This window comes from Delphinus delphis, chromosome 1, assembly GCF_949987515.2.
Source record: "Delphinus delphis chromosome 1, mDelDel1.2, whole genome shotgun sequence".
Classification (NCBI taxonomy): domain Eukaryota; kingdom Metazoa; phylum Chordata; class Mammalia; order Artiodactyla; family Delphinidae; genus Delphinus; species Delphinus delphis.
Genome location: NC_082683.1, coordinates 162,170,532 through 162,314,710, shown reverse-complemented (window position 1 = coordinate 162,314,710; position 144,179 = coordinate 162,170,532). Strand labels below are relative to the sequence as shown.

Below are 144,179 nucleotides of genomic sequence, written 5' to 3'. Positions count from 1 at the left end.
CCACATCTTCTTTATCCATTCATCCAATGATGGACACTTAGGTTGTTTCCATCTCTGGGCTATTGTAAATAGAGCTGCAATGAACATTCTGGTACATGATGCTCTTTCAATTATGGTTTTCTCAGGATATATGCCCAGGAGTGGGATTGCTGGGTCATACGGTAGTTCTATTTGTAGTTTTTTAAGGAACCTCCATACTGTTCTCCATAGTGGGTGTACCAATTTACATTCCCACCAACGGTGCAAGAGGGTTCCCTTTTCTCCACACCCTTTCCAGCATTTATTGTTTCTAGATTTTTTGATGATGGCCATTCTGACTGGTGTGAGATGATATCTCATTGTAGTTTCGATTTGCATTTCTCTAATGATTAATGATGTTGAGCATTGTTTCATGTGTTTGTTGGCAGTCTGCATATCTTCTTTGGAGAAATGTCTGTTTAGGTCTTCTGCCCATTTTTGGATTGAGTTGTTTGTTTTCTTGTTATTGGGCTGCATGAGCTGCTTGTAAATTTTGGAGATTAATCCTTTGTCAGTTGCTTCATTTGCAAATATTTTCTCCCATTCTGAGGGCTGTCCTTTCATCTTGTTTATGGTTTCCTTTGCTGTGCAAAAGCTTTGAAGTTTCATTAGGTCCCATTTATTTATTTTTGTTTTTATTTCCATTTCTCTAAGAGGTGGGTCAGAAAGGATCTTGCTGTGATTTATGTCATAGAGTGTTCTGCCTATGTTTTCCTCTAAGGGTTTGATAGTTTCTGGCCTTACATTTAGGTCTTTAATCCATTTTGAGCTTATTTTTGTGTATGGTGTTAGGGAGTGTTTTAATCTCATACTTTTACATGTAGCTGTCCAGTTTTCCCAGCACCACTTATTGAAGAGGCTGTCCTTTCTCCACTGTACATTCCTGCCTCCTTTATCAAAGATAAGGTGACCATATGTGCGTGGGTTTATCTCTGGGCTTTCTATCCTGTTCCATTGATCTATATTTCTGTTTTTGTGCCAGTACCATACTGTCTTGATTACTGTAGCTTTGTAGTATAGTCTGAAGTCCGGGAGCCTGATTCCTCCAGCTCCGTTTTTCGTTCTCAAGATTGCTTTGGCTATTCCGGGTCTTTTGTGTTTCCATACAAGTTGTGAAATTTTTTGTTCTAATTCTGTGAAAAATGCCAGTGGTAGTTTGATAGGGATTGCATTGAATCTGTAGATTGCTTTGGGTAGTAGAGTCATTTGCACAATGTTGATTCTTCCAATCCAAGAACATGGTATATCTGTCGATCTGTTTGTATCATCTTTAATTTCTTTCATCAGTGTCTTATAGTTTTCTGCATACAGGTCTTTTGTCTCCATAGGTAGGTTTATTCCTAGGTATTTTATTCTTTTTGTTGCAGTGGTGAATGGAATGTTTCCTTAATTTCTCTTTCTGATTTTTCATTGTTAGTGTATAAGAATGCAAGAGATTTCTATGCATTAATTTTGTATTCTGCTACTTTACCAAATTCATTGATTAGTTCTAGTAGTTTTCTCGTAGCATCTTTAGGATTCTTTAAGAATAGTATCATGTCATCTGCAAACAGTGATAGTTTTGCTTCTTCTTTTTCAATTTGGATTCCTTTCATTTCTTTTTCTTCTCAGATTGCTGTGGCTAAAACTTCCAAAACTATGTTGAGTAATAGTGGTGAGAGTGGGCAAGCTTGTCTTGTTCCTGATCTTAGTGGAAATGGTGTCAGTTTTTCACCACTGAGGACGATGTTGACTGTGGGTTTCTCATATATGGCCTTTATTATGTGGACATAAGTTCCTTCTATGCCTAATTTCTGGAGAGTTTTAATCATATATGGGTGTTGAATTTTGTCAAAAGCTTTTTCTGCATCTATTGAGATGATCAGATGGTTTTTATTCTTCAATTTGTTAATATGGTGCATCACATTGATTGATTTGTGTATATTGAAGAATCCTTGCATTCCTGGGATAAACCCCACTTGATCATGGTGTATGATCCTTTTAATGTGCTGTTGGATTCTGTTTACTAGTATTTTGTTGAGGATTTTTGCATCTATGTTCATCGGTGATATTGGCCTGTAGTTTTCTTTTTTTGTGACATCTTTGTCTGGTTTTGGTATCAGGGTGATGGTGGCCTCGTAGAATGAGTTTGGGAGTGTTCCTCCCTCTGCTATATTTTGGAAGAGTTTGAGAAGGATAGGTGTTAACTCTTCTTTAAAGGTTTGATAGAATTCACCTGTGAAGCCATCTGGTCCTGGGCTTTTGTTTGTTGGAAGATTTTTACTCACAGATTCTATTTCAGTTCTTGTGAATGGTCTGTTTATATTTTCTATTTCTTCTTAGTTCAGTCTCAAAAGGTAGTGCTCTACTAAAAATTTGTCCATTTCTTCCAGGTTGTCCATTTTATTGGCATAGAGTTGCTTGTAGTAATCTCTCATGTTCCTTTGTATTTCTGCAGTGTTAGTTGTTACTTCCCCTTTTTCGTTTCTAATTGTATTGATTTGAGTCTTCTCCCTTTTTTTTTGGATGAGTCTGGCTAATGGTTTATCAGTTTTGTTTATCCTATCAAAGAACCAGTTTTTACTTTTATTGATCTTTGCTATTGTTTCCTTCATTTCTTTTTCATTTATTTCTGATCTGATCTTTATGAATCCTTCCTTCTGCTAACTTTGCGGTGTTTTTGTTCTTCTTTCTCTAATTGCTTTAGGTGTAAGGTTAGGTTGTTTATTTGAGATGTTTCTTGTTTCTTGAGTTAGGATTGTATTGCTATAAACTTCCCTGTTAGAACTGCTTTTGCTGCATCCCATAGATTTTGCGTTGTCGTGTTTTCATTGCCATTTGTTTCTACATAATTTTTGATTTCCTCTTTGATATCTTCAGTGATCTCTTGGTTATTAAGTAGTTTATTGTTTAGCATCCATGTGTTTGTATTTTTTACAGATTTTTTCCTGTAATTGATATCTAGTCTCATAGCATTGTGGTCAGAAAAGATACTTAATATGATTTCAATTTTCTTAAATTTACCAAGGCTTGATTTGTGACCCAAGATATGATGTATCCTGGAGAATGTTCCATGAGCACTTGAGAAGACAGTGTATTCTGTTGTTTTTGGATGGAATGTCCTATAAATATCAATGAAGTCCATCTTCTTTAAGGTATCATTTAAAGCTTGTGTTTCCTTATTAATTTTCATTTTGGATGATCTGTCCATTGGTCAAAGTGGGGTGTTAAAGTCCCCTACTATGATTGTGTTACTGTTGATTTCCCCTTTTATGGTTGTTAGCATTTGCTTTATGTATTGAGTTGCTCCTGTGTTGGGTGTATACATATTTACAATTGTAGTATCTTCTTCTTGGATTGATCCCTTGATCATTATGTAGTGTCCTTCTTTGTCTCTTGTAATATTCTTTCTTTTAAAGTCTATTTTGTCTGATATGAGAATTGCTACTCCAGCTTTTTTTTGATTTCCATTTTCAAGGAGTATCTTTTTCTATCCCCTCATTTTCAGTCTGTATGTGTCCCTAGGTCTGAAGTGGGTGTCTTGTAGAGAGCATATATATGGGTCTTGTTTTTGTATCCATTCAGTCAATGTCTTTTGGTTGGGGCAGTTAATCCATTAACATTTAAGGTAATTATCGATATGTATGTTCCTATTACCATTTTCTTAATTGTTTTGTGTTTGTCATTATAGGTCTTTACCTTCTCTTGTGTTTCCTGCCTAGAGAAGTTCCTTTAGCAGTTGTTGTAAAGCTGGTTGTAGAGCTGGTTTGGTGGTGCTGAATTCTCTTAGCTTTTGCTTGTCTGTAAAGGTTTTAATTTCTCTGTTGAATCTGAATGAGATCCTTGCTGGGTAGAATAATCTTGGTTGTAGGTTTTTCCCTTTCATCACTTAAATATTTCCTGCCACTCCCTTCCGGCTTGCAGAGTTTCTGCTGAAAGATCAGCTGTTAACCTTATGGGGACTCCCTTGTGTGTTATTTGTTGTTTTTCCCTTGCTGCTTTTAATATCTTTTCTTTGTGTTTAATGTGTGATAGTTTGATTAATATGTGTCTTGGCATGTTTCTCCTTGGATTTATCCTGTATGGAACTCTCTGTGCTTCCTGGACTTGATTAACTATTTCCTTTCCCATATTAGGGAAGTTTTCAACTATAATCCCTTCAAATATTTTCTTAGTCCCTTTCTTTCTCTCTTCTTCTTCTGGGACCCCTATAATTCAAATGTTGGTGTGTTCAATGTTGTCCCAGAGGTCTCTGAGACTGTCCTAAAATCTTTTCATTCTTTTTTGTTTGTTCTGCCCTGCAGGAGTTCTTTCCACTATTTTATCTTCCAGGTTACTTACGTTCTTCCACCTCAGTTATTCTGCTATTGATTCCTTCTAGAGAATTTTTAATTTCACTTATTGTGTTGTTCATCATTGTTTTTTTGTTCTTTAGTTCTTCTAGGTCCTTGTTAAATGTTTTTTGTATTTTCTCCATTCTATTTCCAAGATTTTGGATCATCTTTACTATCATTATTCTGTATTTTTTTCAGGTAGACTGCCTATTTCCTCTTCGTTAGGTCTGGTGGGTTTTTACCTTGCTCTTTCAATCTGTTGTGTGTTTCTCTGTCTTCTCATTTTGCTTAACTTACTGTGTTTTGGGGTCTCCGTTTTGCAGGCTGCAGGTTCATAGTTCCCATTTTTTTTGTGTCTGCCTCCAGTGCATAAGGTTGGTTCAATGGGTTGTGTAGGCTTCCTGGTGGAGGAGACTTGTGCCTGTATTCTGGTGGATGAGGATGGATCTTGTCTTTCTGGTGGGCACATCCGCATCTGGTGGTGTGTTTTGGGGTGTCTGTGACCTTATTATGATTTTAGGCAGTCTCTCTGCTAATGTGTGGGGTTGTGTTCCTGTGTTGCTAGTTGTTTGGCATACGGTGTCCATCACTGTAGCTTGCTGGACGTTGAGTGGAGCTGCGTTTTGGCGTTGAGATGGAGATCTCTGAGAGATTTTCGCCATTTGATATTACGTGGATCTGGAAGTTCTCTGGTGGACCAATGTCCTGAACTCAGCTCTCCCACCTCAGAGGCACAGGCCTGACGCCCGGTCAGAGCACCAAGACCCTGTCATCCATATGGCTTAGAATAAAAGGGAGAAAAAAAGAAAGAAAGAAAGAAAAAATAAAATAAAGTTATTAAAATTAAAAGTAATTATTGAAAGTAAAAAAGTTTAAAAAGTAATAATAAAAAAAAAGAAAGAAAGAAAGAAGAGAGCAACCAGGGCTTCCCTGGTGGCACAGTGGTTGAGAGTCCACCTGCCAATGCAGGGGACATGGGTTCGTGTCCCGGTCCGGGAAGATCCCACATGCTGCGGACCGGCTGGGCCCGTGAGCCATGGCCGCTGAGCCTGCGCTTCCGGAGCCTGTGCTCCGCAACAGGAGAGTCCACAACAGTGAGAGGCCTGCGTAACGGAAAAAAAAAAAAGAGCGAGCAACCAAACCAAAAAGCAAATCCACCAATGATAACAAGTGCTAAAAACTATACAAAAAAAGGACAGACAGACCCCTAGGACAAGTGGCAAAAGCAAAGCTATACAGAAAAAATCACACACAGAAGCATACACATGCACACTCACAAAAGAGAAAAAGGAAAAAAATATATATATCGTTGCTTCCAAAGTCCGCCTCCTCTATTTGGGATGATTCAGGTATTCCACTACATGCAGGTACATCAAGGTGATTGTGGAGATTTAATCCGCTGCTCCTGAGGCTGCTGGGAGAGATTTCCCTTTCTCTTCTTTGTTCACACAGCTCCCGGGGGCTCAGCTTTGGATTTGGCCCCGCCTCTGCGTGTAGGTCGCCGGAGGGCGTCTGTTCTTCGCTCAGACAGGACTGGGTTAAGGAAGCAGCTGATTCGGCAGCTCTGGCTCACTCAGGCCGGGTGGGGGTGGGGGGGGAGGGGCACGGAGGGCGGGGCCGGTGTGACGTTGCACCAGCCTGAGGCGCGCAGTGCGTTCTCCCGGGTAAGTGGTCCCTGGATCCCGGGACCCTGGCAGTGGCGGGCTGCACAGGCTCCTGGGAGTGGGTGTGGATAGTGACCTGTGCTTGCACACAGGCTTCTTGGTGGTGGCAGCAGCGGCCTTAGCGTCTCATGCCCGTCTCTGGGGTCCCTGCTGATAGCCGCGGTTCGCGCCCGTCTGTGGAGCTCCTTTAAGCGGCGGTCTTAATCCCCTCTCCTCGCGCACCAGGAAACAAAGAGGGAAGAAAAAGTCTCTTGCCTCTTCGGCAGCTCCAGACTTTTCCCCGGACTCCCTCCCGGCTAGCTGTGGTGCAGTAGCCCCTTTCAGGCTGTGTTCACGCCGCCAACCCCAGTCCTCTCCGTGAGCTCCGACCGAAGCCCGAGCCTCAGCTCCCAGCCCCGCCGGCCCCGGCAGGTGAGCAGACAAGCCTCTCGGCCTGGTGAGTGCCGGTCGGCCCTGATGCTCTGTGTGGGAGTCTCTCCGCTTTGCCCTCCACACCCCTGTTGCTGTGCTCTCCTCCGTGGCTCCGAAGCTTCCCCCCTCTGCCAGCCGCAGTCTCCACCCGCGAAGGAGCTTCTAGTGTGTGGAAACTTTTCCTCCTTCACAGCTCCCTCCCTCTGGTGCAGGTCCCGTCCCCATTCTTTTGTCTCTGTTTTTTCTTTTTTCTTTTGCCCTACCCTGGTACATGGGTATTTTCTTGCCTTTTGGGAGGTCTGAGGTCTTCTGCCAGCGTTCAGTAGGTGTTCTGTAGGAGTTATTCCACATGTAGATGTATTTCTGATATATTTGTTGGGAGGAAGGTGATCACGTCTTACTCTTCCACCATCTTGAAGCTCCCCAACTTGACCATTTAGAGTTGCTGTGAGGCTTACAGGAATTAGTGAATATAAAGCATTTGAAACAATCCAGGAACATAGTAATAAATATTAATTATTAATAGTATACAAATCACCTTGTTAGAAGTGTTGATTCTGGGGCCCTTTACCAGGGATCCAGATTCATTAAGTCAGGTAGGGACCAGGAAACTGTGGTTTTTAACAAATACTCCCAGGTGTCTGATGAAGTTGGTTTGAAGACTATAGTGTGAAACACTTGGTGTAAAGGAACACCATGCTTCCATGTGTAGGAAATTTGCTCTAATTAGATGAGAATGAAGTTAGAAGGTTGGGGGAGGCAATTAATCACAGAATATTATAAACCAATTCTAATATCCTGTGATTGAGAAACGGAAGCTATTTTAGATATACAGTACACTCCTCTCCTCCCACCCCAGCCGTTCCCCTTCATAGGTAGGGAAACTGAGGTCCAGTGGCAGAACCAGAGTCACACAGCTGTTAGCAGCAGACTTGAACTACAATCATTGTCTCTCAACTCCAAACCTCATGCTCTTTCCACTCCATAGGACTGATTCAGAGTAAGGTCAATGTCACAGGAGTCCTACTTTCTTCTGTCGGATCCAGAAAATAGTTAAGCCGATTCTAAATTGGGCTAGAATATTAAATCCAAATAGCCTATGTGGAAATAAAAGATGAACCAAATGAGAACAGGCAAGGGGTACACATTCAGAGCTTACTGTAGCAAGGCAGTCAGCCACCATGACTTGTGTTTTGGCAGAGATTCAAAGGTAGACAGAGGAGTGGTAAACCTTTATAGTGGAAAAGGGAAGGCTTCAGGTATGCCTTGATTGGAGGCTGTTAGCATGGGGAAGTGGTAGGAGGGTTAGGAAGACTAAGTAGAAGGGGGGCATCCTATATGATTGCTTAGGGATATCTCTGGCTGACCTTAAGTTGGAGATGGAGACAAAACTTAAAGGAGCTGTCAATCATTAACCAACTCCTGGCCATGTTGGGCCAGTTGTTACAGGGGCTATTGTTTGGCTCCTTAGAGAACTTTGTTTCTTAGAGATAGTGGTCCATGTACTTTCTCCATTCCCTCAGAACCCACGTTTTCTCTCGTGAACTACAACTTCTGATTTACATATTTTGGGAATTTAGGGAAGGGTGTTGCTTTTGTTATTCACAGTGCGATATATATTGTAAATGGGTAGGCAAAGATTAAATGACAAAAATCTAGCCATTCTGAGAAGGTTCAGCCTCTGAGAACCGCTGCTTGCTATTCTCATGAGAACAGCTTTTCTTTGAACTATTATTACTTTATTATTAATTATGCATTTAAAAAATACCTACATGGGATAAAGAACTACTGCAATAGGGGTTGTGAGAGTATAAATATGTATGCCCATCAGTGGGCATATGTATGTGAAACACCTAGATAAAAATGGTGATGAGTGGATTGCCCTAAGTTTTAAGTAAATTGGGAATTATGAAAAATTGTTCCAATGAAAAGAAGTCTATCTGAAAGAAACATCCTCTGAAACAAAGAAATGGTTAATTATATAGAAAAAGCTCATCTCCTCTAATTTTTATCAAAAGATGATGTATTCCCTAGGCCTCAGGGAAGTGCAAAACAAAACCACACTGAAATACCACCTTATACCCACTAGGATGGCTAAAATAAAAAAGAGATAATAAGTGTTGGAGACAATGTAGAGAGATTGGAACCTTCATATACTGTTGGTGGGAATGTAAAATGGTACCACTACTTTGGAAAAGAGTTTAGCATTTCCTCAGAAGGTTAAACATAGAGTTATTATCTGACCCAGAAATTCCACTCTTGATATATATTCAAGAGAAATGAAAACATAATTCATATAATAACTTGCATATGAATATTCATAGAAACATTATTTGTAATAAACAAAAAGTGGAAACAACCCAATGCCCATCAACAGATGAACAGACAAAATATGGTATATTCATATGGTATGTTATGTAATTCAGGCATGAAAAGGGATGAAGTACGATTGCTACAACATGGATGAACCTTGAAAACATTATCCTAAGTGAAAGAAGTCATTTACTGGAGACCACATATTGTTGATTCCATTGATATAAAATGTCCAGAACAGGCAAATCTATAGAGACAGAAAGTATAATTTCTGTCTGGTAAATTTAACTAAGCAGGTGAAAGACCTGTACACTGAAAACTGTAAGACATTGAGGAAAGAAATGAAAGAAGACAAAGATAAATCTCTTGGATTGGAAGAATTAATATTAAAATGTCCATACTACCCAAAGCAATATACAGGTGCAATACCATTCCTATCAAAATACCAATGGCATTTTTCACACAACTAGAACAAATAATCTTAAAATTTGTATGGAACTACAAAAAAAACGCTGAATAGCCAAAGCAGTCTTAAGAACAAAGCTGGAGGCATCATCCTTCCTAATTTCAAACTATACAACCAAGCTATAGTAATCAAAATTATATGGTACTGACACAAAAACAGACAGATAGATCTATGGAACAGAAGAGAGAGCCCAAAAATGAACCCACACTTATATGGTCAGTTAATCTACAACAAAGGAGGCAAAAATATACAATAGGAAAAAGTTTCTTCAATAAATTGTGTTGAGAAAACTGGACAGTTATGTGCAAAAGCCACTATTTTACACAATGTACAAAAATAAAATGGATTAAAGACTTGAATATAAGACCTGAAGCCATAAAACTCCTAGAAGAAATCATAGGCATTCAGCTCTTTGACATTGATCTTAGTAATTTTTTTTTTTGTATCTGTTTTTCCAGGCAAGGGCAAAAAACCCAAAAATAAACAAATAGACTACATGAAAGTAAAAAGCTTTTGCACAGTGAAGGAAATCCACAACAAAATGAAAAGGTAACGTAATGAATGGGAGAAGATACTTGCAAATCATATATCTAATATGTGGCTAATATCCAGAATATATAAAACACTCATACAGTTTAATATCAAAAAACACACAATCCAATTAAAAATGGACAGGGGATCTGAACAGACATTTTTCCAAACAAGACATACAGATGGACAACTGGCCCATGAAAAAAATCTCAGCATCACTAATCATCAGGGAAATGCAAGTCAAAGCCACAGCAAAATACAGGCATACCTTGTTTTATTGTACTTTGGTTTATTGAGCTTCACAGATATTTTATTTTGTACAAATTGAAGGTTTGTGGCAACACTCTGTTATCATACAATGGTTAGCATTTTTTAGCAATAAAGTATTTTAAAATTAAGGTATGTACATTGTTTTTCAGATATGATGCTATTACACACTTAATACACTAAAATATGGTGTAAACATAATTTTTATATGTACTGGGAAACCAAAAAAATCTGTCAACTCATTTTACTGCCATATTTGCTTTATTGCAGTGGTCTGAAACAAAACTTGCAATGTCTCCAAGGTATGCTTGTTTCACCTTACATCTGTCAAAATGGCTATTATCGAAAATGCAAAAAATAACAAGTGTTGGTGAGGATATTGGGGAAAAAGGAACTCTCATTCACTGTTGGTGGGAATGTAAGTTGATGCAGCCACTATGGAAAACAATATGGAAGTTCCCCCCAAATTAAAAATAGTGCTACCATATGATCCATCAATTCCACTTCTGGATATTTACCTGAAGATGAAAACACTAATTGGAAAAGATATATGCACCCTTATGTACATTGCAGCATTATTTTCAATAGCCAAGATATAGAAGCAACTGAAGTATCCACTGCTGGATGAATGGTAAAAAAGATGTGGTATATATATATATATATATATCTCACAATGCAGTGTCACTCAGCCATTAAAAAAAAAAAGAAATCATGCTATTTGCAACAACATGGGATGGATCTAGAGGATATTGTGCTAAATGAAATGTCAGACAGAAAGACAAATACTGTATGAATTCATTCATATGTGGAATCTAAAAAACAGAACAGATGAGCAAACAAAACAGAAACAGATGCATAGATACAGAGAACAAGCTGGTTGTGGCCAGAGAAGAGGGGTTTGGAGGATGAGCAAAATAGGTGAAGGAGACCAAAAGCCACACACTTTCAGTTATTAAATGAATAAGTCATGGGGATATAATATACAGAATAGTTCATATGGTCAATAATATTTGAATAACTTTAAATGGTGACAGGTGGTACCTAGACTTATCTTGGTGATCACCTCATACTGTATATAAATGCTGAATCACTATGTTGAACACCTGAAACTAATATAACATTGTATTTCAATTACTGTATACTTCATTAAAAATAAATGCTCCAGGGGAGATACACCAAGCTGGCAGAGTAGAAAGACCCTGAGCTCCCCTCCCTTCACGGGCACACCAAAATTACAACTATCTACAGAACACCCATCGATGAAAAAGACCAGAATCTACCAGAAAAGATCATCTACAGTTAAACATATAAAGAAGGAACCACAACAAGATGGGTAGAATGGGCAGAGTCATGGTATAGTCACGTCCCATACCCTGGGGTGGGTGACCCACAAATGGGAGAATAATTATAATTGCAGAGGTTCTCCCCAAGGAGTGAGGGGTCTGAGCCCCACATCAGTCCCCAGAATGTTTGGCTTTGAAGGCCAGCGGGGCTTATTGTGAGAGTACCACAGGATTGAGGGAAATAGGGACTCCACTCTTAAAGGGCATACCCAAAATTTCACATGCTCCAGGACCCAGGGCAGAAGCAGTAATTTGACAGGAGCCTGGGTCAGACCTACCTGCCGATCTTGGAGAGGCAAAAGCCAACTGGAGCATACCTTGGGGACATAGACACTGGTGCAGCCATTTTTGGAAACTCTTTCTACCACGTGGACACTGGTGCTGGCCGGTGCCATTTTGGAGTCCTCCCTCTAGCTTATTAGCCTCGGGACCAGCCCCAGCCTGACACAACAGCATGTAGGTACAAACACAGGGACTCCTCAAGCCAAGCAACTAACTGGGTGTGGACACAGACACACCCACCAGCAGAGAGGCTGCCTTAAGACCTCCTGAGCCCAGGCCACCCCTGGATATGGCTCTGCTCACCAGAGGACCTGGGACCCGGCTCCACATACCAGTGCATAGGCATGAGACCCAGGACCCCAGACGCCTGCAGCCAGAGACTCAGACCCAGCGCCATCCACCAGTTGGCAGGTACCAGCCCCAGAACCCCTGGCCCTGCCCAGCATCAAGTCTGCTTTAACCTTGGGACCAGCCTCACCACCAGTGGACAGACAAAAGCTTCGGGACACCCCAGACCACTCAGCCAGGTGTGTCAGGAATCAACGCCACCCATCAGTGATCCAACACCAGCTGTGGGACACCTGGGCCTGGCAGACCCTAGGACCTGGCTTTTCCCATCAGTGGGCCAGCAGTAGCCCAAGCACCTGGTTTCACCCACTGGTGGGTGAGCACCGGCCTCAGGATCTCCTGGACCCCAATGTTGCCCACCAGTGAAACAGGACTAGCTCCAGTAACTTCCAGGGTTCTGCAGTCAGATGCCTGATGATCCAGCCCTGCCAATCAGTGGCTGGCAGCCCCCACACAAGGCAGTGCTTGGCAACCAATTGGACAGAGGGCCAAGTAAGTCAAGCAGACCACCTACAGGAGTCAGCCCACTACAACAGAAGGATCCCCACAGCCCACATAGGGGAGCACCCCTAGAGATGAGTACATTGCAGAGACATGTAGGATGTCTCCTACAAAAGGCCACTTCTCCAAGGTCAGAAAACATAACCAACCTACCAGTTACATAGAAATAAAACAGCAAGTGGGGCAGAATGAGGCAACAGAGGAACATGTTCCAAACTAAGGAACAAGATAAAACCCCAGAAGAAAAACTAAGTGAAGCTGAGATAGGAAATCTACCCGAGAAAGAATTCAGGGTAATGGTCATAATGATGATGAAAGACCTCAGGAAAAGAATGAGTGCACCCCACTGGTGGGTGAGGCTAGTCTCAAGGCTAGAGCAGACTGGATTGTGGGCGGGGCCAGGGATTGTGGGGCTGGTTCCTGCTCACTGGTAGGTGATGCTAGGTCTCAGAGTCTCTGGCTGCAGGGCCCTGGGATCCCAGGTTTAGAAGAATGAGTGCACATTGAAGTTTTTAACAAAATGTTTGAAAGTATAAAGAACAACCAACAAAACTGAAGGATACAGTAACTGAAATGACAAATACACTAGAAGGAATCAGCTGTAGACTAAATGATACAGGAATGCATTAGTGAGGTAGAAGACAGAGTAGTAGAAATCACTGATGTTGAACAGAAAAAAAGAAATGAGGACATAAAAAAAGAAAAAAAAAGAAATGAGGACAGTGTAAGAGATCTCTGGGACAACACCAAGTGTATGACAGTTCACATTATAGGAGTCCCAGAAGAAGAAGAGAGAGAGAAAGGGGCTGAGAATATATTTGAAGACATAATAACTGAAAACTTCCCTAACCTGGGAAAGGAAACAGACATCTAGACACTTAGAGAAGAGTTAACAACTATTCTTCTCAAACTATTACAAAAAAATTCCAGAGGAAAAAATACTTCCGAACTCATTCTATGAGGCCAGCATCACCCTGATACCAAAATCAGATGAAGATATCACACAAAAAGAAAATTACAGGTCAATAATACTGATGAATATAGATGCAAAAATCCTCAACAAAATATTAGCAAACTAAATCCAACAATACATTAAAAAGGTCATACATCATGATCAAGTGGGATTTATCCCAAGGATGCGAGTATGGTTCAATATCTGCAAATCTATCTATGTGATATATCATATTAACAAATTGAAGAATAAAAACCACATTGTCATCTCAATAATGCAGAAAAAGCTTTTGATAAAATTCAACATACATTTATGATAAAAATCTCTCCAGAAAGTGGTATATAGGGAACATACCTTAACATAATAAAGGCCATATATGATAAACTCACAGCTAACATCATACTCAATGGTGAAAAGCTGAAAGCATTTCTTCTAAGATCAGGAACAAGACAAGTATGTCCACTCTCACCACTTTTATTCAACATAGTTTTGGAAGTCCTAGCCACAACAATCAGACAGGGAAAAAAAAAAAAGGAATCCAAATTGGAAAGAACGAAGTAAAGCTGTCACTGCTTGCAGATGTCATGATACTATACACAGAAAATCCTAAATCAGTGGGAAAGTAATTTTCTTTGGCCATCCACAGAAGAAAGTGGAATGGCAGGCTGATTTAAAGCTGAAATTTGAACAGCTGAAACAGGAAAGAAGTAGTTGCTATCAGGGGCTGAATCTCTACATTAAGAACTTGGGTGATACCATTGATGATGAGAAGTTAAGAGTTTCCTCCTTTTTTTTTCACATCTTTATTGGAGTATAATAGCTTTACAATGTCGTGTTAGTTTCTGCTGTACAACAAAGTGAATCAGCTATACATATACATATGTCCCCATATCCCTTCCCTCTTGAGCCTCCCTCCCACCTTCCCTATCCCACCCCTCTAGGTCATCACAGAGCATTGAGTTGATCTCCCTGTGCTATGCAGCAGCTTCCCACTAGCTATCTATTTTACATTTGGTAGTGTATATATGTCAATGCTACTCTCACACTTCGTCCCAGCCTCCCGTTCCCGCTCCGTGTCCTCAAGTCCGTTCCCTACGTCTGCGTCTTTATTCCTGCCCTGCCACTAGGTTCATCAGTACCATTTTTTTTGGATTCCATATATATGCATTAGCATACGGTATTTGTTTTTCTCTTTCTGACTTACTTCACTCCATATGAAAGACTCTAGGTCCATCCACCTCACTACAAATAATTCAATTTCTTTCCTTTTTATGGCTGAGTAATATTCCATTGTATATCTGTGCCACATCTTCTTTATCCATTCATCTGTTGATGGACATTTAGGTTGCTTCCATGTCCTGGCTATTGTAAATAGTGCTGCAGTGAACATTGTAGTACATGCATCTTTTTTTTTAATTGTTATCATTTCTTAAAAATTAATTAAGTAATTTTTTGGGTCTGTGTTGGGTCTTTATTGCTGTGCGCAGGCTTTCTCTAGTTGCAGAGAGCGGGGGCTACTCTTCGCTGCGAGGGGTGGGATTCTCATTGCAGTGGCTTTTGTTGAGGAGCACGGGTTCTAGGCACGCAGGCTCAGTAGTTGTGGCTCATGGACTCTAGAACGCAGGCTCAGTAGTTGTGGTGCACGGGCTTAGTTGCTCCATGGCATGTGGGATCTTCCCGGACCAGGGCTCAAACCCATGTCCCCTGCATTGGCAGGTGGATTCTTAACCACTGTGCCACCAGGGAAGCCCCATGTATCTTTTTGAATTATGGTTTTCTCAGGGTATATGCCCAGTAGGATCAATCACCAGTGCTAAGATGATGCTGGAGGATGGGAGAAGCAAAGGTTTGGCTTTGTCTGCTCCTCACCCCCTGAAGAGGCAACCAAAGCAGTCACTGAGTGGATGCATCGTGGGCTCCAAGTCACTGTATGTCACCCTGGCCCAGAGAAAGAAAGAGAAAAAGGCTCACCTGACCAACCAGTATATGCAGCGGGTGGCTGTGATGAGAGCTCTCCCTGCCAATACCATCTTAAATCAGTTCCAGCATGCAGCTGGGAGCTACTTTGTGCCAGCAGTTCCACAGGCTCAGGGAGGACCTCCATATTACACACCTAACCAGTTAGCACAGCTGAGGCCTAATCCACGCTGGCAGCAACGTGGGAGACCTCAAGGCTTCCAAGGAATGCCAAGTGCTATACGCCAGTCTGGGCCTCGTCCAGCTCTTCGCCATCTGGCTCCAACTGGTAATGCTCTGGCCTCTCGCGGCCTCTCTACAACCGCTCAGAGAGTCAGGTCTGAGTGCCCGGACTGCTTGGCTATGGACTTTGGTGGGGCTGGGGCTGCCCAGCAAGGGCTGACTGACAGCTGTGAGTCTGTGAGTTCCCACAGCTGTGCAGAACTTAGCGCCTTGTGCTGCTGTTGCTGCAGCTGCTCCTTGGGCCGTTGCACCTTACGAATACGCCTCCAGTGTCCGCAGCCCTCACCCTGCCATCCAGCCCCTGCAGGCACCGCAGCCTGTGGTCCATGTGCAGGGGCAGGAGCCGCTGACTGCCTCTATGCTGACCGCAGCGCTCCCCTCCCCCCGCCCCCCCCAAGGAACAGAAGCAGATGCTGGGTGAACGTTTGTTCCCGCTCATCTAGACCATGCACTCAAACCTGGCTGGGAAGATTATGGGAATGCTGCTGAGGATTGACAGCTCTACGCTGCTGCACATGCTGGAGTCCCCCGAGTCTCTCTGCTCCAAGGTAGATGAAGATGTGACAGTCCTACAGGCTCATCATGCCAAGAAAGAAGCTGCCCGGAAGGTGGGCGCTGTTGCTGCTGCTATCTCTTAGACAAGGACAAACCGATTCAAAAGCCAAATAACCCCTCATGGAATTCAGCTCAAGGTTTGAAGACTTCCTAGCTTGTCCTATGGACCTCAACACCAAGAACGACAAATTGAAAATACTACAGGTCACTTCATATCAAAAGGTCAATTATGAAATGCCTAGACATTTTCAATGAAAAGAATATATACTCTGTGTTCTGATATGGCCCAGACCATGTTAACTTTTCTTTTTCTGTTGTGGATTTTGATTTTTTCCCCCCAGAAATTGGTTTTATTTGATGTACCCAAGTCTTAAGTTTCTGAATAAAGAAAAAAATCTCCATTAAAAAAAAAAAGTGGTGCTGGGAAAACGGGACAGCTACATTTAAAAGAATGAAATTAGAACACTCTGTAACACCATATGCAAAGATAAACTCAAAATGGATTAAAAACCTAAATGTAAGAACAGAAACCAGAAACTACTAGAAGAAAACATAGGCAGAACACTCTTTAACATAAATTGCGGCAATATTTTTTTGGATCTATCTCCTAAGGCAAAGGAAACAAAAGCAAAAAATAAACAAATGGGACCTAATTAAACTTAAAAGCTTTTTACAGCAAAGGAAACCATTGACAAAACAAAAAGACAACCTACTGAATGAAAGGAAATATTTTCAAATGATATAACTAATAAGGGGTTAATTTCCAAAACATATAAACAACTCATATAACTCAGTATCAATAAAATAAAGTGGTTAAAAAATGGGCAGAAGACTTGAATAGACATTTTTCCAAAGAAGACATACAGATGGCCAACTGGCACATAAAGAGATGCTCAACATCATTAATCATCAGAGAAATGAACATCAAAACCACAATGAGATATCACCTCACACCTGTCAGAATGGCTATCATCAAAAAGAACACAAATAACAAATGTTAGTGAGGATGTGGAGAAAAGGGAACCTCTGAACACTATTGGTGTGTATGTAAATTGGTGCAGCCACAGTGGAAAATAGTATGGAGGTTCCTAAAAAAACTAAAAACTACCATATGATCCAGCAATTCCACTCCTGGGTACATATCCAAAGTGGTTACCAGTGGGGAGAGGGAAGCGGGGAGGGGAAAGATAGGGCTAGAGGATTAGGAGGTACAAACTATTATATATAAAATAAGTTACAAGGGTATATTTTATAACACAGGGAATATAGCCAACTATAATTATAGTAAAGTATAATCTTTAAAAATGGTGAGCTCAAAACTGGAAATTTATATAGTATTGTAAGTCAATTATACCTCAATAAAAAATAACAAACAAAAATGCTCCAGTGAGCACTTAATAAACCAGTTAATGATAGGGAAAGACAAAACCATGATTAAGAACTATTTGATTAGTTTGTACCTTGATAAATATTAATTGACTATAGAGATGCTCTAAAAGTAAAAAAGCTTGTACTCAAATGAACATTTTTTATAACTTAAATGAGATGATTTTCATCTGTAATTCTACCAAATAGTCTTTCCTTAGTAGACCAGTGTTGAGATTAATTGATTGAAAACTCACATATAGAATACTCCATGAGCGTTTTGTCTTTTAACGAAATCTGAGGACAATACAACTTTCTTCTGATTAGTTCTGTGGGTAATTGATCAGTCAACACCAAAACAATTCTCTCATGTAAACCAATTGATCTTTTAGTATCTTAAACGTCCATAAATTTTATAATTCAGCTCGTATCTGCCCATTTGAATTCACCACAGAGGCAAGGCCTCTTGGTGATAATAGAATGAATTGATTTAGAAAAAAAAATAAGATCCAAGAATTATATACTTTTACTTCAAGTAACTCTAAGCACTTTAATTTTTTTATGTTTTAAAATTTATCTATTTATTTATTTGGCTGCGTTGGGTCTTTGTTGCTGTGCGTGGGCTTTCTTTAGTTGTGGCGAGCAGGGGCTACTCTTCGTTGCAGTGTGCAGGCTTCTCATTGAAGTGGCTTCTCTTGTGGAGCACGGGCTCTAGGCACGCGGGCTTCAGTAGTTGTGGTGCGCAGGCTCAGTAGTTATGGCTCACAGGCTCTAGAGTGCAGGCTCAGTAGTTGTGGCACATGGGCTTAGTTGCTCTGCGGCATGTGGGATCTTCCTGGAGCAGGGCTTGAACCCGTGTCCCCTGCATTGGCAGACGGATTGTTAACCACTGCGCCACCAGGGAAGTCCCCAAGTAACTCTAAGCACCTTAAACAAGAAGGTTAATCTTTAATGAGCCAATATATTAAGGCCTCTGTAGTCCTTACTGAATAACCATAATAGGATAACTAAAATTTTTTTCTTTCAAAAACAACCCAAGTTAGCTACCATTTGGAATGCAGATTAAATTAGCTTTATAAAAGCTTAAATTCCTTAAATCACATTCTAATATAGATACTAAAAATCAGCAGCCAGTAGAGAGAAAGCTGGATACACTAACCTGTGGCTATTTTTGCATAATACTTTTTCCTTCACATTATTATCCAATAATTGGGATATGTAAATGTGATGTTTTAATCAACAGATATTTAAACTAGTAGACAGCATTATTAAATAATGAGCATGTTTCTTTCCCTGGAGTTTATTCATAAAGTGCAACACCACTAGATAGGTTGATGAAGTAAAATAAAAGGCACAGAAAGCTCCTTTGGGTTTATAATGTTGTAGTAAATTTTTGTGTGGGTTAGTTTTTGTTCAAAAAAAGAACATAATTTCTGTATTTTTCCTCAACTGTTAATCCTGGATTCTGAGTTCAAATCCTGTCTCTGTTTCTTACTCTGTTACCTTGAGCAAGTTATTTTTACTTTACCTGCTTCCGTTTTCCTTCTGTATATTGGAGGTAATAAAAGTATATTATAGGGCTTCCCTGGTGGCGCAGTGGTTGAGAGTCCACCTGCTGATGCAGGGGACACGGGTTCGTGCCCCGGTCTGGGAGGATCGCACATGCCACGGAGCGGCTGGGCCCATGAGCCATGGCCACTGAGCCTGTGCGTCTGGAGCCTGTGCTCCGCAACGAGAGAGGCCACAGCGGTGAGAGGCCCGCGTACGGCAAAAAATTGAAAAAAAGTATATTATATGTTTGATATGGTTGATATGATGATTGGACTACCTAATTCACAAATAGCATGTTAGAATAGTAACTGGTATGTAATGAGTGTTCAATAAATTTTAGTTACAATTATTTTATATCAATCCATTATTTGAGTTGTTGATCAAGATCTTATGCAATCGCTAAAACTAAAATTTTCAGCCTCCTATTGTGGTGACTTACATCATGTCAAAAAATATCCATGCCAATTTCACCACTACTCTCCCAGCTCTCCCAAAAATGGTCGCACTTAGCTTTCATTGTGCAGAAATTGCTTTCCAATGAGGAGGTGAAGGCTACTGGGCAAGTACATGAACATGGGATTTGCTGAGGAATTTATGTGAAATGATCAAAGAGCTCTTCTGTATTGTTTCCATTTGACACATCAACTCCTCTACTACTAATTCCTCACACATAGGAGGCTGGTACTTCGTACTCACACATTGGTGCTTGTTGCTATACTGATATGGCAGACACTCTTGGTACCTGCCCAGTTCCCATTCCTTCCCTCATTCCTTGCTCATAGAGCCCAATTCTGTTCAGAGAATGGGAGGCCATGTGCTTCCGGGGAAGTTAAGGCCCACCCCAGATCGCAGGGGTGAATCTTAATTAGTCTTTCAATCATGGTATTTCTGTTCCTTTACCAGTGACTGATTTAGGAATACGTGTGTGACACAATCCAGTCAGTGATATGTGAGGGGAAATCTGCTAAGAGGATACTGGGAAGATTTTTCTCTCATTTAAAAAAGAGCACAAAGAAAGAATACCCTCTCCTCTAAGGACATTGTTATGCACGGATGGGAATCCTGCAAAAGCTGCAACCTTCTTAGGAGCCTGAGAAGAGCTAAGAGGGCAGCAGAAGGATGACATTGGTAACATTGTTGAGCCTCTGAATCAATCAGCCCACCCTGGAACTGACAGTCTTGGGCTTTGTTGTTACCTGAGAGAACACACCTCCCTTATTCTTTAAGCCAATTCTTAGACTTTAATATGCGTTCCAACCACCTGGAGGTCTTGTTAAGTACAGGTTCTGATTTTGTTGCCCAGAGAGCATGCTTTTTTAGGAAGCCCCTGAGTGACACTGATGATGCTGGCCCATAAATCTCAGTTGCAGTAACAAAGATTTAAGCCAATACACAGCTGGACAGTCTGCTACTTTCTGAAAACTTAGGGTGACAGAAAGGTAGGGTACTTTTGGTTGTGGAAGTAATTTGAAACTGAATATGAGAAAAGAGACAAAAAAGAAAGCAGACTTTGTTTCTGTGTCTGGATCTATGAACTCTGAGAAACCAGACTTGTTCTAGTGGCTAAATCAGCAGAAGACTATTGAGAAAGAGAAGCAGCAGGCAGAGAGATGCACAAACAAGATACAGGGAGAAAATACTACCTGGGGGCTGAAATTTTCTGGTTTCCAGTTCCATTCCTTCCTGAAGCCCAGCTGCATTTCTACCCTTAGAAAAACCTTTTTGCTTAAAGTATGTCAAGTTGATTTCTGTAACTTGCCATCAAATAATCCTATTTGTTAACCAATAGGATTATGTGACTATGTTTTTGGTTTTTGAATTGGAAGCTTTCCTTGACAGCAGGTAGCATTTGCTTTTACATCCCCCACAGCATGGAGTATATGCTCTAGGACTTTACCTTCATATATATACATTTAGATATATTAATATTTGTATGTATATAAATATGATATATGTTTATACACATTATATATGTGTGCACATATAAATATAAAGTCCTAGAGTCTACATATAAATGTATTTACATACACATTATATATATTAATTATATATATTCATTTATCTATTTATTCCCCAGCACCAAAAATAGTATTTGATACCTAGGAATAAACCTACCTAAGGAGACAAAAGACCTGTATGCAGAAAACTATAAGACACTGATGAAAGAAATTAAAGATGATACAAACAGATGGAGAGATATATCATGTTCTTGGATTGGAAGAATCAACATTGTGAAGATGACTATACTGCCCAAAGCAATCTACAGATTCAATGCAATCTCTATCAAACTACCAATGGCATTTTTCACAGAACTAGAACAAAAAATTTCACAATTTGTATGGAAACACAAAAGACCCCAAATAGCCAAAGCAATCTTGAGAAAGAAAAATGGAGCTGGAGGAATCAGGCTCCCAGACTTCAGACTATACTACAAAGCTACAGTAATCAAGACAGTATGGTACTGGCACAAAAACAGAAATATAGATCAATGGAACAGGATGGAAAGCCCAGAGATAAACCCACACACATATGGTCACATTATTTGTGATAAAGGAGGCAAGAATATACAGTGGAGAAAAGACAGTCTCTTCAGTAAGTGGTGCTGGGAAAACTGGACAGCTACATGTAAAAGAATGAAATTAGAACACTCCCTAACACCATACACAAAAATAAACTCAAAATGGATTAAGACCTAAATGTAAGGCCAGACACTATCAAACTCTTAGAGGAAAACATAGGCAGAACACTCTATGACATAAATCACAGCAAGATCCTTTTTGACCCACCTCCTAGAGAAATGGAAATAAAAATAAACACATGGGACCTAATGAAACTTCAAAGCTTTTACAGCAAAGGAAAACATAAATAAGACAAAAAGACAGTCCTCAGAATAGGAGAAAATATTTGCAAATGAAGCAACTGACAAAGAATTAATCTCCAAAATTTACAAGCAGTTCATACAGCTCAATATCAAAAAAGTATCAACCCAATCCAAAAATGGGCAGAAGACCTAAATAGACATTTCTCCAAAGAAGATATACAGATTGCCAAGAAACACATGAAATGATGCTCAACATCACTAATCATTAGAGAATGCAAATCAAAACTACAATGAGATATCACCTCACACCAGTCAGAATGGCCATCATCAAAAAATCTACAAACAGTAAATGCTGGAAAGGGTGTGGAGAAAAGGGAACCCTCTTGCACTGTTGGTGGGAATGTAAATTTATACAGCCACTATGGAGAAAACTTTGGAGGTTCCTTAAAAAAGTAAAAATAGAACTACCGTATGACCCAGCAATCCCACTCCTGGGCATATATCCTGAGAAAACCATAATTGAAAAAGAGTCATGTACCACAATGTTCATTGCAGCTCTACTTCCAAAAGCCAGGACATGGAAGCTAAGTGTCCATTGACAGATGAATGGATAAAGAAGATGTGGCACATATATACAATGGAATATTACTCATCCATAAAAAGAAACGAGGGGCTTCCCTGGTGGCGCAGTGGTTGAGAGTCCGCCCGCCGATGCAGGGGACACGGGTTCGTGTGCCGGTCCAGGAAGATGCCACATGCCGCGGAGCGGCTGGGCCCATGAGCCATGGCCACCGAGCCTGCGCGTCCGGAGCCTGTGCTCTGCAATGGGAGAGGCCACAACAGTGAGAGGCCCACATACCGCACAAAAAAAAAAAAAAGAAAGAAATAAAACTGACTTATTTGTAGTGAGGTGGATGGACCTAGAGTCTGACATACAGAATGAAGTTAAGTCAGAAAGAGAAAAACAAATACCATATGCTAACACATATATATGGAACCAAAAAAAAAAAAAAAGTCTGAAAAACCTAGGGGCAGGACAGGAATAAAGATGCAGACATAGAGAATGGACTTGAGGACACGGGGAGGGGGAAGGGTAAGCTGTGACAAAGTGAGAGAGTGGCATGGACATATATACACTACCAAATGTAAAATAGATAGCTAGTGGGAAGCAGCCGCATGGCACAGGGAGATCAGCTCGGTGCTTTGTGACCACCTAGAGGGGTGGGATAGGGAGGATGGGAGGGAGACACAAGAGGGAGGAGAAATGGGGATATATGTATATGTATATCTGATTCACTTTGTTTAAAAGCAGTAACTAACACACCATTGTAAAGCAATTATACTCCAATAAAGATGTTTAAAAAAAGACCAGAAATGGTATTTGATAGATAACAGATGGTCAAAAAATTCTGACGTAGTGAATTAAATGATGGACACACACAGGAAATATATATATATAGTCCAACCAATTCTTATTCCATGGAAGTCTCCCTCATATACTTTGCTTTCACCAAATCTGTTAATACTGAGCTCCCTGTGCATATGGCTATGGTAATGATGAAGTAAGATGTATGTTCCTGTTAAAATTCTAAATTTTATCTAATGTTTGTTTATCAGAAAGGTTGCTCACCAGCCAAATGAAGTGGTGCTACAATATGTCACCTGTTTTTATACCTCTTTTATCCAGATATAATTCACATACTACAAAATTCACCCAATTAAAATGTACAATTGTTTTTACTATATTCACTGAGTTGTGCAACCATCACCACAGTCAATATTGGAATATTTTCATCACACCAAAAAGAAACCCCATACTCTTTAATAGTTGTCGATGGCTGGAGGCCTGGGGAGAAACGAGGAGTGACTGCTAAACAGTGTTTTCTAAATTAATTAACTAACTTTACTTAATTCATTCATTAGTTCTATTAGTGTCTTGTGGAGTTTGGTAGCATGTTGTTTATTCTCCACATGTTTGTATTTTTTCCAGTTTTCTTCTTGTAGTTGATTTAGATTTATACTATTGTGGTCAGAAAAGATGCTGGATATGATTTCAATCTTCCTAAATTTATTGAGGCTTGCTTTGTGACCCATCATGTGATCTATCCTGGAGAATGTTCCATGTGCATTTGAAAAGAATGTGCATTCTGCTGTTTTTGGATGAAATGTTCTCTATAAATCTATTATTTTCATCTGGTCCAATATGTCATTTAAGGCCAGTGTTTCCATATTGATTTTCTTTCTTGATGATATATTTGTTTCAGTAAGTGAGGTATTAAGGTCCCCTAATACTATTGTATTACTGTCAATTTCTCCCTTTACATCTGTTAATATTTGCTTATATATTTAGGTGCTCCTATATTGGGCACATAAATATATACAAGTGTTATATCCTTGCATTGAATTGATCCCTTTGTCATTATATAATGGCCTTCTTTGTCTCTTGTTACAGGCTCTGTTTTGAAGTCTATTTTGTCCTATATAAGTACTGCTATCTCAGCTTTCTTTTCATTTCCATTTTCATGGAATATATCTTCTTTCATCCTTTCATTTTCAGTCTCTGTATGTTTTTAGATCTGAAGTGAGTCTCTTGTAGGCAGCATTTAGATGGTTCTTGTTTTTATCCATTCAGCCACCCTTGACTTTTGATTGGAGAGTTTAGTCCATTTACACTTAATTATTGATAGGTATGTACTTATTGCTATTTTGTTAATTGTTTTCAAGTTGTTTTTGCAGTTATTCTCTGTTCCTTTCTTCTTCTCTCACTCTCTTCTTTTGTGATCTGATGATTTTCTTTAGTATTATGTTTGGATTCCTTTATTGTTATTTTTCATACACCTATTAAAGGTTTTAGTTTGTGATTACCATGAGGTTCATGTGTAACAACTTATGCATGTCTATTTCATTTGATGGTCACTTAAGTTCAAACTCATTCTAAAAACACATTTTTACTCCCTCACTAACTTTCATGTTTTTGATATCATATTTTACATCTTTTTGTGTATGCCTTAACTAATTTTTGTAGTTTTTTAGTTTATTTTACTACTTTGTCTTTTAACCTCCATGATAGCTTTGTAAGTGGCTGATCTACTACCTTTATTGTATGTTTGCTTTTATCAGTGAGATTTTTCCTTTAATGTGTTTTCTTATTTCTAGTTATGGCCTTTTCTTTTCCTCTTAAAGAACTCCCTTTAACATTTCTCATAAGGCCAGGTTAGCAGTGATAAAGTCCTTTAGCTTTTGCTCATCTGGGAAGCTCTTTCTCTCTCCTCAAATGTGAGTTATAACCTTACTGGGTAGAGTAATACTGGATGTAATTTTTTTACTTTCAGCACTTTGATATGTCATGCCACTCCTTTCTGGTCTATAAAGTTTCTGCTGAAAAATCAACTGATAATCTTATGAGGGTTCTGTTGTATGTAACTGGTTGTTTTCGTCTTGCTGCCTTTTTTGTTTTTGTTTTTTTTTGCAGTACGTGGGCCTCTCACTGCTGTGGCCTCTCCCGTTGCGGAGCACAGGCTCCGGACGCGCAGGCTTAGCGGCCATGGCTCACGGGCCCAGCTGCTCCGCGGCATGTGGGATCTTCCCAGACTGGGGCACGAATCCGTGTCCCCTGCATCGGCAGGTGGACTCTCAACCACTGCGCCACCAGGGAAGCCCTCGTCTTGCTGCCTTTAAGATTCGCTCTTTATCTTTAACTTTTGACATTTTAATTATAATGTGTCTTTGTATGGGTCTCTTTGAGCTCATCTTGTTTGGGACTCTGTGCTTCTTAGACTTGGATGTCTGTTTTCTTTGCCAGGTTAGAATAGTTTTCAGCCATTATTTCTTCAAATACATTTTCTGTCTCTTTCTCTCTCTCTCCTCCTTCTGGGACCCCTATAATGCAAATATTATCCTGCTTGATGTTATCCAAAAGATCCCTTGTATTATCCTCATTTTGTTAAATTCTTTTTTTTTTTTTTTTGTCTTCCAACTGGGTGATTTCCACTATCTTGTCCTCCAGATCACTGAGCTGTTCTTCTGCATCACCTAATCTGCTGTTGATTCCATCTAGTGTATTTTTCATTTCAATTCTTGTATTCTTCAGCTCTGATTGGTTCTTTTTATATTTTCTGTGTCTTTTTTGAAGTTCTCACTATGTTTATCCATTCCTCTCTTCATTTTGCCCAAATTCTTTGTGCTTGTTTCTGTGTATTAGGTAGATCAGTTACAGATCCTGATCTTGAAGGAGTGGCCTTATGTAGAAGGTTTCCTATGGGGCTCAGAAGAGTAATCTCTTCTGGTCACCAGAGCCAGGTGATCCATGGGTGTCCCCTGTGGGCTGCACGTACCTTCTTATTGTGATAGTAACACAGGAGCTGCAGGTACATTGGTGGAGGAGGCTGGCCCCAGTGTGACGGGCTGTAGGGCCCAGCTGTGTGCTGGTGGTCAGGTCTGAGATCCTGGGACAGGAACCACTTTGGGAGGGCGGTGCTGGTCCAGGCTGAAGCCACCTGTTGTATATGGTGGCTTGGGACCTGCCTTGGAGGGGCATCACCAAGGCAGCCACTTTTGGGGGTACCAGTTGAGGTGGGTAGTTTGCATGGGGTGGGTCTGCAGGGGAACACTGAGGTGGGGCGAGCAGTGCTAGCAAGGGAGATGGCAAACGTTAGAAGTGGTGCCTGCCTGCACGAGGCCAGCTAGGTAGAGAGAAAATAAAAATAAAAGGGTGCCCACTAGTGCTTTGAGAAAGTCCCAACAGATCCCGGCCCCTAAGCACTTGCCCTAAAATTAGTCAGTGAATCTCTTTCACATATGGCCCAAGTGCTTTTCAAGTTGCTGTCTCTGCAATAGGAGTTTGAGCAAGTGAGTTTTGTGTGAGCCCTTTAAGAGCAGAATCTTGGTTTCCTATAGCCCTCCAGCTTTTCCAGACATAAGCCCTGCTGGTTTTCAAAGCCAGAAGTTATGAGAGCTCACCTTCCTGGTGCAGGTCTTGCACCATAGGGCTGGGCTGCCTGTTGCGGGGCTTGAACCCCTCATTCCTTAAGGAGGACCTCTGTGTTTGTGATATCCCCTCCTGCTTGTGGGGCACTGTACGGAGATACGGATCCTGACTAAACCACATCTCTGGCTCTCCTACCCATCTTGATGTAGTTTTTTTCTTTATAATTGTAGTTGTAGGAAAGCTGTTCTGCTGGTCTTCAGGTCATTCTCAGAGTCGTTCTATGTGCACTTCTAGTTTGGTGTGTCCATGGAGGAGGTAAACTCAGGGCCTTCCTACGCTGCCATGTTGATTCCACCTTCACTTGAGCATTCTTTTGCAAAAACTGTGGGAATTTGATACAACGTAAGGAAAGTTCAGATGTGGAAAGTGCTCATAATGTAGGGATAAACTGAAAAAAAAATGTTAAAATAGACCTATGAATATAAACACAGGGATCCTTTCTGAAGTGCATTTGCTTTATTTAATTCAATCTTAATGGAGTGGTCAAGGAGAATACAGTGTATTAATTTTTTCCCACAGAGCTGGAGAGTTTAACATGAGGCATTTTTGGTGTGAAACTTATTTATAGGTTTGCTGGCTGCCTCTGTTGGTGGGCTTGATAGCGTCATCTTACTTTATCAGAATTTTTATTTGTGACCTCTTTCCCATCCCCCAATTCACTCAGTGCATTTACTTTAATCCTTGCTGAGCTTGAACTCAGACATTAGCCTCTGAAGTACATGATGTGATCTTTTGGGTGGCATCTATGTGGTCACCCTTCTTTCCTACGCGTGGGCAGCCACAGTTCAGATTCAGTCTAAGAATTTTTCTCCAAGTGTGCTGGGGTTACCACTTCCAGTCTGTCAGTACTGGCACAAAACATGAAATTCCTTGCCCTTCCTGCCCTGGGGCCTCTCATATGTTTACTTTTCTGCTGATCCAGACTCAGAGTGAATAAAATGGGGGAAAATATGCCTTTGGCATATGGATTATTTTGAGCTGATTATTTTCAGAAAGATCAGCTACAGGAGATGCTCTGAACATAGAGTAGAGGTTACCCTTTTGTAAGGAAATTTACAGTTATAAAAGAAATCTCCATTTGTAAGCATGTCTCTCTCTCTTTACCAGGAAGAGAATGATCACAAGAAACACTCATCCGTGGAGAAAGCACTGACTTAAATCTGCATAACTAACCTTACTCTTGTTTACTGTGTTTTTCCTGGTCACCTCCCCATAACTGGTTTCCTTTGCACCTTTTATTTCTTCAATTTAGCTAAAGAAGATGGTTTTTGTTTTTTTTTTAAGATTTGGGGGTAGGAGTTTATTAATTAATTTATTTATTTTTGCTGTGTTGGGTCTTCGTTTCTGTGCGAGGGCTTTCTCTAGTTGTGGCAAGTGGGGGCCCCTCTTCATCGTGGTGTGCGGGCCTCTCACTGTTGTGGCCTCTCCTATTGCGGAGCACAGGCTCCAGACGTGCAGGCTCAGTAGTTGTGGCTCACTGGCCTAGTTGCTCCGCGGCATGTGGGATCCTCCCAGACCAGGGCTCGAACCCGTGTCCCCTGCATTAGCAGGCAGATTCTCAACCACTGCGCCACCAGGGAAGCCCAGAAGATGGTATTTAAGTCTGAATTCTAAGCCACCTCTTTGAGGTGGTATACATGTATACATGTATACACCTGGTATACATGTTAATAACTTCTGTTTGTTTTTCTCTTGTTAATCTGTCTTTTGTTACAGGAGCCCCAGCCCCTTAGAAGGGTAAAAGGAAAATTATATTTTTCCTCACCTATGTAAGAATCTTCATCCTTCTCTACTTTCCCTTTCAGGGCTGCAGGATAGCCCACAATTCAGACTCCCTAACTTCTAATGTACTCGAGACTCTGCTTAGAAATTGTCTGATTTATTTCCTAGCATTCCCTAATTGCTAATCCATAACATTTCTCTCTATTCCATGACAATATCTGTGAGTCCTTTCCTTGTACTTTGTAAAAAAGTTCCTTCTATGTGTATAATATGTTCTATATTAATTTTATGGTCTGCCTATCTCTCTCATTTGTAAAGACTTTGAAGATAAGTAATTGGTCTTACTCATTGTCATATGTGTCACAGTCCCTAAGAAATGCAGAGAACTCTCAGCACATAAGTGGCTCTATAACCCTGCACTAAGAGACTTGACCAAACTTTAACTTGGTTTCTAGCAGCCTAAGGTCAATGCCTCTGGGAAAACACAGCCCCGCCTCCCCCCCTTTTTTTTTTTTTTTTGCGGTATGCGGGCCTCTCACTTGTTGTGGCCTCTTCCGTTGTGGAGCAACAGGCTCTGGACACGCAGGCTCAGCGGCCATGGCTCACGGGCCCAGCCGCTCCACGGCATGTGGGATCTTCCTGGACCGGGGCACAAACCCGTGTCCCCTGCATTGGCAGGCGGACTCTCAACCACTGCGCCACCAGGGAAGCCCCAAGCCCCTTTTTGAGTTCCAATCTGGAAAGGCTCAGAGCTGCCAAAAGAATTTACTGTTTGTTTTGCTTAATACATGAAAATGGGCCCCTTACCTCCCTTACTTACAGCATTTACTAAAAAGGGCTTACCATTGTGAATCCTTTCTTTGTCCCTTTGAAATGTATGTGTATCTTCTCCAACTCAGGAATGTCTTTCTCAGGCACCTGAAAACCATCAGGAAGGAGAGTCTCTGTCTTCTGTCTCTGTAGGAGTATAGAATCCTAACTTTGATAACTGTCCGCTAGTAGACACAGCTGGCCTCATCGCAATTACACTGACATAGTCTCTGTACTATGTCGCTTCTTTGACTCTACCTGATCCCCCCACCCACTCTCCCTCTTTACTCCTTCATTCTCCCTTTAAAACTCCCAGTCATTTCTGCACATATTGGCATAGAGCTCAGTTCTTTCCCCTTCTGAGAGTAGTTAGTGAATAAAATCTGTTTTCACCACCTTAACTAATGTCCAGTTTTGTTTACCTTTGACACCTTAGCATAGGCTGTGTTTGATAAATATTTGACAACTTATTGTGGAATGTGAGGATATGTTGGCAAGGCCAGTTTGGAGTATCAGTGTGTAAGGGTCTGTGCCTCATGTATGCGTTCATTCACTTGTTCATGTCTTTGTTTATTAATCGTGTCCCAGGTGCTGCAGTGTGCCACATGTTTACAGAAGCTTCCCAAAGGGCTTGAAGGCAAAAGACTCCTAGAAACAAATGGTCCCACCAAAGCACTTTGTTCAATATTGTTGTGTATGGAGGGGTTGATGGAAATTGGGCATGTTGACTGATTAAAGTGCAAGGATGTTTTATGGCATTAGAAAATTTAATATGTTCTTTAAAGTTCAATGAAAGATTGTAAAAATCTCATTTCTAAAACTGATTTCATGAAATAGATCCCAAGTGAGGAGAAATTTTTTTTTTTTGGACGCATGCTTTCTAGTTTTACAGTTTCACAAGATTTTTTTTTTTTTTTGGTTGGTTTAGTATCTGCTGTTTAATGTTGTGTTGAAAATAGACTGGAGAGAACCCCATTTTAACCTTGCAGAATGAGTTCCAGGTGTTTTCCTTATTTCCTTGCCCAAATATCAAGTTTCGAGAACTTCAGCCTTGTAATTATATGCCAGTACTACACGAGGTGCTGATTATCTGCGTTTGATTCACTAATTATATTGTCTCTCCTCCTTCCTCACCTAAAGGTTACATTTACATAAAAGATATTCAAGGATAACACTTTATCATCAAAGCAGCTTGTGCCCTTGGCATTTAAATTACAAGCTGTAATAAAGAAGGACTAATCTGAGAGACATCTCAGTGATGCTGGATACAGGCTTTTCACACTGTCATGAAATCATCTTCATTATGTAGCTGTAAAATTCTAATGTCTCAATTACCACATATTACAGACCTCCACTCATACACTTTCTTTCCACCCTGTCTTCTGTAATCCCCCTCCCTAAGGGCAAGAGTTGGAAGAATTGCACCAAACTTTTGTGTAGTTCCCACACTGAACTGTGCATTAGAATCACCTGAGAGATTTACACACACATGTACACACACACACACTCACAGATAGATGAATTTTGTAATTCAAAGTAGGAGCCTAGAAATTTGTATTTTTAAAGCTTCCCAGGTTTTGTTTTTAATGCAAGCCAGGATTGGAAAACAAAGGCCTATTTAACAGTGATGCAAGTTGTGCAGCAACTGTACTAAATGAGGGGTTTTATAATCATACACAAATAGTATTCCAGAATCCAGGGACTCCTGAAAAGATAAGGTAGTGCTTTTTTTTTTCAGTTGGATTTATGCTACAAATTGTTCTAAAGCACCAGGAGATAGAAATACAGTGTAAAAGAAAGACACCATTACCTAGTTAAAAGGGACAGCCAACCTTTTAACAAGATTTTATGTTTGATCTTACATTTTTCTCAGGGCTACATCATTGCATAGTTTACCACTATAGGTAACTCGGGTCGATCCTACTAGAGGCCATCGAAAGAGCCGTGTAGATGCACCTCAGGAGTGTCCCATCAAAGGACCAGAAATTTGGAGTATTTATCCACTGGGAGGAGTTCCAGGCTGACTGAGGGATGCCCCTGAAGGCATTAAATCTCAGTCCTTGGGGGATGACTTATCCTGAACCAGACAAGCTACAGTGGTGCCTGAGGAAGCCTCCACAGAGAAACAGAGGTGTGGGCAGAGGGAATATGGAGCATAGCATCCAACATCTGTGACAGTATTGAAAGCCTAACTTTTTAAATTGATGTATAGCTGATGTACACTATTATGTTAGTGTCAGGTGGACAACATAGTGATTCAACATTTAAATACAACATTTAAATACATGATAGTTACATGATAAGTCTAGTAACTATCTGTCACCAAACAAAATCACTAGAGTATTATTGACAATATTCCTCATGCTTTATATTTAATCTCTGTAACATATTTATTTTATACCTTGAAGTTTGTACCTTTTAATCTCCACCTATTCACTCAACCCCCCAAACCCCTCCCATCTGGCAACCAGTTTGATCTCTGTCCATAAGTCTGTATCTGTTCTGTTTTGTTTGTTTAGATTTTTAGATTCCACATATAAGTGAAATCATATGGTATTCATCTTTCTCTGTATGACATATTTCTTTTTTTTAATGATTAGCCATTTATATGACATTACATTTATTACATATTTTAAATCTATGATCAACAGAATTAACAAACTCACTTTGTGACCAAGCTTTTACAAAATGATTTTGTCCTATTCCCGACTAGTATTACTTAGCATTTATGTACTGTTATAACTTCACATCACACCTATACAGCAAGAGGATCATATTACGGCTTGAAACCATTAATGTGCAAATATATAAAGTTAAGTAGCCTCCTCACAAGTCACATATACTAAGTAAATCAGTACTAGAGTTAGGATTAAAATTCAGAATTCTTAGTCTGCTAGTTCTACCCAAATCCTATGATATTTTTCATGTTGGTTCTTTTTCGTATTACTGAAATCATTTGTGAAATCATAAGCACTGATTTGTCATTATATAAAAGAATTAAGTAAGGGATTATCTTAGAAGAGTTTATTAGGGAGAGTAGTATGGACTCTTCAAAATACAGCAAATGATTATACGGGAAATGCCATATTTTCATTTCATTTCAGGAAGGATGAAGGGAAATGAGAAAATTGGGAAGAAATGAAATTAGAAGTTACAAGTTCCTAGGCACATAGAACTGAAGGGGGTCTTAACTAACCTCTACAGGATTTAATACTTAGAATATCTAGATTAATTCCAAAGCTGTTTCCAAATGGACAGAATTTAGTACAAGGCAAAGTAGTCGTATTCTCTTTCCTCTCTTGAGGTAGTTTAGTTCCTTAGGTACTTAAAGATACCTTATCTAAAATGTAGTCCCTTGGCACAGAGAGCCCAAGGACAGTCCTCTAAGCAAGATATACACTTCATTCTAATAGTTCAAGATTTTTTTTCTTATTTATTTATTTATTTATTTTCGGCTGCATTGGGTCTTCGTTACTGCGCAGGGGCCTTCTCTAGTTGTGGCGAGCAGGGGCTACTCTTTGTTGCGGCGCAAGGGCTTCTCATTGCGGTGGTTTCTCTTGTTGCGGAGCACAGGGTCTAGGTGCGTGGGTTTCAGTAGTTCAGTCATTGTGGCACATGGGCTCAGTAGTTGTGGCGCACGGGCTTAGTTGCTCTGCGGCATGTGGGATCTTCCCGGACCAGGGCTCAAACCCATGTCCCCTGCATTGGCAGGCGGATTCTTAACCACTGTGCCACCAGGAAAGCCCCTGTTTTTTTTTAGGGGCCTTCATTTGTTGGAGTTGAAGACAAAGGCTTTTAGTGGTCTTCCTTTTAGTTGAATCGTCTAGCGTGTGGGAGAGCTGGCTTGCTAAATTTGCTAAATCTGGAGTGGACATAATTTCCCATTTTATCCTGGTTCTTTTAATTACAAGAGAAAGATCCCAATTAAGCACAATGAACATAGAGTTAAAAGCTACCTGAGTGGATTCAACATCCAAAGGAAGACCAGAGTCTTCTTTAAACATGATATGGAGCTGAAATCATTGTTCACACACTCACTGGGCTCCTGGGTACGAGCCTGGATCTTATTCCCATTGACTGCCTTTGGGAAAGCCCTAGGAGTTGCCAAATGGACTTGCCAGGCAATTTCCTGAACTTGATCATGGAATAAGGCAGTAAGGGTTTTTCTTTGTCCCCAAGCTGTAGTTCTAAAGACTTCTCAGAATCATCCCAACTGTCAGTTTTCATCCAGTGTTGGGCCTGACCTTCACCAACAAGCATATGTACTGGCTGATAAAAGTCAGAGAAGCCAGGTTGACAAGTTTGAATGACTATATTAAATTCCTCAGCAAATCTGTGGAGACCCTCAGTTACATTGGGAAAATCTTTGACTACTGCTTGTAGTTCAGCTTTAGTTCAGGGAACATAAGATATTAGGGGTTTAGCATTTGGATTTTCAGAGGGTCTGATTTTGAAGGGGCAGGTTTTAATACGTTTAAGGGAGGAGAAAGAGGGGAGAGATTCAGAGAAAAAGGGAAGTTCAGTGAGGCTATTAGAATGAGGAAGTGGAGGGTATAGAGGAGATGGGTATTGTGCAGAAGAGGAAGAGAAAGGTGGCACCGGAGACACAGAGAACAGGGGAAGGGGAAAAGAGACCTCAGAAGCATTTCTGTCTTCCTTTAATCGTCTGTTCACCTTGAATAATTTAGGAATGGTATTTTGTAAATAGGCAATTTTAGAATCTTGGGTATGTTTGGAAGCTTCCAGGTACCAATTAAATAGGCATCCCATTCAGTATGTTTAATTTCAGAGCAGCAGTCTTCTTATTTGGTTCTGAGAAAAACAGGTTTGGGACTCTTGAAATTTCCCCATAATGGCCATTAGTGTTCTAAATTATCTTTGGTTAAGTTGACCCATTTAGTTAAGAATGTGTATGAGGGGGGACCATAGTTCTTTAACATAAAACCAGCAAAGGTCCCAGAAGGAGGGCCCTCCTGAGAGAATTTAGAGGATTGGGATCCCCTACTTCAAAACCAGGGATTAAACAAAACAAAAGAAAAGAAAACAAAACAAAAAACCAAATGAGTACTCACCAAAAGGATGACGCCTTCAAGAAAACAGATCCTGAGTAAAGTCTGAGGGCTCGACCAAAATGAGGGAGTTTGAATTCAAGAGGAGACTAACCAAACTGAAAGGAAGAATTCGACTCATGGGAGCAGAGTGCACAAGGGGTTCAAGTGGGTACCATACACAATTCTGTGGGTTTGTCTGCTTCGAATCGCACTTCTGACACTACAAAATAGTGACACTTTAAAAGAAAAGGCTAAGCAATTCAGCCAGAAAAATCGAGTTTATTTGGGAATATCAGAGGAATTGCAATTCAGGACAAGCAAACAATGACAAGCCATAGGCAAGTCTGGAGAACAAAAGAGGAGAGCATTCTTTTATAGAGGAAAGGGGGACGTTGGGAGGTAGTTTTGAACAAAAGTTCCTTGGAGGAAATGAGAATCCAAATCCAGCTTCTCATTGGTGGCAGGCAGGAGAGCTTGCTGTTGCTGGATGGAGAGGAAGTCTTCCTTCCTGCTGGAATGAGTGGTACATGAATGATGGCCCTTCCAACATGGCTTCTTGACTCCAATTTTGAGTTAGGTTTCCTTAACACATTTTCAGTTAGGAGGGAAAGACCACATAGAATGAGTGGGAGCCTTCTCAGAGGAAGAATGATCCCTGAAAACTTCAAGAGGGCAATGATGCTAAGGCTGGACATGTCCAATTTTTACATTTAGAAAAGGCAGCTATCTGGAGGTAGCCAGACTCAAGCTTAGGGGCAGAGTCCTCCAGACTGTCAAGTCTGTCCAAGATTTCTGACACCAAATGCAAGTTCACAGTTCTCCCGAAACTGCCATTAGGTTCAAGAATTCACTCTAAAGTCTCACAGAACTCACTGAAAGTTGTTATACCAATGATCACATGTTTTATAGGAAAAGGACACACATTAGAACAAGCCAAAGGAAGACACTCATAGGACAGGGTCTAGGAAGATTACAAATGTGAAGATTCCACTGTCCTCAGATGTTATTCTCTCAGCATTGATGTGTGACAATGCATATGTAGGGAGTATTGCCAATCCCAGAAGCTCATCTAATCTTTGCTGTCCAGAGATTTTATTGAGGCTTCATTACCTAGGCATGATTGGTTGGTTGATTGCCCACATGTTGGTACTCAATCCCCAGTTCCCTTCCTCGGAGGTCAGGCTAATATCACTGCACCAAGGCCCCAACCCTCTAATAACATGGTTAGTCTTTTGGGGATGGCCAGCCCCACCCTAAAATTATTAGGTGTGGTCCACCCCACCTTGAGTCATCTCATTAGCATAAACTATCAGGTGTTGTCCAAGGGGCCCACCATGAATAAAAGAAAAGACACTCTTGGGCTTCCCTGGCGGCGCAGTGGTTGAGAATCTGCCTGCTAATGCAGGGGACACGGGTTCGAGCCCAGGTCTGGGAAGATCCCACATGCCGTGGAACTAGGCCCGTGAGCCACAACTACTGAGCCTGTGCGTCTGGAGCCTGTGCTCCACAACAAGAGAGGCCGCAATAGTGAGAGGCCCGCGCACCGCGATGAAGAGTGGCCCCCGCTTGCCACAACTAGAGAAAGCCCTTGCACAGAAATGAAGACCCAACACAGCCAAAAGTAAATAAATAAATTAAAAAAAAAAAAAAGACACTCTTATTAGGAAATTCCAAGTGTTTAGAAGTTACTTCCCGGGAGCCAAAGATAAAGGCTAGTTCTCTCTTTGTATAAGGCTAAATCCTCTACTACACAGCAGCAAATATGGTAGCTATTCTGTTTTATTATTCTTAATGAGCAAAGCACTATAAGGTGGGCTCTAATTTTAAAGTAAAGCTACTTGTTTTCTGCTTGGTGGTGACCATAAAAAGAAGTGACGGAGGTCTGGTACAGCAGAGAGACTTGGCACTATATTCATAGTGGTTTGTCCAAGGTGGCTGAAGACGATGGTAGTACTTGAAATGCTAAAAGGTATACGAGGCAGTAGATGGGTCTGTTGACTATGACTTTTTTCTGAGTCCTTCAGATTAAGTAAGATTGGGCTTCTAGATTTCTCCCACTTCCCTTTTCTATATTCTCCTCCCATGTGGTATCCTAGGACCTCACAGCTGCTTTCCCAAGGCAGTGGCCTAAACCCCAGGACTCTGGCTTTTTATTTTCCACAACTTGCTTCACTCATATACTCCCACACCCATAATCAAAACTGGTTAGTTGTCAGGAAAGATTGTAATCAGATAAACTAATGCATAATTCAAATTTAATCATATATGTCCTTTGAAAATCCACTTCTGATCTCTTTACAGGGAAAGAGAGTCAACATAGTAATTCACAGTAAGTTACAGTCAGGGACTAGGTTGTGAAAGTTGTTGAAAGCAGGAAGGTTAATCTGTTATCTTAAGTAATTTGATGCAAATTAACAACACTGGTTCAAAGAACAGAAAATTAAGCAGCATATCTCTTTGAGAGTAAATTATCTCTAATTGGAAAGAGACTACAGTAGGGTTTTTTTTCAAAACTCAAGTCACATAAGTTCCTGCCTACCTCTTTCTAGTGCTGTCGCAAACTGATTATTTTAGCTAAAACATAGAGCATAGATCAGAGAGCAGAAACTCCCTAAGGCAAGATCAGTGTAATGAGTCTGAGAAAAAACTTTTTCAAATTCTGCCCTTTTCTCTTGGTTCTTCTGAATTTGAACACACTTCCTATTTGTGTACTGCCAAGAAAGACATGTTCCCAATGACACTTAAGTGTGTAAATTAATCGTGTGTGAAAGCAGAGAAAGAACCACTAATATAGATGGATTTGAGCAACACAGGAGCCCTGAACATTTAATCCAGTGTAGAAAGAATGAAGAAGTTGCAAACTGGAGAAACAGAGATCAGCCCTACTGTGGACCGTGAAATGCAAACCTTGGGATGACTCCCAGGGTTTAGTTTGAAAAAGGCTTTCCCCAGACTTAATCTCCAAGTCTATGAGATTCATGGTTGAACAGGTGAATCTGGGAAATATTTATGAATTCAATTCAGAGGATAATCTGTCTAGTGACTTGAGAGGACATCCCTACACAGGTGGATACAAATTCAAACTTTGGGAACATTCTGGACTTGGATGAATTCTCTGGGGGTGACCTCTGTTACCAACAACAGTAGCATGTTACCAGACAAGAGTCTAAGAAAACTCTTTATTTGGATAATATTGACTTTCAGTATGGTTTAAACCTGTTATTCCTATAGCTGGCTTAGAGAAATCATTGTTTCTCACTTAGATAAAACTGATTTTTAAAATAAATTTATTTATTTATTTATTTTTGGTTGCATTGGGTCTTTGCTGCGTGCGGGCTTTCTCTAGTTGCAGCGAGTCGGGCTACTCTTCATTGCATGGGCTTCTCATTGCGGTGGTTTCTCTTGTTGCAGAGCATGGGATCTAGGCGCACAGGCTCAGTAGTTGTGGCGCATATGCTTAGTTGCTCTAGCATGTGGGATCTTCCCGGACCAGGGCTCGAACCCATGTCCCCTGAATTGGCAGGCGGATTCTTAACCACTGCACCACCAGGGAAGCCCAAAACTGATTTTTATAACTCAGTTTAATTTGGGAATTTAAGCTTCTTGATTAAAGTTGACATGTTTGTGAATCCAAATTATTGCATATTTCTGCTGAATATGCTAGTCATATGCTTAGAAAGTATTGCTTTGGATGGTTATGCTAATTGCTGTAATTTTCTTTTGTCTTTTTGAATCAATTTTTCTTCGTGAAAACAAACTGTTACAAATCACATTCTGCATTGCTGTTAGTTGTAAATTACAGTATATTGATCTAAAATGTTTCAGTTGTAACAGATTGGAGAAAATTACAAAAATTTACTCTCCATATGAAAACGGCTTAATGTTCACTCTTTTATAAACATTGAACTTAAAACAAGTAGCAATAATAAATAAATTTTGCTTCTGCTTATAAACACAATCAATTCTGCTCATCTATACTTTTTTGTTCTTAATGGAACACAATGTTCCTTTTGTGACAGTTGGATAGATTTAGATATTATTACCCTAGCCTTGTTTTAAATTAAACATGCTTAATAAATATTGATAGAGTGCCTACAATTTCTAGGTACTGAAGAAGACACAAAGAAAAAAGACGTGATTTTTGTCCTTAAATATTTAGGTTCACAAAGCGATATAAAGGTTCAGGCTTAGGGGTCATTTTCTAGATAGTTCCGTGTATGTTTCTTCTTATTTGCATAATCCAGTAACTTTTTAAGATAGAGAAACTACTTTAGGTAGATATAAGGTATATTATAAGATAGATATAAAACTGAGACACATGGGTGGAGACGTGTTAGAGTCACGCAGGCAATAAGTGAAAGGACCTAGGTTTGAAACACGATTCTTTCAGTGCAGTTCTAGCGCTCTTTCCATATTCAAGACAGAATATAGCAAATGCTACAGTGCAAAGAAAGTGCTATGGGAGTTCGAAGGAGGCCATATAATAATAATTCCAAAAATATTTCCAAAAAGGAATACATGAGTCTCAATTTCTTCTTAGTAGAATCTCTGCTGAGTACTTTTGATCCCTTGATTTTAGTTATTTCCCTGGGAAGATCTAACTTTCGTAGGTTTGCCTTCACTTCTTTGGCTTGCATTTCTATCATGTTCTCTCTTATTTTCACCTTTTCTTCTTCATTCTTGGGGAGCTGTTTTGGTTAGACTGACGCATCACTCACTTTTCTGCCATATTAATTTTGCTCTTTACTGCCTCTAGTGTAGATGGTTCACTTTTTGTGGTTCATCGTTCCTATTTAAAGGCTGTATTTTCTTGTTTCCTTGAGAAAACCAGGCAGAAGGTTTCTAAAATTTTCTTCCTTATCCTACATAAAATATTTTTTAAGAGAACATTTGCTTCTGAGTTTTTAGATTTAAAAAACTTTAAAATTAAAGCGTCAACTGTTGTGTGAGTTATCTAATCTCACAAAATTTCTTCATGTGAAAAACAAGGTTAATAATAGTACTCCCCCCACAAGATTGGTACTAAAAGTAAATGAGTTGATATATGTAAAGTACTGGTAGAGGTCTGGGTCCGTTCAGGAGATAGAGACCACACAGTACGCTAAATTGGGGAAGTTGATATAAAAAAGGATTAACTATGATCAAAGAGTAACTGTATGATATAAGGAAACTGTATATGGTTCCCTAGGGCTGAAGGAGGCAGGAAAGACAAACGTGGAAAGGGCTCAGACCTCTACTGGAGAAGATGTGATTCAGCCCACTGAGTAGCAGAGAAGTTCACTGGTTTAGCCAGACTGGAGCTGATGGGCAAGCAATAGGCACCCTTGGGAATGCAGTCTGGCAGTCAGCAGCCAGTGAGGTGGGCATGCAATGGGAATGTGGGCATTTGCAGGGACAGGAGCCTTTCAGAGCACATGGGCTGTGTTGAGAGAGCTGTGGAAAGGCTTTGCCTAGCCTAGGCTGCAGTGTTGCAGATGGACCTGTCCAGACCCTGTGGTTGAGGCAGGCTCTGCTGAATGAACTCACACCTATACCATTGACTCCCGTTTCTGCAGCAAGGGGCAGGAGCTCCTCTTCTTCCATCAATGATTCTCCAGTGCTGTCTACTTAGAAAACTGAACATTGTGTTCAATTTAAAGGAGACATACTCAAAGGGATTCTTGTTTATCACAGAACATATACTGAAAAGGTGATTCAGCGCTAGAGATGATATATTGATAACTGACACAGAACTCAAAACTGTGCCTGGCTCAGTAAACATGCCATTGCTGGAGATAGCGTATGCTATTATTATTGTGTTCTTTTCTTTGTTTAGTAATCTTTGAATAAGGAAACAGCTATCAAGCCTGTTGTGGGCCAAGAGACCAGTTGTGTTGAATGTCTTTAGCTCTTCTCAGCTTTAATTTGAGAACTAAGAGATACTCTCATATGTAGAATCAGTGTTAAGGTTAATATAGACAACCCTTAGCCCAATTTCTGTCTTCATAGGCATTTATATAATTGGACCTTCCCTACCCTTATAGCTGATTTCCCTGATTATCAGAAACCAATACAATACGTAGGATTTTGGGGGGTACAAAATCAAAGACACCATCTCCTAACATGCCTTGCTGCCTGGATCCATCCCTTCTTGCCCACAGTGCTTCCAGGATGTAATACATCACTGTACATCCTTTTCTATGCTTGACACTGCTGCTTCTGTGGTATCATAGAAGTTACAGTCTCTGAATGGGAAGGTGGCGACAGGGAAAGAGGTCATCAGTTTACCTGAAGCAGAAAAGGATTCTGGTGCAGTAAATGCATAACTGTATGGTTTTCTAGTCAGTGCAATGCTGGAGAACAAGCCTTTTCCTACTTTCTTTGTGGAATTATATTTGCTCTTCTGTTTTAAAAGGTGGGATATATAGAGTCCAGGAGTGTGTTTCTCAGCCAATTGCCATACATTCCACTATCAGTAATATATCCCAATATATTTCATTCCCAGAGCTGCAGTTAGTTTTGTGGTTTTATGTATCCTTTCAAATATTTTACTGGGAAGTTGAGAAAAGGCATATTAGGGGCAAGTAGCATGCCATTCTACTAAATTGTGAATCTACAATTTGGCATCTTTCTATCACTTCTTCAAAGGATAGGTAATAATGATAATAATAATTGTAGATACCATTTAATAAGTGCTTGCCATATGGCAGTTGCCATGCATTTCTCATTCATTTTTAATGCAATACTATGAGATGCAGTATTATCTTCATTTCATAGGCAAGGAACTAAAGTTTGCACATTTTATTAAATTACTCAGTCAAGCAATTAGTTGCCAGAATTCAAATACAAGTTAATATAACTGTGAAGTACATATTCTGTTATACTGCTATATTATTTTGCATTTTAATTCCATAAATTTTTGTTTTATTTTTCTTGGGAATAGTGTATAAGCTTTGGGGTAGGCAATAATCAACCCTGAAAAGATACATGTCATAATCCCTGGAACCTGTGAATGTTATATGGTGAAAAGGGCTTTGCAGATGTGATTGAGTTAAGGATCCTGAGATGGGAGGTTATCCTGGATTATCTGGGTGGGTGCTATATGTAAATCACATCTAACCTTATAAGAGGGAACAGGGGAAGATTTGACACACAGAAGAGGAGAAGGTTACGTGATCATAATGGCAGAGACTGGAATGGTATGGCCACAACCTAAGGAATGCTGGCAGCCACCTGACACTGGAAGAAGCAAGGAATAGATTCTTCCCTAGAGCTTCTGCCAAGAACATGGCCCAAAAGGCACATTGATTTTGGCCTAGTGAAACTTTTCAGACTTCTGGTCTCCTGCACTGTAGAAATAACTTTTTCTTGTTTCAAGCCACCAAGTTTGTGGAAATCTGTTACAGTAGCCACAGGTAACTAATACAGGCATCTAGAATCAATTCTACACTGTTGGTAGAATCCATCTACTCCACAACCAAGTGACTCAGCTATACATACACACACACCCATATCTCCTCCCTCTTGCGTCTCCTTCCCTCCCACCCTCTCTATGCCACCCTTCTAGCTGGTCACAAAGCATAGAGCTGATCTCCCTGTGCTATGCGACTGCTTCCCACTAGCTATTTTACATTTGGTAGTGTTTATATGTCCATATATACACTACCACTCTCTCACTTTGTCCCAGCTTACCCTTCCCCCTCCCTTTGTCCTCAAGTCCATTCTCTAGTAGGTTTGCATCTTTATTCCCGTTTGCCCCTAGGTTCTTCATGACCTTTTTTTTTTTTTTTTTTTAGATTCCATATATATGTGTTAGCATACGGTATTTGTTTTTCTCTTTCTGACTTACTTCACTCTGTATGACAGACTCTAGGTCCATCCACCTCACTACAAATAACTCAATTTCGTTTCTTTTTATGGCTGAGTAATACTCCATTGTATATATGTGCCGCATCTTCTTTATCCATTCATCTGTCGGACACTTAGGTTGCTTCCAAGTCCTGACTATTGTAAATAGAGCTGCAATGAACATTGTGGTCCATGACTCTTTTTGAATTATGGTTTTCTCAGGGTATATGCCCAGTAGTGGGATTGCTGGGTCGTATAGTAGTTCCATTTTTAGTTTTCTGCAGAACCTCCATAGTGGCTGTATCAATTTACATTCCCACCAACAGTGTATGAGGGTTCCCTTTTCTCCACACCTTCTCCAGCATTTATTGTTTGTAGATTTTTTGATGATGGCCATTCTGACCGGTGTGAGATGATATCGCGTTGTAGTTTTGATTTGCATTTCTCTAATGATTAGTGATGTTGAGCATTCTTTCATGTGTTTGTTGGCAATCTGTATACCTTCTTTGGAGAAATGTCTATTTAGGTCTTCTGCCCAGTTTTGGATTGGGTTGTTCGTTTTTTTGATATTGAGCTGCATGAGCTGCTTGTAAATTTTGGAGATTAATCCTCTGTCAGTTGCTTCATTTGCAAATATTTTCTCCCATTCTGAGGGCTGTCTTTTCATCTTGTTTATGGTTTCCTTTGCTGTGCAAAAGCTTTGAAGTTTCATTAGGTCTCATTTGTTTATTTTTGTTTTTATTTCCATTTCTCTAGGAGGTGGGTCAAAAAGGATCTTGCTGTGATATATGTCATAGAGTGTTCTGCCTATGTTTTCCTCTAAGAGTTTGATAGTGTCTGGCCTTACATTTAGGTCTTTAATCCATTTTGAGTTTATTTTTGTGTATGGTGTTAGGGAGTGATCTAATCTCATACTTTTACATGTACCTCTCCAGTTTTCCCAGCACCACTTATTGAAGAGGCTGTCCTTTCTCCACTGTACATTCCTGCCTCCTTTACCAAAGATAAGGTGACCATATGTGCGTGGATTTATCTCTGGGCTTTCTATCCTGTTCCATTGATCTATATTTCTGTTTTTGTGCCAGTACCATACTGTCTTGATTACTGTAGCTTTGTAGTATAGTCTGAAGTCAGGGAGCCTGATTCCTACAGCTCCGTTTTTCATTCTCAAGATTGCTTTGGCTATTCGGGGTCTTTTGTGTTTCCATATAAATTGTGAAATTTTTTGTTCTAGTTTTATGAAAAATGTCAGTGGTAGTTTGATAGGGATTGCATTGAATCTGTAGATTGCTTTGGATAGTATAGTCATTTTCACAGTGTTGATTCTTCCAATCCAAGAACATGGTCTATCTCTCCCATCTATTTGTATCATCTTTAATTTCTTTCGTCAGTGTCTTATAATTTTCTGCATACAGGTCTTTTGTCTCCTTAGGTAGGTTTATTCCTAGGTATTTTATTCTTTTTGTTTCAATAGTACCATGTAGTCTTGATTACTGTCACTATATAATCAATCTTCCAGTCAGATAGAGTAATTCCACCCACTTTATTCTTCTTTTCCAGATTATTCTAATTACCCTAATTCATTTTCCTTTCCATGTAAATTTTAGAATAAACGTCCATACCTACAAAAAAAAAATCCTACTGATATTTTGACAGGAATTGCATTAAACCTATATATCAATTTGGGGAGAATGGACATCTTTATCATGTTGTCTTCCAATCCATGATCACAGTATACCTTGCTTGGCTAATATTTTGTTATATCTATACCTTCTTAATACTTTTTTTTCCCTTCAGGAATCATTTCTACACGGGTCTATCCAAGATCCTGGAAGCAACCGCTCTAGTTACAGATATGCAGAAGGAGCTCTTGATTCTTGGCCCTCAAATAGAACAAAAAGCAAAGGTGTGTTTGATTTGGGTTCTCTTTTAAAGATTTTATGGTTTAATATGGAACAGTGTTTGAAAGCAAAGGCTGATACTTGATGGACATGAGTTAGAACTCCAGCTTTATTACCATGCAGCTGTGCAACCTCTCTTAGTCTCAATTTTCTTATCTGTAAAATGAGGGAAACAATAACGACAACAATAGCAAAGTAGTAACATCATTATATTTTAATAATTAAATGTGATAATAGGTATATAGCTAATTGTAAAACTCACATAAAAAATCTGAAGTTATTAGTTAAATCCATCTGAAACACTCTGTGATAACTTGCATTTTGCCAAGTATTTTAAAAATCATTACTCATCGTCATTCTTTATCTGTATTGTATGAAATGATATTTATTGTAGTCATTATTAGCCTGATAAACAAAACTATTTTAGTCTGATTTTGACAAACTCTCTAATAATGAGATGAGCTATTTGAATTTCTCTTTAAAAATGATATCATGTCTCAAAATTTATTCTAAGGAGAATTGTTTGGTTCATTAGGAAAAAGAAGCCTTAATGGAAAAACTACAGAAAGATTCACAAGTGGTTGAAAAAGTTCAGATGCTTGTTAAACAAGAGGAAGAAATTATGGCGAAAGAAGTAAGAATTGTGGCAGGGTATGCTCAGGTAAAAGTAAATTATAATCAATAAAAATCATTTAGAGATTTTGCAAAATTGTTTCCTACCCCCAAAATGTAAAGGGCAGGCTGACTGCTCTTAAATATATAGTGTCCCAAGTCTGCATACTTTTCATTTTTATCCCAGAAAATATTTATTGAGTACCTACGACATGCAAGACACTATTAAATGAAAACAGGAAGTACAAAGACACAGGGTCCCTGTCCTTGAGAAATCTTAGGAAGACAGATAGGCTGGTTCTTCCGGTTACAATGAACAAAAACCCATGCAAGCCATATCAGAAATACATGTGGCCTCCAAGAGGATCATCTGCAGGAAGCGCAGCAGCTCTAGGGACTGTCTATTTGGTTTGTGTCACTTCTCTCATTGCCTGAATAATCCTCTCTTTTTAAACTGGCTAATTCCCCTCCATACCCTCCAGTCAGAATCCCAGCAGGAGCCAAGTCTGGGGTAGCAAATTACCAGTTGTTCAACCCTGGTCTAATCAATAGCCACCCCTACTCAGAAGGCAGAGAGTTTCATGTCTTCCATGTGCAAAGGTTTTTAATGAAACAATTCCATCAATTAAAAGATACATATATAAGCTAAAACCTCAATATGAGTGTATTTATGTGAAACACATGAGCTACTATCATTAATATCTCAAAGCACAATAAATACTCGGGGCAAGTTTTATTATAAATAATAGTGAATGTGAATGCATATTTCTAGTAGTCTTTTTAATAATTTCGAAATGTTTTGCCTGACTTCTTGTCAGATCTGATTAGGCTGAAGAAGAGTTCCTACCAGGGATAAGAGAAGTATCAGCCTGCCTTTCTGTCATTGTTCACTTGTACTTGCAGTGTTAGCATTATCTTCAATCCAAGGTTTCTTTGAGAAACCTTTTTAAGCTACCTGTCCATATATTAAGGGCTAATTTACTTCAAGCTGGATGACTTAATAGGTAAACCCCCCTCCTTGAACACAAATACTGTAAACTGCAGGCTTCCTGCTGAGCATTTAGGAAATGGGGAGGCCACTACAGCCAACCCTTCCAACGTGTGGAACTTCACCTCTTCCCTCAAGGTGCCACATAAGTCTCACTGTGAGCAACCCATAACCTCAGTTAGGCCAACCATATGAAGGTGCCACTATTAACCAGTATATTTATACGAGGACAGCTTAACTTCAGTCTTTAATTTTTTAGGCCAAAAGAAAATGGATATAGAGGAATTAATGTGTTTTGGGGGAATTTTTTGTTTTTGTTTTTGCCAGACCCCCAAAAAAACCCATCTTACTTCAGAGGTATACTCAGGTTTTATAGAACCTGAAGCTTATACAATATTGAGACCATTTTTTTAAAGAATACAAAATTATACAGTTAGACATGAAAGTGAATATTTATTTAGAAGAAGTAAAGAAATCAAAGAAAATACAAATTTTTTAGAAGTTGACAATTATTACAAACATCACAAAATTTAGAAAAATAACATAATAATGTTTGGTAATTAACTGTCTTACACATCCCATAATACTTTTTTCCTACATTTTTTTCACTGCATATCCTGTGATTGCTTCTTCATGATTTTGTAATATCATTTCCTATAGAATCTTTAGCATAGTTGATAAAATGTGTTTTTCATTTTTGAAAGTTTGGAAAAGTTTCTTTCAACTTCATCATTGATCATGCCATGAACATTTTTAGTATTGCTATCAAATTTGGTATAAGTAGCATTGACATTTCAAGATTCCTTGTGCAGTGATTAATCTTAAATACTGTTTGAATTGAGAACATTCATTGACCAATTTTCCATCAATCTCTTTATTATAGAGATGTTTTCTGATATCTATAGTTTTATTAGTGTCACTATTTCTTGAAACTCAGCCCACAACCTTGAATTTTTCCAGTGATCATATGAAACATTCTTCTTCATTAATTGGATTATTAAACAGACCGAGGGCCAGATCATTACTTCTATCCTAAATTTATTTTTAACTCTTAATAAACTATTGCTTTGGTATGATCCGACATTTTTCATTACATTTTGCTCCTCAGTATCAAAAAATCTCTATTGATTTTAACAATCACTTTTATTTAACATTCCCCCAATTTTTATCTTAATTATTTGTAAATAAGAATTAAAAATTATAAAATAAGGCACTTTTGACATACATCTGTACAAGGAATCTGTAATTTCTCACTTATTTCATTGAGACATTCTGAAACATCTTTCCAAAGGCAATAATTATTACCTAAAAACCCAGGAATTCTGATGAATTCTTGTTGCACAACTCCCATCAAAAAAGAGAGAAAATACATAAAGCTTAGAATAGTATACACTGCATTATCAAGTATATTCATGAAAGAGTGAAATTCCATTTTGAGTAGGTGTCGATGAGGATCTAACCATCTACTTACCATTTTGCTCATCTAATAATTGGAAGGATTTTCCACAGACCAGATTCTGGTGCTGAGTACTCTAAGTACAAGTTATATTACAGTCTGACCTCTGGCCCTGTACCTTAATGTCACATCACCACGAAAGTCGGAACAGTAGACAACAGAAGTATTTCCAGAGGTCATTCCTATTTGAGATAGTATGCAATAACTTAATTATACAGAGAAGTGACTGTAAGGAATATAAATATAATTCCCAACTCATCTTGTTATCCAGATCCCAATAGTGTCCACAGCCATTCCAGCACCACCTGTCATGATAGAATACCTGACAAAGAGTGAGTCAAAGTGTAAAGAGAAATTGGTCTTATCCGATTGCAGTTAAAATGCCTTACTTCTGCAAGTCTTACAGGAATGTATGACCCTGCAAACATATTGGCAGAGTTCCATCCAGGACCTTGGAAGGGGCCTATACAGCTGAAGGGGCTGAAACTTAAGCGTCATTAGCTTTACAGTAATTCCACCTTTAAGTGGACCACTCCTCAAAATGGCAATGTTCAAACTACACTGAGTCTAATATGGAAGGCGGAAACCACTCAGTGTTTTTGCTTCTCACGGATGTCTCATCAGGGATTGCATAATATGCTAATTTAGGACAGTAACACATGTTTCTAACAGGATAAGCATGTGTGTACGTCCCTAAGTTATGCAGATGCATAACTTATGGGCATTGCAAAAATGTCAAATTACATTTTCCAACTTCAAAATATAAAAATTTTAAGTCTGCAACTATATTCATTCCTGCAACTATATTCATTCATATGTATTTAGGGGCTTATAACTTTACTGCAGGAAGCTGACAGTGAATTAAAAAGTGTACTGCCAGCTGTCAACAAGGCAACTGTGGCTCTAAACGCCCTGAATAAAGCTGATATCTCTGAATAAAGGTGAGTAATTTACCGGTTTCTTTTGAGTTGGAAAAACTCAAAATAAAGCAAAAATACACAGTAAAAGTTAAGTCTATTTTCCATTTTTAGATTAAGCCATTTTACCTGTCTTGGTTACTTTAAATTTTGCATCATGTGCTTTGTATACTGTATCTTATCAATGTTATGCCATCAACTGTAAGGCATATCAGCATTTCATGTACCCTTAAGAAAGAAAAAACACTGCCATGCATACTGTATGATATGCCACTGGTTATAACTAAAACCCAGTCTCAGAGAAGTAAAAATGTGCATCTTAGAATTGATAAAATATTGTATTACCTAGAGTAGAAAGAAGACGAACAGTGATCATGTAAACACCTGACCTGAAGTTCCAAAAATAAGAGGACAGTGTTCACTGCACTGCTGCTTATGCCAGTGTAGCTATAGACTTTTGGCCATTGCAACAACGTGTCACTATGGGAAGCACTTCCCCTTATGCCCTTTCCTAAACCCAACTTTCCAAATGCAGGGAGAAAAGTGATTAAAGAGAAATTCATAAGGAAATACAAGAAGAAATGAAATACTTTAAGGCACAAAGATCTGAACCTGATGGTTCTGATTTGCATCGTCTGAGATGATTTTTAACTTGAGCTCTCCAACTCAACAAACAAAGGCAATTTGCCTATTACATCTTCGAATGTGTTGAGATTTCACTGTTTATAGAAAGTAGTATTTTGATAAAAGATGCTGAAATATGAAGCAAATCTACCATGATATTTTTAACACATTATTAACTCTGAGGATAAGAACAGAAAATGGCAAAAAAGGGTTTTTTTTAAACCAGTGTATTTTTATGGAAAAGAACAGAGAACATCACAATGTTGAACTTACTCTACCCAAAGTTGAAAAACAAATGCACAGAGAGAAACAAACAAGAGGAAGGGAATGAATTCTTCTTCTTCTTCCTTTTTTTACCCCATTCATTTGTATTCATTTTTCCTTCTTCTTCCTTTTTTTACCCCATTCATTTGTATTCATTTTTCTTGACTTCTTCTTCCTTTTTTTACCCCATTCATTTGTATTCATTTTTAGTCATTCATTTATTCATTCATTCAGCAAATATATTGAGGGCACACTGTGTGCCAGGTCCCATTCTCGGTGCTGAGGTGACAACAATTAACAGTTGGAAAAAGCCTTTATGATGAGGTGACACTTGAAGCAGCCAACTGAATGAAGTTTGGACATAAACTAGGAAGGTCCAAAGGAAAACAGAAGAAATAGAAAGCACAAAAATCTGAAGGCAGAAACGTGTCGGTGAGTTTCAGGAACTGCAGATGAACCGGGATGGCTGAAGCTCAGTGAAGAGGGAGTATCAGGAGATGACATCCAAGAAGCAGCAGGTCCAGCCTTCCCAAACATAGCCCCCTCTGTGCCTCATGACTTTGTTCCCGAAGTTCTATTCCCTTAGCTTTTCTCTGGCAGAGATTCCCAAGAGAGACCTCAGCTCAAACTCCCTCTAGTCTAATATCTGAGGGACAGCGTATTTTAGTGGTTAAGCACATGGGCTCTGGTACCAAGCTTCCTGGGTTGGAAGCCTGGCACTGCTGCTTTCTAGTTGTATAGCCTCTCTGTGCCTCAACTTTCTTTTTATGCAATAAGGGTAATAACAAATGTTGAAAGGACTGGATGCCTTAAAACATGTAAAGTGGGACTTCCCTCGTGATCCAGTGGTAAAGAATCTGCCTACCAATGCAGGGCACGCTGGTTCGATCCCTGGTCGGGGAACTAAGATCCCACATGTCGTGGAGCAACTAAGCCCACGCACCACAACTCCTGAGCTAGCGTGCCTCAATTAGAGAGCTCATGTGCCACAAACTACAGAGCCCACGCAGCCTGGAGCCCGCGCGCCACAACTAGAGAGAGAAAAAAACCCGCTCGCCACAACTAGAGAGAAGCCCACGTGCCACAGTGAAAAATCTCGCATGCCTCGACGAAGATCCTATGTGCCGCAAGTAAGACCCGACGCAGCCAAAGCAATAAAGAAATTTTTTTTTAAATGTTTAGAATAGAGTCTGGCATTAGGCAAGTGCTCAAAAAAGGTTATGTTAATGCTAAGTGGTTTCCTCTGATTAAGCAGGCTCTTTCCCCTGACCTAGTACTAAAGCTAAAGAAAAGTAACCAAGTCCTTGAATTCCTTGCATATGTTTGTTTGTTTGTTTCTTTGTTTTTTTGCGGTACGCTGGCCACTCACTGTTGTGACCTCTCCCATTGCGGAGCACAGGCTCCGGACGCGCAGGCTCAGGGACCATGGTTCACGGGCCCAGCAGCTCTGCGGCATGTGGGATCCTCCCAGACCGGGGCACGAACCCGTGTCCCCTGCATCGGCAGGCGGACTCTCAACCACTGCGCCACCAGGGAAGCCCTGTTTGTTTGTTTTTAAAGACTCTCTCTTGTGATGTTGCTAATGTACATTTCACTTCACTTCAAAATGCCAGATAAATGAAACGCCTTATGATATGATCTTCATTGCTATTCTTAGGACATGCAGCAGAGACGTCTAGCAGATACACAATTTAGTCCATTCTCTTTCCCAGCTGCTGTTTCCTTCATCTTGCCCCATGACAGTACAATCCTTTGCCAATTTGCAACACTAGCCACTAGAAGAAAAAAGAAGATGGTAGACAATGCAGATTGGAATAAAACAGTAAGGGTCCACGACAGAGTACTTCTTTGTAGTAATGGAGAACTTTAAAGCGGATTTCCAGTGTAAATAAGTCTCCCTTTAAATCAGATCTTTTTTTTTGGAGAGAGGCACATAAGTTGAACTATAGTCAATTGAATCCTGTTTTCCCTTTAACTGACACTAAAGTTCATAGATATTTCATCTTAATTTGATTGTGTTCCCATCCTGTTTGCTTTTAAAAGAGTCAAAACCTGGGCAAAATTGAAAAATTTGAGGGCTTCTTATTTCTCTTCTGTAAACCTCATCTCTCTTTTCCTAGTTCCTCTGTTATTATCTTTCAGTTGGGGGAGACTCACTACCCTGGATAGACCAGTCCCATTTGTTCCCAGTCCCCAGTGCTGGTGCACAGTGACCACCACCCCAGTGACTTTTCATTAAACCTTACTGCTTGTGAATGTTATCTTGACACTTTCCAAAGTGTCAGCTTCTCATCAGTTGTGCAGTGGCATGTCAGCTGATTAGGACGGACACAACTTCCAGTGTTCCAATAATCATATTATTAATAACTCCAGAGGCAAATTCCCATCTACCCTCCCTCCCTTGACTTTGTTTTATCTGTGATCCTTATCGTGGGAGTTTTAGACCAGAATGAAGAAAAATCAGAAGATGTGTTTAAAGGGAGTTGCACCTTATAGCACCTCTCAAATTACAAGAATAGGGCTGACCCCCAACTACCCGCCCCCCCCCCACCGTGCACATATAGTGTCTCTGTCAAGTGGTCATCAGTAAATCAACACTGGGATGAAATAGGAGGGTTCCTTTTTAAAGAACTGTGCAGCAAATACTTTTATAATGAAAAGAATTAACATCCAACTCAGATGTTCTACATATTTAAGTTTTATGCATTTCATCTTCCTAAAGCAAAGATACCCATGTATTAAAGACAACCCAAATTTTTAAAGACACCCAAATAATGAAATAACTATTTGTTGGCAAATAGTACTTTTTACTAAAATACTTGTTAAAAACCTGTGTGTATTATCTTCTGAGATAGTTTACAGGGTACCTTTGATTTCAATTGTCAAGTTGATTAGATTTTCACCATTTATTACAGAGTATATACCCAGCCTCCTTACCTCATACTGACAGTCCTGAATGCAGTTTGTGTTCTTCTGCAAAAGGAACCTAACTGGGGTACAGCAAAGTTACTTCTTTCAGAAACTGGTTTCCTGAAAAAATTGATTAACCTTGACAAGGACAGCATACCTGAGAAGGTAAAAGTTAATCTCTAATTAATGCATAATTGATTCATTCTGTATTTATAATCTACAAGATTCGAATGAAAGTATTAAAATTGGAATTCTGTTTTAGAATTGGAAGACAACGGTGAGGGTTAAAAGATCAGAGAGCAAGCTGCATATGCAAACATCAAAGTTTTCCTGGAAGTGACAAGGAGAAGCAATAAGTCACCAAAATCAGAAAAATGATGTATCTCAGAATCTCTTTATATAACGAGAATAGAAGAGTCAATAGTGGGAAAAAATCTTTCTGGATGGATTGTATAATGCTATGAAAGTGCAATGTATGGATAAAGGTGTCTGAGATTTTTTTGTTGATATATAATTGATATATATTATATTAGTTTCAGGTGTACCACATACTGATTTAATATTTGTATACTTTGCAAAATAATCACCACAAAAAGTCTAGATAATATCCATCACCACACATAGTTACAAAAATTTTTTCTTGTGATGAGAACTTTTAAGATTCACTCTCTTAGAAACTTTGAGATATACAATACAATATTAGTAACTATAGTCACCGTGCTGTACATTACATCCCCAAGACTTATTTATTTTATAACTGGAAGTTTGTACCTTTTGACCACCTCCACCCATTTTCACCATGCCTTTGGCAACCACCAATCTGTTCTCTGTATCTATGACTTCATTTTTGTTTTTGTTTTTTTGTTTTTTTAGGTTCGATACATAAGTGAGATCGTATGGTATTTGTCTTCCTCTATCTGACTTATTCACTTAGCATGGTTGTCAAAAATGGAAGAATTTCCTTCTTTTTAATGGCTGAGTAATATTCCATTGCATGTGTATATGTATTATTTTTCACATTTTCTTTACCCATTCATCCACTAATGGACACTTAGGTTGCTTCCATGTCTCAGCTATTGTAAATAATGCTGCAGTTAACATGGGGATGCATGTATCTTTTTGAGTTAGTGTTGTTGTTTCCTTCAGATAAATACCCAGAATCAGACTTGCTAGATCTTTTGGTACTTCTATTTTTAATTGACTGAGGAGACCTCATATTGTTTTCCATAGTGACTGCACCAATTTACATTTCCACTAACAGTGCACAAGTGTTCCACTTTCTCACCAACACTGGTTATTTGTTGTCTTTTGTTAATAGCCATTTTAACAGGTGATATCTCATTGTGGTTTTGTTTGTATTTCCCTGATTATTAATGATGTTAAGCATCTTTGCTTGTACCTGTTGGCTATCTGTATGTCTTCTTTGGAAAAATGTCTATTCAGATCCAAGTGTAGGAGTCACTCGGGTAGCTTTTGGTTTTCTTCCAGAGATGACTGTTCCATACGTGAAGCTATAGATTCAGTGTGACCGCGGGAGGGAGGGAGTTCAGAATCCTCCTACGTCACCACCTTGAACCGGATCTCTGAGATTTATTTTCATTCATGTAACAAACGTTCATATAACAACATGTACCAAACACTGTTCTGAGCACTTTACAAATATTGATTCATGTGGGAGGAGATGGGGGACAGGTTAGAGCACAGACATTTTTTTTTTAAATAAGGTAGTCTCGATACCTACTATAGGGTTTTGCTGGAGAAGATTTAATTCTGAAGAATGTAGATTTATGGTAGGACTACAAGGAGGATGAGGGCAGGACCAAAGTCCTGAGCAAGCAGTGGAGTTCAGAGCACCAGCAGAGTGGGGCAGGCCATGTTGAGGCCCCACCTGGGTACTATTCTACCTACGTCCTGATTTCAGATTTCCAATCTCCATAACCATGAGAGAATAAGTTGCTGTTGTTTTAAGTTACCCAGTTTGTAGCAATTCATTACAATGGCCACAGGAAACTAATACAGATTTTGGTACCAGTTAGTGCCTGCTGCTGTAACAAATAAAGTGGCTTTGGAACTAAATAATGCATAGTGGCTGGAAGAATATCTGAGCAGAGATATTACATAGATGTTGAGCTGAGAGCTAAGTTCAGGGACAGACTGAAAGATTTGTAGACATATGAATGGCACTGTCACAGCTGAAAGGGTGAATACTCATTAATTAATTCAATAAATATTGATGGAGTATCTTCCGTGTAAGAGACATTACGATAGTTTAGAAGACCAACGCATTCGCTGATGTTATGAAGCTTACATTGAAACAGGGAAAACAGACATTAAATAGCTACAACACAATTAATTAGTTAGTTACAATAATGATCTGTGCTATTAGGAAGTGTAGAGTAATATCTGAACAATGTGAATTTTTTTAGCAGAATGTTAGTGTTGCTGTCCATACTATTCATGCATTAATGCAACAGCTCCTCACTCTCTGAAGCATTCTTAGCAAAAGTGATTCCCTATGGTTATACTTAAATAGATCTTCCAAGCTCAAAAAAATAATAGCTCATCCAAAGAAGTGATTAAAAGCCTAACAGTATTTTAAACAATAATAAGAACACAAGTAATAAGTTGAGAATGGACCACCTTCCTTCTAAATTATTCAGCAAAATGGTTCTGTCTTTCCAGGCAAGAGAGGAAATGTCTGGTTGGAAAGGAAGGGAAAAAGAATATCAGTCTGAGAAAGATTCTGATTATGGCTCCCCAAAGTATCTGAGAAATACTATATAGCTAACTCTAAACTAGTTTGTACCATTTAGATGAGATGGCTCCATAGGCATGTAACACAACTAAGCTAGACAATGTCCTCAGTGAGCCCCAGTGTGCCCCAAGCCACACTGTCATAATTGACCAGATAGACCTTTGTGTAGGGACTGTGCCCTGCCAACATGCCTCTTACGAGGCAGAAGTTGAGGGTGGTTTTCCAAGTCACTTCACACAAGGTGCACAAAAAGGAGACTTCAGACCTCCTTATACACCAAATTCCACAGAGCTGGAGAAAGTTAACTTGTTTTATTTTTGTTTTAAAATGGAGTTCTTTTTAAAAAACTATAATATAGCTACTGTAACAATAACAGTAATAACAAGATGTTTATAGTAGAGGCTTTTCCCCTCATCTTAAAAAAATTAGTCGTACTGGAGCCATTTTGTACCCGGGTATGTCTTTGATTCTACTTTTGAAGAGTAGTCGAGTATTTTTTATATGAAATAAAATTTCATTCTAGTGTAGTTTGGGGAAAACTTCAGATAAATAATATTTCTTTCTTGTGTAATACGTGAACTGTATTCTCTCTAGGTTTTCATAAAGCTGGAAAAGATTTTTATCTTACCTGATTTCAACCCAAGCAAGATTGCTCTAGTTTCTGTTGCTTGTTGCTCTATGTGCCAGTGGGTTATAGCGTTGAATAACTACCATGAAGTACAGAAGGTATGCATTTTCCTCTTAAATATCTATAACAATTTGGAAGTAACACATCATTGTCCCAGAAAAAAAAAAATTAATGTTCCAATGAACTTCTGTGACTATAACATCTACAAGGCCATAAAAAACATTGACTTTGCTTGGCATGAGGTTACAGCCATCACCATGAATGGGGATTAGAAGAACCTTTGCCTGCAGTTTGTTCACAATTTTCGTGGATTTGAGAAGGTGGATAAGGAGTCCAAAGAGGTCTTTCAGCAACTTAGTGACCCTCAGCGAGAAGCTGGAGCTAGATCTGCAAGAGGACAACTTCACTGAACTCCTTGCTGTGCAACACGAGGAGCTTACTAATGAAGACCTGGTGGTATTGGAGGCCCAGAGAAAGGATGAAGAGAGACAAGAGGAAGAAGTAACTGAATAACCCAAGAGACTCACGATGCAGGAAATGGCAAGGGGATCTTCTTTATTTGAGGAGGCACTGTTAGTTTTTGAGGCACAGGACCTGAACTTAGAACAGTACACGAAGGTTGCAGCAGCCGTTCAGAATACAATCCAGTGCTACCATGTCATCTGTGAAGAGAAAAAAAGAGCTACTACCCAGACATCACTGGATTATTTTTTCAAGAGGGTAGATAGGATTGAATCCAGCAAGGAACCAGAACCTGTGCCATCAGTGTCAGGCGTGAGTGAAGTTGCAGCTTGCCCTCCGTCTCCTATTGCTGACCATCCTTCAGCTCTACCATCTCCCGCCTCCCCTCCCTCCTCCAGTCAGTAACTCTCCTTGCCTGTTCACTCGATGCCAGCCCCTGTATGCCAGCTGTTGTACTGTACTACTGTACTTTTCAAGGTACTGTACTGTAAGATTAAAAATGCTTTCTTTATTTTTTGTTTGTTTTTTACGTATTATTTGCATGAAAATATTATAAATCTATTACAGTACAGTACTATATAGCCGATTGTGTTAGTTGGGTACCTAGGCTATCCTTGTTGGACTTACGAACAAATTGTACTTATGAACACGTGCTCAGAATGGAACTCGTTCATATATAGGGCACTTACTGTATGGTATTAACAGATACACACTACTATACCTAAAAATAGATAAGCAGCAAGGGTTTACTGTATAGCACAAGGAATTATATTCAATATCTTATAATAACCTACAATGGAATATAATCTGCAAAACAAATATTGAATCAGTATACTGTACACCTGAAACTAACATAATGTTGTAAATCAATAAAAAAAGAAAGAAAACTGATTTTAGCTACAAGTATTAAAATTGTACATACCCTATGACCCAACATGCCACTGCTAGGTTTGTACCCAAAAGAAATGCATACATAAGTTGACCCATAGAATATAAAAGAGTGTTCATTGTAGCCATATTCATACTAGCCAAAAACTTTAAACAATCCAAGTGCCCTCAAAAGTCGAATGGATAAAAATCTAGTTATATTCATAAAATGGAATACTCTACAGCAGGGAAAATAAATAAATACAGCTATAAAACAGCATGGATGGGGCTTCCCTGGTGGCGCAGTGGTTGAGAGTCCGCCTGCCAATGCAGGGGACACGGGTTCGTGCCCCGGTCCGGGAGGATCCCACATGCCGCGGAGCGGCTGGGCCCGTGAGCCATGGCCGCTGAGCCTGCGCGTCCGGAGCCTGTGCTCCGCAACGGGAGAGGGCACAGCAGTGAGAGGCCCGCGTACCGCAAAAAAAAAAAAAAAAAAAAAAAACAGCATGGATGATGCCAGACAGAAAACAGTATATACTATGAGATTTCATTTCCCTAAAGTTCAAAAATTAGTAATACAAGTGTTTAGGAATACATACTTTAGTAATATAATAAAAGTATGAAAATCAGAATGATTCATTTTTTTAAATAGCAACTTGATTTGCTATTGAGTTCAAAGTTTTTTTCTATCACAACACTGACTTTTACTCTCTTCTTTGCACTCAAGTATAATCTATTATAATCTATGTCCATAAGACGTTATGGAAAAACCTGAAAGAACTTTTTGGCCAACCCAATATATTCCAACCAACAGAAATACTTGTGTTTTTCAGGAGTCTTCACCACCTTTCATATGTTCTTTTATGTAGAATTCAAGAACATCCTATTCTTCACAAGCTTAAACAAGAAACTTTTTTCTTGTATTTTGAAAGTAAACAATATCTTTGGCTTCTCCTGGGGAGGCCCCTGCTTCCTTTCATTGTAAGGTTCCCTGGGGTCCTCCTCCTTCTCTGATCTCGGTGGACCTTCGTGGCTTTTTTCTCCCAAGCTGCTGGCATGAAATCAGAGTGGCAGGCAAAGAGAGGCCATGTAAGGATGAAAAGTTTATTAGTCTTGGAGTTAGCTTCTGAGTCAAACCCTAGGTCTGCCTTTTATTCTGAGAGTAACCTCAGTTCTGCCTTCTGAGAAATAAGGGTTGTTGTAGAAATTTAAGTAGATAATGCATTTATGTGCTTGGCGGGTGGTAGGTGTGCATTAGAGTGGCTATTAATATATCTGTATAATTCTGTACTATTACGTTTCATATATATCCTAAGATCCTTGGGAACAAGTACTCTATCTTACATTTCTTTTCTGTTTCCCATAGCATGTGTGCTGTGATGAGCATTCATCCTTAGTGTTAAACAGAGAAGTGTAATATTCTGAATAATTACTCACCCTACCAAAAATTTCATATCCCAGTTGTTTTAAGTTGTTCATTTCCTTAGTCCTTTTAAAGATTATCTGATAATCTATAGGATCCTTCAGTATCCTATAGGATATTAAAAATGTGGAGAAGTTTATGAAACAGCGAAAGCACTAATGATTTCATTCCAGATCCACCGATGGCATCATCGGGGGCTCCCTCTTGGTCAGTATTCAACAGAGAATGCCGTCTTGGTCAAGAACAGCCTGCAGTGGCCACTGCTGATTGACCTGCATAAGCAAGCACACAACTGGATCTGTCAGATGGAAGGATCTAGGCTCCAGGAACTCTCCGTTGAGGATAGCAATTACATCCAAAACATTGAAAATGCTATGAAAACAGGAGGGCGTGTCCTCTTACAGGTATTACACAAAATGGCCTAATTCCAGGCAGCTGACACACAGATTGTAGGCACTGAGCATAAAGTCTAAGAGCTTTAAGTGACAGGTAACTTTGTCAAGGGAAAAAATGACAAATAAATAGATACCAATATCTAGATATTAACAAGATTTACATGTTTTAAATGTTGTGCCTTTTCAACTGATCTATTTGTTGTAAAATGAATTTTTTATTTATGTCTATTGGGCTTTTCAGAATCTCCCTGAAACATTAGCTCCAAATTTAAAGGCAATTTTGAAGAAGGATATCTATCAGAAAAGAGGACAATATTTTGTAAGGATTGATGATTCTGAGATTGAATACAATTCCAAATTTAGGTAATGTCTCTCACAGCTGAATTGAGTCAAATGTTATGTATATATATATGTATATGTATATATATATATTTTGGGGTGTATGCGGGCCTCTCACTGTTGCGGCCTCTCCCGTTGCGGAGCACAGGCTCCGGACACGCAGGCTCAGCGGCCATGGCTCACGGGCCCAGCAGCTCCGCGGCATGTGGGATCCTCCCGGACAGGGGCACGAACCCGTGTCCCCTGCACCGGCAGGCGGACTCTCAACCACTGCGCCACCAGGGAAGCCCAAATGTTATATTTTTAAAGACAGATAATATTGAAGTCCCAGTATTTCAGCTCTGATAAGCTTCTCCTAGAGGAAAAAGTAAGATTGCATTTTGAACGTTCTTTTTGTTTTTGTGTTTCCAGTAACACTTATTAGTATAGAGTAGAGAATGGATTTTTAAATATATAAAGTCATTCCAAACCAATATTTTTCAAATTGTGCCTGATGAAAGCTGTGGGCTCCATGAAGAGTCTTCGGAATCTGTGCGGGGGTGGGGGTGGTGGGGCTGGGATGAATTGGGAGAATTGGATTGACATGTATACACTGATGTGTATAAAATGGATGACTAATAAGAACCTGCTGTATAAAAAAATAAATAAAATTCAAAACATTAAAAAATTTTTTTTTAACTTTTAATTGAAAAAATAAAAATAGGGCTTCCCTGGTGCTTCAGTGGTTGAGAGTCCGCCTGCCGATGCAGGGGACATGGGTTCGTGCCCCGGTCCGGGAGGATCCCACATGCCGCAGAGCGGCTGGGCCCGTGAGTCATGGCCGCTGAGCCTGCGCGTCCGGAGCCTGTGCTCTGCAACGGGAGAGGCCACAACAGTGAGAGGCCCGCGTACCGCAAAAAAAAAAGAAATAAAACTGGAAATGGCAATGTACAGTGTGCTTAAACAATGATAAAATAATGTGTTGGGCCTCTCAGAGGAAACTTAGGTTACCTTATGAGGGTTCTCTTTTCTCCAAGAACTTGAAAACTTCACTAAGAATATATCAGTTTTTATTAGAGAAAAAAAGCCCTCTTCAGTTTTTACTTTCCATCCTGTTTATCACTTTCTCTTTCTCTCCTTCTCAAACTGTCACTCTCAGTAGATATACACGAATACTTACCCATGTATATACAGACGTATAGATCTATTACATAGTTTTTAACATCCTATATGATTCCAAACAGCAGAATAGGATACCTCATATCCATACTTTCGGTGCTGTATTTAGTACTTATTCTGACTTATTCTACCTCAACCCTCTTTTCTAGGCTGTATCTCCCAAGGCACTTGTTCACGCGGGCAAAAATTTCCATAGGTTCAGCCTTCTTGTTTGCAATGGAAGTATTTGGAAGTTGAATGATATAACTTTGAGTGAAGAATTAGCAATGTGTTGCGTTAATAAGGTTTTAACCAGCAACATTCTATAGTTTTTTCTCCAGCCTTGCATTTCTGTCCGCTTCCTCTTCTTTACACTGTATTCTTCTGCTGTGAGCATCCACGAGGGGACTATGAAACCAAAATGCAGCTGCCCAGCTTAAATTTCTAAAAACTTCACTAATGTCATTCATTCTGTTATCAGACAGTTATTCTTTTAGAAGTTTAAAAACTATTTCATAATTTCTCTTTTTCACATTTATTTCATCACTTGAGGCAGAAGATGAAGATTACTTAATTGTATGATTTCAATAGATGCAAACTGTGGAATATGACACAATAATTTCTACCAGTTTTTTCATTCATAATTCATTCAATAAATATTTATAGGGAAACTATACTATTTGCCAAAAATCATTCTAGAGACTAAGGACACAGCATCAACCAGACAGTCATTGTATCAACCTTCAAAAAGTGTGTTAAGACAGAGAGAAACAACAGAATGGCAGAAAACAATGTATCATTTTAAAAAAGAGATTAGAGAAATGTTTTTCAGAACAGAGTTTCAAAGGCTTAATAAGAGTAATTAATGATACATTAAAAATATCCTATATTATCAGAGAATGATTAAGGGAAATTCATACTTCTTTATCAAATCAAGCCTTTAAATATTTATTACTGTCACCTTAGCAGCCCACACTGGGAGAGGAAAATGTGAAAAAATTTTTCTTAAATTTAGGAATTAAAGAAATATGTTCACAAAATACTGCTAAGAGGAAAAGTAGCAGGCTACAGACATGTAGCCTGTAAAGTACATGTATGTATGGTGTAATATTTTTATTTTAAAAATGACAGAAAGGGAGATGCAGACAGAGAGGGGAAAAAGAGAAAAGTATACTTACACCTGCTCTGTCGGATTTCAGATTATTTTTGTTTTTCTGTTTAATTTTTTGTTTAGTGTTTTTTTGCTTTTGTTGTTTTTGGTTTGTTTTTTAAATTAAAAAAATAATTTCAGACTTGCAGAAAAATTGCAGGAATGATACAAAAACTATACCCTTAACCTCTCTTCCTTTAAATGAGTTAATGATTGTTAACATTTGCCCTCTCATTTCTTTCATATGTACATACATGTATATGTAATGTTTTCTGAATCATTTGAAAGTAAGTTGCAGACATAATGCCACTTCACCTCTAAGTACTGCAGCGTGTATACTGATTATCGAATCAACAGAAATTAATCATGTCTAGCCTATTGTCCCAATAATATCTTTTATTGCAAAAGAAGAAAAAAGTTAGGTCCAGGTTCCAATTCAGGATTTCTCATTGCATTCGGTTGTCATGTCTCTTAAATCTCCTTTGTTCTAGAATAGTTCCTCAGTCTGTTTTTGTCTTCCACAACTTTAACATTTTGTGAAAAGTACAAACCGGTTATTTTGTGAAGTGTCCATCAGTTTGGATTTGTCTGCTATTTTCTCATGGTTAGAGTTAGGTTATGCAGTGTTGCAGGAATACCACAGAAGTGACGTTGTATCCTTCTTGGTACATCATAGCAAGAGGCACAGGACATTAATCTGTCCCACTACTGGACAGAGTTAGGGGGGCCAGAGATAGGAAAAAGCTAGAGAAGCAAAGAACAAGGAAAGGACACAAATCCTATACTCTATACTCTGGTTTATAGAAGTATAGAATATTAATTTTGATCATTTAATTAAAGTGGTATCTACCAACTGTAGGGACTTTCAGATGATCTATACATCTCAAACTTTCACCCACTACTTTTCACTTCCATTGATAATTTTTGACTGAATTGTTATTGAATTATTTGCCAAACGGTAACTTTCTAACTCCACAATTCCTTCTAAATTTATTAAATTATGTTCTACTATAAGGGAATTTTCTTTCTCCCCATTTATTTATTTGTTTATTTATAACAGCATGGACTCATGGATTTCTACTGTATTCAATGGATTATAAACTTTTACCGTCGTTGTTTATTATGATGTTCAGTTGTGCCAGCTTTGACCAGTAGAACTCGTCATTTTGTCCTTAATTTGTAATTTTTTCCAAGTTTTTTTGCAATAAGCCTATATCACTTTTGTACCTAAGGGAGGGAAAACTACTTTTTCAAAATGGGAATTAATGGGTCATATGCAACATGAAAGTTCTTATGGTTTGATTATTAAAAGGGTATCTAAGACCACTTCAAACATTAAAATAACTATGATTCTTAGAACATGTTGGTTTCATTTAAATTTTTCACATGAAAATATTTATGAATTTTTTATTTTGCAGATTTTATAGTCCAAATGTGACAGTACAGCCCGGATTTAGGCTATGGTTAAGCTCAAAATCAGACAGTTCTTTCCCAATTCCTATTCTTCAAAAGAGATTAAAGGTAAGGACAAGGTATAACAGATTTTAATATTGACTCAGAAACACTATTTGAATGTAAATTATCTTGCATTCATAATTCTGAATTAAGAAGAGAGTGCTAATTGTAGTATGCTAAATTTCTGCTGTGCTCAGCCCTGCACTGTGGACCAGGAAGGATGCAAAAGTATAGACAAGATCCTTGCTTTCAAGTGATTCACAGTGTAGATGTTTGTTTTCTCAAACAAGGATGCTTAGGCTTCCAACTCTTATAAACCAGAGTACAGAGTATAGAATTTGTGTCCTTTCCTTGTCCTTTGCTTCTCTAGCTTTTTCCTGTCTCTGACCCCCCTAACTGTTTCATAATTTATTATTAATTCTCTGAAAAAGGCCTGGCAAAAAGCAGGTTGAAACTATTGACTAAAAAGTCCTAATTAAAAATTATCTGTGACTTCTAATCATATCTACCATTAAATTTAAATAAATACTAAGACATGGTCGATTCTGTTAAACAAGTGTCCAGCTGACCAAAAAGTGGAGTCCTAATAGCAAAGAAAACTGACCAATGGCATAGGCAGAATGTGTGCCAGAGATTTAACAGAACTGGGATGAAGATAGAGGAAATGGGGTAGATGGGACAGTTTCCTGATAGAGTCCCAGTGCAGCCTGAGAATAAATCAAATTTACTCGTGGGAAGCAAAGAAACTTCTCCCTGTTACACTGACCCCCAGCTATTCCCCGGCCCCTGGCTGTATTTCCCCATGCCGACGGTACTGAGCCAATTCCCGACAAACCTGCCCCTGTAGAAGATGGGACATGGATTGGAGAAATCCGCAACTTTAGTCTGAGACTCAAAGATATTCCAGTTACCTCCCAGGGCCAGACAGATGATGACGTCAAACAGCCTTTTATCTTTGGCCAGGAGCAGGGCATTTGGGAGGTGGAGGTGCTGGGGACAGAGAGAGAGCTTTAAGGAACATTTTATTGTAAGTGCTCTGTGAATAAATCAAGCAGTCTTATCCTTGGTTCAGAAATCTCGTGTTCACGTACACACACACGCACGCACATATCATACATACATATCTACACGCATTTATACGTATCCTATATATACACCCACACGATGTGAAATACACGTATACGTTTGTATGTCTATGTATGTATGTCTTTGGAAACTGTGCAAGTAAAGAAACATTTTCAGAGCCTTCAGGTTTGGACTTACAGCCACACTCTTAAAAAAGAAAAAGCCCTCCAAGTGATTCTGTCCCCAGTTTACCTCCTGTACCTCCTCACTTCAACTTTCCTAGTTAAAAAATCAATCAAAGTGATTTTCAATTCAAGCAGAACACTTTAGTAACACACCAAATTATCTGTTACGATTAGATACTTTTATTGGTTCCATGAGTTCTCTGTTTCCTATAATTTGGAGCCCCCTCTATCTGCTGCCTTGCTGAGGCCAGGCAACCCTGATTCTGTTACAGCCATTTAGCTGCCATTGAGCATTTAGAATATAATAACTCTTCACTGTCAAACTTTCTAAAATGCTGCGAGTCCAGAGCAAACAGGAGTGCTTTTAATGACAATGTTGTACTTATTTTAAGGTATGAATTGGAGCAATAGGAAATCTGATACAATCCTTTTACAGAAGTTTTCGAATGGGAAAAGAATAACACAAGATTTTCGATTTGCCATTGAATCTTAAAAACAGTTATATTCTTAGGTAGTTCTCTATGCAAAAAAAAGTCCCCCCAGTCCTAGTGCCTGTATCTGTCCTCACATGTTGTTTTTATTCACATCTGTTTTAGTGATTGCACTGGAAAATCCCCAGGGGTTGAAAAGTAATTTACTTCAGACATTTGGATATAGTGGGAGTGGAGAGGTAACAGAGGAGATATTTGAAAAACCAGACTGTGGACCATGGTGGAAAAAACTTTTATTCAGCTTATGTTTCTTCAGTGCTCTGATCAATGAAAGAAAAATTTATGGAATGTTGGGCTGGAATTTTGCATACGCGTTTAGTTCTTCAGACTTGGAGGTAAGTGTGGTACCTTAAACAATAATAACAACAAATAAATAAGATACAGAACGCCTAGTGTGTACCTACACAAATACTAAGTGTTTTTCATGGTTCTAAGATAATGAACTCTGTAACTAGGCAATAAGGGCTGGCTAACATTTAAAGCACAGACTTACCCTTTTTCGGGAATCAAATTACAGCCCCTCTGCTTGTAGCTGAACAAGGATTTACAAGCCATTGAGCAAGCTTATTAACCTCTCTGGGTCTTAGTTTCCTTGGCCAAAAAAGTACCTAGGCCATAAGAGGCAGACTAGTCAATAGAGGCAAAGCACTTAGAACAGTGTCTGACACATATAAATCACCACAAAAGTGTTTGTTGTTTTTACTTATTCATTTAAAGCAAGAAAGATTACATTGACCCATTGTAGGGGAAAAACTTTAGCTTAAGAGCCTTTCTTCACTATTCTCTATATAGAACCCTCTATTTGTGTTTAATACTGCAGGCTGTTTTTTTTTTTTAATTGAAGTATAATTGATTTACAATGTTGTATTAGTTTCTGGTGTACAGCACAGTGATTCAGTTATATATACTATTCTTTTTCATATTCTTTTCCATTACGGTTTATCACCAGGTATTGAATATAGTTCCCTGTGCTACACAATAGGACCTTGTTGTTTATCCATTTTATATATAATAGTTTGCATCTGCTAGTTCCAAACTCCCTATCCATCCCTCCCCTGCCCCCGACTCTTGGCAACCACAAGCCTGTTCTCCATGTCTGTGAGTCTGTTTCTGTTTTGTAGATAAGTTCATTTGTGTCATATTTTAGATTCCACACATAAGTGATATCATATGGTATTTGTCTTTGTCTGACTTACTTTGCTTAGTATGATAATCTCTAGGTCCATCCATGTAGCTGCAAATGGCATTATTTCATTCTTTTTATGACTGAAATATTCCATTGTGCATATATACCACGTCTTTTTTATCCATTCACTTGTCATTGGCTATTGTAAATAGTGCTGCTATGAACATAGGGCTACATGCATCTTTTCAAATTCTAACGTTGTCCGGATATATGCCCAGGAGTGGGATTGCTGGATCATAGGGCTTTTTGAGGAACCTCCATACCGTTCTCCATAGTGGCTGCACCAATTTACACTCCCACCAATGGTGGAGGAGGGTTATCTTTTCTCCATAGCAGGGTGTTTTCTTTATTGCTAAAGGAAACATGGGTAGCCCCTGCTTACATTTTTACCAGGTTAATTTTCTTGCAGTGGTGCTCTCAGTGCAGAACATTGCCTGGATGACCCACTCAGTTATATGTAACGGCAGATCCAAAAGAAACTTTCTGAGGAAAATCTGGATTCTGCCTCTGGGTGTCTATCTCCTAGACCCACCCTAGATGACTACCCTTCCACCTCTCCTACGTGTGCATTATGCTTTTCAGTTTTCACAAGGGGCTGTCATACTCACTGCAAGTCACGCTGCCTATCAGAGTATGTGCTTCTGCACGTAACCAGAACATAACATGAAACAGCTGCATTCTGGGTATTTTTCAAGGAACATGAGCTCAAGCACACGTCTGTCCAAACCTTACTCAAAGCTTAAGCAAAGGCAAACGATATACTGAGGGGGAAATACTTGCACCATGTATTAGACAAATGGTCATAAGCAATTCGCAATATAAATACAAAAAGGCAATAAGATTGTGAAAACTTGCTCAACTTCATCAGTTATTGTGATGGCTAATTTTATGTGTCAACTTGACTGTGCTGCACGATCCCCAGATATTTGGTCAAACATTATTCTGAGTGCGTCTGTGAGGTTGATTTTGGATGAGATTCATATTTAAATCAGTAGACTGAGTAAAGCAGACTGCTCTCCCTAAACTGGGTGGGCCTCATCCAATCAGTTGAAGAACCAAATAGAACAAAAAGGGAGATCCTCTTGCCTGACTGCCTGTGAACTGAGATATTGGTCTTTTTTCCCGCCTTTGGACTTGAACTGAAACATTGGCTCTTCCTGGGTCTCGAGCCTGCTGGCCTTCAGAGAGCTACACCACTAGCTCTCTTGGATTTCCCACTGCCAACTGCAGATCTTGAGATCTGTCAGCCTCTACAGTTGTGTGAGCCAAGTCCTTATAATAAAGCTCTTTCTATATGTATATACAACCTATTGGTTCGGTTACTCTGGAGAACACTGCCAAATGCAATCATCAAGGAAATGCTGATTAAAACCGCAATGAGATACCACCTTTCACTACCACAGTGGCTAAAATAAACAAACAAAAATGCAGAGAAACAGGGACTTCCCTGGTGGTCCAGTGGTAAAGAATCCACCTCCCAATGCAGGGGATGCGGGTTCATTGCCTGGTCAGGGAACTAAGATCCCACGTGCTGTGGGGCAACTAAGCCTTAGTGCCACAACTACTGAACTTGTGAACCTCAACGAGAGAGCCTGCATGCTGCAAACTACAGAGCCCACATGTCCTGGAGCCCGTGCACCACAACTAGAGAAGAGAAAACCTGCACACCACAACTAGAGAGAAGCCCGCGCGTGCCGTAACGAAGACCCAATGCAGCCAAAAAAATAAATTAATTAAATAAATATGAAAAAAATAAATTTAAAAATTGCAGAGAAACAGGCACTATCTCATACTGCTATTGAGAATTTAATTTTTCCTAACTTTCCAGAAGACAATTTGATAATATATTTCAAAAGCCTTTAAAGAATTCCTGTTATTATTGATATAGAAGAAGTTAGTCACATTTACAAGATTGATTACTAAAATTGGGTTAGAACATGTATAGTATGGTCTTATTTTTGCACATATATCTATAGTATATATTTTTTTCAATATATACTAAACCATCTGCAAGGGAGATAATAAATGGAGGATCATGAAGGGCCAGGTGATGGCAGGGTATTTTGTCATGCAAAGAGCTTGGTGAATGCCAGCAGCGTCACTCGGTGCAGGCTGGAATTCACGGGATGCTGCCCTCCTTTTGGCATTTGGCAGAGAGGATCCATTAACCCAGAAGCAGCTGGTTACGTCATGGCACTGCTCTCCAAAAGAAATACCCTTCCCCTCCTTTGTTCTCCCCTTTAATGTGGCAAATGTGAGAGCATCGTTACCAGTGGGAAAGAGACTGCCTTGCTGCCAAGATGTCTGAGTTTTGGTACCTGATGTTCAGGGAGTTGTCTAGAAATTCCAAATGCTAGCACCTTGAAACTGTGGGAAATTGGATTCATGCACAGCCCTCTCATTAAGGAAGTAGGAACTTCTGGTTCAGTGGGAAGTTGAGTTTGGACACAGCTCCTCCCACTAGGGGGAGTTCCAGACCCAGCCAGCTTATTGTCAGGCAACTTGGAGAGTTTCCTCAGGGGACTGACAATCTGACTGGTGCTATCTACCAACCCATAGGACTAAACATCAATATATTTTCCACCATATGAAAGGCTATCACCACTGAAAGCTCCCCAAAACCTGGACCTAAGCTCCAAAGACAAGACCGGGAAAAGTAACATATCTAACGAGATCCCATAGACAAAGAGAAAGAACACAAGAGATAGAAAATTATAAGAGCCCATAAGGATACAAAAGCTCATGCACATACACATTTTACACACACAATTTTTTTAAATGAGCGCTTGTCAAATATTTTTTTAACTCATTGATAGAAGAACCAGCAGGATGGTTAAACTGATCTTTTTAAGTATAGGAGAGGGACTTCCTAGTGGTGCAATGGTTAAGAATCTGCCTGCCAATGCAGGGGACACAGGTTGGAGCCCTGGTCTGGGAAGATCCCACATGCCGCGGAGCAACTAAGCCCTTGTGCCACAACTACTGAGCCTGCGCTCTAGAGCCTGTGAGCCACAACTGCTGAGCCCGCGTGCCACAACTACTGAAGCCCACGTGCCTAGAGCCCGTGCTCCGCAACAAGAGAAGCCACTGCAATGAGAAGCCCACACACTGCAACAAAGAGTAGCCCCCACTCACCCAATTAGAGGAAGCCCACATGCAGCAATAAAGACCCAACACAGCCAAAAATAAATAAAATAAATTAATTTATTTTTTTAAAAGGATAAGAGAACAGAAATATTTGTAGTTACTGAAAGATATTGTAATGAAATATGATTACCAAATTACATATAAAACTGGTAAATGTCCTACAAGCAATAAAATTGTAACCTTTGAGTTGTAATTTTCTTTATGAGCCAGAAACCATTTGTATTTCTACAGGACAAAATTTCATTTGCATTGTTATCAGAAAGAAACAGACACAGGGCTAACAGTTTTCCATAAGTTAGCATATACTCTCACAGAGTTGTAAAGTACTCTAATCAATAGTAAATAGTAAGTCAAAACAAAAGTAGATACTCCTGAAGTATTTAATAATCCTTAAATGAGCATGTTAGACAACGTTTCAGTATGACATTGAAAAGATAACGTGGTCATCCTTTTGCCTTCTTCCAAATCATGGAATTTTAATTTTTGTCTTATTAGACAAAAAGTTTTATAAGAACCGTGATGACATTTAGACTTGTCATCTACATCACTAGCTAGAAGATAATGGAATAACATCTAGAGAATCTGGAAGACTAAGACTGCATGCCAAGAATCTTATTCCCAGCCAAGGTGTCATTCACTCTGTCAAGGTAAAAGAAGAATATTTGCATATCAGCTAGGACTTAGATAATATATAATTCATGCTCTCTATCTGTGGAAAATGCTTTAGTAAGATCTATACTATGTACAAATATATCAGAATAGAGACCCAAAATAAAGGAAAATGAAAAGAAGTAGAAACTGTGGTGAGCAGTATATTGGTAAGCTTTTCAGTACATTATTAAATCTAAATGGATAATAATAAACGGTTGAGGGTGAGTAGTCTAAGTACTAAATATATATTATTTAAGAGGAAGAGTCATACTACAAGAAAAATTCCCTTAATGGTCTTAAGCTAAGAGTACTAAATTATCTCAGCAAAGCCTAGGAGTTGGAGTAGAGGGAAGCATGTACGTGAAGAGTGAAGAGGAGAGTGAAAACCTTCTGAAGTGTTTATGTGAGGAAAGGAAAGAGGAGAGGAGGGAAGTAAAAGTTTTCTAAATGTTTCACCTTATTACTGGTTTTAACGTTAGGGAGGGCAGAGGGAAAAAAATGGGGAAATGGAAAATTTTGGTAGGGAAATAATTGATATCTTCTCTTCACTTGAAAAAAAATGTTATTTTAATATGAATTCAAGGAAAGGAAAGGTAACCTGTAATGGAAATGGTATAATGTCTAAATTAATGAAGAAGAAAAAGGCAAATAAATAACAATTTGATCAACCTACTAAAAACAAGAGGGAGGGAGAGAAACAACATACTAAAATAAACAATAATGTAAAGCAATATGAAAGGCACATTAACAGTTATTACATCAAATGTAAATGGATTGCATTCTCTTAGCAAAATTATTACATTGGGTTACAAAACAAAACTATAAGCAATTTATATGAAAAACCCTTACATTAATGAAAAAGCTTGAAACTACCAAGAAAATAAAAACAGCAAAAAGCAGGAATGATATTATTAATATCAGACAAAATGGAATTTAAGCTAAAAAAGCACAAAACAGTAGCAAGAGAAATAATTTATGAAGATATAAGAGTCGTGAAAATAGTTAACTTTTATAGTGCTTTCTCTCAGGCATGGTTTTAAGTACTTTATGAATTAATTAACTGAGACCTCACAACATCCCTATAAAGAAGGCAGTATGATCCTTAGTTTACAAATGAAGTACAGAGAGGTTAGGCAATTTGCCTAATGAGGGAGCAGAACAGACACAACTCGATCACAGGTCGTCTAGCTTCAGAGTTTGTGCTCTCAGCTGTTTCACTATGTGGTCTCTAGATTAATCAGAGAGTGGTACACTATAGCACATATATACATACATGTATGTCTATATAGACACATGTACATGTGTACACATACATTATATAAATGTAATTATTGTGGGAAATTTCAAAAAGCTCTTTCAGAATTAGACAGCTCTAATAAGCAAAAATAAGAAAAAGAAAAGGATAGTATAATCAACAAACTTGATTAACAGATGTATATAGAACAGATGTCTATAGAACCTAACGTCTTTCTAATAGACAATTCACATTTTTTCATATAGCTAAGGAGCTGTTAGAAAACTCAATCATAAAATGGCCACAAAGAAAAATATTTAATGATTTTATGTCACATTCTCTAATCATAAACTAATAAATAGTAAAAATATGACCCAAGATATCTTAACAAGATGGAAAGTAAGAAACATGCCTCTAGATAAGAATATTAAAAGAGAAGATAAAGAGAATATTAAAAAGGGAAGTCACAAAATATCTCAAACACAATAGAAATGAGACTACTTCATACCAAAAATAATGTGAGAGACAAAGCTATGCTCAGGAAAAGTAAAAACAAAATCTACCTCGAATATTCATTATTAAAGAAGAAATACAAGAAATCAACATTCATCTTAAGAGATTAGAAAAAACAACAAAAAGAAGTAAAAGTAAATATAATTTTAAAGTTAATGAAATATATAATATACAAAAAAGTAGAAAAGAAAAATAAATTTAAAAATTGGTTTTTGATGAGACTAATGAAGTTTGAAAATCTAGATGAAGCCAATGATTTCCCAGAAAAATATGTATTATCAAAACTGACTCAAAAAGAAATGGAAATTTTGAGTAGACCGATTGCCATGAGAAATTGCAAATAACACCAGAGTGAAATGGTTTCACAACTTAGTTCACTCTGAACTTTAAAAAACAGATATATTAACATTATTTAAACGATTCCAGGACTTCCCTGGTGGCGCAGTGGTTGAGAATCCACCTTCCAATGCAGGGGATGCAGGTTTGAGCCCTGGTCCTGGAGGATCCCACAGGCCGCGGAGTAACTAAGCCTGTGTGCCACAACTACTGAGCCTGCGCTCTAGAGCCTGCAAGCCACAACTACTGAGCCCGCATGCCACAACTACTGAAGCTCCTAGAGCCTGTGCTCCACAACAAGAGAAGCCACCGCAATGAGAACACACGCACTGCAACGAAGAGTAGCCCCTGCTCACCGCAACTAGAGAAAGCCCACGCACAGCAACGAAGACCCAACGCAGCCAAAACTAAATTAATTAATTAAAAAAATTTTTAAAACTATTCCAGACCTTAGAAAAAGATGGCAATCTCCCCAGTTGATTCTATGAAACCAGCAAAATTTTAATATGAATAATTGGTAAGGATAATATAGAAAACAACTATAGGCTAATTTCACTTAGGACTTGATATAAAAATTCTGTATTAAACTATTAATAGGTTTCAACAATGAAGCAAATAATACACCATGACCAAGTAGGGTTTATTCCAAGAATGTAAGAGTGGCTCAGTATCTGGAAATCTATAATCTGAATTTGAATGATCAGATCAATAGTTGTAGAAAGGGCTTTATTACGAATTCAGGCACCGTTCCTAATAAGAACTCTTACAGGATTCAAAAGAACGGCTTAAATATGAAAATGACTACCAAAAAACTAAAGCAAATATTATTCTAAATAACCAAACACTGAAATTGTTTCAAATAAAATCAAGAATCACACATGGATGCCTTTTATCACCATTGTCATTCAACATAGCCTTAAAAGTTCTAATAAATGCATTAAGATAAGAAAATACATAATTCATATTAATGCTGTAAAAAGAAAAAAGAAAAAAATACCTTTTGTTGATGATATAATTTTATATATAGAAAACCTGAGAGACTAGTTTAAAAGAAAAAAACCCCACCCTATTAGAAGTAATGAGAGAATTTGGTAAAGTGGCTGGGTAAAAACATAAACATATAAAAGCCAGTAACTTTTCCTTAGCAATAAACACCTAGAAATGGAAGTAGAGAACACATAGTACATTCACAATAATGATAAAAAAATTTTAAATATTCAGGAAAAAATTTAACAAGAGCTGTATGTGTCCTAAATAATGAATACTGTAAATTAGGAGGAAAAAAGAAGAATAACATTTGCCGAGAGCTTAAAATATTCTTATTACTTTATATGAATTATTTAATTCTCACAACAACCTTATGAAATGAGTACACTAATTATCCTCATTTTAAAGATAAGGAAATGAAGCCACAGGACACTTACAAGACTCACCAAAGTTACACAGTTGTGGCAGTCTGATTCCACAGCTCTTTTTTTTAATCCTGCCTTCTCTCTTGGATGGGAAGATTTCCCATATCATAAACTACCAATCCTTCCAAAATTACTAATAAATTTAATGTCATTAGAACCCTATTAGGGAGATTTTGGAATTGATAAAATCCACATGGACGAAGACACACTGAAGAATAAACTAGAAATGCACAAAAAATTAAAATACTGCAAGAGTCTTCCTTCACCAGATATCAAAACATACCAAAAAAAAAAAAAAATCCACTATACTAAATCCAATAGTGTTTGGCAGAAGTAGACAATAAATCGGTGGGACATAATGGAAAATACAGAAATATTCTGTATTCTCCAAATATCTGAGTTTATATGAAATTTTAATATTCAACATAGAAAGTATTTTAATTCAGTAATGAGGGATTTTTTTAAAAAGTAAGGGTTACTGGTTACATTGGCCATCCAGCTGGGAGAAAATTAGTTTGGCCCTTTATCTTATACCACATACAAACATAAATTCCAGAATGGAGTAAATTTTAGACGTCTTATAAAACCATAAAAATCTTTAAAAATAAATTTGGGAGATTACATGTACAATCATGGAGTTAGGGACAACTTAATTAAAATTGGAAACCCAGAACCATAAAAGAAAAGATAGGCATATTTGATTATAAAAACTTCTATATGGCAAATGGTGACAAAATAAAGTCAATAAACAAATCACAGATTTAGGATAATATTTGCAATGCAAATAACTATCAAAGAGTAAATGTCTATAATATACAAAGAGCTCTTACATATTAACAAGAAAAAGACAAACAATCCAAAGGAAAAATCGGTAAATGTACAGAAGATCAACTCTTGACCAATAGACATAAGATGCTAAAAATAACAAGTAGCAAATGAAATACAAATTAAACTAACAGCAAAGTACAAAAAATTACATAAGGCAACACCTCCTAGTAGTAGAAGGGAAGAGAGAACAGTAGCAAAGAATCCTTTCACACACTGTTAGTGGAAATATGAATTGTTGCAGCCATTGAACAACGATAGCCAAGATATATTGTTCAATTTCAGGACAGTGCATATAAAGACAAGAAAACAGAAAAAAGATGGATGAGACAGAAGGAGAGATGAGAGACAGTTGAAGGACAGAGGGAGGGTAGAAAGGGATAGGGAGAGAGGAGGTGAGGTAAGGAGGGAGAAAAGGAAGAATTAAATCAATTTTTGTGCATAAAGTTACATAAACTATCTATGTAAGGGTACCAAAGACATTGTTAACAGTGATGGCCTCAAGGGAGGGGATCTGATGGCTAGCGTAGGGGGCAGGAGAAAACTTACATTCCCTTGTTTATCCTTTTGTATCTTCTGAATTCAGTACTACATGTTTGTTTTGTCTATTCAAAAAATAATATTAATCAATTTCAATGTTTGTTCAACAACAAAAAAAGAATTAATGGGTAAAAATGTATAGCCTAATATTTTTGTTCCTCTTTTTATTTCCACATATTGTTAAAGTGAAAATATATGTAGCTGTTTGAGTTGTTGATTTTATGTTAAATCATGAAAGCAACCTGAAAACACATACTAAAATAATGAAAACTAGTGGATTTTCTAAAGGTTGCCGTAAAAGTGTTGGAAAATTTCCTGAGCGCACAGTCCAATATTCCGTGGCAGACACTACACTACCTGATTGGGGAGGTGGTTCACGGTGGCCGGGTGACTGACAGCTGGGACAGGAGATGTTTAAACACCCTTCTCTACAAATTTTGCAATCCTGATGTGCTGAAAGATGACTTCAGTTTCTCTACTGATGAGGTAAGAAAAGGATTTCATTTCTTAACATTACTTGATTGTTTTTTAACTAAATATTGCTGCATTATTTAAAATCTGTATTTAATGTTCACTTTTAATGGCTTTTATTAACTTTCAGTATTACAAAAGTAAATTGCCATTACTCTACTAATTACCATTTCGTCTACCCATCCATACTCTCAAGACCCTCCACAGGGGCACAACCTGGAGTCTACACTGTTAAATACAGCATTATGCTGGCCAGTAAATAAAAAGAATGATAAATGGTTCATGCCCTCCAGGAACCTAGAGTATAAAATACAAAGCACAAGGAAGCAGAAGAAAGCTCACCTGTATTGATCTGATCCACGCTTGTCAATTGATGTCTGTTTCTCATTTAATGCTCAAAACAACTATGTGAAATAGATGTTATCCCCAGTTTCAGATGAGGAAACTGAGGTTCTCAGGGTGCAGCCACATACAGTAAGGAGAGCTGGGATTCAAGGATTTTACCCCAACCCCAAGCACCCAAGAAGATGCGATTCTGCATCTTCCCTTGTCCTCTCTCTACTTAGTGTTTAACTTCCATCTAGACCTCCATCTTTGTGAAGCAAGAAACTCCAGTTTACACACAGCAGTCGTGCCCCTGGCAGATGGTTGCTAGCAGAGGCACAAATCCTGCAGACCTCCGGCCTGAAAACATGGAGGGAGGACTAGACATCAGTGTGATGGGTGGGAATTTGCATAGGGGAGGTGATGGAAGATGAGAAGGAAGACAACGCCATCTGGGTGAGCATTCCTGTTAAGGCAGGAAAAGCTAGAAGTTGTTGTTTTTAAGATTTCCGTTCTAAAAAGCTGTTTAACGTTTTAGTTGTTTAGAGTCTAAAGTCAACCCTTAAGGTAAAATTATCCTTGAAAATCTTTTAAATTGCAAAAAAAAAAAAAAGTGCAGTGGTTTTTGTATACAGGCTGTTACTTTGAGTATGCACAAGAGAATAAGAAATACAGTAACATGCAGCATACAATTCCATTGGCAGAATTCTATCAGACTACAGAATGGGATTCTGAAACCGTATATTTCAGTTACTTAGTTGCTTTAAACACTGGCAATTTTATGACAGTTCCAACTTGCCACCTCTTCCTGTTCCTTGTCAAAATCTTACTTTCTGTAGATGATTTTTTTTTTTTTTTTGCGGTACGCGGGCCTCTCACTGTTGAGGCCTCTCCCGTTGCGGAGCACAGGCTCCGGACGCGCAGGCTCAGCGGCCATGGCTCGCAGGCCCAGCTGCTCCGCTGCATGTGGGATCTTCCCGGACCGGGGCATGAACCCGTGTCCCCTGCATCAGCAGGTGGACTCCCAACCACTGTGCCACCCGGGAAGCCCCTCTGCAGATGAATTTTTTATCAGTGATTCTGCTTGTTAGTTGATGTTTCCCTGTGGCCCTCGTTAATTGGTCAATGTTTTCCTTGAAGATATCAAGAAAGCCACCACTACATTTGTCTTCTTTGTCAGTGATCAGTTATTCTTTTTTTTTCTCTCTAACACTTAAGGCCTAGGACCAGACATGACACAGAATGAGTATTCTGTACAGTGTTCTATTAGTCAAGCAGCCACAGAATCAGATTGAGAGGAGAGTTAAAGAATTTGGGGCAAGGTTTTTAAACTTTCAGAATCCACCCTCTGGCCACAAATGTTTTACGTTCTTTCCATATGCAAAATGCACTCACCTCCTCTCAGACACCTGCAAGTTCTCATTTCATTGCAGTGTTAAGGTCAAGGATCTTGTGAGGTCCCGGAGCAGATGAGACTCTTTGGGTGCAGGCCCTTGGGTATAACTCCTTAAGTGGTTCCTCTTCATATGAAGCTCTTTGAATTAAAAACACTTGATCTGGCCCAACCACCACCATATATATCACAGGGAGTGATGGGAAAAGCATAGGACTGTGCTTCCATGGGCATTTCCCTTCAAAGAGGGGAAAGTGGAAGGCACGCAGCCCTCACTAGTCCACAGAAATTCTGAAATCCAAATGGGTAAATGATGCAGTTCCTTGATTAGGACTCAGTCTTACTTCCTGGGAGGACTCAGGGGCTCTTGCCTCCCTCCACTGGGATCTTGGTTCCACCCTGTGAGTTAGCCTTCCAATTCCGTAGGAAATAGCCCATGTTTGCAGCTAAATAGTTTTCTCAGCTGCTTCCTGTCAGTAGTTGTACCTCCTGTCTGAAGTGTCCTCTCTTCATGTTTTACTGTCTCTGTCCCTTTTGGTCTAGGCTGATACAATTCATTTTTAAACATTGTGGGTTCCTTATGAATCGATTTATAATCTAATAAAAACTGCACCAACATATATCCTTGGGGCAGCGTGGCTGCATTGTTCTGGCTCAAGGTTTCTCGTAATGTTACAGTCAAGATATCAGCTGGGGCTGCTGTCGTGAAGGCTGAACTGAGGCAGGAGGATCTACTCCCAAACCCACAAGCTCATACGTCAGCCAGAAGTCTTAGCGCCTCAACATTAGGGACCACGGGGCTGCCTGATGGTCCTCAAAACATGGCAACTGTCACTCCCCAGCGTGAGTTAACTAAGAGAAAAGAAGCTGCAGTGCCTTTTAAGACCTGGTCTCCGAAGTCCCACTTTAGGGAGAAATGGGGAGATATTGGCCACAGGGTACAAACTTTCAGTTGTAAGATAAAGAGGCTCTGGGGATCTAATGTATAGCGTGGTGACTACAGTTAGTAATGTTGCAGGAAGGGGGACCCCTTCCAGGGCCTGAGAGGGGGCTCTTGTCTGACACTCAGAAATGAATTATCCGAGGAGACACACGTGCTGACAAAGCAAAAGACTTTATTGGGAAGAAGCACCTGGGCAGAGAGCAGCAGGGTGAGGGACCCCAGGAGAACTGCTCTGCACTTGGCTCTCAGTCTCAGGTTTTATGGTGATGGGGTTAGTTTCCAGGTTGCCTCTGGCCAATCACTCTGACTCAGGGTCTTTCCTGGTGGTACTGCGCATCATTCAGTCAAGATGGTTTCCAGCGAGGAGGACTCTGGGAGGTTGGTAGGATATATGGACTGGAATCTCCTCTCTCCTTTTGACCTTTCCCGAATTCTTCCGATTAGTGATAGCTTCCGTGTTCCTTACCAGGACCTCCTGTTGTAAGATGCCTCACGCTAGTGGCTGCTATTGGGCCTGGCCGGGGCGGGTGTCTTCAGTCAGTGGTTCCCCTAACAATAATACTGTATTGTATACTTGAAATATGCTAGAGAATATGAGGTGATGGATGTATTAATTAATTTGATTGTGGTAATTATTTCACAACGTATATTTATATCAAATCATCATGTTATACACCTTAAATATATATATATAGTTTTATTTGTCAATTATACCTCAGTAAAGCTGGGAAAAAAAGACAGAGGGTAGAATAATATATACTTCACGAGCTGAGTTTTTTTTACCAAAATTTGATTTTAAAGTTTAAGAAAAAAAAGTCCCACTCCATCCCTTTCATTTTAGTCACTCAGTCCAGCCTCCAGTCAAGAAGAGAATTAGATTCCATCTTTTGAAGGGTTGAATGTTAAAGAACTTGACATATTTTTAACCAGCACAACCACATTTATCATTATCACTTCATAGGTTTTGGAAGCCATATTTTTTCCTAATTAATTGTGACCCTGGGCATCAGTCAAAGGAATAACTGCTCTTACAGAGCTTTTATCCAGTCAGTACTTAGTTATAACTTACCAAGTGCGAGATATAGCTGGTAAACAGGAAGAAAGAGCTTTTTGTTTCCCTATTAAATAACTTTTTAATTTATTTTATTATTTTTCTGCTTACTTATTTTATAACTGGAAGTTTGTGCCTTTTGACCACCTTTACCACTTTTGCCCACCCACCCCACATCCCCTCAGTGGTCAGTTATTCTTAAGATCATTCTACGTTTCTTCTACAGGTTTTACCAAAGTAAAATGATTTGTTATACTTGACTGCATCCATTATCTGTGGGTGTAGTTCATTGAGGCAATGGGTAGTCAGAATCACGCTAGCCTTTGAAATGTGTTTTTTTCCTTTTATGCAACTCAATATCAAAAAAGCAAAGAACCCAATGCAAAAATGGACAGAAGACCTAAATAGACATCTCTCCAAAGAAGATATACAGACGGCCAACAAACACATGAAAGGATGCTCAACATCACTAATCATTAGAGAAATGCAAATCAAAACTACAGTGAGGTATCACCTCACACCAGTTAGAATGGGCATCATCAGGAAATCTACCAACAACAAATGCTGGAGAGGGTATGGAGAAAAGGGAACCCTGTTACACTGTTGGTGAGAATGTAAATTGATACACCCACTATGGAGAACAGTATGGAGGTTCCTTCAAAAATTAAAAATAGAATTACCATATGACCCAGCAATCCCACTACTGGGCATATACCCTGAGAAAGCCATAATTCAAAAAGACACATTCACCCCAGTGTTCATTGCAGCACTATTTACAATAGCCAGGTCATGGAAGCAACCTAAATGCCCATCAACAGACAAACAAATATTGAGAGTTTTTATCATGAAAAGATGTTGAATTTTGTCAAATGCTTTTTGTGCATCTATTGAAGTGATCATAGGATTTTTATCCTTCATTCTTATATTGTGGTATATCACATTTTTTGATTTTCATCTCTTACATCCCAGGGGTGAATCCCACTTGATCACTGTTTATGATCCTTTTAATGTAGTCTTGAATTTAGTTTGCTATTTTTTTGAGATTCAAACAAGTAAGATTAAGTGTTAGGTGGTTTGTGTATTTAAGACAGAGGAGTGTGTTAATAAACAAAGGGATGGAAAATAGGAAGCTGGAGCTACAGAACAGAAAAAATACTCCAAAACAGCTATGCAGAGCACAGGGGCAGGAATCAAGTTGACTCAGAACTGGAAGGAAAAGAGGGGGAGAAAGAAACAATGGATGGAGATGTATAGAATTTTGTATAGGGGAAGGCCAGAAAGTTGAGATTACTTATACTTAATGGCCTGTGAAGATGATCTTCCCAGATAAGGGGAAAGAGGTGGGTAGGAAGAGGGGTGGCAGGAAAGAAGATGGATTAAAGAACTTGAGAAAAATGATAAAAGACTAGCCAGGATGGAAACTTGCAAGTGTTTTATCCAAAGCACTTTTAAGATTATGCTGATTTGCCTTGGTATTAGCCTTCAGATTTCTCATTAAGTACTTTCAGTTGGAAAACAGCATCCTCTTGCCAAGTTATTTATCCCTGGCAATTGAGTCTGTCACCAAAGTTGGCAGATATGTTCTTAATGATCCCAATGACAAATCTTTCAAAAATTATGTGCCTGTTTCTAGATCCCAACAGAAACATGCCTACAAGTCAAGTAAACCCCTCAGTTCCTGGGTTAATGATCTCATCCAGAGGCTGAATTTCTTTAATACCTGGGCCCAAATGGCTTACACTGCAATACATTGTCCATATGTATGAAAGCTGCTTTACATTTCTTCTTCATTTTTGTTTTGAGCTTAATGGTTTTACAGCATAATTTCACATGCTTGGCCTCTTTGGGTTCTCGTAGCAACATGTGAATTTAAGCAAAGGAGGGATTCTTATCTTCAGTTTAGAAGGAGGACATGGAGACCTAAGAAGTTGAGAGTTTCTTCCAAGGTCACTCTGCCCTAAGAGACAGAGGTAGAAACAAAACCTGGTACATTCCTCTTTCTATTATGCTTGTGACACTAGCAGGAAGAAATGTGAAAAGAAATAAAAAAATAGTCACATGCAATTTTTAAGTGTAATTAATACATAATACAAATAATTTGAAAGGCATGAGAGTAGTTCACATTTAAGGAGTACCTCACAGGGTGTCAAACATTTTTCGAAGTGCTTTACTCATACTAACTCAATTCTCATAGTAACCCTATGATATGAAGTAGGTATTATTATTTATCATCCTCGTTTTAGAGTTGAGGAAACTGAGATACAAAAGCAGGGAGTAACTTGCCCAAGGTTTCACAGCTAGAAAGTGGAAGTATTGAGATTTGAACACAGAAAATCTAGTTCCAAAGTCTGTACCAAACTGTCTCTTACACCACTGAACAATAAGTAAGTGTTACTGTTTGAAGGCAGTAACTCGAAACCAATCCGCAAGATTCCACAAGGCCCAGCCAGTATTCCTACTGTAATAACAACATCCCTTATTACCCAAATCCAATGTGTTCCAGTGCTTTGTGGTCTCAAAAGCTTTAAAACCATAGCTGGTTTTCATTAAAGTACAGGACTAGGGTCCAGAGAAAGGGGAGAGCTTGAGATGAAAAGAAAAGGAGGAATCTAGGAGAGGCTGGAAGAAATTGCTCAGATCATCTGAAAATGTGCAATTATTGTGCCCTTAACTACACCAACCTGTGGTCTGCCTTCCAATAGGTATATGAGACTTGTCACAGCTTGGAAGCACTCCAGCTCATCACCTAGCCAAAACCCCCAACACCCCACTGATCAAAAGAATGAGTTCTCTGAAGGATTTCCTGCAAGATATTGGCTCCCAGCTTGCTTCTTTCCACAAGGTGAGCATGAGAACCGGGACCAGAGACACCTGGTCCAGACAGGTCTGTCTCCAGTCCCTCCACCAGCACTCCCCCATGTCTTCCTCCCCTCTAGGATTAGAGGCCCCTATGACATCCCTACCCGCCCCCCAACAGGTACCAGGACCTCTTGCATGCACTAGAGCAGTCTCTCTTCTCCCTCTCCACCCACATCCCTCCCTCGCCCCATCTCCTCATGAACCAAAATAAACCCACATCCTTGTCAGACCTCACCTGCACCCCAGCAGGTGTCTCACTTTCTCATCTCTATGCCGTTAATTCTATGAGGTCAGAGACCAACAACACTAGATGCCTCCCAAAGGCACCTACATTTTAAGAGTGGACTCCTGGAGATGGGCAGCTACCCAAGGGACTGATTCCGTGTTTCAGGCACTTCATTCATTTATTCATTTCATAAGAATAAATAAATGTTTGCCGGGTCCTAGGCCCCACCAGCTTGGCACAAATGTCCAGCAGATATCCAGCTAGAGCCTGTTACAATAATGTGTGGTCGGGGTATAATGGGTGTTGTAAAGGGGCAGCACTAGACTGTAAGCTCCATGAAGGCAGGAACCAGGTCTGTTTTTACTCCCTATTGTATTCCAAGCACCTAATGCAGCCCTCACCACCGAAAAACTTCTCAATAAATATTCAACATTTGAAGAAAGAGCAAATGACTTTCTGAATGAATATAAGAATAGATGAATACTCTTGGAGCCTGAAACAGGGAGACCAGAACTAAGGGTCAGGGAAGACCACTAAGGAAATAACTTCTAAGAAGAGACTTGAAGCTTGTTACCGGTTAAGCATTATCCAGGTCAGGACCGAATAAGAGGAGAGTAATTAACACCCTTAGTACTTACTGTAGAGTACTTACCGGGTGCCAGGCACTCTTCTAAGGACTTTGGATATATGAAGTCATTCAGTTCTCTTGACAATCTTATGGTGTTGTTACTATTATTATCCCTATTTTCAGACAAGAAAACCTTGGCAGAGAGAAGTTAAGTAATTTGTCCAAAGTCACACAGCTACTAAGGGACTGAACCAAGATTTGAACTTAGCCTGTCTGACTTGGAAATTCACATGTTTAACCACTGCACTAAACTGGGAATTGTATTTTTATTAGAGAGAATACCGTTCAAAGGCACAGAGGTGAGAGAGGAAAAAAGCACATTAGAGAAACCAAATGTTCATCATGACCACAGCCACAGACCGACAAAGGGAGAATGGTTAGGATGAAGCTGGAGAGGTGAGCGCAGGCCAGCTCCCAGGGAGCCTGCTCCCTCCAGCGGCAATGGGAACCGCCGCCATGCTCTAGGCAAGGGGCCCATGGTCTGATGGCTGCAGCACGGGGCATGGTGCTGTCCCCATCAAATCCGAACGCCATCAAATGCCATCTCTCCCACTCTTCTTCTAGGGGGTTGGAAAAAATTATGAAAAACTCTCCCCTGACATAAATGAAGACTGAATGCTGCTAGGTTGGGATTTGAAGGTGGCATTTCAAACCAGTGGGCCAAACCTCTCCTGAGGGTGGCTCAGCTGAACTGCCTGCCACCCAGCAGCCTACTCATTCCAGAGTTCAGTTAGGTTCAAGGAGACACCCCCAGCCAGCCTGCAATGAAACTCAGGGCACTGGGCAACGTGCTGATTATGAATAGAGGCAGTTTAGGCGGGGAGTGTGAGTGTGCAGACAGCCAGATGCCCAAGGCCACCCCCAGCCCAGTCGCTCTCCCACCATTGCCCCACTGATGTGGAGGCCATTGTTGTTGTTTACTAAACTCCAATCTGTTCTAGGCATCTATTTCTCTATAGCAGGACCAACACCACACATGTCTAGAAGCTGTAAAGTTATATGTGGAGACTTGGTAGAGCAAGTCAGTCCTCGTTTTTCCTTTTCTTTAATCAAATTTTTATTATATTTTTACTATTTTTCATTGTGGTAAAATATACATAACATAAAATTTACCATTTTAACTACTACTTTTTTTGGTTTTGTTTTGGCTGTGCTGGGCCTTCATTGCTGCACACAGGCTTTCTCTAGTTGTGGCGAGCAGAGGCTACTCTTTGTTGCAGTGTGCGGGCTTCTCATTGCAGTGGCTTCTCTTGTTGCGGAACACTTCCTGGCTTGCAGACAGCTGCCTTCTAGCTATGTCCTCACATGACCTTTCCTTGGTGTGCATGTGTGGAGAGAGAGAACAAGCTCTCTGATGTCTCTTCTTATAAGGACATTAATCCTACTGGATCAAGACTCCCAGCCACATGACTTTAATTACTTCTCTAGAGGCCCCATCTCTAAATACAGCTACCCTGGGTGTTAGGGCTTCAACATATGAATTGGTGGGGGTCGGGGGGGGTGTATAAATATTCAGTCCATAACACCACATTTTGTTCATCCACTCATCTGTCCATAGACACTTGAGTCATTTCCATCTTTTGGCCATTGTGAACAGTGCTGCTATGAACATGGTATGCAAATATCTGTTTGAGTCCCTGTTTCAGTTCTTTTGGGTAGATATCTAGGAGTGGAACTGTTGGATCATATGGTAATTCTGTTAAATTTTTTGAGGAAATGGCATACTCTTTTCCATAGTGGCTGCACCATTTTCCATTCCCACCAACAGTGCACAGCGTTCTAATTTCTCCACATCCTCACCAATACTTGTTATTTTCTGGCTCTTGATAGCAGCCATCCCAAAGGATGTGAAGTGGTATCTCATTGTGCTTTTGATTTACATTTCCCTAATGACTAGTGGTACTGAAATCTTTTCATGTGTTTATTGGCCATTTGTATACATTCTTTGGAGAAATATCTATTCAAGTCCTCGGCCCATTTTTAATCAGGATTTCTTGGTTATTGTTGTTGAATTGTAGGAGTTCCTTATATATTCTGGATGTTAATTCCTTATCGGATGTATGAGTTGCAAATATTTTCTCCCATTCTGTGGGTTGCCAATTCACTCTGTTGATAGTGTCCTTTGATGTATAAAAGTTTTTAATTTTGAGGTAGCCCAATTTATCTATTTTTTGTTGTTGTTGTCTATGCTTTTGGTGCCATAACCAAGAAATAATTAACAAATCCAATGTCATAAAGCTTTTCCCCTATGTTGTCTTCTAAGAGTTTTATAGTTTTAGCTCTTCCGTTTAGGTCTTTGATCCATTGTGAGTAAACTTTTGTGTATAGTGTAAGGTAACAGTCCATATTGTACATTGATATCCAATTTAACCAACACCATTTGTTGAAGAGGTTGTCCTTTCCCCATTGAATATCTTGGCACCTTTGTTGCAAATCGTTTGAGCATGTACATATTTATTTCTGGGTTCATTCTCTATTCTGTTCCATTGTTCTATTGTCTGTCTTTGTGCCAGTTGCACACAATTTTGATTAGTGTAGCTTTGTAATAAGCTTTGAAATCAGGAAGTGTAAGACCTCAACTTTGTTCTTCAATATTACTTTGTTTATTCAGTTATCCTTGAGATTCCATATGAATTTTTAAGATGGATTTCTCTGTTTCTACAAAAAACATCACTGGGATTTTGATAGAGACTATGTTGAATCTGTAGATCACTTTGGGTAGTATTGGCATTGGTGTTGTCATCCAGTCCATGAACTCATTGTTCCTTTTTAAAACTATCTTGACTTTTGTACCTTTTCTCTTCTAGGTGAATTTGAGAATAGGCTGACCACATTTCACTTTTTAAACAACCTGTTGGGATTTTGATCAGCTTACATTACATTTGCCTATAAATCTGGGAAAGAATTACTATCTTTTTAAAATTGAGTTTTTCCAATATTGAGTTGGCCAAAAAGTTTGGTTTTTTCCATAAGATGGCTCTAGTAGCGCTTAGTTTTGTTAGATTGTATTGTGACAGCTGTCATATCAGGGTGCATTTTTGAAAAAACATCAAAATTGGTGAATTTTTGTGTAGCTATTTTAATATCAAAGATGGAAGAAAAAAGCAACATTTTTGGCCTATTATGCTTTATTATTTCAAGAAAGGTTAAAACACAGCTGAAATGCAAAAAAAGATTTGTGCAGTGTACGAAGAAGGTGCTGTGACTGATCAGACGTGGCAAAGTAGTTTGCAAAGTTTCGTGCTGGATGTTTCTCGCTGGGCAATGCTCCACAGTCGGGTAGACCAGTTGATAGCCATAAAATCGAGACATTAATTGAGAACAATCAATGTTATACCACGCGGGAGAGAGCCAACATACTCAAAATACCCAAATCAAGCGCTGAAGATCATTTGCACTAGCTTGGCTATGTTAATCGCTTTGATTGTTTGGGTTCCACATAAGTTAAGCGAAAAAAACCTTCTTGACCGTATTTCCACATGCGATTCTCTACTTAAACATAATGAAAACGTTCCATTTTCAAAACAAATTGTGATGGGCTATAAAAAGTGGATACTGTACAACAATGCAGAACAGAAGAGATCGTAGGGCAAGCGAAATGAACACCACCAACCACACCAAAGGCCGCGGTCTTCGTCCAAAGAAGGTGATGTTGTGTATATGCTGGGATTGGAAAGGAGTCTTCTATGATGAGCTCCTTCCGGAAAACCAAACGATTAATTCCAACAAGTACTGCTCCCAATGAGACCAACTGAAAGCAACACTTGGCAAAAAGCGTCCAGAATTAGTCAACAGAAAACGCATAGTCTTCCATCAGGATAACGCAAGACCTCATGTTTGTTTGATGACCAGGCAAAAACTGTTAGAGCTTGGTTGGGAAGTTCTGATTCATCCTCCCTATTCACCAGACATTGCACCTTGGGATTTCCATTTATTTCGGTCTTTACAAATTCTCTTAATGGAAATAATTTCAATTCCCTGGAAGACTATAAAAGGCACCTGGAACAGTTCTTTGCTCAAAAAGATAAAAAGTTTTGGGAAGGGCTTCCCTGGTGGCGCAGTAGTTGAGAGTCCGCCTGCCGATGCAGGGGACACGGGTTCGTGTCCCGGTCTGGGAGGATCCCATGTGCCGCAGAGCGGCTGGGCCCGTGAGCCATGGCCGCTGAGCCTGCGCGTCCGGAGCCTGTGCTCCGCAGTGGGAGAGGCCACAACAGTGAGAGGCCCGCGTACTGCAAAAAAAAAAAAAAAAAGTTTTGGGAAGATGGAATTATGAAGTTGCCTGAAAGATGGCAGAAGGTAGTGGAACAAAACGGTGAATACGCTGTTCAATAAAGTTCTTGATAAAAGTGAAAAATATGTCTTTTATTTTTACTTATAAAACCAAAGGAACTTTTTGGCCAACCCAAATAGAAACATGGTTTCTCTTTCCATTTACTTAGGTCGTTTGTATTCTTTAGTAAGTTTTGTTTTTGTCACATTGGTCTTAGAAAATTCTTGTTAGATTGTTTTCCTAAGTGGTTTATAATTGTTGCTATTGTGAATAAGATTTTTTAAATTTTTATTTTATATTGGAATATCGTTGATTTATAATGTGTTAGTGTCAGATGTACAGCAAAGTGATTTAGTTATACATATACATATATCTATTCTTTTTCAGATTCTTTTCCCATATAGGTGATTACAGAGTATTGAGTAGAGCTCCCTGTGGTATACAGTAGGTCCTTGTTGATTATTTATTTTATATACAGCAGTGTATATATGTTAATCCCAACCTCCTAATTTATCCCACCCCCCACCTTTCCCCTTTGGTAACCATAAATTTGCTTTCTAAGTCTGTGAGTCTGTTTCTGTTTTGTAAATACATTCATTTGTATCATTTTTTTAGATTCCACATATACGTGATATCATGCAATATTTGTCTTTCTCCGACTTCACTTAGTATGATAATCTCTAGGTCTTTCCATGTTGCTGCAAATGGCATTATTTCATTCTTTTTTATGGCTGAGTAATATTCCATTGTATATATGTACCACATCTTCTTTATCCATTCCTCTGTTGATGGACATTTAGGTTGCTTCCATGTCCTGGCTATTGTAAATAGTGCTGCTATGAACACTGGGGTGCATGTACCTTTTCGAAGTATGGTTTTCTCTGGATATATGTCCAGGAGTGGGATTGCTGGATCATATAGTAGCTCTATTTTTAGCTTTTTAAGTAACCTCCGTACTGTTCTCCATAATGACTGCACCAAATTACATTCCCATCAACACTGTAGGGGGGTTCCCTTGTGAATAGGATTTTTAATGCCCTCCAAATTACTCTTTGTCCTCTACCTGGGGTTAGCCAAACTCGAGGTTAAGGGCACAGTTGTCTAAGACTAATTCTGCCCAAGACTCCTCACACCAAATGAAAAACCATCCTTAAGCTTAATAATTTGTTAGAAAGACTCATAGAGCTTCAGGAAAGTGTCACAGTTAGTTTTATTATAGCGAAAGGATACAAATCAGAACCAGCCAAAGGAAGAGACACATAGGGCAGAATCTAGGACTGGGAGGGTTCCAAATACAAAGCTTCCACATCTTCAGGGATGTGTTACCCTCCTGGTATCGAGGTGTAGCTAGGTGTGTATGGAGTATTGCCAACCCAGGAAGCTCACCTGGGTTGCTCAGTGTTCAGTTTTCGTTTGGGGTTTCATTATGTAGCCATGTTTGATTGAATCACTGCTCACATGGCTGAATCCAATCTTCAGTCTTCTCTCATCCCCAGAGGTTGGGCTGCTATCATTTGGCTCAATGTCACAGACCTCTAATATTACAGTGGCTCTTTCTGGCATAGCCAACCCCCACCCTGAGTCATCTCATTAGCATCAACTATCCAGGGACCACCAACAACCACCTCATTAGCATAAACCTTCGGGGGTAGTCCCAGGAGCCCACCATGAATAACAAATTCCAAGGGTTTAGAGGTCACCTTCCAGGAACCAGGGACATAGACTAGCCAAAATCTTTATTATACATCCTTTTCCTCATCTCTTTTTTTTTTCCCTAATTTAAACTGGCCAAGTTTGTCTATTTCATTTACTTTTTCAAATAAACCAAATTTTGCCTTTATTAATTAACTCTAATGGTGTTTTGTTCATTTGCTTTCCCTTCTTTAACCTGTTTATCTTTTTAGTTCCTTCTGCTTTCTTTGGGTTTATTGCTCTTTTACTAGTTTCTTTTTGCTTGTTTTCACTGAGGTATAATATATACAGAGTAAAGGTCACAAATCTTAACTATTCCACTCAGCTACTCAGATCAAGCTATAAGACTACTGTCAGTCACCACCACAGAAGGCTCCCTCACATCCCATCCGAGTTAATGCCCTCCTCAAAGGTAATCACTATTCCAGCTTTTATCATCATCAATTACTTTTCCTATCTTGAACTTTTTATAAAAGGGATCATGCAGCATGTACTCTTTTGTGTCTAGTTTCTTTTGCTCAACATTACATCTGTGAGGTTCATCCTTATTTTGCATATAGTAATTACTCTTTTTCATCACTCTGTAGTATTCTACTGTGTTAATGTTCCACAACTTATCTGACTGATGGACATTAGGGTTGTTTTCTGTTTAGAACTATTATGATTAAATGTGCTTTAGCATTATTGTATATGTCTTTTGCTGGACATAAATACTCATTTCTCTTGAATACATACCTGGGAATTAAATTGAGGGTCATATATTTAGCTTAAGTGTAGATACTACCAAATCATTTTTGAAAGTGATTGTACCAATCTACAGACCTATCAGTAATGTGTAAGATTAGTCCACATCCTTGCCAACATTTGGTATTATCTTTTAATTTTTGTCATTCTGGTGGGTATGTATTGATATCTCTTCATGGTATTAATTTGCATTTCCTTGGTGACTAATGAAGTTGAACACCATTTAATGTGCTTATTGACACGTGAATATCCTCTCTTGTGAAATTCCTGTTTGAGTCTTTTGCCCACGTTTTAATTGGGCTTTTTGTTATTGATTTACAGAAGTTCTTTATATATTCTGGACATAAGTTTTTTGTCAGATATATATATGGATATATGTATCAGAAGTTTCTTCTTCCAGTATGTGGCTTTCCTTTTTACTTTATGATGTCTTCTTTATCTCTGTTTTAATAAAATCCAGCATATCCATCTTTTCTTTGGGGGTTAGTATTTTTGAGTGTCCTTTTTAAGAAATATTTGCCTATCTCAGGGTCATGAAAGTATTCTCCTATGTTATCTTCTAGAAGCTATATTGCTTTACCTTTCACATTTAGGCTTATGATCCACATAGAATTGAGTTTGCATGTAATGAGGTAGGGTCAAAAGTCATTTTTTCCATATGAGTATCCAAGTATTGACTTGACACCCTTTCCTTTTTATTGAAATGGTCATCCTTACCCTACTTCTTCTTTGTCACAGATCAAGTAATTTTATATGCCTGGGCCCATTTCTTGAGTCTCAATTTTGTTCCATTGATTTATTTGCCCGTCTTTGTGCCAGCACCACACTCCTTTAATTACTGTAGCTTATAGTGATTCTTAATATCTGGTAGTATAAAGTCTTCCAACTTTTCTTTTTCCTTAAAGTTGTCTTGCTTTTTGGAGAACTGATATCTTAGCAATACTGAGACGTTCAATGATGAATATTTATTTAGATCTTTTAAAACTTCTGTAGCTTATGTTGATCTTAAACATTTATTTAAATGCATATAGTTTGGTGCAGCCACTATGGAAAACAATGTGGAGGTTCCTCAAAAAATTAAAAATAAAACTACCATGTGATCCAGCAATTCCACTTCTGGGAATATACCTAAAGGAAACAAAAACCCTATGTTTACGAGATATCTGCATTCCCATGTTTATAGCAGCATTATTTACAATAGCTAAGATATAGAAACAACCTGAGTGTCCACTGATGGATAAATGGATAAAGAAAATGTGGTATATATGCATAGAATGGAATATTTTTTCTAGTTTTACTGAGATATAATTGACATACGGCACTGTATAAGTTTAAAGTATAGAGCACGATGATTTGACTTTTTTTTTTAACATCTTTATTGGAGTGTAATTGCTTTACAATGGTGTGTTAGTTTCTGCTTTATAACAAAGTGAATCAGTTACACATATGTCCCCATATCTCTTCCCTCTTGCATCTCCCTCCCTCCCAATCCCACCCCTCTAGGTGGTCACAAACCACCGAGCTGATCTCCCTGTGCTATGTGGCTGCTTCCCACTAGCTATCTATTTTACGTTTGGTAGTGTATATATGTCAGTGCCACTCTCTCACTTCATCCCAGCTTACCCTTCCCCCTCCCCATGACCTCAAATCCATTCTCTACATCTGCATCTTTATTCCTGTCCAGCCCCTAGGTTCTTCATGACCATTTTTTTTTTTTTAGATTCCATATATATGTGTTAGCATACAGTATTTGTTTTTCTCTTTCTGACTGACTTCACTCTGTATGACAGACTCTAGGTCCACCCACCTCACTACAAATAACTCAATTTCGTTTCTATGGCTAATATTCCATTGTATATATGTGCCCCATCTTCTTTATCCATTCATCTGTCAGTGGACCCTTAGGTTGCTTCCATGTCTTGGCTATTGTAAATAGAGCTGCAATGAACATTCTGGTACATGACTTTTTGAATTATGGTTTTCTCAGACTTTTTGACTTAGATATATTGTGAAATGATTACCACAAAAAGTTTAGTTAACACCCATAGATACAAAAAGAAAAAGAAAAATGTTTTTTTCCTTGTGATGAGAACTCTTGGGATCTACTCTCTAATATACAATGGAATAAATATTATTCACCCATAAAAAATAAGGAAATCTTGCCATTTGCAACAACATCGATGGACCTTGAGAGCATTATGCTAAGTGAAATAAGTCATACAGAGAAAGACAAATACCATATGATCTCACTTATATGTGGAATCCAGAAAAAAAAACAAAAAACAAATTCACAGATACAGAGAACAGACTGGTGGTTGCCAGAGGCTGGGGTAGGGAGGTGAGTGAAATGGGTAAAAGTGGTCAAAAGAGTACAAACTTCCAGTCATAAAATAAATTAAGACCTGCAATGTAATGTACAGAATGGAGACGATAGTTAATGATACTGTATTGCATATTTGAAAATTGCTAAGAGAGTAAATATTAAAAGTTCTCATCACAAGAAAAAAATTATAAATATATATGGTGATGAACGTCACCTAGACTTATTGTGGTGATCATTTTGCAATATATACATGTATCATGTCATATACCTGTGTGTGCGTGTGCGTGTCCAGTGCTGTGCTAGGTGGTGCAAATATAGAGATGAACAAAATAAGGCTCCTGCCCTCCAGATCACAATCTATCTGATAATGATGGCACTGTTGCTTATTAGCCAACGTTTACTGAGTATCTCCTGTGTGCCAGATACTGTGCTAAGCTCTTTATCTGTATTATTTAATCCTCAAAAAGTATCCTCATTTTATAGATCAGGAAACTAAGGTTCAAAGAGGCACACTTTTGAGACAAAAGAGGCTCTTCTTCCCTTACAGAAATGGTCTTGTTCTGACTTCACCAGACCTTCTCTTTCCACTGAAAAACCAACCCTGAGAATTCAATGCTGAGAATTCAGAAAATTGGATAAATGTCAAATGTGTTTCTGTAGGTAGATTTTTATTATTGAGCACCAATTATGTTGAGTAATCATAAAAATTCCTATATTATCTTAAGGCCACCTATGTACTATGTGGTCTATCAACAAAATTTAATACATGAAGAAACTGCTGCTCAGAGAGATGAAGTGACTAGCCCAAGCTCACATGGCCAGGAGGAAGCAGGGCTAGGATTCAAAGCCATGTTCATTGTCACATTACCTCAGCAATGGGTCCACTGGCAGAAAACAAATCCCACATCTCCACAAATGAAGATCAAACAATCCGTTCTGTCTGTAATAAGGGGGGTAGGGAGGGTGGGGCTCACACCCAGAACTAGACTCTGTAACAGCCATGAACAAAATATTAACGTCTACTTACTTTGGTGTCTAGGAAATTGTACTATCTGAAGGTCCCATTATCAAAAACACATACACTGAGAATCTAATTACACACAGCACTATCGAAAAGAATTATAAAGACCTAGCCCCTGTCATTTAGGAATCAATAAGAAAATGATAAAACATAGGATTTTAACAAAGGATACAAGGTGGGATCTTATTTGGTCCAATTCATTTGTTAAAATAGTTTTAGGAATTATCCACAATCTGCTAAAACAAAACATTCCATGAGTTATGGAAACCACCAATAAGCAAAGCCTTTTCCTCAAAGAGTACAAAAATAAGACCAAGAATCACATGATATGATGATATTTTTAGCCTACTTGGTGTTGGTGCATATTCGAAACACCCACGTTCTGCAAAGCCATGTCACACTGGGAAGAGAGACGAAGACATGAAAGTGTCTCATCTCATTTCACTGACACACAAATGCCTCTCTCACACACATGTACTATCTATCTTTCACATGCACTTAGGTGCTTTTGTGAGTAATACAAATTCATTTGAAAGTATTACTGAGTCTATGATACTTTTGATCATTCCTCTGTTTGTTTGCTCAAAAGCAAATACTAAATCCATGACCACTGTCTGGGAGTTGGGAACCCTCCACTAACCCCTTTCAAGCTCCAACTTCTGACAGCCTCAATGCAAACAGCAGTTTGCCAGGGGTCCCAGTTTGCCTTGTGGTCCAGGAGGGTCCCCAAGGATCCTAGAAAAAAACAGGGGTTGGGTGGGGAGTGGTAATCTAAGGGCTCCTGTTTTGGTCCCAATGATCCCAGAGTTACAGGCCAAAAAAAAGAGACTCCAAAGTGATCAAAGCAACATCTTATTTTCAACTTTATTTCCAACTTAAAACTTCATTATAAAACTTGTCAAATAAACAAACATGTCAAAAACAAAATTAAAAACAAATTGTAGCTGATATCCAGAAACTGCAGCACTGTGTTGGAAACAGCTCTTTTCTCATTACCAAGGAAAGAATTAAAGGTCCTTCTTCCTCCCCTAAAGCTTCATTGGTGACTCTAGTATAGAATAGGCTGGGACGCCATTTTTTGATGCCAGGAGAGAAGCATTAAAAAACTGCTTGCATACATCAGTACTAATAAAACACTGAAAATTTCACCAAAACGATGTTTAAAGACTAAAGGATGCGGAATGTTCTTCATGATCACATTAACGTAAGTTCTGTTATATACACTTCGAACTGCAGCGTAGAACAAACACTGCATATCTAAATGGCTCATATGTAAAATGTATAATTAAAAACCCAAACATACATATACACTATATTTATTAGATTCCCCTATGTTTAAGATTCTGGAGAACAATTTAACTCTGAATACGAAACCTTAGTGAATTTGCTACTGTTCCATTATAGGACAATTAATAATGAGACTGTATCAACTGAAGTAGAATCTAATGGCTAAAGCTACCTTATGCACAGCTATTAAACTAAAAGAAACGATTTTAAACTATTCCCTTAAATTGTATTTAGATAAATAGATTTCTAAAGATGAATACAACACTCCTTTACAGGGAGTAGAGTTGTAAATATAAAGGCTATGCAAAATACAGTATAAACTGCCTGAACTAACAGTAGCAAAAACACAGTTTAATTTAAAAAGTCAAAAACATATAAAAATATTAGCCTTTCAGAAATGGCAAATTTTCAAACACCACTCTGTGTAAAAATGTTTAAATAGTGATGTTATTCCAAAAATATATATTTATTCTATTTTTCTATTTGCAACAGTTTATAAAGGCAAACAAACACCTGCCGTTGAGGTAGCAAAGCCAAATTCACAAACTTTGGATTAGGAAAAATACCCTTCCTACTCTTAATAGCATCTTTCATACAATATTAAATGAGTTCCACTTCTTTCAAAATGTTTAATTCGCATGTAGTACTTTACAAAACTTAATTTAAAATACTGCAAATGTTTGTTAAAAAGATACTTAGTCCCGAAAATTATTTCACATTCAAAATACTATACAGAAAAATCTGAAGTCCCCATATATTACATAAAAGCTATGTATTTACAGTTTCAAATGCAGTTTTACAAGTTGAGGTTAACCAAACCTCTACTAATGGTCTTCATTAAACAGTGTCCACTATCAATCATCCCCCTTCCCGTACAGCACTGAACAGAGAGGACCAGTTTTTACTTTCAAATCACATAGCTAGTAAATGATTTAATTTAAAGGGAAACAAATTCTATTCTCTTAATGCAATAAAACATAAACGTACTTTAAAATGTAACTGTTTTCATTTAAGAAAAACCAACTGGACAAAGGAATCAAACTTTGAAAGGTAATCAAAAACCCTAAACATCAACAGTATTCAGTGCATTTGTAAGACTATTTTCTGTTTTCAGATTTTTAAGGATTGAAAATTTCCTATTAGAATGCAAATTCTAACATCTTTATTTATATTTTCCTTATGTTAATTGTTATGATTTAATAAAAATGAACACAGCTACATTAAAAGACTTACTACTTGGCTCTATAGTCCTGCCTCAAAAAGAAAGAGAAACATAAAGATCCTGTCAGTGCAACGAAAGGTTCATTTTGGGTTTTTTTCCTTTTTTTGCCAATGGAACCAAAACTGCAGGAGCATTTAGACAGCGCCTAGACCAGAATCAGTAGATGTATGGGAATATGCGGTACGGGACGCGCTGGCAGTACTTCTCCCACGCCAGGCCGTACTTCTTCCTACAGTGGCGTTCATCGCGAGCCTCCCGGTGCACCAGCAAAATGGTGAAATAAATCACGTAGAAATAAGGAAGAACGTGATTGAAACCTGGGGACAGCAACAGTAAATAGTACTAGGTATTTTTATTATCACTACACAACTACACAGTATTGTTTCCTGCTGGTCCGCAAATCGTCTAAAAATGAAGTAACCATCCCGTTACTTCATTTTCTCCAATGGGGGAAACAACTACACAGGTTCATAAATTCCCACTAGTGTGTGGCAGGAGGTAGTATTTGAATTAAAAGCTATTCAGAGAACAGTGATTAATCCACCCTAACAATCCTTCAAAATCAGAACCTCTGTATTTAAAGCAAATCTCCCCGTTTCCTCCCCGCCAGTGCTCAGGAAGAGGACGGCAGGCCACCCGTGAGGGGCAGGGTGGGCAGGGCAGACAGCACTGCAGGGTATGGGCTGACACTAACACAAACAAAACAGAGTGTGCCTTTTCTTCTTCTTAAGAACCGGAGTTTTTCAGAATCTACGTACACTGAGTCACAAATAGAAAGTTAATTTCTACATATTCTTCTTAGAAAAAAAGCTACCAGGCACAGCTTAAAACTTAAAATTTTGCTTGCAGAAGTTTAGACTCAAACTTCAGGCTCGGTGAATTCCTAATTACCCTCAGACGCTGGATGAATGAGGTGCTGGATACCGAAAAGCGCATACACCCAGATGGGGAACGGGCAACCCAAACCTCCAACAGGCGACACCCAGACCCAACGAGCACACACACATCCTATGGTGGCCGGAGAAAGAGTCAAATCAGTTCTCTTCTTAAATGCTTACCACATGGGAGGGACCATGCCAGGGCCATGATGAGATCACCCAAGTAATTGGGATGGCGAACAAAACCCCACCATCCAGAAACGAGAAGATTTTTTCCTGTTGAAGTATGAATGGTCTTTAAATCTATACAAAAATAAAAATACATTTTTAATGATCTCTAGACAAACAGACGTAAAATCTTTATGTGGTATAAATACTATAAATATAAACCAATACTTACGTGCAAGCTTTGGATCAGAGGGATTTTTCCGGAATGCATTTTTCTGAGAATTTGCACATCGGAAGATTACAAATCCACACACTGTAATTTTTTAAAAATTTCATTTGTTAACAATTTAGCTTTAATCTTTATTTAAAAGCATCTGTAATTTCATTTAGAAATTATTCCTGTGCTCCAAGGAAATTTGCAAAGTACAGAATAGCTTTATTTCTTAACAATTCAAAACCTCTCAATCTTAGAAGGTCAAAAGAAGATATGATCCCGATATCTCACTATCGTACAGCTTTCATCATCTACCATGAAGGCAAAACTAACAAATATAGTTACATCCATGAATAAAATCTAATGCAGCCCACATTACAATAAAATCAATACTGGAGTTCATCTGTTAGTTATGATACCTACTGGCCACAACATGAATGCTTTATTAATAAAACTATAGCTCAGAATCTGCACCAGAACAACTTGCACATAAATATATGCCGAATCCCACTGTAAGCCTCCAAGTTGGTGGCTTTATTTCAAATTCCGAAATGTCAAAATTAAGAGGCCCTGACATATCACTATTTATTATCAGTCCTCAATGAAGTAGTAAGAAATAACTCTACTCCCTATTTTTAGCTTAACTGTAAAATATACATATCCTGCCTTGAATAACACACAGGCACGTTTAACCAAACCAATGAAGAAACTAAATCTTAATTTCAACCAACAGCTTGAATGTCTTCTTCTACCATAAATACTGAATAGTGCAGCAAAACTAGCAATATTTGAAGTCCAGTGCTAATTTTCCCTGCCCTCCCTCTGGCGGAGGTGTTTAACCAACAGTGAAACGAAAGAAAAGCCATCCTGAAGCTAACCAACGAGCACCCGGCCAAAGTGTTCTCCTCGCTCGTCTCCAGCATCCACCCTGGCCAAGTGGTTCCCTCTGTCCGATGTATCTACCTCCCCATCCCACTTTTCCCACTGCACCATATCCTCCAATAGGTTTACACTGATGTTCCTCCAGAGAGACGCACTCTCTACCTTAAACTCCCATCATATTCGGTCTGTAAGTCCCTCCTCTAGACTCTTCCTACTACTCAATGCAGTGTCTGAGCGTCTTATTTCTCCCGCTAGAATGCAAGCTCTAGGAAGGCAAGACCAATCTCCCTACTTTTTAAGGTGCTACCAGAAAAGGCAGGCACTCAACAGAAAAAATGAATCATTACTAAGACAATAAAATTTTAAATGAACTTATTATTTTAAACTAAATTTAATAAATTTTAAAACCAAATGGTTTGTTTAAAATTATGTTTAAAGAACCACTGAGAACCCAAGAAAGAAACATCCATTCTCTTTGTAAGATGCAAGAATCTTTTTATTACTCAACTCATCCATCACAGATTACTTCAAACCTGAGCCAATCATGGCCATTTAAAAGGGCATGCTAATCACTAATCACTAGAGAAATGCAAATCAAAACTACAAGGAGGTGTCACCTCACACCAGTCAGAATGGCCATCATCAAAAAATCTACAAACAATAAATGCTGGAGAGGGTGTGGAGAAAAGGGAACCCTCTTGCACTGTTGGTGGGAATGTAAGTTGACACAGCCACTCTGGAGAACAGTATGGAGGTAACTTAAAAAACTAAAAATAGAACTACCGTATGACCCAGCAATCCCACCACTGGGCATATACCCTGAGAAAACCATAATTCAAAAAGAGTCATGTACCACAATGTTCATTGCAGTTCTATTTACAATAGCCAGGACATGGAAGCAACCTAAGTGTCCATCGACAGATGAATGGGTAAAGAAGACGGGGCACATATACAAAATGGAATATTACTCAGCCATAAAAAGAAACAAAAGTGAACTATTTGTAGTGAGGTGGATGGACCTAGAGTCTGTCATACAGAGTGAAGTAAGTCAGAAAGAGAAAAACAAATACCGTATGCTAACACATATGTATAATCTACAAAAAAAGATGGTTCTGATGAACCTAGGGGCAGGGCAGGAATAAAGACGCAGACATAGAGAATGGACTTGAGGACATGGGGAGGGGGAAGGGTAAGCTGGGACAAAGTGAGAGAGTGGCATGGACATATATACACTACCAAACGTAAAATAGATAGCTAGTGGGAAGCAGCTGCATAGCACAGGGAGATCAGCTCGGTGGCTTGTGACCACCTAGAGGGGTGGGATAGGGAGGGTGGGAGAGAGATGCAAGAGGGAGGGGATATGGGGATATATGTATACGTATAGCTGATTCACTTTGTTATACAGCAGAAACTAGCACAACATTGTAAAGCAATTATACTCCAATAAAGATTAAAAAAAAAAAAGGTCCAGGAAAGACTAAAATTCAATCCTGATTTTCCAAAAGAGCTCAAGGATCAGAGAAAACAAGCAACCTGTACAAGAATACACAGCTAGTGTCAAAGCTAGCATCGAGCCCCATGCTCCAGATGCCTTCTGCTACCTAAGATGATATCTTATTATGTCTGTGTCTTCTGTTCTTCCCTCCCATCAGCCTTGTTTTTCTCAGTCACCTCATTCTGATAAGATCTGTAGTTGTGTCCTACTGCTAGATAGCTGTTCCCAGTGTATACCAGCATTTTCTTGTACATAACTCTGCCATATGTGTCCCTTTTATAAACATGAACTTGGTTACTTAGTACTTAATTGGGTTGTTGGGACTAAGTGGTTATTTATCCATTTATTATAATAAAAAGAGCCACTCAGACTTGAAAAAAGTAAATAAAAGGGCACACTATAAATATGCAGATCCACAGCACACACAATATTTACTACACAGAGACCGAAGTTAATACTCACGTTTCAGAGCAATGATTAGAGACGCCATTGGCCAAGACAGTTCATTTGGATGACTGACTAAATAAAAGGCTTGGAAGCTGTAGATAAACGGAACCCACACTAGATCTCCAAAAGCCAGCATGAATCCAAATCCATCATGGATAATGTCCATGGTCGTCAGCAGTGCTTCCTGTAAGGGTATGGAGGGGGGAAATTTTCTTTTAAACTTTGGGGGACAAAAGCTTCAATGTTTAAAGTATTCAAGTAAAGTTCTAGCTTACAGTCAAATTTATAAAGGGCTAAGGGAAAGTACACCAACCAAAACCGTTTTAAAGTGGGAGTGGGCATCTGGTTCCCTCGGCACGTGTATCATTCTGTTCTTCTCCTGTCGCTCTACCCTCTCCCTCCGCGATCCTGAAACAACAGAGCTGCCAACGCCCCTGTGCCTCCATGCCTCTGCCTGGAACACCCCGCTCCAGCTTCAGCTGAAGCCTCGCCCATGCTGCTTTCCTCAACCCTCCCCCTAGACAAGGCACTTCTCAGATGCCACCACCCACCACCTGCTGAAGCCTGGAGCGACCGTGTGACTGTCCTGTAAATAAGCGACTCTCGCCACTAGACTAGAAGATGGAAGGCTGGGAGCATGGGTTTCCACCTGCCACCCCTGCACCCAGCACACATGCACCAACCTAACTTCTGATAGCAATCTGGCTTTTCATGTAGCTTTTCCACACTACCTGGCAACATGGGAAAATGCCTGCCTCGCTGCTCAGGGTAAATCAGGACCTGAACGCACTCTCGTGTGGATTTGGTCAGCGCAAGCCAGCAGCCAGATCCCCTGGACCAGAACCTGCAGGCCCGGCTCTGGAAGTGGAGGCTCTGGAAGTGGAGTCGGCCCTGCCCAAGGGCATCTCCAATCTGCCTCTGACACCAGTACTCCCCGCTGACTAGAAAAATTAGCAAGTATAAGTAAGCTCTGCTGAAGAATCAAACCAACACGGACCTACTGTGTAGCACAGGGAACATCACCTATATGCGAAAAGATCCTAAAAAAGAATGAATATACGTATAGCTGAATCACTTTGCGGCACACCTGAAACTAACCCAACACTGTAAATCAACTATACTCCAATAAAATTAAAATTTAAAAAATAATCAATATTCTAGGTTAAAGAAAAAGCATGATAATCTCCAAAACGCATTTTTTTTCCCAGAAAGCAAGCAAAAGGACCATGGAACAGAAAAATGGATGCAACAACTCCAGGCCCTTTGGGTCACCCTCTAGCGAAGAGCGCCTATTCTTACGCACACGGGAGCAGGTACAAGAGCAGACCAGTGACGATGACAGGGCACACGGGAGTGGGCAGTGAGCGAGGGACAAGGTATAAGCAGCTGGCGCCAGCAGGGGCAGAACCCTCAGCCCTACCCAGTTCCTGGGGCCTCAGGGGATTTGCCGGACAGCCAGCGGAGGCTCACAGGAAGGGTCATTTAAGTTCACATTCTCCACTTTCTAAGGTGCGGCACATCAACACGCAGAAGAATTCCTAGCACCCAATCTAATAAGAAAAGTATCAAGCATCTACTAATTGCCCGAAAGTGTGCCAGATACTAAAGAAAATCATAAAATCAAGTCCTTTCTTCAAGAAGCCTGCTATAATCTGGCTGAGATACTGCTAACATATTTAAAAAAATAACTTCCCAACTTTAATCCACTACCCCTGGTGAAAAACTGCCTTAACAGTTTTGCCTTAAAATACAAACATTTTCTGTTAATTAACAGAAATCAATGTTTGTTTAAATCTCTAGAAAATGTGAATTTCTAAGTCACTTCAAAAGTGACTACCATGACACGACAGAAAACGAGAAGGAAGAATTACTCACCACTGAAAAGCTTCCAGACAGGAAGTTAAAAAAAAAAAATCTCTGAGGTGATAAAGCAACAGAGGAAATATCATCTGACTTGTAAAATGTAACCTACCATCTTCTTAGGAGCCCTTTATTACATAATCAAAGAAAGACCTACAACTGGCAAGACTAAGTGCATTTACAAGAATTGTTGGGTTTTTTTTTAATTTCAAAAGCATGTTTAATTTTGAGTAGACTTGGAATTTTCAAAGGACTCTATCAGATGCTCCCACAATCTCTGCAGCTTCTAAGGCTGGGCCCAGGTCTGTGTTCAGTGGCAGGAGCTCAACAAGAATCCAAATGTGGCTACTTGCACTCGAGGTCTGTTCACCTCAAAGAGGTCCTAATCTCCCAAAGAAAAGGAAGGTTATCGACAAATCAATATCAAGCTTTCAAAGTCATTTTGACTGAATATGACCAAATAAGACAGCTTTAAAAAAACACCTTAAAGGAGATGGACCTTCTCTCAAAATATCAACAGACTGCCAAGAGAATTTATTTTGTAACATTATGACATAGGGCTGCCAATTTCGTTTTTCAAACTGAAAGAAAACTCAACTTGGAATTTGGAGGAGATGATGACAAAGATAACAGTAAATGATAAAACAGTTGTAAAATAGACCCAAGGAAGAAATTATTTTCAAGAGGAATATAGTTAGGTGAGACCGAGATTAGCAAACATTTACCAGTCTTCAAGTAGCGGAAAAAACTGATGATGTATCAACGTATGAGAAAAGCCAAGTGTTAGGAAATTAGCTTTATTTAAACTGTTTTCCTCAATGTATCATGATTTCTGGTTTTATATCCATCTAATCAGAGCTACTCTTTTATTCTGAAACACCAACAATAAAACATCTCCCCCTTTATCTAAGAACTATAAAGGGCAATCTGACAGTCCAAAGAACACTATCTTAACTCGATGATAATCTGTCCATCCATTTTCATCTGACAGAATCATTAAGAAATTAATGTTCATTAATTCATATAAATAAAGTTTTATTTATATGAATCGGTCACACCCACAAAGCCAAGATCCACAGATCGTAAATATTTAGCACCTGACAGAGCAGCTGACATACACGGAAGTATCACCAAAGTTCTCGACACCTACCCGCTGTCAGTGCTCACTGTGTGTCAGCTCAATGCGCCACATGGATCCACAACTCATTTAATCCTCACAAGCCTTGCAGGCAGGTTATATTCTCCTCACTTTGTGTGGAAGAAGCTGAGGCTCAGAGGGGTCAGGTCAATCACCCACACTCAACGCCATCTGACTCCAAAGCTCTTAAAATTAATTACCTCATTCCAGAGAGCATCCACCACATACAAGAGCTGGAAACTGTTGACCAAAATCATTGCTAAGGATGGAACAGTGCGATGCTGTAGCTTCATCTCAGCCAAAAGCATCACCAGGTTAATGACCACCTGAAATAAAAGGGGCAGGTATAGTTTCTACAGAGAGAAAGGTGGTAACTTCCCAGCTGAGAAAGCTGCAGACACCACCTTACCGAGAAGCCACCATCAGTGATAAGACATATCAACCTCAGGAGTCCCTTGGTAAGATTTACTGAGATGGACACTTATTCTGTGGTGTTCTTGCCAAAGACGTATAACTCGCTCCAATCATGAGAAAACACTGGACTAACCCAAACTGAAGGACACTCTTACAAAATAACTGACCAGTATCTTCAAAAGTGTCAAGGTCATGAGAGACAAGGAAAGACTAGCAACTGTTACAGACTAGAGGAGACTAAGGCCAAATAACAAATAAATGCACTGTCGGACCCTGAAGAGGATTCTGGAACAGGAAAAGGCCAACAGCATGAAACATTAGTGAAACTCAAATAAGGTCTAGGGATTTAATTAATACTACTGTAACAATGTTAATTTGTGGGGGGTTTTTCTTTTTAATTGCTGTTTTTTATAACTATACTATGGTTCTGCCAAATGTTAATTAACATTGGGGAGAGTGGTATGAAGGAACTCTTTATTTTTGCAACTCGAACAAGTCTAAAATTAAGTCAAAATACATTTTTTTAAAGGGGAGGAAAATACATTTTTTCTTAATTCATACACTATTATTTTCCTACTTAAACATAAACTGATATAATCAAAATAAAACAAACTCTTTTAATGTTTAATAACCTGTAACAGGGCATCTTATCCCTCTGGACTATATTTACAGCAAGAAAATATTTTAAGTAGACAGATTTATGCAATGCTGTGATTATTCCTAAAAACATACCACCCACAGCTTACTTTAACATTGTCTACAATCCTTTCCAAATGCAAGACTAATTTGTACTACTGAACTGAAATTAAAAAAAAAAGACATACCCATCCAATCAATCCGGGGCGCAATTCACAGAAGTATTTGAGATCAAAAGTACCGATCCGAGGATTTAACTCACGGCCAATGAAGAAATCATAGACAGCGTTTCCTATGAAGGGAAAAGTCCTTATCCAAACAGTATTCCAAACCCAATTATGAGGCTTTAAAATTGCACTGCTGTCCACTCTCCAGGGTCACAATTCAATCACCTCCAGGAGCCTGGCAAACAGCCAGAGAGGAAAGGCATGGTGGTGAGAGCCAAGAGGGGCCGTGAGGACACAGGGGGCAGGGGATACTGGCCCCATCTGGAAACATCCATGCTGCTATAGGCATGGGGCCTATGGGGCCAGATTCCTAGATTTTGGGGGAACCAGAGCTTTTTTAAATGTAGACTCACCATTTTAAAAATAAGCCACTTAATTTTTTTTAATGTTTAAGTACTTTAGGTTAGAATCAACCAATTTGTAATCTCTATTATTTGTTGGTTGTTTTTTTTTAAAAGGATGTTTACTATTTTGGACAAAAAATATTTGTCCTAAATTGTTATAATACTAATGTTACTAAAATGCTGTAAGTTGTTCAAATGTCTTACTGTCATCAAGTGACTAAAAAAGGAAGAAGAAACAAATAGGAAAACACAAGGGGAAAAAATCAGATTTTCTTCCTTTTATTTTTCTCTAAATTTTTTCACCTTTTCCTTTTTTTTCCTATTTCTCTTCATCTCTCATAAACTGAAGCGAGAATTCTATGAAAGCCTAGAAACAGATGCTGAGGGGCCAGTGGGGTGAGGGTGTGGAGAGGCATTTGTGGGAGGCGTTTGTGGGACCCACGTTCTAACACTGCTCACCAGAGCTGGCCGGCGACAGTTCATCCCGGGGCGCTTTCAAAGCCCTGGCGTAGAGATAAACACTCAAGACCACAGAAAAAACGGTGGCCGCAAGTGCACACTGAAGGAAATGACTGTACACGTAATAAAGCTCTACATCCCAGAAGAGAGATGCTCCGACGAGTACAGATGTCAGGATAAAAGCGTAGAATCCTTAAAAAAGGGAGGGGAGGGGAAAAAAATGAATGTTAACCCAGGGTTCACATTGGATTTACACCATTATAAAATAATACAACATTATTTTGTAAAATCTTAGTTTCATTATTCAAGCTACACACACACAAATACATGAACGAGCAGTGCCCCTGAGGTTAGCAGTCTTCAATACAGATGCTGTATCTCGCACACAATTTGTGAAATATTCTCATACTTAAGTTATTATTTTTCATTGTGAACAGTCATCTGCTTTTAATGAAGAGAGAGCTGAAAAGAAGTGCACAGAAATTCACTATTAAAAAGCTGAAAAGAACCTCAAAATTCACATAATCCAAACCCGAGGCCAAAGTCAAATCGCTAATTATTGACAGAGCTGGGCCAAACACACAGTTTAAAGCCTTTAGGGCAATGTTGGTGGTTATAAATTATAAACATTTTTACCCGAAATAACTTATCAATAAGGGTTTCAAAGGATCCTGGTCGTCCTCTACCTCCCAAACAAAGACCTCAAGACCCTGCCCTCAAAGAAGAGGCCACAACCCAAATGTTCCCCAGGGCCAGGCAGGAGACTGAGGGGACCAGCCGAGTGGGGACGTCAGGGAGGGACTGCCAGGCCCACAGATGTTCATTCCAAAGTCAGAAGCACCCACGAGGCCCCGCAGGAGGAGCTCCTGTTCCGAGCTAGCCCTGCTATGGCTCAACAGACAGAAGCTGAGTGTACTGGCTGCTGCTTCTTTGGACCCAAGAAACAGTTTTCCTTTCAGGAGCTGAGTGCCTGCAAAAACTGTTCTCTGAGTAAGCAGTCAAATCACATTTGGATAAAAACAGTCTAACACAGAAAAGACGTAGGTGTTATTTCTGTAAGAATTCTAAAACCAAAGCTTTTGTAAAGTCAAATGGTCATCTCTAATTTATTATTTAAGTCCACATTTTCCACAGTGTCAGGTTCACTCCAAAGAGTAACTTTTAACTTTTTAAACTTTTTCTTTAACTTTGTAAAGCATTCATTTAATGCTCATAAAATTTACGAATATTAAAGAAAAAGAATGGTAGATGAAGCCGTTTCTTGCTCTCTAGCCTACGTGGATTAAATTATTCAAAATGTCTCAGGACTCTCCTTAGTTGATGATGGTAAAATCTCGTAAGACTAGAACCAGAGTAACGAGGAAATTTTCAAAGGAAGGATCAAGCAACTAGTTCAGCCACTGCCTGCTTGCTCGACAGCTCCGAGCCCAGTACTACTGTTCTCAGCCTCTGAGTGAGCCACGCCCTCAAAGGGAAGCAAAAACAGAAAAGAAGAGCACTTGGACGAGAAGTAAGTGGGTACCTAGAGAGAAGCCCACAAAACACGAACAGCGACAGACCTGATGGCCCAAAGGGAACACCCCACCCCTCCCCAGACTTGGCCTCACTGAGGCCGCAAGGCGCAGGAGAGAGGGTGTGTGGGAGATTCTAAACCTGGTTCCAGCAGCAAGGAATCTGGTAAAAGTAAACAAAGTATCTGACAGTAGCAGCAAGTCAGTGCTAAGCATCTACCAGGGGTCAGGCGCGGAGCTAGGTTCAACGCCTTACCCACTTGGCACAAGAGGCAGTCATCTAAAACGCCTCTGGCTTCCCTTTTAGAGCCCAGTCGAGTGATTTCAGATACAGTGGATGCTAGATGAGTCACTGAAAAAAGTATCCACAGTTCGAAAGGTGAGAAGTGATAGGATTAAAACAGGCCAAGAACTAAAATTTACAGTATAATTCCCAAGAAAAGGAAAACAGTCCACCCAATCTAGTTAAAATGGAAAATCATTTAAGGATAACTACACTATACACGTATTTCTTAAAAGCAGATTAACTGTACTTTATCAAAGTCTTCACGTGCCAAAGGTGGACTGTTCCTCTTACTCAGCACACACTCCTACCCCAGGAGGTGCCCACGTCAGGAGGGACAATGCCCACTTCTTGAGACGCTCATCGAGACTTCCACTCCATCCACTCAGGGCTCCTACCAACAAGCGCCTCCTACAGGCCAGTCCCTATGCTGGTACCACAAAGGGTACCACAATGAACACAGCCAAGTCCCTGCCCACGAGCCACCTTCTAGTGGGGAGACCCCAGTGAAGAGACAAGTACACTGATGTCAGGAAGACCTGTCATAGAGGAAAATAAAGCAGGGTAAAGGAAAGAAAGGGATCTGAGGGCTCCTCTGAGCAGAGACACGTCAGGGATGAAGCAGCCGACACTTTGGGGGAAAGTTTTCCAGGCAAAAGCACTGAGAATGTAGCCTAGAGACGGCCTGGAGGCCGGTGGCTGGAGCAAAAGAGCAAGAGCTCCTGAGGGCAGGAGTGGCCAGGAAGCCCACACCAGTGCAGAACTTAGGCCATGGGGATGACTCAGGATGATAAGATACACAGTCAAAATTGCTTCAATGAGCGATAAATGCTATTAAGAAAATAACACTGGAGAGTGGAAAACAGTGACTGAGTGGCTTGTTACTTAACATGGCATAATTCTGACGTATCGGCTGCAGGTGCGAGCAGTTTACTTGCATGCTCTTCTGACTACTGAGAGAAATTTACCATTTCCTCCTCTGGCATAATCAGCTTTGACAGTTTAAAGAGTACAGCACCCAAAAGTCTGAGCTATCGAGTCATCAATTTGAGTTTTGGAAAAAAAAAAAAAAATCACCATTTAATCTGTACTTGAGTCTTCTTCCATCAGTAAGAGGTGTTCCTTCTACAACCTTAAAAGAAAAGGTTTTTTTTTTTAATTTAAAATTTTAAAAGCACAACACTTTACCATGATACACATGTCTTGTAAAATCACCTAAATTTCAACATGCCCAAGAAGGAGGATCATCTTTTAGTAGGAAACTTTAGTAACAAGTCTCAAAAATCTTCATGGCACTCCCTTAAGTAAAGTAATTCCACCTTCAGGAATTTATCTCAAATACAAATCTAGTAATGACTTCTCCGTGTACTGAGACTATTGCCATAGCCACTCTCCCCCAATGATCCCATGTCCCACCACAAGACTAGACGTGTTTTCAAAAACCTGTACATCTAGTCGATCTCTAGCTCAAAACTCTTCAATGACTCCCCACTGCTTACAAAGCAGAATACAACTCCACTATCTCATGTTGGTGTCATCCTTTCAATCGGGTTCAACCCCACTTACCCAATCCCAAGGCCCATGTGCTATTTGATGATACAGACTCATATACTTACTTGCTCTGCTATTTATACATATACGCTCACTTAGTTATTCAATCATTTCATGTGATTCTTTTATCTCCAATAAGAGACCGAGAGCATGTCCACTGGACCATTTCATCTCTTCATTTGGATCACCCACAGCATCCCCATAAAAAAGGTACTCAAGAAACACACTACTTGAACAGGATGAGTTAAGAGAAAAAGTCCACCTGCCCAATGGCAGCTACATTTTACTCCCCAAAATAACTATTCAGAAATAGTGCAATTCATTATAAATTGTAAAATACTAATATGGTATCACTTGTCTTGGGCCAAACTACTTTACCCTTTCATTAGCTATGAAAGGGAACCCAGGAGAAATGTAGTATCTGTCTGAGATTATAGGATTAGCAAAACCCCACAGGCTAATTTCAAATGATCCTTATCTATTAAAGGTATCTAACAACTACTGCGTTGGGTTTTAGTCTGTGGGGAAAAAATAGATATATAGCTATCTATATATATAGATATAGATACAAACATATATATATATTTTAACCATCAAAACTGCTTTTCTCAATAAATATTACCTAGTTTGAACTAGCTTTACCTGAGTTTATCTGAATTTGTGATTTTTTACTTTAGAGCCTTATCACAAAAATACCTGAAGGTTCACATCACAAGAATCCTCGCTAGAGCCAATGTTATGGTGAGGTTCCAAAGTATTTCAAGTCTGCAGCTCTATCCTCCTATCACTGGCATTTGCCACTCCTAATAAAACTGATCCTTTGGTTTACAGACAGTTGGCAAACTTGCAAAGCTCTAAGAACAAGATCTTTAAATGAATTATTTATTGATTAGGGAATCTCATGTTCTTTTAAATATATCCAAGTAGAGTATTCTAATGAAAGAAGAAAAAACTACACTTAGCAATGAGGACCAGTTTTAAAGACACTGCATGAGTCTGAAAAGAACATTCCATGGTCCAGACAACAAATTTCTGAAAGAGATGAAAATCAGAAACTCATCATATTTTAAAAAAAAAAAAAAAAGTAAAAGATACGGACTAAAGTCCATTGAGCTCAGTACCTTATCAACTGGTAATTTAAAATTCTGCATCTGAAAGGACATATAGCGAGAGGGAATTTTTTTTTCCCAGCCACCTCTACCATTAGTCAGGCTATTTTGAAAAATGGCTTATTCTTCTCTATTTGGTTTGGAAAGATACACAAGAACCCTCAGTCAGATTCTTTAAGTTTCGCTTAATAAGTATGTGTTACAGAATACAAGAGTAAACGCTTAACAAACTAAAACTAAGTAAGTCTGGGTAGTTATGACCAAGGACAGCTTTTAACCTTAAAACTACTATAAATGTCTTTATATAAACATGGGAGCGAGGGGAAGAAAATCTCATAATACCATACGCCCCGCCAACAAACGCTTACCTTTCCAATCGGCAGTAAGTAGAACAGAGCCTGAAGGAAAAACCAGAGGAGGTAGGCCCCAAATACCCTGGTTTCCCATAAATCGTACAAAGCTGGCAGAGGCGGCGGAAAATTCAGAAGACTGGGCTCTTCCTGTTTACACATCAACAGCAACAGGAAGAGAAAAGCAGGCAGGCCAAGCGTGATGAGAAAAACACCTGCAAATAATCAGTGAACATTCAAGGCTCTAATTTCAATCCAGGTTATTTTATTTTATTTTTTTCAAAACTCACTTGAATTTCTAAGGTCGAAACTCAAGTCTGGCTAGCTGTTTGAAACCAATTTCTAATGCATCATTAGAAAGTCTTAACTCTACCTGTCACATCCTGTGGGAAGCAACCACAGGCATGAAGGTAGTAAAACAGCAAATGCCCAGCACTGAAGAGCTAAATTCCACCTCGGAAACCAAGCTCTAAAACACTGAAAATCCAACCACTATGGGAGCAAACATGTTGAAACTCCAGCAAACTGAAGATTGGAACATCTAAAAACTTGAAGATTGGAACATCTAAAAACTATCGGTCTCATCTTTAAAGAACAAAAAACTTTATACCCCTAAGTTTCTCACAATTAAAATAGTATCACATTCACGTTACATGTGCGCAGACTTTTAAGCGATGCTGGACACCATCTTTAACAGATTCAGTTAGCCAAGAGTTATAAATTACAAAATACAAAGCAGTTAAGCCATGCAGGATTTTGAACCATTTAACCAATAAGTACTTCCTTTTACTAAGTCATAAGACCTCACCAGCTCCACCCACTTAATAACTCCAAACCTCTGAATGCTTCAGATCTTTGACCCTCAAGAGCAACCTGTCTAACAGGTAGTGTAGACACCATGAACCCACTGGATGCATGCAGCTTATTCCCAGTGCTACTGCCAAGCCAGGCCCTGTCACTGAGATCTGATTATTAGCAGATTTCCCAGTCACGAATAGCTCACCGTCCTTCCTATATACAACAGTCATACCAACCTTCCTTTCATCACTTCTTTGCACTTCTTTGCTCAAAACCTATTAAAAGATTGCTAAAGGGCTTCCCTGGTGGCGCAGTGGTTCAGAGTCCGCCTGCCGATGCAGGGGACACGGGTTCGTGCCCCAGTCTGGGAAGATCCCACATGCCGCGGAGCGGCTGGGCCCGTGAGCCATGGCCGCTGAGCCTGCGCGTCCGGAGCCTGTGCTCCGCAACGGGAGAGGCCACAGCAGTGAGAGGCCCGCGTACCGAAAAAAAAAAAAAAAAAAAAAGATTGCTAAAAGTTTTAAATATAGCCACAGTGGCACCCTTTCTACTCCATGATAACCCTCAAAAATGCTTCTACTCAGGCCTTTGCACGGGCTGTCCCTTCTGACTGGAAACTCTTCCCCAGGCTCCCACCTGGCTCACTACCTGGCCGCCTTCAGATTTCTTCAGAGAAAGCCCTTTCCTGCTCACTTTATCACAACCAGCGTTTGCCCACCCTGCCTGCCCTCCCTAGGCCGGTTCTGATGCCTACCAGGTACTCCTCCAAATTCTAAGTCCTTCTGCTGTGTGGCTGTCACTTCAAAGGTTCTCAACGACGTAGGTCCTTTTGTAACAATTTTTTCTTCCTTTGAATCTATTTCTTTTAATTTGACCTCTTCTCTTCGTGGATGAAGGCTATACTGTGTAAGTATATAACTACTCTCTTGTGACAAAGGGAATTTTTCCTATTTAAAAAATAAAAAGTATTAAATATCTGTAGTCAGTAAGTATCATTAATGCTACCACATTAAGTAATTCAGCATCTTAGTATAGCCATATACACTAATAAGAATAAATTTGTTAAATTATACTCAGTCTTAATTTAAGAACAGAATCTTAGAAAAGATTCTAAGAAAAATTATGGTTTTCAATGTGCTTCTTTAGAGAAAGTCACTTTAACAAGGAAAAAAATTACCTGAGAGGAAAATGAACCCCTCTGTACCTGCGTGTTTTTGTGAGGTATGTCATTCCTCTCTATGTGCTCAGGCTCCCCGTTATATCTGTTGATGCTATTTCCAAATGGCTTCTAAATTGAAGAATATAAAACATTTTAACCATAAGAATGATAACTTAGTAAAAAGGTACATGATGGTAAAAGTTCAGTACTGTGAAACCAAGCAATAAAACCAACCAAAGATTTTCACAGCCGTAATGCTGAAGAATTTCAGCCCACTTTTTAAAAAAATGAAATGGAATAAAATTGATTAGAATTTCCTAATCTTCAAAAGATTGGCTCTTACAGTAGAGGTTTCCACATAAGATCTTCCATCTTTTAAACAAAATTAGACTAAATCTTATAATTTCACTGTTCGATAACAGATGCTCTAATAATATTCACTATGAGAGGTAGATACAGTAAAAATTGGTAAATCAGCTCATTAACTGGTTAAAAAAAAAGAGGAAAAGACATTCACGGCCCCCAAACAGCTTAATAACAGGAAATTAAGAAATAGTGGCTACTTATGGAGTATTATTAGTAACCTACAAACTGCCTACTTTCTGAATTTCATCTGCCTTATTTCTATTTAACCTTACATTTTCTCTCCCTAATGTCTCCTTTCTCAATTCAGTCTCTTTCCTTGAATGTCATTCTCTTCAAGCAGTGGAGGGAATTTCTTGCTGACTGTACAGAGGAAGGACTTTCGCTTACAAAACATTTTCCAGGCAATGTATGGCTGAAATAGGTGACTTTGCTCCTTTAAAGTCACTGACAGATTAATTAAAAAGAGAAATATATCTTTTGGGAGGCCAGCTGTCGAAAGACGGCATTAATATAGTATCAAGTTCTAGTTCAAATCAAGGTCTAACTGAGCAGTGACAGCATTCAACATATACTTAAGTTTACCAAAGTGCCAACGAGCCACTTAGCAGCAAACGGACCCACCTAAAAACTACACTCTCGGTTTTTCAAAGGTCCAACGTGTAATCCACAGCAACCACAAATGTAATTCTGTAACATAGCTAGTCAGCTGACCCTGAACTGTACTGACTGCAAATTGACGGGGTATTCACACAGTGAGGCAAGGTACTGCAAAGATCACAATTAGGAGTCCAAAAGAATAAGGATGATGTGATGTCAAAGCTACGTGCAGGGCTTCGCTGGTGGCGCAGTGGTTGGGAGTCCGCCTGCTGATGCAGGGGACGCGGGTTTGTGCCCCGGTCCGGGAAGATCCCACATGCCGCGGAGCGGCTGGGCCCGTGAGCCATGGCCGCTGAGCCTGCGCGTCCGGAGCCTGTGCTCCGCAACGGGAGAGGCCACAACAGTGAGAGGCCCGCGTACCGCAAAAAAAAAAAAAAAAAAAAGTGATGCAGGAAAATACAACACAGAAGGTTACGCCCAACATCTTAAAATTTAAAAATCTGACTACAAAACACTATGTAATAATCCAGTGTTTTAAGGTTATCAAAAATCTGTACATTTTATCCAGAAAAGAGGTAACAGTAAGTGAAGAGAATAATCAGTGACCTTTCTTCAATTCTGTTTATTATTTCAATTTGGTCTACTATCTAAAATGTTCATTGTGCAAAGTCCTCCAGGCTCTGCACACCCTACCTAATATTTCCAACCTTGAACTCTGAAAGTAAATTCCATTAAAAGTATCATCTGTGAATAGGGAAGGCAATCAAGTACAATGATACTAAGACAGCAAGAATATGTTTTTATAAGATACAGTTATGTCTCATTATTTTCTACATGAACTTTTATTCACTATAAAAACTATTCAGTTCAGTCTACAATCTACATCTATTTCAAATTTAAACATTGCTTTTTTTAGAAAAAAACCCACAATATTAAATTGCACTCATAACTTAAAAATGTTCTTTTTCATGGTATTTAAAAGCATTATACCTTCTATTCTTCCAAACATTCATTTTTTCATGTAATCTTTAATATTATTAACTGCAAATCACTTGAGTACACATAAAGGGGAAGACATGATTTGGGCAGATTAAACACTGTTGTAAGGTTGGAGATCTCCCAAACACACGTACCAATACCAGTGGAGTCAGTTTAACTTCCAATATTTCCTTCCTTGCTTCCTTCTTTGCTTCCTTAATGTGAGCCTGGTGCGAAGCTGAGACGGATGGGCGGGAACCTTTTGGGGGCCGGCCAGGGGATCGGGAGCGCGACCTGGAGCGGCTCCCTCTGCGTCTGGAGGGAGAACTGGAAGTTGAGCCACTTTTCCTTTGCCTGAAGGAGGTTAAAGGCTAGAGGGAGGAGAAAAGGCAGAGCTTCACCATAAGTCATAACACACTGCCAGAGGGCAGCAACGGCAATGACTGCACCAGTGACTCTAAAAGCACCCTGGGAACTCATGGGATCTGAGCATCCATCAGGTGAGGCCAATAACAGCTTCAGCTATAATGACCCGTCTCTCCTGAGACCAAAGCAGCCTTTCCACCCCTAACTCTTCTTTGAAGGTATTGCCAGGAAATGAATGTTCTAAACCAAGCAGCTGTGCATTTTCCTAATAATATATATAAGAGATACAAATAACATTGATTAAAACTGAGATGATAGGACAAAAAAAAAAAATTAGCACACAAACAATAACAAGAAAATTCATCTCAGTTTCACTCTGAATAAAACACGATCAGATCTTGAAAACGAGTCCAAGACTGGGTTACACAGCAATGTTTTACCCTGCCCTCACCTACTCCGAATATTTCCAGGAACCTAGACCTGAGGAAGGCAAACTAACCCCCAGCCCAAATCCCTCCCACCCAGTATGGGTGGCACAGGAGTGAAGAATGGCTTTACAGTTCTCAAATGACTGCAAACAAAATCAAAAGAAGAATGAAACTTGGTGGCATGTGAGAATCATCTGAACTTCAAATTTCAGTGTCCATGAATAAAATTGCATGGGGACACAGCCATGTCCACAGTTGCTCCTGCAGTGCACGAACTATATGTACAAGTCCTTTTACTCAAAAATGTTGCCAACCCCTGGTCTAGAGCACTCAGACTGTGATCCACAGGCTGCGGGCTCAAGAACTGTTCGTTACTGATCTGCAGCAAGGAATGAAACTGAGAAGAGATGGGCAGCAATTTTTATAGCATTTTGACAAAGCAATTTTATGTCTATTGAATCTGACAGTGAAAAGTTAGGGTTTTATTTTGTACCTTTTTTTTTTCCTCATTTGCCTAGTAATTACGGTATGTTACGTAAATACTTCTATACCATGGACCAGATATTTGCAAGCTCAGGTCCTCACAGATAGGTTGAGAAGCCTTGGACTCAAATCTAATTAATGTCACTCTCCTGATTAAATCCTCGGTGTCTGGGATGAAGCCCAAACCCCTCCAGTTCTGGCTCCTTCTTTCCCCTCCTCCGGCCCTCGCCCACCACACCCTTTCAGCATTGGTCGTCTGTGACTCCCGACCCAAGCCTTTGGCATGCTGTCCGCTGTGGAAGTCCCCCCACCCCATCACCTGAGTTTTCCCTATCTGTCCTCAGCACTCAGCTCTGAAAGCCTTCCCCAAAACCCAGTGCCCTTCCCTACCCTTGATGTGCTCCAACGCCACGCATGACAAACTGTCACAGAATGACAGAGTGCATTAAACCAGGGAGAGGACGATGTAAGTGTCTGACTTCAGCAGGCTGACAGCTTCTTAGCAACAGGGCACTGTGCCTCATTCATACATTCCCAAAGCCAAAAAACAGGATCTGACCTAAAGCAGGAGAGTGACCCTACGCCTGCAGAGAGCCAGACCTGACTGCTCTAAAGCTTAAAAACCACACCTACAGTGATTTCCCAACTATTATAAACATGCTCTGTAAACCAGAGTGCTTACCTTGATATCACTCTCTTTCAATTCAAGTTCAGTTCCATCTTTGTATCTTACGTTGTAAAGCTGGGAGTTGCTGTCATGGCTCAGAATTTCTACTTCATAATAAAGTGAACTCCCGGGCCATCGACCTCTTACCACCTCACCATCGGCAAATTTCCTACTTGGCATTTTGAAAATCAGTCTGAATAGTTTAAAAAAAAAAAAAAATTAGAGTCAGCGCATACACACTTACATTTGTCTTTTTTCATAGATTAAACGCTAAAGTACAACTTTCCAAAATGTTTAACTGGTCAAGACTTTCAGGCTACAAAAGCCTCTAGAGGAGAGGGTGAACAACTCCTATTTTAAAGGTGAGAAAACTGAAGCTTAAAGATGTTAACTGTTTTGTTCAAGGTTATAGAAACAGATGGCATGAAGAGGCAGAGTCAGGACATAGAGGTTGTTCCTTCTGCTACACCATATCTCATTGGGAATCACTTTATACAGCCACTGTACACGGAAGTGGCACTAAGGATTAAATATGACAAAACATAAAGGCTCCAAATGATCTGCACCATGCAAAACGCTACCCACCTACAGTAACTATACTTCTTTAATTAATAAGGCACAATCTCACAAAGGACACACCTTTTCTGATTGATAACTCTGCAGATACAGTAGTCCCCTCCTTATCCAAGAGGGATATATTCTAAGACCCCCAGGCATCCCTAGTGGATGCCTGAAACCACAAATAGTACAGAGCCCCGTACATACTGTGTTTTTTCCTATACATACATACCTATGATAAAGTTTAATTTATAAATTAGGCACCGTAAGAGGTTAACAACAATAACTAATAATAAAACAATTATAACAATATACTTTAATAAAAGTTATATGAAGGTGGTCGGTCCCTCTCTCAAAATACCTTAAAGGCACAAATTTAATGCCTTTTCCATCTTAACTAAGCACTTAACCACACACTGTGGCCGTAACTTGCAGTTTGAGGTACAACAGCGAAACTAGCAGGCATTTCTGTTTCCTTCTTCACAATTTCAGACAGAAGATTCGTTCTTACCATAGGTCTCAGCAACCTCAGCATAGGATTTTTTTTCTTTCCCTATCAAGCCAAGAATTGTCACCTTTTCCCTTAAAGGAAGCACTTTACAGCTGCTCTTTGGCATATCTGAATTGCCAGAGTCACTACTCTTGTGCTTTGAGGCCATTATTAAGTAAAATAAGGGTCACTTGAACACAAGCAGTGTGATACCTCGACAGATTACCGAGATGGCTACTAAGTGACTAATGGGCAAGATGCGCTGGACAAAGGGACGATTCACATCCCAGGCTGGATGGAGAGGGACAGCCCAAGATTTCATCCCGCTACTCAGAGTGGCACACAATTTAAAACTTATGAACTATTTATTTCTGGAATTCTCCATTTAATATTATTGGACCGCAGGTGACCACCTCAGAAAGTGAAACTGCAGATAAGGGGGGATGACTGTAGTCTTACAAAAGCTTTAAAGATGTATTATCTAACTTTTAACAAATTACCTTTACTAAAAACAGTAAACTAGGCAACAGATGGGGAAAATCAAGGCTGTGTAATTAGCATTACTATAACCTACCAACAGGGAGAACAATATAACTCCAAATCTAAAATGAATAGCAAATTTGGGGTTTTCACCAAGCTTTCAAGTCTTACAGCTGAAGTCTCAAATGCCTACCAAGTAACTGCCAACCACATACCTGGGCCAGCATCCTAGCTCTTTTTTCAAAAGCCTACAGCAGACATCAACCCCCAGTTATAACCCTCTTCTCCACTGAACCAAAACGTGGCCCACGAAGCCTGGTATGAAAACAACACTCTAAGAAGCCACAAGCAATCTGCAGCAATTGTCACTTACATGAGGCCTGTTTTTCAAACATCAACTGACTGCTGGGTGCTTCAAGCTCTTAGGTAGTAATGTTTCTCCCTCCTCGGACCAACAGATTCACCTTTCCACAGGACAAAACCAGCGCCTGCCGACAGCTCCAACACCAACTGAACTAGCTGGGCCTCGTCTAAGAAGGAGACAGGAGGACCCAAAAATCTCTCCTTACAGTCACCCTCATCCCACCAACGAAGCAATTCCCGAAACATCCTCTGGGCATATAAAGATACAATCCTCACCCGGCTCCTGTCAACAAAAACAACACTTGAGAACTTCTGAAGACTCTCCAGAGTTAAGAAAGGAGAAAGATTACCACACCCCTCCTGAGAAAAAGTCTTTCCCAAGCACCACATTTCTTCACTGTTAATCGCCTGAGGAAAAAACTTCACAAGCTTCACTTGCTTAGATAGATAGGAGCTAGGTCAGTAGATGAAAGAAAACACAGAGACTTAGGTGGTGATTAGAGGATGTCAGTCCATTTACTCATTAGGTACAAGAGATGGCTTTCTTCCCAAACCTACCTGAGAGAGCATCACTGTGGTAATGAGAAGGTTTGGGCTGGGCGGAGGTTGGGGGGAGGGGTCGGGGCACCGGGAGGACCCCAGACACTCTGGGAATGAAGTCACACCTGGCTGAGGAGTCACGTGAGGGGCACTTGGGAAGCAGAGGGCGGTAGACACCTTGGGACCCGGAGGAGGGGCACAAAAAAGGAAGGTGACAACAGCAAGTTTTGCCTATTTCAACATTTAGCTCTGAGCCTCCAAACACTAAGAAAGAGGAAGGAAATGTGCCCTTCTCTCGTGCCCCCTCCTTCTCCTCGGACCCCCTAAAATCAAACCACTGCTATTAGTACTAGTTCTCTGACATTGGTCAACCAGGGTGAGCAGAAGGCAATTACATCTTTCTACGTGAAGATGCCATCCGAGTTTCAAACAACTCTTTGTAAACTTTTGAAACACAGGCCCTCAGGACTCGGGAGCCACCTGGATTTTTTAAAAGGCCCTTGAGCAGATTCTGTCCTTTTTGGAAAATACATTTATTGGCATCTTTCCGTTGTACCTATTTTACGCCACACACACAGTATCTGTGCGATACTGGACACAGGTCAATGCCAAAGAGGTTTTTCTGCTATCAATTAAATATTTGGGGTTAAACAAATTAAGATAGCTGGTGGATATCTGTTAGGTCTCTAAACATTTTTAAAAAAAGAGTTAGGAATTAGGACTCGATAACGATCTTTCATATAATGGCTGAAAAAAGGAAAAAATAGGAACAAACCAGCACGCTCCTTCGGAGACCACTATCTCACACACAAATGTTCCAAAAGGCGAAACTACCAACATTATGTGCACCTCCACTTTGCACAAGATCCACACACAAGTGTCACACAGTGCATCACATCCTAATTCTGCAGGAGTGAATTAGCCAGGTAGGACAGAAAAGCCCCAGGACATTTGCGCACATTGCTATGCTCACCTGATGGAATCAAAACACACAGGGATCAGCCTCCCTCAGAAGGGAGGTTTTAGCCAAGTAGGTTGGCAAAGAAAGATTTTGTTTACTGAGCACAATGTCTCCATTCCCCATTAGCAGTGGAAACATGGGGACCCTCAGGCTTTTCTCTATTAAGCCACAACATGCTTGCTAACTTCAGTGGCAATTGGCACTGGAATCTCCACACATATCAGCTCCAATATGTTACTGTTTATCAGCACAACTGAATGTGCTATTCTCTGCTGATCGCAGTGTTACAGAGGCCTTTGGTCATCTTTCCTCACTTTCCCAAGTTAGTCTAAACGTGGCAGAGAAAGGGAAGCTCAAATGAAGTTTGACAGCTTCCCTCTTCAACACCTGGGCCCAAGGCTGGCCTGGCAGGCAAAACCCAAACAGGAACCCCTGGCCTATCTCCTGCCTCTGTCGCACAAAGCAGAAGAAACGCCACCTTCTTGGCTGTAGGGGCGGCACGGCCTGACTTCTCCCCTAAGCAATATAAAGAACTGAAGGTAACAATAATTCCCCTCCTACTCACTCTCTTCCCTCCTCCCTAGACAGCTCTCAGAAACTAAACTTAAACTGGACTTGGTGCCCAGTCTAAATTAGCGCGCGCGCGCACACACACACACACACACATACACACACACCCTTTCCTCCACGGCAGTTGCTACAAAGTGTAATTACAGATTTGCACGTATTTATTTGCAAGGTCCCTGAGGGCTGGGACCAGGAGCGTGGATCTACCTGGGCTCCGGCCGGGTGCATGCCCGCCACAGCCCGTGAGCAAGCTCGCTCGCTCCAGGCTGAACCCTTGCACTGTCCACGCGCTGTCCAATGTATCTACTGGGTCGTTCTGAATATCCACAGCCTGACTCCCGACCAGACCGTGCAATCATTTTGATGGAACCGCCTGGAACCAGGCCCTCTGCCATCAAGCGCTAAGTGTCCCTTGCGAGTGTCGGAAGGTGTCATTACGAAGAATTTTTTTAAAGCCTTTAAAAAGATGAAAAAGTAGGATCGAGCTTTAGCTGGAGTACGCAAACCTGCCTAAGTACCCGTTTCTTGAGTGTGAGGAAACACCGGGCGAGGGAATGCAACGCGCGCAGCCAGCACTGGAGAATAGCCGAACAGAGACCGCCACGACCCTCAAGGCCAGTGACAACCAGCGAGAATTAAAGGCAACTTTGCAACCCCACTTCCCCGTCCGCCAGGCTGCCGCGCCTTTTCTGCCTCCCCGAGAGCAGGGCCCACCAAGCCACCCGCTAATCTGTCAAAAGGCGCTCGGAGCCGGTTTGGGAGGGCTGGTGCTGCAGGGCGGGGACAAAGGCACCGGGGTGGGTCACCCACCCACTCATCCTCCCCAGCCAACATCATTTTACACCGACGCGGCGCGTCCAAAATGGAGGGAAACGTCTGCAATTTAAAACCGCAGCTCCATTTCCGCAGCTGGCCGGGCCGGACGCACCTTCAGCCTCGCCAGCAGCGGCCCGGACCGACTCGGAGAAGGGGAGGGCGAGGCCGCGGCACCAGGCCCGGCGCCCAGGAACCCCGGTCCACCCGCCGCGCCCGCCCCGCCCGCCCTGCGGGCCTCCCCGCGGCCCCTCGGAGACTGCGCCGTGGGGAGCGGGGCGTGGGTACGGGCGCTCACCTGCTCCGGACTCCGGCGGGAACACGAACAGCTCCGGGAGAGTTGCTGAGCAGCTATCCGGCGGCGGTTCCGCGCGCGCGACACTGCCGGCTCTCGCGCTCTCGCGCCCCGCGGTCCCGCAGCCCGGGCGCGCGCCCCCCCGGCCCCGCCCTCTCCTCGTCCCGCCCCCCAGTTGGCTTCCCAGGGCTCCCATTGGCCCCTCGGCCTTTTGAATAGTGCCCGGCGCTGTCGATTGGTTTTGAGACATGGCGCGTCCGCCCGCCCCGCCCCACTCCGCGTCAAGGCCCGCGATGGGGGAAGAGGATCCTCGCGGGTCTAGCCGTGGTGCGGCCCAGAAGGCATATTTGAGCGGGCCTTATCTCAGCCGCCCAGGCACTTTTCTAGCCCGCTGACCGCGCGCATTCCCCGCCCTTTCCCTCCCGGCACTCGCCACAGTTGTCTTGCGATGCACAGTAGGGAAATTGGTGTGTGAAGTGGCTTGGCGAGAGATATAAAAGGGCTATAAAGTAAATTTGCGTAGTGATAACTAAAGATCAATTGACCGAGACCGAAAGTACTTCTTGCTAAAACACTATTACTGCTCTCCTTACCGTGTTTAAAAAAACCCAAAAAAACCAGAAGACTCCAGGCCAAGCAGTGGCTACGAAGGCAATCTGGGGCTCCTTTGTCTTGGCGATGGCTGCACGTCGGTAGAAACTGACCTGGACCGCAGCTTGGGGGCAGTGGGGCCAGTGGGTGGGAGGGGGTTGGTAAAGAATGTCCAAGGATTCCCTACAGCTCGCAGCGTTCCTAGGCCGACCGCTGTGAGGAGGGGGATTAACATTAAGTGGAGGTCCTGCAGAGATATGGTAGAAGATATTCAACAACGTGCGGCGTGGAAGAGAAAATTCTGTGCCGTACACAGTGAGATGCCACTTGACGTGCGTCCCACAAGTCTGGTTTTACTTGGCCTCCAAAATGCTGAATCATTACATTGTTAACTCCGAATCTGTTATGGATCCTAAACCTTTTTTTTCTCTCCAAGTTATCATTATTGGTTAGTTTGTTTCCTTCCTTTGAGGTCAAGAGTTTAAAGCAATCCATTGAGGTTCCCCATTTTGCAGTGTGGTTTTAATCAAAGTATTTCTTAACCCAACTACTAGGTTAACCTAACTTACTAGGTAAATTTAAGTGAATTTCTATTTTGGAAGCACTATCCATTAAATTATAATAAGTAGGCTTTACCATTTATAGCCCAGCTTCAGGTGCAAGAGCTCTCATTTTCTCACACTTAATAACTACAAAACACCCAGGTTTACTACTACAAAAATAAGAAAAAAAAAAAAAAATATATATATATATATATATATATATATATATATATTGAGCTTTCTCTGTCATTCACATCCAGTGTGAATGAGTTCATCCGAGCCTTTCCCTAGAACAAATTCTGACATCAAATTTTCATTGTCATCAAATTTGCTCTGGGTGGAAATCTGAGCTATAGGAATGCACACTGCACTTCAAAGTCAGAAAACCTTTGTGATTTTTGGCAAAGCCCTCAGCCTCAGTTGTCTTAGCCCTTAAGGTGAGATAGTATTAGTGCTACCTCATTTTTTGCAGCAAATGACACAGAAATGAAAACACTGTAGCGGGTATGGGGGGACCTAAGATAGTAACTATTCCTAATAGCCATGAAGTGCTTCATTATTCCTTTTTCCTATCTTCTACACAGAACCTAGATTTCACTGGATTTCCCTTGAGGTACACATTTCCTGGATTTTTCCACTTATGAAATAAAAGAAGATTCATTAAAAAACACACACTTCGTTTTAAAGGTCAGGTTTATAAAGTCTCATCGTAACAAAATGAAATTAAAAGATCGTAAATCACTAGAGTTAGCTTAGTTAACATTCTACCTTATAAATTTTTAAAGACATTCTTAAAACAGAACTGCTTTTGACATCAGAGAAACTAAAGAATAATTATTGTTTATTTCTAGTTAGTGGATTGGAGCATATTTCAAAAAATCAGATGAATATCTAGGCTACTTTCTCAGTAAAGGAACTGTTGGTATTTTCCTCTTCTTTTTCTTTTTTTAGAGACTACCAAAAATTATGTAGATTTGGGAGTGGAGAATTTCCCAGTTTAGTTCTCAGAGAGATGCTTGTCAACCACAATTAGCCAACTGTGAATTTTCAAAATATATAAAAAGTCACTTGAAGAGCTGTGTCTTGGCATTGGTGTTAAAGTGGCCATCAGTGGCACAGTCCCCTTTGGCACTTACAAGGAGAGGGAGTAATGGAGAAGCAAAGCCCATCAGCGCTGCCACTAAAACAGCCAAAAGGGCTTCCCTGGTGGCGCAGTGGTTGAGGGTCCGCCTGCCGATGCAGGGGACACGGGTTCGTGCCCCGGTCCGGGAAGATCCCACATGCCGCGGAGCGGCTGGGCCCATGAGCCATGGCTGCTGAGCCTGCGCGACCGGAGCCTGTGCTCCGCAACGGGAGAGGCCACAACAGTGAGAGGCCCGCGTATCGCAAAAGAAAAAAAAAAAAAAAAAACAGCCGAAAAACACACATGGGGCCAGGCAACCAACCTTACATATGAAATACAAGAACTGCAGTGTGTTGTCTTCTGTTGTGCCCATTATTTGGCTCTGTTTCCCAGAGGATCTGGACTATCATATGTGTCAATAAAATTTTAATGCATTTGTTTTTTATCTAAGTATCTAAATCCTTTGAATCCTCCTGTAGTGCTTTCTTAAATATAAGACTGCTGTACCTTCAGTCTTTTCGTCTATACTATTCTAAGTGAAAAATCTAACCCGCTCACCGGATTTAATCTTAAAACTTAAAGATCCTTTGTTCAGAAAGTAATTATTATTCAAACATTTTGTTTTTAACATTTGCTGATGAATAACTTTTTTAATAACTATTTTTTAATTAGTGTAAAATTTGTTTCGATGTGTTGGGAGTCCCGAATTATTTTTCTGCAGCAAAAAATTCATACTTCATAGCATGACATACAGGAAAGTGCTTCAGAAACTCTTGCCCTCATAGATCTTTGCCGGGCTGAGCCCCTTCTGCTCCTTTTTATGCCTATCTTACCTTTCCCACTCACTTCACCCTCCATTTCTACAAAATTTCTAATGGGGCCACAGACATGTTGCTTGAATGCCTTCTCCCTTCTTCTGAGAATCTCAGCAAAGCTTCCCCTGTCTCTCTGTCTGCATGGAACTTTCCACGTACACCTGACGTTATGGGCATCCTGGTAGGCAGGAACCGTATTTTATTCCTCTTTGCATCTCTCCCCATTAAAGAAATGAATGATTAATTAATTATGAAACTGTGTCATCTATGCTCCTCTAAAAGCCGGACTAAGTAAATTCTCTCCCTCTTGGTCTAGTTACTAAGCTTCTACGAGGCTGCATTAAGGCAAGAAGCAATGGAACTTTCGCTGGCACTAACTGTTCCCACTAACTAGGGTAGATGAAGAAGCTTTCTGCCTTGGGAGCACAGCTTGACTGCCCTCCCCTCTGTGCCTCCCTTGCCCCCTGCCACTGGTCCTGCTTCCTCGCCATCACCATCCACTATGCTGGCTGCTCTCTCCTCTGCCTTGGTCTTTTTGGTTGTTTGTTTGTTTGTTTGGGGTTTTCTTGGCCGCACTGTATGGCATGTGGGACCTTAGTTCCCTGACCAGGGATCGAACCCGTGCTCCCTGCATTGGAAGCGCAGAGTCTTAGCCACTGGACCACCAGGGAATTCCCCTCTGCCTTGGTCTTGATCTCTGCGCCCTCATCTCTTTTAATCCAGATTATGTTTCAATTAAGAACCTACTGTATGTTTCATGTGGGGCTGCACAACACAGGTGCATGGTTTGTGTTGGCACAGTTGCTAACCTGTGAGTCCCTGAGGGTGGCCTTCCACCCCTGCCTCCTACCCAGAGTCTGTCTGGGGCAGACTGGGGGCTCGAGCGTAGAACAGAGCATACTTGTTTATGTAATATGTAATTGCCATGTTGATTCACTTCTAGCCAAAGCTAAGCCTTAGCCATCAGTGATACTGTTTGACACTTACACTTCTCTTCAGTGATTGCCCCAACCCTCTCACTAAAACTGCTCTGTGCCCTCTAGGAAAAGTTGGGGAGCGCCTGCAGTTGGCATCCAGGTGGTGGAGAAAGGGACAATGTGGGGAGGGGACTAATGTGTAATGAGACCTTGCCGTGCGGAGAGCACTTCCATTCCTTATCTTATTTATGGCTCAAATCAACTCAGTGAAATAGTTATCATTATCACCATTTTTAGGATGACAAAACTGAGACTCAGGTCAACAAACTTGCACCAAGTGACACCCAGCAAATAAGCGCTGGAGCGGAAATTCTAACCCAGGTCTAAGGTCCAGAGCATCTGGTCTTCCCACCACCTGAGCCCCCCTGGTCCCCGGGGCAGCCTCTTGGTTCTGCCGGCCATTAACTCCCAGTTATTACATGACCCCACTGTCATATCAGCTGGATGCTTCACAGGCTGATCAGAATACGGCTCGTGGGCTTTTTGTCTACATTTTGGGGTCACAGGACCCCTGTGACTATGCTCCTCTGAGCACACCTGGTGTGCAAACTTACCCTTGTCTCCACTTTTGATCCTTTCCGCCATGACTCTTAATTCTGATGCCCTAATTCTGGACTCTGTAAAATTGCCTGTATGTCTTCCTCTTCCTTCCTTCTTCTAAGGGGCTGTCTTAGAAAATTCACTTTGAGATAGCAAGAGCAGGATCACGGTAATCTTTGTAGTATATTTACTGCAGCATCCAGTGCAATTAAATCTGCTTAAAACACGTTTGAGGGCGATGATACAAAATATTTGAGATGAATGTTTAAAATCAGATTTGCAGAATTCTTTTAAATTTCTTCATTTTACTTGAGCAAGTGCATCCTAACTGATTGTACAACCTAAAACCTATTTGGAGCGCAGTAGTGTATTATTTTATTCAGAACACACACCTACATAAATGACGAACAATATATGTGAATATTACATCTGTTAAAACAGATGAAATGTAATTGCAATATAGATGTATTTGAAAGCTGTACAGAACCAGCTTGAATAGCCATTAAACAACTCTAAATATTATTTGACATGAATAGTTTGGCAGAAAAAAATTGCATCTTCATACTAAGTTACTTAAGATATTTCTTTGCTTGTTTATGTTTTATACAGAAGGCTAGGATCCCAGAGGTAACCACTGCTATAGCAAAGCAAGTCATGGTACTCTGAACTGGAGTCTACTCCAGGGTAAGTCACACTGTGGAACAAAACGCCGTTTTTGCCTGTATGAGTACAGTTTTTACATACTTAGATTTCTGAAATCTCAGTAAAATAATCTTTTGTCTATGTAATGTAACAAAGGAAAGTTTATCTTGGGCCATTCAGAATGATTCCATTTGTAAAGTACCAAAAGTACAAGATTATAAGCCTTCCCATAGCATTAACCTTCAAGATAGCATAACAGCAGGACCCATCAAAAATGTCATTTCTACGAATATACAGCCCTCCTTTTATTTTGTTTTTATAATTTTATTTTTATACAATGATTTGGAATACTGTACATTTTAAATTTATTTATTTATTTTTGGCTGTGTTGGGTCTTCGTTTCTGTGCGAGGGCTTTCTCTAGTTGTGGCAAGCGGGGGCCACTCTTCATCGCGGTGCACGGGCCTCTCACTATCGTGGTCTCTCTTGTTGCGGAGAACAGACTCCAGACGCGCAGGCTCAGTGGTTGTGGCTCACGAGCCTAGTTGCTCCGCGGCATGTGGGATCTTCCCAGACCAGGGCTCGAACCCGTGTCCCCTGCATTGGCAGGCAGACTCTCAACCACTGCGCCACCTGGGAAGCCCCATCTTAACCCTTTTTAAGTGTGCAGTTCAGTGGCATTAAGTACATTCACATTGTTATACAACTGTCATCACCATTCATCTCCAGAATTTTTCATCTTCCCAAACTGAAACTCTGTACCCATTAAATAATTATTTCCCCTTTCTCCAGTCCCTGGCAATCATCATTCTACTTTCTGTCTCTATTAATTTTACTATTCTATATACCTCATATAAGTGGATTCACAAAGTACTTGTCCTTTTGTGACTGGCTTAGTTCACTTTGAATAATGTCCTCAAGGTTCATCCACATTGTAGCATATGTCAGAATCTGCTACTTTTTTAAGACTGAGTGATATTCCATTGTATGTATATACCACACTTTGTTTATCCATTCACCCATCGATGGACACCTGAGTTGCTTCCATCTTTTGGCTATTGTGAATATTGCTGCTCTGAATACGGGTGTAGAGGTATATGACTTCCTGTTTTCAATTTTGGGGGGGTATATATCCAGAAGTCAAATTGCTGGATCATATGGTAATTCTATGTTAAATTTTTTCAGAAACCTCCATACTGTTTTCTTTCTTTCTTTTTTTTTTTGCGGTACGCGGGCCTCTCACTGTAGTGGCCTCTCCCGTTGCGGAGCACAGGCTCCGGACACTCAGGCTCAGCGGCCATGGCTCACGGGCCCAGCCGCTCCGCGGCCCGTGGGATCCTCCCGGACCGGGGCACAAACCCGCGTCCCCTGCATCGGCAGGCGGACTCCCAACCACTGCGCCACCAGGGAAGCCCCTCCGTACTGTTTTCCATCGCAGTGTACCACCCATAGGGCGCAAGCGTTCCAATTTCTCCACATCCTCACCAATGCTTGTTATTCTCTGGGGTTTTTTGGTTTGTTTTTGATGGTAGCCATCCTAAGGGGTGGAAGGTAGTACTACCAATGTTTTAATAAAATAAACATTTATGGGGGCATCTCTGGCAGTCCAATGGTTAAGACTCCATGCTTCCAATGCAGGGTGCACAGGTAGGATCCCTGGTTGGGAACAAAGATCCCACATACCTCGTGGGATAAATAAATAATTTTTAAAATATTTATGATTTTTAAATATTTTTATAATATCATATATGGTTTGTCAAACCACACAAGGCACCCTGGAAATTTTGATTCAGGATATGTCCATTAGATTAAAAATTATTGCGCTAAGAGACTAAGAGGTATTTGTGTCATGCATTTTTTTAAGTACAATACCAGCTAGTGTTGTATATAGTATAGATCAAAATTTTTCTAACTTCTTTAGGCCAAGGCAAGAAAAATGTTTGCAAGTAAGTGACAAACTCTTACCATTTCCTCAGGAAAATATGACTTGAGAAGAGCGAAAATATAAAATATTAACAATAGTAAATTAACACAAAAGCAACCTATTGCCTCGAGTTACTTTCATCTCAGGATAATTAATTCAAGGAGGAGGAGAATTGAGCTTCAACGTGTTTGCTCTTTCATGGGACTGTCCTTTGCAAAGCACGGAAACATTTTTTCATTGGTGAATGTGTGAGTGGAGGCCAGTGAAGCGACAGTTAACCAGCCCGGTTTCCAAGGAGGGAAGAGAAGTGTAAAAGCATGTTGGCTGTACCTGTTTTGCAGGGTAAACTTTTTGGACACATAAGCATTTAAAGTCCAGTGCTACATCAACCTTTGGAATATACACAGGGAAATGATAACTAAGAGGCAGGATGGTTCCCTTTCAGTTCCAAGAACCCATGATTAAAAGAGTCAGAGGAGGGCTTCCCTAGTGGCGCAGTGGTTGAGAGTCCGCCTGCCGATGCAGGGGACACGGGTTCGTGCCCCGGTCCGGGAGGATCCCACATGCCGCGGAGCAGCTGGGCCCGTGAGCCATGGCCACTGAGCTTGCGCGTCCGGAGCCTGTGCTCTGAGTCAGAGGATTACTGATTTGGCAGGACGGAGTCCCACAGAGAATGTGGATTTCAGAGACTGGGAGACCTGCACCTGAATCCTCACCTCTCCTCCTACACTTCAGACCTCAGGCCCTTAAATTTTATCTTCAGACTGTTTATCTATAAAATGGGGAAAATAATACCCATCGTTCACAGTGCAGTTGTGAGGTTTAAATTTAACAATAAGCAATCACTAAATAGTTCTGATTCATTAATTTATTAAGTCATTCATTCAGCAGATATGTATGAAACTGTTACGATGGAAGAAATTTGAAGACAAAACTTAAAACAAATCTTACAACAAATTCCAGTAGTGCCTGGAATTTTTATGTTTATCTAAATGAGATATAAGTTCATAGCAGGAAGGGGGATGAAGTACACTGCTTTTGAGGAACAAGCCTTTCCAGCAAGGATCCACATGGCAGCCTGGAATTAGACTGCCTGGAAAAGTTAGTGGAGCCAGGTAGCTATGGCTCAGAACACAGCCTCCCACAAGAAGGAGACTGAGGTTCCAGTTCCCTGAATTAACACTTTGGGCTGGAAAATCATCACCCAATCCCTGATACCAGTGACACTGGACTGACTACTTTATAACCAGATAAGTTCTTTGGTGTCCCTAAAACAGCTTAGAGTAACTAAATTGGAAAAATGTCTTTCCTAGGGTTTGGAAATACCTCAAATCCAAAAATACCCTCCCCCTGCCCAAAATACTTGTATTGCTGGTGATTTTGCAATCACCAGGTGATTCTAAAATGCCAGGGACCATGAAGAAAGTCTTTCGAATTACTTGAGCACGCTCTTTGCCCACCACATACAAACCAAGGCCTCTACCTCGTCCTCTGTCTTTACGTTGATTTGGCAAGGAATACTCACTGAGTTCACACCAGGGCTTTTAAGAGCTTACCAACAGGTCGGTGTTCACTGAGGATTGATGATCTGGGTCCAGAAAGAAAGCACTCGCCTCAGGTAGAGAGAGGAGGACATGGGACGTGGTACATACCAGGTTCGGCAATCCGACTTGGGGCTCCTGAAGATCGCATGGCCATCGAAGCCCATGTTGACGTGAACTTGCTTTATCTGGCCACAAGCTCAGCAGCGTTTCATGACGAGTTTCTCTCCCTGTCGGTAAGATTTGGATCATCTTTCAATGTTTTCTCCCGTTGCCCGTGTGGCAAGTGTTAGAAATTCTGAATGCACTTAATTAATAATTAATGACATCCCTGAACTCCCTCTCCTGGCTCTGTCTCAGCCAGCTGTGGCAGGGGAGAATTCTGCTTCTACTTCTTCCACGAAGAGAACAATTTATAATCCACAAACCAAGAGGATGGAGCAGAGGATGTTTAAAAAGTAGCTAGAAGTTGATGAACTGCCAGGTTCACTTTCAAGGCAGAAGTCTGGACTGTCTGTGTGGTTCTTGGCACGGGTGAGTGATGCACAGCTCAGGAACTCTTCTAGAACCTTATTGCAGTGAACAGATGAAACCGAAAGCAAAGGCGCTGGAAACTTCTCTGTTTGTCAGGCACCTAAGGAGTTCAGAGAGAATAAAACAATATCTGACCCCCTTTGTTTTGTTTCAAGTTTCTAAATAGGAAGAACAAAAAAGGCTTGATTCACATGACAATCACTCCAGCATGACAGGGCCTGGAGGTACCATCTTTGTCCCGAGGAGGAGGAAAGGGCCGACTGGCCAGAGCCCTCAGAGGGCTGTGAAGTATAGATGGGAGGGCTGTCAGGTGTCGATGGAGGGCTGTCACATGTGGATGAGGCCCAGCACTGCCAGCAGAAGGGCATGCCTTGGCTAATAAAGACTTAATGCTGGGCTTCCCTGGTGGCGCAGTGGTTGAGAGTCCGCCTGCCGATGCAGGGGACACGGGTTCGTGCCCCGGTCCGGGAAGATCCCACATGCCGCGGAGCGGCTGGGCCCGTGAGCCATGGCCGCTGAGCCTGTGCATCCGGGGCCTGTGCTCCGCAACGGGAGAGACCACAACAGTGAGAGGCCCGCGTACCGCAAAAAAAAAAAAAACAACTTAATGCTGCATGTCCCTCCTCATAACTGGTATTACCACACGTCAGTGAGCGTGATGTGTGTGCTGGGCTCTAACTCCAGACTGAAGATGTGCACCGTTGCATCATTTTAGTGGTCTTTGTGTCCTAGCCTTGGTATAGGCTCATGGTATAAAGATTTGTTGGATGGATAAGAAAACAAAACAAAACAAACAAACAAACAAAAACACTTGGGGGAACGAAAAAAGGGTAAGAAAATTAATCCTTCCAACAGTCCGATGAGGTGGGAACATTATACCCATTTTGCAGGTGAAGAAACTGAAAAAAAGGGCTGACTGACTTGCCAGGTTGACACAAGGAGTAAGTGGGAAGAGCTGGGAAGAGAAACCAAGAGTGACTCAGAGCCCATGGTTACCTACAAGGGGCTAAGAGAGGCCAGCCAAGAGCAGCTGAAATCCCAGCTGGTTCCCAGAGAGCTGGGACGGGGCACAAGATGTCCCTGGTGGTAAGTCTGCCCCACCCCCTCAGAACCAGTAATTATATACCCAGTGAGAGTGGTGGCTCGATATGGGTGTTGTCTCGTGAACCGTAGGCACCAGGAAAGCTGGGACTTGTCCTGTGACCTCATTATCCATCCCCTTTGCTGGCAACCAGGGCTGTGCACAGGGTGGTGAACACACCCAATCAGTTGCTTGCTGTTTGCGCAGCTGTCTTTTTAGGCTGTGCTCTTTACAACAACAAAAAAACAGCCTCCTGCAGGGCTATTTGATATCACAAAAACCCAGCCTCCAAACTCTCCATATCTGCTTCTATCAGAAGCTCTTTCTTTTACGCTTCCCCTGGGAGCCTCAGCTACACCACCAAGGGACAAAAAAGAAATACGAGAGATAGAAGATCAACATCTTTATGCATAAGAGTAGAATTAATCCATATTCCATTCCTAAAGCCTGCAGTTGATGAGATTGGCTGGGATTTGTTACAGTTTGTTCTGAAGATAAGGCAGTTCTGAGTCGGTGACCAGGCTGGAGTGTCCACCTCACAGAGTCGCCTGGCTATTGTTCAGGGTTTGCTTTTGACTTCATTTCATGGAATAAAAGGTCGTTGCAGACCAAACACGTGAGCAGGAAGTGGGCAGGGCTTGTTGCTCTGCCTGGTGGTTCACGAGAGGAGAAACACAGAGAAGTCATAACCTCTGCGGTTTGGTGTGTGTTGCAACATGAAAACCCGGAAGCTTATCTTAGAAGAGGCTGATGGGTCAAAGTCGGCAACGAACTGGAGCCTTTACTGTTGGAAGCTTAGGAGGGGAGCGAGTCTTTGCCCTCCGGAGAAGCACCCAGGTCCTGGCACCTGATAAAGAGTCCCCAGAGCGTAACCCTGTCCCATCAGAATGGGAGGGAGAGTCAGAAGAGTGTTTACAAGAATGCAATTTGATTTTTTAAAAAATAGTTTGATTTTCTCTAAAAATTAACAGCCCTCCTTATGGTTTGTCTTGAGTGAGAAGCACATGGGTCAGTGGTGACAGGAGATGGAGGAGACATGGGTGCTCCGTCCCTCCCCATCCCGTGTCTCAGGGCGTTTCAGTGGCTTGAGCCAACCTGCCTGTTTAAGCCTGTGGATTTGCTTGATCTTGAAAACCTGCCAGGTAGTCTCACAGATGGTCGACAATTGCCACCTGGATCGGTGCTAACGCAAATGCTAGAAAATACTGCTTACAGGCTAGCCAGGAAAACGTTTTACCAGAAAATTGCTTGAGAAGAGACCACAGAGTTTCAGTGAGGATATGCCATGTAAGGATAGAAATACTGAAGCTTCATGAAATGGGACATCCTGATGGAGCCACAAGAAGACATACTCTCTGACAGTCACATCAAAGGCATCCTGACGGCACAGGCAGTGTGAACCTCACTGGCTCCCAAGGTTTTGGGGACCCATCAAGGGGGAGAGAAAACAGCCTCCCTGCAGCTCTCTGCCACCTGCTACCCCTGGCTCAGCAGGTAAACAAGATTGGAAAAGCAAGACTGGGAGTGGTTCTACCATGCTTATTTGAGGAAATGTCTGAGTGTGAACATAGTTGACACCTTTAACTAGTTTCCAAGCACACCCCCAAGGCAGACTATGATGTTGGCAGTTCCCCGAGAGAAGCCCTTGCAGGCTGGTGCCCCTGGAGGACTGGCAGAGGCTGTGTCACCTGTCCAGACTGCGGTCCCCCAGAGTGAACAGCAGAGTCACTTTGATCTTAATTAGCATTTGGGATATGAATATAAATACCCAGCTCCCAAGACAGGGAGTCAGCCCAGGAGAACCCCAGGATGTGGAGTTCTCAGGGGATGGGGGCAGGCTGGCGCTCTGCAGCGAGCCAGGGTCACGGCTCACCTCTGTCCAGCCACGCCGGATGTTTCCGGAAGCCCCCTCCCAGCTTTGGCCCTCCTGGCTCTGTTTGGTTCCTGAGAACAAAGAGAAGAGCTGTGTGTGTGACCGGGCCTGACACACATGGGAAAGCCATTGCTGGCTCGGCTGACAGACGTCAACACACACCAGCCCTAAAGCTCCAGGAAGACGGTGCCATTTTGCATGGAGCCGAGGGAATATTTTAATACAGGTGGAGGGGACTATGTCTGCAGAAGCCCTAGTTCCCAGCCTTTGGCGTATGGCCGAAGGGACCTCCTGGGGTGGGGGGATGCTAGGGAGCTGGTGAGCAGGGGGCCTCTGCTCTTCCCCTAGGAGCCCCTCTTTGGGTTCCTGTTTGGACAGGACATTGGGTCTGTCACAGCCACAGGCACTGGGTGGGCTGTGCTTCCCTTGGAAGGGCATCCTGCCAAGTTGTTCCTGGAGCGTTTGGGAAAAGGCCCCTTCCCAGGGACAGTATTCATTCTGTAATTAAAAAGCTGCATCTCAAAGACACTTCTAATGATCCAAAATATTGTTGCCAGAAAGAAAACGATATAGTTGGCACCCCTGAGGCACTGCACGGAGGGCCTTCTGCACAGTGCCTGGGACCACGAGCCCGCAGTAAAGGGCACACCCCCCTCAGGACGCTGGAGAAGGGGCTTCAGGCATCTTGCAGATGGATAGCGGACAGATGTTCACTCATTCAAGACATCACCTCTGGAGCACCTGCGGTTTGCAAGCATTGTGCTAGGGCCAGGCCACAGCCCAGTGGGAGAGACAATGGGGCCCAGAGGGGGGCGTCCAAGTCAGACCCAGCAAGCGGTGGGTGGGAGGGAGGGCATCCTTGCAAGCAGCCCCCTGAATGGAGGGGGCCGGGACCGAACTTGGAAGGATTCCTACTGCACTTGGTATTTAGAACAGGGAGAGGCCGCTTTCCTCTCTCTGCCTTCTCTCCTTTTCCTTCCTTCCTTGTCACCCCATTTCCACACTATCTCACTGAGTCTGCCTCTAGGGAGACACTAATCCCTGCCCTCCCAGGACCCAGGGTCTCCCTGGGGCTGTGAGGCATCTCCACTGCCCCTCCCTCGTCTGCTGCCCTCTGATCTGGCCTTGACCTCCCTCCCCAGATTAGGGGCTGGTCTGGAATTGAGCACACACCACGGTGAAATGGTGGGCAGTCACAGCTGGTCAGTCTGTCTTTCTGTCCCTTCTCATCCAAAGATTCAGAACAGTACCCACTATAAAGGGCCTTCTTCCCAGTATTCCAAGCATCACCATGTGGTCTGATTTCGTTTTTCCTCCCAATGGAATTGGACTTGGTTCTGGAAACATGATGCATTTTATTCAGTATTTTATTGACTAAAAGCATCTCTCTGGGATCAAGAGATCTTTGGAAACCCACAATGTTCAAGGAAAACATTCAGTCGTCTTAGACACATCCCTGTCATTTGCCTCTGGACTTTTTATTCCTTTAGCCCAGAATAATATTTATTCTTTGCTTCATCTGACTGAATCACAGTGAATATTTATACCTTGAGCCAAGCACACAGCAGAGGATGCGAGGCTTGGGGGATTTTTGCAAAGCTGTGCTGGTTAAGGGTCTTGCAATTCTCCCAGAAGTTTATTGTCCTGGTGTAAATCTGACTCGGAGATTTCTCACAGCTCTCCGTTCTCAAAAGCTTCTCATCCTCTGGCACTTGGACCCAAGCATTCGGCTATTTGACAGCCGGATAAGCACGTGAAGGGCACTGCCCTCCTGCCCCCTAGGGTCTGGCCCCTCTGCCGCCGTGATCAGAGGTTTGCGGCCAGACCTTGGCTTCCCTTCCTTCCCAGCCCCCAGCTTCCATCCTGTCCCTGCCAGAGATTTAAGGAGAAAGAAGCTCAACCGACTTGGTTTTCAGCTTGTCTGTCCACTCTAGGGAGGAAAGGAAGAGTCAGCTTAGCGGGGGAGGCCAGGGTCAGCCCTCGCAGGGTCTGGCATCCGGCCGGCCTCTGGGGTCCAGCCCCTCCGTCTGTCTGGATGTTCCTCATGGTGTCTGAGGCCTTCTGCCTAGGGTGCCCGCTGTTTGTGCAGCCTGAGAACAGACCTGCCCCTCCTCACTCTGCCTCAGGAGCCTCCCTCAGACTAGGAATTCTAGAAACACGCTTTCTGTAAAGCTGAATGAGTGAAGGAACCCGCAACAGGGTGGAGAGCTGAGATTGCCGGGCTGTATCTGAGGAACAACAAACGTGACCTTTCTTGTTCTCAGCCTCTGCATTTGCCTGGAGCTCTGCTTAATTCAACTTTTTTTTTTTAATGGGGAGGGGAAACACTCCACTTTCTCAATCCAGTTAAAGAGGCATCTGTATGCCACTGGGCTGGGCTCACCTGTCGAGCTCACAGGATGGGGAAGAATCCACCCTTGTCCCTGCAGAATCTGCCCTCTCGACTGAGGTCCGGAGAAAGGAGGAAATGTGGGGTGCAAGTGCCCGGCCACAGGGGGTGTGTAGCTCAGGGCACAGATACCCTTCTCACCTAGGCCCACCTCCATGCTGTCCCCAGGCCCCCGTGGAGGACTTTGGGGGAGCGTGAGCCTGCGGGAATCATTCTGCAGCTGCATCCCACGCTACAGCACGGGGCTCTGTGAGCGGTGATTTGGGCCCCTCTGCCTGCACCCTACCTCTCTCAGGAGTCTCATTGCCTCTCTGGGACCTTGCATCCAGGTCCTTCGAGGTCTGTACTCTCAAGGTAGAGTGTCGTTCCCATTTTACAGATGAGGCCAATCAGATTCAAAGAGGTCAAGCCGCGTGCCCAGGTTCACACAGTTGGAAGGCTGCAGAGCCAGGCCTCAGCCCTCCGGCCTCAAGGCAGCCTGGCCCTCCTGTTACGCAGTGCTGTCCCCACCACAGTGAGAGGCCTCCTGTGCTGGGGACGCGCCAGCAGGGGTGACAGGAGCAGCAGGGGTGACAGGAGCAGGCGGCGTTCCAGATGGGCCTCGAGGGGTGGGCAGGATTTCAGCAGATGTAGAAAAGGTGGGGGCAGAGTGAGTCAGAGAGACAGGAAGTGCAGGCCAGGCCTCAGGGGAGGCTGATGGGCCAGGAGGGGCCCAGGTCATCTGAAGAGGCAGCCCCTGTGTCTGACCCGCCAGTCCCCTCTGAGGCAGGACAAGCTCCGGAGGCATAGCTCACCATTAGCCAGTGTAACTCCAGCTTTACCAACTGTCCCAGCCAAAGCCTTCGGCTTTATGTCAGAGGAAGGTCACAGTGGCCCATATAACCTCACTCTGCTACACCGCTATGGGCAGCAGCCCTCTCTGAACTGTGGTCTATGCAGCAAGGATCTTTGCAGTAATTTGCAAGGAGAAAAAAAAGTGACTTATGCAAAAAAAAAAAAAAAAAAGGAAATTACTTTATTGGTACCTTTGGGGGAAGGGCAGGGATAGATCTGGTACTTCCAGTAGAGCTTGATCCAGTGGCTTACGTGATGCCATCAGGAGAGAGGCAGCTCTTCGCTCCGCCTCTGCTGAAGGTTGGTTTCATTGTCAGGCCCCAGCAGCTCAAGATTCAGGCCATCCTTCCTGTCGTTAGGTCCAGTAGGGAACGTCTGACCCAAAGATCCTCTGGGAAGGCTCATTTCATGTCATTGCTCTGCCTGGGACATTTACCCCGCCCCAGTGAGAAGCTCGCAAGTCCCACGGCCGCCATGTTGCTAAGCTGGATTTAACCCCCCCACCCCCGGCCCAAAGGTCATGATCTAGGAGTGGGGGAGGGGTGCTACTCCAGAGGGTAATTAGGGTACTCCTTCCAGGAGAAGCGTGCAGAGGAAAGACGGAGAAAAACAGAGGCTCACCCTACACACAATACATTACCAAACCCATTCTACCGAAGTTGCTTCTCGCCTGGTTTGGGGAACCTGGAGGAGAGACAATGACCTTGAAAATGTGCAGCCCTCTCACCATGGCCTGAGGCCAGGCTGGGACACCAGGCCTGCCCGCTAGAGCGGCCAGCTGCTAACCGAGCCAGAGGCTGGGCACAGATCACGCCAAAGGGGAGCCACACTTGCACTTCAGGGTCAGAAGGTGAGCGGTCAAAGCAGGGGGCCAGGACAAGGTGGGATCCGGCCCTCGGCGCCCTAAGCACCCGATCGGGTGGGACGCAGTGTAACACATCCGCCGAAATCTCGAGTTTCCATCTTTTCTCTACAGTGGCGTCACTTTGAAAGGGGCCGGTGGCAGGATCCCTAATTTGCTTTTTTTTCCTTTCCTTCTCTAGCATTCAAATGATTCCAGAGCCCCAATTTTGCCTTGGGCAACCCACGTCCATCCAAGTTAAAAGGACTTCCCGGGCTTCCCTGGTGGCGCAGTGGTTAAGAATCCACCTGCCACTGCAGGGGACACGGGTTCGAGCCCTGGGCCGGGAAGATCCCACGTGCCGCGGAGCAGCTAAGCCCGTGCGCCACAACTACTGAAGCCCGCGCGCCTAGAGCCCGTGCTCCACAACAAGAAAAGCCATTGCAAGGAGAAACCCACGCACCGCAACGAAGGGTAGCCCCCGCTCGCCGCAACTAAAGAAAGCCCGCACGCAGCAACAAAGACCCAACGCAGCCAAAAATAAATAAATAAATTTATTAAAAATAAAAAAGATTTCCCCAGAGAATGTTTTCTCCTGTAAGACTGGCCACAGAAACTACTCTAACAGGGAAGATATAAGCTCACCACGTCATCCCCTACCTGCATCTTCCCTTCTCTGCCTCAGCTGCTGAATTAGGGGCAGCTGGGGTTGCCTGGTCCTCTGTCTTGTGCAAATAAGAGAAAAAAAATAAAACAAGGAACAGTCCTGGGGCAGATGCAGCCCCCCATCAGGGTACAAGGTCTGAAGCAGGGCACACACAGGCTGCATTTCAGCACCCACTGCATCTCACCCAGGAGCCCTTGGACAGGGCACAAACTGAAGAGCTGTCCGTGGCACTTTTGGTAGGTTATAGGAAGGGGAAGGTCCCCGACCCCAGCACACCAGCACCCAGAGGGGAGGCAAAGAGAGGGAGCTGATCCCTCTGGCACGCCCTCCCCAAGGTAAGAGACTCCACCGATGGAGAGAAATATAATTGTCATTAAAACAAATCATCAGGTTTTTTTATTTGGCAGAAGCATGGCACTCTGTAGCTTTCAGTGAGTGGTCACCCTCAGTTTCTCTTTTGAGCCTCTCAACAAAACCTGTCGGGTAAAGGGGCAGGTATTTCTCACTTCCTTTTTACAAATAAGGGAGCTGGGATCTAAGGGGCTGATTTGCTTAGCCTCGTCTCATGGCTAGCAGGAGGCAGAGCCAGAACTATAAGCCAGGCTTGTTGAAATCGAATCCAGGGCTCTTTTATTTGTTTCTATTCTGTGTTAAAATAGAAATATCTGACCTGTCAGGAAATCCTGTTAGCTTTACCTCCAAAGTGCTGCATATCCAGAAACTGACCACTTCTCATACCCTCACTGCCACCATCTCTTGCCTGAATTATTGTAACAGCCTTGTAACTGATCCCTTGTATTTGCCCTTGCCCTGAAGGCTGCTTTCCACACAGCCACCAATTGATGTTCTCTTCTTAAAACTTGAGGACATGTCATGTGTCTGCTTCAAACCTTCCGGTGGCTTCCCTTCTTTCACAGTGGTGCAGAAGCCCACGCCCACCCCCTTCACTGGCCTCATCCCCTGACATTCCCCCTCTGCCCACTCAGCTCCAGCCACCCTGGCTTCCTAGCTGTTGGCTTCCACCGCAGGGCCTTTGCACATGCTGCCTTCTCTGCCTGAACATCCTCCAGCACTGCCGGGTGCTCTCTCTCTCTTCTTCAGGTCTTACCCCAATGTTACTTTCCCAGTGAGGTCTTTCTTGACCACTCCGTTGAAAATGACAGCTCCCCACCACCCCATACTTCCTTTCCTTTTCTCCAGAGCCCTTTCCGCCCGTGTCACTCCATTCATCAGTTTTTCCAAGGTAGAATCGTTCCTGCAGGGCAGGGAGTTTGTCTGTTTTCCCAGCCCTAGAACAAGGCAGAGCAGGTGCTCCCCAAATGCTAAGGGAGTGAAAGACTGAACACACTGCCCTGGTGCGTGAGGCAGCTTGTTGTCCTTTCTTCACAAGGACAGATGCGGTGGTGGTATAATAAGATGCCCTCTGAATAGCAAGTGTGGAGAAAGAAAAGTCTCCCTTCCTGGAGTGGTGGCCCTTTGCAGCCAGTCCCCTGCCATTCAGTTACTTCCTCACCCAGCGCTGAGTAATGTAACCTGGTGACCTTTTGGAGACCCGCACCTGAGAGACTCTTTTGTTAGGGCAGAACCGTATCTCCTGGAACCTTTTCTTTTTCTAATTTTATTTATTTGGCTGCGTTGGGTCTTTGTTGCTCTGCACGGGTTTTCTCTAGTTGCAGCAAGCGGGGGCTACTCTTTGTTATGGTGCGCGGGCTTCTCATCACGGTGGCTTCTCTTGTTGCGGAGCACGGGCTCTAGGGGCGTGGGCTTCAGTAGTTGTGGCTCGTGGGCTTCAGTAGTTGTGGCTTGTGGGCTCTAGAACGCAGGCTCAGTAGTTGTGGCGCACAGGCTTAGTTGCTCCTTGGCATGTGGGATCTTCCCGGACCAGGGCTCAAACCCAAGTCCCCTGCATTGGCAGGTGGATTCCTAACCACTACGCCCCCAGGGAAGTCCTCCTGGAACATTTATTTTAAAATTTTTTAAAAGTTTCTAGGAACCGTGCCTGTCAGAAATCTTCAAACTCCCATTGCTTTGTCCCAACTTGTCAGACATGCTCTGGGGAGAGGAGAATGGTGGTGGAGATGTTTGCACAACTCTGTGAATATACTAAAACCCACTGACTATACATTTTAAATGAATGAATTACGTGGTATGTGAATTATATCTCAATAAAGCTGTTATATATATTTTTTAAAAAAAAAGGATTTTCCAGCTGGACTGGAGTAGAGGGAACATGGAGGGTGAGGGAGTCTATTGCAGCAGTTCAGGGCAGAAATAAGGAAGGTCTGAGTCAAGGCTGTGGTTATGAGGGTGGAGAACAGGGGCCTGAATGTGGAGACGAGGTAGAGCCCACAGGGTTGTGTGTGTGTGTGTGTGTGTGTGTGTATTGTTGTCATTCTCGTTCTCGTTGGAAGGGAGCTAATAACAGCTCGTATTTATTGAGCGCCTTCTGTATGGCCGTGACCCATGGAACATCTCCTCTGTTCCTCACTGTAACTCTCTAAGAAGGGCTGTTTTTATTCTGGGAAACTGAGGCACAGAGGGATTCAGGAATTTGCCAGGCTAACACAGGATGTGGTGGAACTGGAATTTGCACCAAGTGGTTCGACTCTGAAGCCTCATTCCTCTAACCCCTGGCTTCTGGGTGGGTTAGCTGGAGGAGGGGACGTCTCTCTCTGAGAGATGAACCGGTTTGCAAGGCAGAAACAGAGACACAAACGTAGAGAACAAACGTTTGGACACCAAGGGGAGAAAGGGGGTTGGGGATGAATCGGGAGATTAGGATTGACATATATACACTAATATGTATAAAATAGATAACTAACGAGAACCTGCTGTATAGCACAGGGAACTGTACTTCGCTGTACAGTAGAAACTCACACAACATTGTAAAACAACTATACCCCAGTAAAGAAAGAAAGGGAGGGAGGGAGGGAGGGAGGGAGGGAGGAAGGAAGGAAGGAAGGAAGGGAGGGAGAAATACTGTGGGAATCACCAGGCACATATCAGGTGGCAGACAAAGTTTGAATCACCTATATATTAGGACCAAACTGGGACAAGCTAGAGCATTCCAAACTTGGAACAAGGGGTCCTATATAAAATTAATATTTAAACCAAATTATATATAAACTATATATAGTTTTTCAAAAAAAAATAATACTGACGGAGGGGCAAGGATTTGGGGGGAAGGAGACAAGTTTAGCCTGGGACATGATGAATTTGAGATGCCCCTGGGATAGCCAGTAGATATTCCAAGTAACAACGGGTTAATGGAAAAGGAGCTTGAGAGAGGAGGCCAGGAAATGACAGATTTCCACACCATCGGATATATTCGTTCTCCTCGGGAGTGAATGAGAGCACGCGTAAGAGTCTAGTGGGAAGAGGGGAAGAGGAGAGAAACAACGATGGAGACCTGAGGTTCCTGATACTAAGGGTGGGGGGCAGAGGAAGAGCAGCCAGAGAAGGATGTGGTGAACAGTCAGGAAGCAAAGGGAAAGGCTCACCGGGGACTGAGCCCTGGGCACCCAGAAGGGGAGGCTGGAGGTGTCAGCCCTTAGGTGAGGTGAGGACAGGCAGCCACTGGGAGTCAGAGGAGGGACGTTTCAGATCACAGTCGTGGGAGGAGTGAGTGAGGGTGAGGTTAGTAGACGGGGAGCGCAGACCTATGTGAGAACCACTGAAGACAGTCCTCCTACCGGCACCTGGTAGGGAGAGCAGGAGAGAGAGTGTCTAATCCTCCAGTCCTGGATGCCTCCAGACACCAGCTGAGCCCCGGTGGGTGTCTGTATCTGGAGGCTCCCGGGCGGCCCTTCCTGCTGCGAAGAATGCAAATGCTCACGGAAGGATACAGATGACCACGGCCTCTCAACCGAGAGCGAGGAACAGCCGGGGTTTCTGGTTTACTGCTTTGGGAGCATATTCAGGATTTCAACAATATCGAATAGTTAGCTGAGGGTTTTTAAACTGTAGAGTATGTTTATTGTGACACAAAATTGGTTGTAATGGGCTTTGACCAAAGTTTGAATTCTGCTCAGAAAGCCAGCCTGTGCCACTACTCTTTCTTGTTTGTCACGCTTGAGGAAAACCTGATCTCACGTAAAAGCGGCAACTACAGCCAAAATGGCTAGCCAGCCGCCACCCATCACCCCCCACCTGCTCTTAACCTCTGCCGCCACGTCCAAACACTCCACACACAGCCACAATGGCCAGCCAGCCGTCACCCATCACCCCCCACCCGCCCTTAACCTCTGCAAGCTCCTCTCCTCTGCCGCCACGTCCAAACACTCCACACACAGCCAAAATGGCCAGCCAGCCGCCACCCATCACCCCCCACCCGCCCTTAACCTCCGCAAGCTCCTCTCCTCTGCCGCCACGTCCAAACCCTCCACATAGGACACCACCTATCCTTCAGGACCCTTTCACGTCACCGCCTCTAGATAAACACTTGCTGAATGACTGAATGACCTGCCCACCTGGGAGCAGCTCTCCCCACCAGGGCTTTCAGGCGAAAATGGGGGTCGCTTCTCACTATTACCCCAATGAGGGCTCCACCTTTGTTGCTTTTTTTTAGCCCAAGAAGCAAAACCTGGGACTTTCCTGCGGCTAAGGCTCCACGCTTCCACTGCAGGGGGCATGGGTTCGATTCCTGGTCAGGGAACTGAGATCCCTGCACTGAAGGCCGCACAGTGCAGCCAAAAATAAATAAATAAATATCAATAAATAAAATATGATTAAATAAAAATGAAGAAGCAAAACTTTCCAGGGTTGAATTGCTAATCAGCATCTACAGGGTAAAAGTGACAGAGAGTGCGGGTCCTCTCCCCCAGCGGGGGTCTTTCACGGCCCTGCTGCGAACCATGGCCACTGCAATGGCCCAGCTAGGGAGGTGATTCCACTTTTCCTTTGAGGTACTTCTCTCCCCTCCAGCTGCCCTTGAGTGTTTTGGGCGTGAACAGCGTGTGGGGCTTCCTGCCCCTGCCAGAGCTAACCCAGAGGGATAGATTGCTTTTGAAGGACCTGGAGGACCCACGCCCTTCTCCTTCGCCTTGCATCCACTGTTCGTCCCTCATCCCTTCTCCATCTGAGGATGTCTGCTAGGGTCTGGAGGGCAGGTGCGGGGCAGGGCAGCAGCTGGCCAAGGCCTAGAGGGGCTGCTTTCAAACACATTCAAACCCAAATGAACCAACGATAGATAAAACAAACCTTTAAAAAAGGAACTCCCTTAGGACAGCCCTCTGTGGCTCCACAGCTCCTGCTGGCTGCCTCTCTCAAGACCGTGTGCTCTGCTCTCTGGAAGCAGATGGCCTGTTGGAGTTTTCTGGCAAACATTCTGCTACTCTGCTGGGACTATGCGGCCCTCCCCAGTCGCTGCCGGCTGTGCCCGTCCGGGTTGCAGCATCTTGGGCCTGCTGGGCTCGCAGGCCAGGCTAGAAGAGAACACAAAAGCCAGAGCCAGCGGGAGGCGTACGCGCCCCTCCTCACCTCAGGACCCCTGCTGCCGGGAGGAACAGCACAGCTTTGTTCTGTGAAAACCCAGATAAAGAATGACCTGGCCCTAAACCAGCCCAGACTCAGCAGGTCAGTCCCGCCCTCCCTGCTCTCAACCCCTTTGTCAGGAGTGCACTGGGGAAGAGGCAGGAACAGCAGAGGGGCACAGCTGCAGAGATGCAGGGGGGTCCAGCCACCCAAAGCATGACGGGCTTTCAGATGATTCAGGGGACCCTCCTGCTTGCAGAGAGCAAAAGCTCAGGGGCACGGGATGAACTTGAGGGAAGGAGGGTCAAGGCCGAAAAGCCTGGATTACTGACCTGGGGACCACATCGTTCTTCCCTTGGACTCTCCTTCAGCATCTGTACAATGGGCGCATGACCCCTGCCCTGCCACCTCACGTTCCGGCCTCGGCCTCAGCCTCAGCCTTCTCACCTTTGATCTTGCCTGCACAGCTCTCCTCAGACTGACTCCCATTGCTCTCCAGGCCCCAGGGTGGTGGAAAATGCCTCTCCCATAGCTCCCACCCACAGAGAATAGGCCAATTCACCTGAAGAAACACCAGCACCACCTGGTTCCAAATTCCCAGGGAAGAGACTGAATGGCCAGCTGGCTCGCGCTCACCTGGGCGGAGGTGTCCTGCTGAACCACGGGAAGTGACCCAGCACCAAGGGAGGGGAGGGGGTAACATGGCTGGAGGTGGACAGGTGGCTGTGATTAAGGGGGTTATTGTGAACTGGAAGGATGCTCCAAAGCCACGTGCACCTGAGATGCTATGTTACAGAGAGGGATGCGGGAAGAGGGACGATGAGCTGAGGCGTGGACACGCTCAGCTGATGTGACTTTTGGGTGTGGAGTCGGCCGGAGTCCAGAGCCTCGTGCTCCGCAGAGGTCCAGCTGGAGGCGCAGATCTGGGAGCGTCAGTATCCAGGAGGCCATGGGGAGGAGATCCCCCAGGGAGAGAGAGTGGGGAGGGCTGGAGAGGGGCAGCGAGGAACACCAGTGATGAGATGGGCAGAGCTGAAGGAGACGGAGGAGGGGCAGCCGGGGAAGCAGGAGGAAACCGAGAAAACAGGGCAAGATGTAATCCAAAGGAAGACGAGGGAAGGGCTGGTGTTGTCAGAGGTCAGGCTAAATGAAGCCAGAAAGGTGAGCAGCTGGGGGTGGGTGTGCACAGAAAGGCCCTGGGAGGGGTGACGCTGAATCTAGAGGGACAGGTGGGAGATTCTCGGGTGGAACCCAGGCACCCAGGATGAGGAATCGTCACATGCAAAGACACACAGCGGGGGACTTCCCTGGGGGCGCAGTGGTTAAGAATCCGCCTGCCAAGACTTCAGCGTCATTTCCCCTGAACCCCGTGGCCTCCTTTGAGACATCTGTTGACTCAAAGAAAGACACACAGCATGAGAGTTGTGAGTTTAAGTTTTATTCAGGGTCCTGCTGAGGACTATAGCCCAGAGACGCCACTCAGCAGCTCAGAGGAAACTGCTCTGAAGAAAGAGGGGAAAAGCCAGTTTATATATGATTTTTGGCTGGGAAATACTTGCAATCAAGCATACATCCTGGTAAAAGATGACTGCTAGTCACAAGGAACAGATATCTCCAGTTAACGATTTTAGTGCTTTCTTATGTATGGGAAGATGCAAAAATATAGGGTCATGGGAATTCTTCCTGAGAGATACCTCTAACTATCTAGGGGCCCATTTATCCAAAGCACAGGGTGTCTCGTCCTGTTTCTTATCCTGAATGCCTCTCAGGGTGCACAGTTGGTGGGACCGCAGTGGGTTAAGACTTAACCCTTGCAGAACTGGGTGGTGAGCCACATTCTTTGTTCTTTGTTCACGCAAGTGTGCAGGATGGCTGTGAAATAAACTGTCTGCGCGTGAGGAATGAAACGGGAGGAAGGTTCACTTCCTCAATCTGGAAAGACAGACAGGCCTCACGCTCCTCAGCCGGGCTCTCAGAGAAAAGGAGAGATGGGGACAGAAGGCCGACTGACTGCTGCTGCTTCAGGGGCTGCTGAGGCCCGAGAACATCCACTTGGGTTGCCCAAGGCCTGGCAGCGACAGAGCCTAGGCCTCGGACTCCTCCAGCGGGAAGGTCAGACTGCCCAGGCGACATGGCAGGTGCCCTGCACAAGTCCACAGAGCTCCCTGTGCGTGCCCGTGGCCATCCAGGAAGACCCTGTGGGGGACGTCTCGGAGCCTCTGGAGGTGGAGGCAGTGCTCAGGAACAGGAGAGGCAGCGATGACCACCCAGGACTGTGGCCCAGGCCCCTTCTCGTGTTC

At 41.3% G+C, this 144,179-nt stretch overlaps 1 protein-coding gene and 1 pseudogene across 4 annotated transcripts; one reads left to right on the top strand and one right to left on the bottom strand.

The window, feature by feature from the left end:
• Positions 1 to 11,897: 11,897 nt before the first annotated feature.
• On the top strand, positions 11,898 to 16,246 carry LOC132431897 (polyadenylate-binding protein 4-like; annotated as a pseudogene).
• Positions 16,247 to 55,896: 39,650 nt separating this feature from the next.
• Positions 55,897 to 141,676, bottom strand: LBR (lamin B receptor). 4 transcript variants are annotated; one of them, XM_069540094.1, is made up of 14 exons: positions 119,498 to 119,593; positions 114,443 to 114,620; positions 112,639 to 112,854; positions 110,588 to 110,671; positions 110,138 to 110,330; positions 108,604 to 108,800; positions 106,653 to 106,707; positions 103,782 to 103,973; positions 102,940 to 103,043; positions 101,902 to 102,027; positions 98,719 to 98,887; positions 95,898 to 95,978; positions 95,678 to 95,800; positions 55,897 to 56,014 (listed from the first exon to the last, which is right to left on the bottom strand). In XM_069540094.1, exons 2-14 carry the CDS (start codon positions 114,605 to 114,607, stop codon positions 55,953 to 55,955), a joined length of 1,767 nt encoding a protein of 588 aa, XP_069396195.1. In that variant the 5' UTR covers positions 114,608 to 114,620; positions 119,498 to 119,593; the 3' UTR covers positions 55,897 to 55,952. The 4 variants fall into 4 exon arrangements, with proteins under 4 accessions (XP_069396195.1, XP_069396196.1, XP_059853692.1 ...); XM_069540095.1 differs by lacking the exon at positions 55,897 to 56,014 and adding an exon at positions 77,543 to 77,880; XM_059997709.1 differs by lacking the exons at positions 55,897 to 56,014; positions 119,498 to 119,593 and adding exons at positions 92,950 to 94,936; positions 141,607 to 141,676.
• Positions 141,677 to 144,179: the final 2,503 nt, after the last annotated feature.

What these genes read in the sequence shown, in the direction of transcription:
- LBR (XM_059997709.1), bottom strand. Translation starts at nt 114,607, where the DNA reads ATGCCAAGTAGGAAATTTGCCGATGGTGAGGTGGTAAGAGGTCGATGG. An exon ending in ACTCAAGTACAGATTAAATG is followed by an intron (nt 103,974 to 106,652) that starts GTGATTTTTTTT and finishes CCCTTTTTTAAG; the next exon opens with GATTCTACGCTTTTATCCTG. An exon ending in ACTGTCGCCGGCCAGCTCTG is followed by an intron (nt 103,044 to 103,781) that starts GTGAGCAGTGTT and finishes TTCCCTTCATAG; the next exon opens with GAAACGCTGTCTATGATTTC.